Source organism: Nyctereutes procyonoides, unplaced genomic scaffold (genome assembly GCF_905146905.1).
Source record: "Nyctereutes procyonoides isolate TBG_1078 unplaced genomic scaffold, NYPRO_anot_genome, whole genome shotgun sequence".
NCBI lineage: Eukaryota > Metazoa > Chordata > Mammalia > Carnivora > Canidae > Nyctereutes > Nyctereutes procyonoides.
This window is the reverse complement of record NW_026575020.1, coordinates 55,176,448-55,283,486: the sequence shown is the minus strand read 5'-3', so window position 1 is coordinate 55,283,486 and position 107,039 is coordinate 55,176,448. Positions and strand designations below refer to the sequence as shown.

The 107,039-nt window shown below is 44.2% G+C and overlaps 1 protein-coding gene across 1 annotated transcript; it reads left to right on the top strand.

Moving 5' to 3' along the window:
* Positions 1-10,122: 10,122 nt before the first annotated feature.
* Positions 10,123-84,922, top strand: GRB2 (growth factor receptor bound protein 2). The gene is made up of 6 exons (XM_055329034.1): positions 10,123-10,311; positions 18,770-18,982; positions 72,436-72,533; positions 78,597-78,719; positions 81,650-81,818; positions 82,778-84,922. Exons 2-6 carry the CDS (start codon positions 18,905-18,907, stop codon positions 82,961-82,963), a joined length of 654 nt encoding a protein of 217 aa, XP_055185009.1. The 5' UTR covers positions 10,123-10,311; positions 18,770-18,904; the 3' UTR covers positions 82,964-84,922.
* Positions 84,923-107,039: the final 22,117 nt, after the last annotated feature.

Here is a 107,039-nt window from a genome sequence, read left to right as displayed (position 1 = left end):
ATATTTTGCAGCACTTTTACAATGCATTACCTAATGTTGGTTCATTTTCATATCAGCTCTGTTTTGAGTTGGATCATTTTCCTCATTTTTCCAGATAAGAAAAGTAAGTCACACGCAGATCATATCACTTGTCAGAGATCACACAGTCAGTTAGCAGAAAGGCTAGCGTTAGAAACACTTCTTCTGCCCCAAATCCTGTGTTTGCTTCACTGTGTCTCCTGGGTCGGTCCTCCTGTCCTCAAGCTGGAAGCCCGGGAGTCATCTTTTACTTCTCGCTGTCACTCACTGCTCCCTTCCGACACAGCAACATGCAACCACACGTCTCCACGCTCCAACACAGCAACCTGCGGTTTCTGTCGGCAGTAAAGATCTCAAGCCTGCCCATCCCACAGCCCCTCTGGCCATCTCTGACTCACCAACCTAGTCCAGACTCACTTAAACGGTTGCAACAAGCTTCTGAAATTGTGGTTAAATATTTGTTTACTGATTTGTCCTCCACCTTCCCCCCCACCCCAACCCCACCACAGGATTGTAGGCTGCACCAGAGCAGGAACCTTGTCCTTTTAAAGTCACCTTTTATTTATTTTTTAAAAAATATTTTATTTATCCAGTTGAGAGAGAGAGAGAGAGTGAGAAAGCACAGAAAGAGAGGGGGAAGCCGACTCCCCCCTGATTGAGCCACCCAGGCGCCCCTAAATTCACCTTTTAAATTCACTGGTGCCGGGACGCCTGGGTGGCTCAGCAGTTGAGCGCCTGGGGCGTGATCCTGGAGGCCCAGGATGGAGTCCCACATCAGGCTCCCTGCAGGGAGCCTGCTTCTCCCTCTGCCTGTGTCTCTGCCTCTCTCTCCCTGTGTCTCTCATGAAAAAATAAAATAAAATAAAATAAAATCTTAAAAAAAAAGCATCTGCCTTTGGCTCAGATTATGATCCCAGGGTCCTGGAATTGAGACCTGCTTTGGGCTCCCTGCTCAGCAGGGACTCTGCTTCTCCCTGAGGCCCTCACCCTGCACATGCTCTCTCTTGCTCTCACTCTCTCAAATAAATAAATAAAATCTTTTTTAAAAAAGTGTACAGTTCAGGGATGCCCAGGTGGCTCAGCGGTTGAGTATCTGCCTTTGGCCCAGGGCATGATCCTGGAGACCTGGGATCGAGTCCCACGTAGGGCTCCCTGCATGGGGCCTGCTTCTCTCTCTGCCTGTGTCTCTGCCTCTCTCTCTATCTGTCATGAATAAATAAATAAAATATTTTTTAAAAAGTGTACAGTTCAGTGACATTAAGCACATTCACACTATTGTGCAATCATCACTAACCACCCATCTGCAAAACTTTTTCATCTTTCCAAACAGAAACTCTGCCCCCATCACACACTGCCCCTCCCACCCCCACCTTTCTCTTCTGCCTGCTTAGATTCCATGCCCCATAGGGCTCCTTGTCTTACACACATACTCTACACTCCAGCCTTTCTCCTTTGGTGGTATCAGCCTGACAAAATCCCAACCTAGCTAAACCAGACTCTTTACAGGGGCGCCTGGGTGGCTCAGTGGTTGAGCATCTGCCTTCGGCTCAGGGAGTGATCAATGATCCTGGAGTCCTGGGATCGTGTCCCACATTGGGCTCCTTGCATAGAACCTGCTTCTCATCCCTCTGCCTATGTCTCTGCCTCTCTTTCTGCCCCTTTCTGTCTCTCATGAATAAATAAATAAAATCTTAAAAACAAAATAAAACACACAGCCAGCCAGGCTGAGTGGCCTTTTCTGAATTTTCAGTCGCAAAACCCAGTGGGACCACAGCAGCACCTGCAATGTTTCCTGAATCGATTTCATCTCCCATAGTCCAAAAGTTCAGTTTCATGCCTTCTGACCAAAACAAACTTCCTGCCCTCTTCTGCCCTCCCCCACCTCCCCTCCTTTAACGGAGAGACTGGAAGTCGCCAGGGCAGAGAGGTTGCATCTTCCCACAACCACTGCCACACACCGACCTATACCTGTTCTCACCTGTGCTTCTCATTGTCCATGAAAATGCCTGACCCGCAGGGACTTTGCTCCCCAATTCCCTCTTCTCTCCTGCAACCAGTTTCCCTCTCTACTAGATAATTCCCTTGAGCATACAAAGCATGCCCTAACAGGTCCCATACTTAAAATCCCTTCCTTGGTCCCCTAAGTCCCAATCTTTGTTCAGCGTTATAAAAAAGCTTTTTTTTTTAAAGATTTTATTTTTTGGGGATCCCTGGGTGGCGCAGCGGTTTAGCGCCTGCCTTTGGCCCAGGGCGCGATCCTGGAGACCTGGGATCGAATCCCACGTCGGGCTCCCGGTGCATGGAGCCTGCTTCTCCCTCTGCCTATGTCTCTGCCTCTCTTTCTTTCTCTCTCTGTGACTATCATAAATAAATAAAAATAAAAAAAAAAAAAGCAAAAGGACATCAGAGGCTCAAATAAATTTTAAAAAATGAAAAATGTTAAGGGAGAAGAAAAGGGAGATTCTTCTATGTGGAATGTTTTATTATTTAAAAGAATATAATAAACCAATATTGGAGAAACTTCTTGGTCTTAAAATTGCTAATGCTTCTTTCTCGGAGGCGTAGGAACAGTGGGGAAATTTCCACCCTTTGGATGCATCGATTCCATTTTAGCTCACAGCCAAAATGGAACTGACTTCATCTCCTTAATGAACAGAATGTGTTCTAATGAAAAAGTGATGTGAAAACTGAAACAGAAGGAATGGAAGAGTGCCAGCCTTCTCTGAACTTGACTCTGGCATCGCTACAGAGAGCAGTCAAGACCAGAGTCCATTTGCTTATCTGTGCTTTAATTTTTTTATTTATTTATACTGTGGCGCTAAGTGCCACCTGCCCAGATAATGACCACACCAATAGCCTTTACTGGCATTTCTCAGCATCAGACAGCATAAGATCCCAAGGGAGTGCACAAAGGAGTGAGTCCTCAATTTCCTTGGCCCATAGCAATTCACATTTTGATTCCTATAATCTAGGACATATTGGGAAGGTCCCAGAATTCCCATGACTCAGTTATTTAGTAAGCATTGTTCCTCAAAGTCTGGTTCAAAGAAGAACAGCCTAAGAATTACCTGCAGCTGCTTACTGAAAATGCATATTTCTGGGGGCCCAGCTAGCTCAGTTGGTAGAGCATGAGACTCCTTAAATGCATATTTCTGAGCCCTTCTTAGACCTAATGGATTGAATATTTCTGGGATATTGGAATTTGCATTTTAAACAGATCTCCAGGTGCTTCTCTTGTGTATTAAAATGTGAAAACATTAGAAAAGAACCCTTTACTCCATCTTAAAAACTTGCTCTTCAGTCTAGTGGGGTCTCCATTGGTTCTACCTAATGGAATGTAAACTGTTCTTCAAGATAACTCAATTACCTCCTCCTGCATGTAAGGCTTCTTGGACTCTCTATTCCCAATTTATCTCTCTCTCCTGGACTTCCTTAGCACTGAGTCCCCGTGCTGCGAGAGCACTTGTCATGCTGGATCATATTATTTAGAATCAGGGTTTATTTGGGGAGCCAAGAAAAACAAGATATGGCACCTGTTCTTGAGGAACTGATAGTCTAAAGGGAAGAAGGACAAGTAAGTTGATGACTAACATATGGTCTAGGAATATGGTGATGGGGCTGCCTGGGTGGCTCAGTTGGTTAAGAGTCTGCCTTCCACTTGGGTCATGATCCCAGAGTCCTAGGATCGAGCCTGCTCAGTGGGGAGTCTGTTTCTCTCTCTGCCCCTCACCCTGCTTATGCTCTCTCTCTCTCTCTCAAATAAATAAAAAAATATTTTAATATTTTATTTATTTATTTATTCCTGAGAGAGAGAGAGAGAGAGAGAGGAGAGAGGAGGCAGAGACACAGGCAGAGGGAGAAGCAGGCTCCATGCAGGGAGTCTGACATGGGACTTGATCCCGGGTCTCCAGGATCAGGCCCTGGGCTGGGCTGAAGGCTGTGCTAAACCGCTGAGCCACCTGGGCTGCCCTCAAATAAATAAAATCTTAAAAAAAAAATACGGTGATGATGCGGTATGCTGAAGGTGCTATTCTTGGGACCAGAGCATCATGGGATGCAGCACCTTAGTTGAGTATTAAAGGACAGACAGGAGCCAGGTTATAATGAGGAAGGCAGGGAAAAGAGGCATTCTGGCCCAAAGGAGCAGTATGTACAAAAATGTGGAGGCAAGAGAACTGTAGAATTATTTAGGAAACTCAGGTCATTCAGAAGGGTAGAGACAAAACAGAGGGCAGAGGGCATGCTCTGCAGAGGGCAGAAGGGTAGAGACAAAACAGAGGGCAGAGGGACAACGACAGAGGGCCACATGGGGCATGCTAAGGACTTCCATCATTATCTATGATCACGATTCAATCTGTAATTTAGAAAGCCCACCCTAGGGGATCTTTGTTTGGCACCTGCCTTCAGCCCAGGGCATGATCCTGGAGTCCCGGGATCAGGTCCCACATTGGCCTCCCTGCATGGAGTCTGCTTTTCATTCTGCCTGTCTCTGCTTCTCCCTTGCCTGTGTCTCTGCCTCTCTCTCGCTCTGTGTCTCATGAATAAATAAATAAATAAAATATTAGAAGAAGAAGAAGAAGAAAGAAGAAGAAGAAGAAGAAGAAGAAGAAGAAGAAGAAGAAGAAGAAGAAGAAGAAGAAGAAGAAGAAGAAGAAGAAGAAGAAGAAGAAGAAGAAAGCCCATCATGGTTGCAATGTAGATAATGATTTGGAATGTGGGGCAGAATGATCAGTAAGCAGGTTGGGGGAGCGTCCCAAAAACAATGATGTGGATCAGGTTAGGTAATAGAAATGGAGTCAGGGGGTAGAGGAAGGGAAGTCACAGGACTAGGTGTCCCACTGGTAGGCTTGGCATGAGAGGCCACCCTCTAAGCTTGAGAAGCAGACAGAGACTTGGCTCACAACTTGACCAAATGAAATTCTAAGATGAGAACTTCAAAGATCAATTGAGCAGGTGAGAGTAGAATTTGAATGACCAAGTTTAGGTTGTCACTGGTTGTCTGATTCTTTCTCGCTACAGAAATGCTCAGAAATGTGGGCTCAGAGGACTAGCCTGAGATTGGCTGGAGGCAGCTTCCAGGGGAAGAGGTCATCTGCAGGCCCAGTTTTGGGGAGGAGGGGGGGAGGGGGCGGGATCAGAAGGTTCAGTAAATGCCAGGGTAATTTCCAGTTCTTACCGGCAGGCGGCAGCACGACAATTCACAGAAAACAAAACGAGAAACCCTTTCCGACGACTAAAAATAACTGCAAACCCCCACCCCCACCCGCAAGGAAAGACTTTTGGGTGATTAATTTGTGCATTCTGGGATGCCTGGGTGGCTCAGCGGTTGGGCATCTGCCTTCAACTCAGGGCATGATCCTGGAGACCCTGGATCAAGTCCTACGTTGGGCTCCCTGCGTGGAGCCTGCTTCTCCCTCTATGTCTCTGCCTCTCTGTGTGTGTCTTTCATGAATAAAATAAGAGAAAAATATAAATTTTATTTATATCTAAATAAAATCTGGGGATCCCTGGGTGGCTCAGCGGTTCAGTGCCTGCCTTTGGCCCAGGGCGTGATCCTGAAGTCCTGGGATCGAGTCCCACGTCAGGCCCCCGGCATGGAGCCTGCTTTCCCCTCTGCCTATGTCTCTGCCTCTCTCTCTCTCTCCCTATGTCTATCATGAATAAATAAATAAAATCTTTTAAAATAAATAAATAAATAAATAAATAAATAAATACATAAATAAAATCTTAAAAAAATAATTTGTCAATCTGAAGTGCCTGGTGTGGCCAGTTTGTTATCAGCAAGTTTTGCTACAGTTACACAGGTTTCCATGCCAGGGTGTGACTTTGACTTTGCAATTGCCTCTCACTCACTCCTGTACCTTTTTGCTATTTAACAGTAGCCACACATTCAAAATATTATTGTCTCTAGTGTGTCTTTTTTCTCTACATGGGATGATCTTGGGCAATGTTCTCTTAAGTTTCTGAGTCTTTGTAGGCAAGACAACGTAACAAATGTTGAAGATTTTGGTGTTTTGTTGCATTTTTTTTTTTTAAGATTTTATTTATTTACTCATGAGACAGAGAGAGACCGAGAGAGAGAGAGAGAGAGAGAGAGAGAGGCAGAGACACAGGCAGAGGGAGAATCAGGCTCCATGCAGGGAGCCCGATGTGGGACTCGATCCCGGGTTTCTAGGATCATGTCCTGGGCCAAAGGCAGGCGCTAAACCGCTGAGCCACCCGGGCTGCCCTGGGTTTTTTTTTTAATACGTCACCCACCATCACTTCATTTCAAGACAATTGTTTTTACTTTTAAATGTTCCCTTCCAAATCTGGTCCATATGCATATATTTTTGCAAAGACATACTCACAGTCTGTTTTATCAATGCTGCATTTTAAAAGGAAGTGCATTTTTTTTCCTGTTCTCTTAGGCATCTATACTCTTCTGAGATCTCACCCACTTCCTTAGCTTCAAATATCACATTGCACAGAAAAGCAACCACATCTTTATCTCGAGTCAGCTTCTGTTATTTATTCTCCACACATCCATTTAGTCACTCCATGCACTGTGCTGGGGGCTGGGAATACAAATGTGAAAAGGTACGGTCCTGTTTCTCTGAGAACTTGTAAAGCATTATAAGGAAGGTGGTGGGAGGCAGGTTTTGAATAAATAATGCTGCAGTGAGATTGGAGGTATAGTGGGAATTTTGAAGAAAAAACCCTAAAACTGGCTTGGGTGCCTAAAACAGAGGTGGGGCAGGAGGCCAACAGAGCAGAGGAAACTGCATGTACCACGATATGGACGTTCAAAAGATTATAGTACCTTCTGGAAACCACAGTGGTTTAGTTTTGGTGAAGTGTGTGTGTGTTGGCTACAGAAAGAGAGTAGGGCTGGCAGGCTGGGGCCAGATCCATAAAGATCTTGCAAAGGATTTGAGATATTGTCTCGTGGATGATAAATATCTTAGTTCCAAAAAAATATATCTTAGTTCCCATCGATTTCCATTCTGCAATCAGTGATAAAGTATTTTGAAGATGAAAATCTGACTGTGGCTCACCCCTGCTTCAGGACCCTATAGGATCAAGTGCCTAGTTTTTAGCAGCAGTGAAAGGACCTTGCATGAGCCTCTCCAAATCCTTTATCATGTGCCACATTCTTCTTCATCCCAATTATAAATGGCTTCCTTGAGTTCTTTCTTACTCTCTGGCCTTTATACATGCTATGCCCTCTTCTAGAACACTCTTTTCCTCTTGGGCTAACTAGATTCTCAAACCTTCCCCCTCAGTCTTCACTGATCGTAGGCTAGATCAGGACCCCTGCCATAGGCTTTCAAAGCTGCCAATACTGCAAATGTCATACTCTCAATGGTATGTTCCCTTTTAGGCTGCAAGCTCTGTGACAGATCATCCTATTCTCTACAAAGTAGATGCTCTGTTGATGTTGTGTGGAGAATGAATGAATGCATTGAACTTTTCAACAGCATACTGGATATTTCCACCTGCATGTCTCCTAGAATGATGAACTCTACATGTCCGAAACTGGACATCATCATCTCCTCCCCTCCCTCCTCCCTACACCACCCCATCCCTGCCCAGTTAACGACTCCTCTTGGCTGACAAACTTTTCTGTTGTTCTCTTCACTCAAAACAAAGAAATCCAACTCTTTCCTCACTTCTTCCTCCTCTCTGCTCAGAAGCTAAGTTTTTCCCTTTCATTTCTTTTTTTTTTTTCTGGCCACCATTCTAGAATTACAAAGAAATGATAAAGTATCATAGTGGGGAATATATGCATTTTAGAACAAGATACGCCTAGGTTCAAGTCTTGAGTCTACTGTGTGTAGGTTTCCTTGGGTCATTTCAGTGAGCTAAGCCTCGGTTTCTGAGTCTGTAAATGAGGATATTTATTATCCGCCCTGTAGAAACACTATGCACTTCAGGTGGCAAATAGTTAGTCCTCTTATCATTTTTCAGTACATATCAGACATGTCCTGCTCTAAAATCTCCAGAGGTTGCTAATTACTTGACAATGAACCCTAAGCCATACATTTTGGCCTTGTCTCTCATTACTCCCCCACCCCACCCCAAATCCTAAAATCTGGGCAATCTGAAATATTGGCTAATTTCCTCACTTTTTCCTCCCTGCTTCCAGGTTGCAGTTCAAACACCAAGTCCTCCCTGATTACTTGAGCACTAAGTAAGCCTCTCTCCTCTGCAGTCCTGTATGCAGTTCAATGGGATTTAAGTGCAGCTGTTTTGTCTTGCATGCTCCGAGACTCTCTGGATTAGAAACTGCTGAAAGCAGAGGTTTGGTGGGTTCATCTATAACCTTGCATAGTGGCTCGCATGCAGTTGACGCTCAATAAATGCTTGGTGAAAGAACAACTCATTTTCCTAATTTCAATGGCTTCTTTTCTCTATAGAATCAGATGTTCGGTTATTCTCATCTCAGCACTATTTTTTTTAATTTTTATTTATTTATGATAGTCACACACAGAGAGAGAGAGAGGCAGAGACACAGGCAGAATCTCAGCACTATTTTGTTGGCTTCCAGGGAGCACATTACCATTAGATACGTTCTGTTCTCTTTAATTGGAAAGAGCTTTTGGAACTGAAAAATAGGAGTTACTTCTTCAAGCCTCATCTGCTGCTCCCCCGTTCTCACCCGCCTCACACAGGAATCGAACAACTTAGCATCGCACAGAACACGACTCTGTCTCACGCCTCCGTTCCTTTGTACAGGCATGCGGTTCCCTTCGCGCGGAGCGCCCTTCCCCGACAGCTCCGTCTAGTGAACTCCTACTCGTCCTCCAAGACTCAGCTCAGACATCATCATCACCTTCTCTGGGTGGCTATTCTGAGATGGGCAGAGTAGCAGTTCTCCCTCCCATCTTTTTAGCTTCCTCAGCATTCTCCCAAATAATTCTAACATTGCATATGGCATTTTTTTTTTGTTTTCTTCCGCTCCTCTAATTTTTTTTAAGATTTTATTTATTCAAGATTTTATTTATTCAATTCATTTTTTAAAAGATTTTATTTATTCAAGATTTTATTTATTCAATTCATTTTTTAAGATTTTATTTATTCACTTATTCATTTATTATTCATAAGATTTTATTTATTCATTTATTTATTCGATAAGATTTCATTTATTCATTATTATTCACACACAGAGGCAGAAACATAGGCAGAGAGAGAAGCAGGCTCCATGCAGGGAGCCCAATGTGGGATTCGATTCAGGGACTCCAGGATGACGACCTGAGCCAAAGAAAGATGCTCAACCGCTGAGCCAGCCAGGCTCCCTCTCCCGCTCCTGTAGACCTCGATTTCCTTAGGGCCAAGATACCTGTTCATCATTGTACCTCCTTTTTTTTTTTTTTTAAAAAAAAAAAACGCTTTGATTCGATCTTCATCATTTTTTTTATTTTTATTTTAATTTATGATAGTCACAGAGACAGAGAGGCAGAGACACAGGCAGAGGGAGAAGCAGGCTCCATGCAGCGGGAGCCCGACGTGGGACTCGATCCCGGGTCTCCAGGATCGCGCCCTGTGCCAAAGGCAGGCGCCAAACCACTGCGCCACCCACGGATCCCCCATCATTGTACCTCTTTACCCAACACCTGTATACCTATACCTATGCCTAGGATTAGCACGTATCAGGCACTTGATTAGACCCATGAGCGAAGAATATGTTCATTCGTCTAACAGTGCAGTTTGGACCGAATTCTCAAGCATTTCAAAAGCTGGTCCTCTATTTGGAGCGCTTCAGGATAGAGGGAGATTCCGACATCCCCCGGCAAAATCCTCGGTTTGATGGCAGGAAAAGGGAAGTGATTAGGCCGTGATGAAGAGTTACTCCTTCAGGGCTCAGCTGTCATTTACCCGCCTTGGCACAGAGAGGGTTACAGCGACCCAGAGGCGGGGCCACGTGGGTGCCACCTGCTCCGGGGCGGTCTGGCGCAGGCGCCCTGGCATCTAGACGGCGGCTACCTGCGGGGCCCCGGCCGAGGAGGAGCGCGTGCGCTCTGGGTCTTTTCCGCCGGGGGAAGTCTCGCGGGGGCGGGGCGGGGCGGGACGGGGCGGGGCCGCGCGGGGAAGTTCTCGCGGGACCCCGACGAGGAGCGGAAGCCAGGCGGCTGTGCTGCTGCTGCTAGCGAGCGGGCGGCGGCGGCGGCGGCGGCGGCGGCTGCGACGAAGCCTGAAGCGGCGACGGCGGCGGGCGCAGGCGCTGCCCTCGGGGAGCAGCAGCGCGGTCCGCGGCCGCTCGCACCGCTGCAGACGGGTCGGCCGGGCGCGGAGCGGAGCTGCTGCGCCACGGTGAGTACGGCCGGCGGCGGCGGCGGCGGCGGCGGCACTGCTGCTGCTGCTGCTGCTCCGGTGCTGCTGCTCCCCTGCTCGGCAGCGGGAGATGGCCCGCGAGGACCGGGCCCGGTCTACCGAGGGCTGCCAGGGTTGGGGATCGGGGTCGGGGCGACGAGGCCTGCCGCGGGGAACCGAGTCCCCCGGGCTCCGCATTTCCCTTTTTGGGGCGCTTCCTTCCTGGGGACCGTCCTTCCCTTAGCTTAGCTCGGGGCAGGAGGCCGGGTGCGCCTCTTTAAGTTTCACGCTTTCTCGGGGGACGGCTTGCGCAGAGGGGCCCGGGAGAACCCCGGGAGCCCTGGGTACTCATTCTGTGAGTCAGTCTGACTCGGCCCGGCCCGGGAGGCGGGGGATTCGCCGCGGCTGCAAGTGTGGTGATTGATGCTCTTGCGACCTGCACGGCCACCACGTCACCATCTCCCGGTGTCATTGGGCCAGAATTTGGGGAGGGAGCCCACCGACCCTATGAATACCGTGATTTAGAACTTTTGCTGCCGGAGCCAGCTGAGATGTCTAGTTTTTTTTTTTGTTGTTGTTTTGTTTTGTTTTTGTTTTTTGAAACCACACTGAAAAATACTTGTAAAGAACAATAAGCAGCAGTTGGTTGGAAATGCTCCGAGGAAAGGTTTCTGTGCAAGAGGATAGGAAGGCACTGGTATTTTTCATTTGCATCGCTCTCCATATACGCCCCGTGAGTTAACAGCTCGTTTAGGGAGTTCCTCTAAAAGGTACGATTTGCAGCGGAGCCGAAGTGCACTCGACCTGTGTCTTTTGGTACTGTTGACTCAGAAAAGAGCCCAAAAGACACATGAAAGAAGATAGCATATCTCTTTGGCTTTCCTGTCTCTCTCTCTCACTTTATACTTCTCCAGTAGTTGCCTTCCCTTTCTACCTACTTGTCTCCATTTTCACTGGGGACACTAAATGTTTGCTTGTGTAATGCAAGTCATTTGCCCATCCCTCCCCCCCTTCTTCTAATCTACTTCCCCTTCCTCCTTTTTGTCCCCTCTTTGGCATAATTTTTCAAGGTTTCTGCCCTTTGGTGCAGTTTGTCTTCTCCCTCATTTAAAGAATCCGTTTTCTCTCCGGGGAAGATACCCATTTTCCTGCTTTATCCTTCACTTTGAAGCGTCCACTGTGTTCCTTCAGTCAGCCAGAAGAGTTGCCAGAGAGCCTTGGGAGACTTTAAGTTCTCCCCCTGGGAACTGGGAGGCTCAAAGGATTGAATTCATCCGTAAGTAATCAATACTGTCACTAGGTCACAAGTGTTGCTTGCTTGTGTTATTTGTGTTTTAGTTGTTCTCTTCATTTTAACATTGTGCTTTTGTGCCTGCTTACACTTTTCTTCCTATGTCTCTTTTATACTAGTAAGGAAGATTGGGTCAATTTGGGGTTTGTAGGACTTCTTTTTCGGCTTTTAGTGGGAGTGGTGCGTGTTAGAAAATGAAAACCAACCTTAGACCTATGTTACAATAGAATTAAGATAACATTAAACATTTAAGGGAATAGAATTTCTTTAGATCACTGATGAATTAAAACTTGCCCATTGGGCAGCCCCGGTGGCGCAGCGGTTTAGCGCTGCCTACAGCCCAGTGCGTGATCCTGGAGACCTGGGATCGAGTCCCACGTCGGGCTCCCTGCATGGAGCCTGCTTCTCCTCTGCCTGTGTCTCTGCCTCTCTCTCTCGCTCTGTGTCTCTCATGAATAAATAAAATAAAATCTTAAAAAAAAAAAAACTTGCCCATTGTGGCAATTGGATTCTTTACCAGGGTTCTTGTAATGGGGCATCGTTGTTACTGTTCTTGGGGTTTTTTCGATAGAAATAACTGTTTCATTACTCCTTCCTTTGTCCAAAATTTTCTGAATTCCCAAAATAAAAACCGAAGTTAATTCTTGTAATTGGCTTTCTTTGATACTAAAAGCAAGCATTTAAGTGCTTGAGGCAGTTTACTCCCTTAGCAAGTGTATTCAGATTTGAGGGATCGCTGGGTTTTAAATACTACTAGTTGATGGTACTTAGCAGTTTTTTTGAGAAATTGCTGTTATGTTGCCTGTTGTGCAGCAGCAGTTCTGATTGTTGCCTAGAACAAAATAATAATAGATTTTGGAGAAATTAAGTAATACAGAATAGAGATGTACCATGCTCTCCTGAGAGAAATTAATAGTTCCTTGCTTAATTCAAAAGACTTTCCTAGCACTACTGAAAGGCTTTTGAGAGCCCTTGGTTTTATTTGTTAAAGTTGGCTTTTTCCTAGTTGAGCCAAGTGAATGTGCATTACTTTTATTTTATGCAAAGACATTGTAGTGCATTATCTGGAATGCAACGTTTGAAATCTGGTTAAGGCACTCTACTAGTACAGCAGTGATTCTTAAAATTTAGCTTAAGATGCTTAAGAATTAAGCATCTTAAAAAATGCTTAAGAATTACCTGTGAATCTGGGATGCCTGGGTGGCTCAGGAGGTTGAGCATCTGCCTTTGGCTCAGGACGTGATCCCGGGGTTCGGGGATCGAGTCCCGCGTCAGGCTCCCTGCTAGGAGCTTGTTCTCTCTCTGCCTGTGTCTCTGCCTCTTTCTCTCTCATGAATAAATAAATAAAATCTTAAAAAAAAAAAAAAGAATTACCTGTGAATCTTATTTTAAATTAGGCTCTGGGTCTAAGGCCACTACATTGCAAAACTCCAGAAGGCATCCCACAGTGAATCAGTGTCTGAATGAGACTATTTTGATGCAGCTGGTCCAAGGACCAAAACTGTTGTTACAGATTGCAGCTGTAAAATAGTCAGGCTGGAATGTGGCTTTAAATTAGTCAACTTAAATTACACTTTCTATATGTACAGAGTAAATATTTAAAAGCTTAATAGAATATGTGACGATAGATGTGATTAGTCTTTATATGTGTAAATATTTGAGCATTGTTAGGACTGATGTGGAGCAATTTAATTTTAAAGTTTATATTTAATAGGGCTGTTAATTTGCCTACCAGAAAGCTCTTCTAAGTTTGTATGTAGATAGAGGAAGGTGGACGATGGAGGAACATATGGACTGGTACTTGAAAAGACACTGGTGATGCTAGCCAGTTAACACTTCTTTTTTTTTTTTTTTTTTTTTCCCAGTTAACACTTCTTAGCATTTTGTGCCAGAGACTCCACGAAGGCCTTTACATTTGTTTTCTCTTTTAATCACAAAAAGTGTCCTCTCAGATACTTTATTACCCCATTTTCCAGCGGAGTAAAACTAGGAATTAGAGAATATAGGTTATTTCTCCAGTGTCACCCATCTAGTGGTAAAGGGATAATCAATTATCCCTAGACCCAATTCAGATCTAACTCTATAGTACCATGAAGATTTTGGTGTTTGTCTAAACTACAAAAGTAGTGATGAAAATACAATTGAGATGTGTAGTGCAGAAAGTAAAATTATTTCATGATCATGCACCTAGAGATAATTCATTGTTAACCTTTCTTTTGTCTTTAGCACACTGATAAATACTATTTTGCTTTATTGGAAATGGGACAAACTAGTTTTTCTGCATTTTTGTTTTTAATTTGATAGCATTTCTTGGTATTTATATAGAAGGATGCTTCTTATATATTCTCATGGATATTGATCAGGTATATATGTATTTGGCACATAGCATTTGTCACTATTTCATTGAGATAAATCTAGGAGTCCAAATTGCTTGTTCAAGAAAGTGTCTTTTAAAATTGTCAGTGTAAAATTATTATCCTATAGTATACTACTATAAAATTACCTTCCAGAAAGATTGAACTGATTACTTCCCTGCTACAGTGTGGGCTCTGTGATGGTTTTATTATTATAATCCAGTACTAAGCACATTGTCAGGCATATGGTAGCTGCTCAAAATGTTAAATGGATAAACATTAGATAAAGAATCAGTGTGTGTTCACCCAGAATATTGCAAAGGCTAAATATTATAAACTTTTTTTTAAAAGATTTTATTTATTTATTCATGAGAGACACTGAGAGGCAGAGCCAGAGGGAGAAGCAGGCTCTGTGCAGGGAAGCCCTATGTGGGACTCGATCCCATGACTCCAGGATCACACCCTGAGCCGAAGGCAGTCGCTTAAACTGCTGAGCCACCCAGGCATCCCTATTAGAAACTTTTTAAAAATTTGCTTATTAGATGGAGGAAATCTCATGTTTTGTTTTTGTTTTTTTCATTTTTATTTATTTATTCATGAGACACACACAGAGAGAGAGAGAGAGAGAGGCAAAGACACAGGCCGAGAGAGAAGCAGGCTCCATGCAGGGAGTCAGATGTGGGACTCGATCTCGAGACTCCAGGATTAAGTTCTGGGCCGAAGGCAGGCACTAAACCGCTGAGCCATCCGGGGATCCCCAAATCTCATGGTTTTAATTTGAAATTTTTAATAGTGAAATTGCATATCTTATGTTTTACATAGATTCACATTTTAACTTTGAGTAACTTAATGTTGAGCCCTGTTCAAAGCACTCCATTTATATTATCTGTATTACTTAATAGTGAGTGAACCTTATAAAATAGGTGGTACTATCCCATTATATGTATGAGAAATTGAGCTTGTTTTAAAAGGCTTGCTCAAAATTATGGCTGATAAGCATCAAGGTCAGTACTTGAACTCAGGTCAGCCTATTTTTATTTTAAAGATTTTATTTATTTATTCATGAGAGACAGAGAGGGAGAGAGGCAGAGGGAGAAGCAGGCTCCAATTCAGGGAGCCCGACCTGGGACTCGATCCCTGGTCTCCAGGATTACGCCCTGGGCTGAAGGCAGTGCTAAACCGCTAAGCCACCTGCCCTCAGCCTATTTTTAGAGACCATGTAGACACTAAGCTATATTACCCAGGAAGTGTTGTGTATTTTATTTTCTGTGAATTTTGGGAAGAAAAGAGTTAAATGCAAGAAAGAAAATAAAGTCCTACAAATACCTTTAGGAGACTGCATTTTAGGTTCAGTGCACCTTGCTTGAAATGAACAATTCAAACTGCATTTGTGTTCTTAAAATTTGCTGCTTGTGACGGACTGTAGGGTGTATGCTGGACAGCTTAACCATTCTTATTAGGATTCAGTATTAATGTGCTGTCAACCCATGTTCTCTGTTAAAATCATTATACTTGCATCTACTTTGTTTTCTTCTTTTAGTAGTTAGTGTCATGTATAAGATAGTTTTTTTTTAGGGGGGGGTCGTTTGTCTTTAATGAAACACACCCTTTTGAATTCCTTTAGCCTGTGTGCTCTTTTTTTGTGGCTAGCCCGAGATGCTGACCCCTTCAGGTTTTCTCCATGAGCTGCTAATTATTATTTGGCACAGCCACAGAAGTATTGATCTTGGGTTTTCATTTCTCTCAAACTGTATCTCACAAAACAGTAGTTACTTGAAACATGATTTTCAAGAGTCTTAGTCTGTTTATGCTTTCTCTAGGAAACCTGTGGTAGATGAGTTGGGTAATAGGAAAACCCAGTGTTGAAAACTGTCTTGGTTTTTATGCTATGGCTGTTCAGTTACATTGCAGTTGTATGAAATCCCAAATGACATAGAAGTTTATGCCCTGTTACAACATAGTACCTTGACAGTGACAATGCTTTGAGTTTCTGATTTTCTGATTTCTGTTTTTTAAAAATGAAACTCCTTATCTTTGTTAAATCTGCTCAATTGTTCTTAAGTTTCCCATGACTTTTTAAAAATTTTAAGGCTTTTTATTTATGAGAAAGAGCAGGCACAGCAGGAGAGGGATAAGCAGACTTCTTGCTAAGCAGAAAGCCCAACGTGGAGCTGGATCCCAGGACCCCAAAATCATGACCTGAACAGAAGGCAGACACTTAACTGACTAAGCCACCCTGACACCGCTATGGCTTCCCATCATTGATACATGGTCCCAACAATCTGCCCTGGAGACCAGTTAAAATAAATGAGCTAGTCAAGTAGAAAATATTGAAAATACTGACAGACATGTAGCAGAGATCTTGGAGCATTTGTAAAAAAAAAAAAAAAAAAAATAGGGACACACATTAGAAAGTAGGCAAAAAAGGAAAAGCGGTTATTAATGCCAAGAAAAAGTAAAGGATTGTACTAGAAAGGAAGGTTGCTTATAATTAAGTCAGCAGTGAAGAGTATTTTGTAATGTGAAACTCTGCTTAAACTGGAATATGTGATATTACTGGGATGGGGCAAGGGGAAGCTGGCAGGGGTGAACATCTTGCAAACGTTAAGTCATGGCTGGAATAAACTAAGAAACAGCAGTAAAAACATGCTATTTAGAAATATTTTAAGTAAATACAAAGAGAAAGCTAAAAACAAAATTGAGGGTGATTGTTAGGTGTTAGTGTGGGGAACTGCCTTTTTTTTATAAGCCTTTTAAAGGCTGTGACTTTCAAAATTGTATACATGGATTTTTTTTTTTTTTTTAGATTTTATTTATTTATTAATGAGAGATACGGAGAGGTAGAGAGACAGAGGCAGTGACACAGGCAGAGGTAGAAGCAGGCTCCATGCAGGGAGCCGGATGCGGGACTCGATCCCGGGTCTCCAGGACCACGCCCCAGGCTGCAGGCGGCGCTAAACCACTGCGCCACCAGGGCTGCCCTCTATGGATTAGTTTGATTTAAAAAAAAGCATCTACAGAGAATAAGTAAAGGGTGTTTAAGGACACACAAAAAGAACTACTTGGGGTGCGTGGCTGGCTCAGTCAATAGAGCATGTGACTCTTGATATCGGGGTTGTGAGTTCAAGCCCCATGTGGGATGTAGAGATCACTTAAAATTTAAAATAAATACTCTGACACTAATCTTACATATTTTTTAAATATTTGCTAGAACTCTGTCTTCCCTCTCTTAGAGCCAGCCCCACATGAGATATCATAGGTGTGACCTGATAGAATAAACATTGGTTTGGTTAATTAGTTTACCTGGGGTAGAATGTTTGGCTTTCAGAATTTGACTGAAGGACTTTTTATTACCAGGTGATTTCTTTCCTCCTTGGTAACACTCATTTCCTTCTAATCTTAATATTCCCAGCTGGTTTACTGCTTAGTCCATTTGCAGCTATGCATGATTAATGCCCCAATTGTTAAGTTTAGAACAAAAGAATAATAATCACCAGTGCCCCTCGGATGAGCTTTCCCCTAGGTGGTAATTATCCAAGAAGGGTGTCACTATAAATAATCTGTCCCCATTCTGCCAGTGTCAGTGTTGTTTTCTGCTTTTATTTAGCCTGTATGAAAACAGTATCTGAAAGCAAGAGTGGGGCTTTATTTTCCTTTAGTTAGGCGAAGGTCTAGATTATGTCCGTATTCATGGCTGGAGACTGCTACGGCAGTGATTGTACTGCCCACAGTTCACCATCACATAGGTGAACTAACCCTTAGGCAGGGTTATTACGGAATCTTTACCTGCAAAATGCAATTTGATTCATTTTAGAACCCCTCTGGCTCTGAGAAAAGCAGCTGTTGTCAGGGTAACTGTGAGAGGCTTCTGTTTGATTTACTGGCACCGTCTCCCCGCACTTTCTTTCCCCAGATAAGGCATCTGGCAGCTCAGATTCTGAAAGAGGGAGTCCTTTCAAGTGTAGTTAGGACTTTAGCTTTGCTCCCTAGGGTAGTTGGAAGTAATGTGGAGGCTAGTTCTGGAAATGCTGAACCTTCACATCTATTTCGAGTGCTATTGGGACTCCAGATCCTCGGGGGTTTTCAGGGGAGAGGGAGCCTTGGGCAGGAGCCGGTCTTCACCAACAAAAGGCTCCGACGCCGGATCTTTTTCTGGGTTCCTGAGCTTGCTGATCACAGTTTGGAAGCGATAGAGGGAGAGCTGCCTTGCTCAGAGTGCAAACTGAATTTTAAAAAGTTCCTAGGTTCACTTTGTCCTGCTTTCCTAGGAGCAGACCCAGGGTTGGTTCTTGAGAACAGTTAAAACAGCTCAGGACCAAAAGCCGGAATTGCTCGCTTTTGACTGGGTAGGGGACCCAGCGTTTTCAGAAGCCCAGAAAGCTGGGCAGGCGCAAGGAAGGATAGGCCTGTGTAACAAGAGCAGGGTGCCGTCCCCAGGGACAGGCCTTCCTTCGAGTGGACCGCATTTCGGGCCGGAGGAGCCGAGACCGTGAGGGGCGAGGGAGGAAAGGCGGAGACTGAGCGGCTCCCCAGCCGGTTCCTGCACCCCGCGCACACCCAGCGGGAAGGAAGAGGAAGTGTGTTCGGGAATAGCTCGAGCGGCTGCCGCCATTGGCCGGCGGGCCTGCCAGTCGCCCGGGGGCTGAGACTGCGAAGAGGAAGGAGGCGGTCGGGGCTCCTGCCTGCGCGCGAGGGAGGCGGGCCGAGCCCGGCGGAGCCAGGGGGCGTGGGGGCTGGGGCGGCAGGCCGATCGGCAGGGCGGGGCTGCCTTCGGTGCTGGCCACTTCTCTCACCCATCCCTCTTGTGATCCAGGGTGGCATTGTGTGTCCCGGAGTGCCCGAGCAAGCCCGGGAGAGCGGCGAGGCCGAGCCCAGAGCGCTGGGCGGCTTCGGCAGGGAAGACTCCTTCCCTCGGCTTCAGGCTGCTGAGCCCTGAGCAGCGCTCAGAATGGAAGCCATCGCCAAATATGACTTCAAAGCTACTGCTGACGATGAGCTGAGCTTCAAGAGGGGGGACATCCTCAAGGTAAGTGTAATGCCACGCTAATACTGAGATGGCCTCCTCTTGTACTCACCTACCTTCGTTTGCCCTGATAACACAAAGAAGCCGAGCTTGTTCTTTCTCATTGCCTACTTTTCCCATTTACCGTCGGGCGGGCTCTGGATAGCTGAGATAGATGGATGCTGAGTGGAATATAAAATATGACTTAGGAGGGTTGGTGTGATGTATGGTCTTTAACTGCCTTTGTGTGAATGCCTGGAGTATCTCTTATTTGCTTGTTGGTGGGTAATTTGAGTAAAGTCAAAGCAGCATGGTTGTGGCAAGGAAGTATATCAGTAAACTGATTTATCCCATTGGGATTTTTTTTTTTTTAAGACGAGGTATTTATGTAAAAGCACTCGGTTAATCTTATGTGCCTAGTCAAAAGACTTTTGCATTCTGGAACGTGATGCTGGTTGGTTAGAAATGAAATTCCTCTAGTTTAGAGGGGTGGTTAGAAGTATATGCCAAAATTCATTAAAGAACCTCAGCCTTTTTATTCTTTGTGAAAAAAACTAGAGTACTAAATCCTAAGGTTCATCTTGCTGTTGCACGAGTCAGATGGCGATTTTCTTAAAAGAAACTTGAGCAATTACCCCATATTATACTCTAACTGCACAAAAGAAACCCGCTGACAGTTTAAAAATAAGCTGCTTTCCACTTTGCAGCTCATTCTGAGCCCAAACTATTTACAGGAGGATTCGCTGTCCACCTGGCACATGGTAATTATGTTGTTTACCCAATTGACGGCAGCAGCTTGCCCTTTTGGATATGTAATTTATTTTTACAAGGGTGGGTGTTATCGAATAATGTGTCAGCTCTACAGGAGGAGAACCCGAAGCTTAGCGTTTGCATATTCCATATTCACTGCCTCTCAGGTTTTGACATTTTTTCCTGAGAGCTGTAGTCTGATGATTGGGAGTTTGCCACTCATTTGTTTACTACCCCTGAGTGAAATTATTAGAATTTTACAAAGAGGAAGAAAGTGGAAATGTAGAAATATGGTCCCCTATAAAAAGACTGCTGGGTTTTTTTTTTTTTTTTTCTTTTTTGAGTCCTGCAGACCCGTGGGTAGTTACTATTTTGCTCTCCTTGCCCGAGGCATAGAGTTCTACTCTGAAGTTTCTTGATGTTAGAAATGTAGGTTGTATACTTCATAGAAGGCCATATTGAAGAGCTCTTTAAGGAGAAGGAAAGTGTTTTTTCCAGAGCTGTTTTTGTGTTGCCAAACTTACCTCTGATATTCTCAAAGTCAGCACAGAATTGTCAGAAAGCAGACAGAACCAGCTGTAGGTTTTAGAGTAACATGAAATAGAACTAAAATAGAACTCAGTATATCTGCCTTTTCTGTTTCTATTTTCTTAGCTAGAAGTCAGAGGAAAGGAGCAAGCTTAACTTAGACTATTAAATTACTCTATCATTGATATACGGAGGGGTAATTTGATGTTTTCATATGTGATTACTGTTTTCAGCAGATAACCAGTCGTGCTGTCATCATATTGCTTTGTTCTGTTTTAAGATTTTACTTATTTATTCATGAGAGGCAGAGACGTAGGCAGAGGGAGAAGCAGGCCCCATGCAGGAAGCCCGAGCCCGATGCAGGACTCAATACCAGGACCACAGGATCATGCCCTAAGCCAAAGGCAGATGCTCAACCACCGAGCCACCCAAGCGTCCCAACTATCATCATACCATATACCTGAAACTAAATAAAACAGTGTATGTTAACCATAATGGATTTTTTAAAAAAGATTGGCTGCTCAGGTACCCACATCTGTAGCCTGTACAAAAACCCTGTGGGAACAGTTTTTTTTTCCCCAACACAAACTTCGATTTCTCCCTTAAGCTTACCCAAGAAACTTGAGCCTGGAAGCCTGGTAGTTCATATTTTTCTCTAAGTTTATCCCATTGTGTATTTAACATTAAGCAACAAAACCAAACTAGGGATTTGAGGTCTATTTTTAATAATTTTTAGGCAAGAACTTTGTTACCTCTTAAGTTTATCCTAGACCTAGACCATGAGCATCTGTAAGTTCTCCAACTTAAATTGGTAAACTCTTGAACAAGTGTGAAATGCTTCTCTCCTATCCTGTAATTAGAGAAGATGATACTGTTTAACATTCCCCCAGAAATTGTTCTAATGGGAAAGAAAGTGAGTCAGAGTGCTCACATTTACTTTCAGATTTTCTTTGGGGAGAGAAAAATGCATATATTTGGTTCTTTCCAATTTGGTAGATAACTGGCATATGAAGTCATAATGTCATTATTACTTTTGAATGGTGACCGTTAGCTGTTTATTAGTAATCTTGTGGCTTTACTCCAAAAAAAAAAAAAAAAAGTGACGATACAGTAGTTGCCCTTTGTCTTGAAATTCTGTGAAATAGCTGAGTGAAAAGAAGGGACATTGCTTTGTCTTAGAGCTGTTATTTTAAAAAGCAGGGGTTTCCTTCATTTGATTATTCAAGGAGTAACTGGTTTCATTTGAGTGGCTTTGATTTGATTTGATAGCTCTTTAGGATGTTAGCTGTGAGCCAAAACAGGTTTAAAAGTGGCTGGAGTAGCATTGACCACTTTCACTTGATTGAAATTGGGCTATATTTGCACTCTTGATAAGGGGGGACACATACACATCAGTACTGAATACATTTTACTTAATTTTTAAAAAGATTTTGAGATAGCAAGTATGAGAGAAAGCCAGCGAGCACAAGCAGGGGGGAGGGGTAAAGAGAGAGAGGGAGAAGCAGGGTCTCCACTGAACAGGGAACCTGATGTTGGGCTCCATCCCAGGACCCTGGGATCATGACCTGAGCCAAAGGCAGACGCTTTACTGCCACCGAGGCGCCCCTGAATACATTTTATTTGAGGATAATGCAGTAGCAAGGGGCTTAGCCCTTTGCTTCTGACTAGAGTTCAGAAGGATTTCCTCTTCTTTCTGTCTTGGGGCTCCCGGTTAACTTTGGTGAGTTGAGGACCCCATCCTCCAGCAGATTACTTCCCTACTTTCCATCTACATGCTGACTTGTGCTGCCCTGAGAAAAGAGAAAAACAAAAACATTTTACTGGAAGCCTAAAATAGAACTCAGTATATCTGCCTTTGTTCCTCTTATAAAAGCATGTGTTTTTTGGAGAGGAGGAGGAGAAGGGCATTGGAGCAGAGAAATGGAAGAATTTGCTCTTCTGTTGCAGGTTTGCAGGTTTCAGCCTTGCGTGGCTGAAATGAACCCAAATTTCCCTCCCGTTTTATTGCAGGCTTCAGATAGTCCCAGGGGTTCTCCACCAAACAAGGCCCCTGAATTCTCTACCCTAGAACACAATACATCTGAGTTGCATCTGCTGTTTTAAGGGCTTACATACCCATACTTCAAACAGTGCTGTGTATAGACCATTTTGAGCTCTCAAACCTGTGTTCATTGCATTCCAGAGCTGGCGGCTTTTCTACAAAGCAGACTTTTAATTCTAGAAAAGAACTAAATGATTCTGTTGGTTCTGATTGTAGAAAAGAACCAAGTGGATCATCTAAGTGTCTTCTGTCTGGCACTACCTACTTTTATCAGTTTTCAGTACTGCTTTAGAAATACGTTTTGAGGGATACCTGGATGGCTTATTGGAATGTGCACCTCGATCTCGGTTTTTGTGAGCTTAGGCCCCACGTTGGGTGTAGAGATTGCTTAAAAATAAAGTCTTTAAAAAAAAAAAATAGGTCTCGGGATCACAGTCAGCTTTTTGAAGCTATCTTGGTGCTAATGACCTGTTTTAATGTCACATTTACTGAGCATCTCCTTGAGCCACATCCTGGGATAAGTTGCTTTGAGAGTTGGGGAAGAAATACTTTCTCCCTTGAGGAGCTCTAAGTCGAATAAGAGAAGTGAAATTAATATGTGAAACAGGATGTGGCAGTGTACAAAATTAGAGGATTTTTAGAACAGAAGACCTTTTAAAATCTCTTAATTTCGATTTTTATTACTTTTTAGATGAGGAAATAGCCCATAGAGTTAAATGATCCATCCAGGATCACAACTATTAGTACTTAGTAAGGAATACCTTTAATGGGATGCTGAGTTTTGTGACACACTAATTGCCAGAGTAATATAGGAAGGGCAGTGACTGGTAAGAGCTGATGTCTGATAGTGCTGTGTGGAGGGAGTGCGACTTGAACTTGTGAGATGGCTGTGGAGGGGGGTTGGGGAGGTGAGCTGTGGTTTGAGATAGGAATGCTAGAATGGGGTCGTAGACTGTGCCATGGTGGAAAAGAAGGTAGAATTGGAGCAAGATAAGAAAAACCAGCAGGAATTTGATCTTGTCCTTAAGAAGCCTTTGCAGGCTTTTAGCTGATTGATGGAAGTGTTCTGGGATAGGAGGGAAGCCTGGAGGCCCAGCCTGGGAGGTTGTAGTGAGCAGGCTATGAGACTACTGGGTGCATAGGTGTTGGAGACTAGGAATGAAGGACTGAGTGGAGGATGTTAAGAGTTGCTAAATGGAAAAATGAGGGGGATTTCTGCCTGTTAGCTGGGGACATTGGAATGAATCTATGTAACTGAGTAATGAATGCCCACTGAGTTTATTCCTGAGAGCCAGGAATCAGAACTGGGGTTTGATTGATAATAGTTTTCATAGCAGCCACAAGTCCTGAATTTGGATACAGGAGTCCTCTTTCTTTTTCTTTTTCTTTTTTTTTTAATATTTATTTATTTATGATAGTCACACAGAGAGAGAGGCAGAGACACAGGCAGAGGGAGAAGCAGACTCCATGCACCGGGAGCCCGATGTGGGACTCCATCCCGGGTCTCCAGGATCGCGCCCTGGGCCAAAGGCAGGCGCCAAACCGCTGCGCCACCCAGGGATCCCCCCCCCCTTTTTTTAAAAATTTATTTATGATAGTCACACACAGAGAGAGAGAGGCAGAGACACAGGCAGAGGGAGAAGCAGGCTCCATGCACCGGGAGCCCGATGTGGAATTCGATCCCGGGTCTCCAGGATCGTGCCCTGGGCCAAAGGCAGGCGCTAAACCGCTGCGCCACCCAGGGATCCCTAGGAGTCCCCTTTCAAGTGTTTGAATGATTAAATCTAAAAATGGGGTTGAGGTGTTTATTTCTTCACTAATTCAAATTCCTCGTATCAGTGTACTAGGTAGGAGTATTTGCCTGTTGATGAGAATTCTTACTAATCTTATTGACTAAACCCAGAATTTTACATTTAATTTTTATGAATGAGGATGGTTTGAGTTCTCTTAGAACAAATAATTTGTTTGCCTTTCGCTATATTCATTTTTCCCTCTGTCTTCTGAATGAACTGTTTCCAAATAGGTGTGAACTTTCAGTTCCTATACAAGACTCCTTTTAGGGTCCTGGCTAAAGACCAGTCATCCCTGTTTGGAGAAAGAAATGAGTAAGGAAATGCAGTGTCCCTTTGCGGGGGTCTTTCAGTTTTCACCTCTGTAAGCCATTATGATTGAAGTCATCCTTGAATAGCTACCATTTATGTAGCATTTATTATGCAACAAAGTTCTACATTATTTCTAGTTTGGGTACTAAAAGGTTGGCGGCGCTCCTTAGCATCAGTCTATGGCTGCAGAAACAGGCACACGAACTTATTCAGGTTCACACATGTAGTAAGCAGCAAACCTGGGGCTTGATTTTAGGTCTTTTTTTTTTATTTATTTATGATAGTCATACAGAGAGAGAGAGAGGCAGAGACACAGGCAGAGGGAGAAGCAGGCTCCATGCACCGGGAGCCTGACGTGGGATTCGATCCCGGGTCTCCAGGATCGCGCCCTGGGCCAAAGGCAGGCGCCAAACCGCTGCGCCACCCAGGGATCCCTGATTTTAGGTCTTGATACAATGGCTGCGCCCTCTAACTCCTGCGGTACATTACTGCTCCTCTTAACTGTAAGGTATGAATAAACCAGAAATGTGAGGTATCAGCAGACCTGCTTTGCTCATCTGCATTCATGGACAGCAGGTTATGGTACTGCTTCTATTGAGTGACTTACTAGACATCGTATCTAAAGTAAATTGAGTTAAATAGTGAAAGAAATGGGGAAAATGAGATCATTTTCCAAGATGATAAAGATTACCAAGGATGATAAAGTGACCCCACCTTGTGTTGGCCAGGATGTAGAGAACTGGACTCTTGTCACCTTCTGCCAGTGGAATAACATATTCTTTGAGAATGGTGGCTTGATGACATATATCAGAACATAAAATGGCCCAGGATTTCTAGAAAAGAAATTTTCTGCTGTTAAATTTGAAATATTATTTGTTAGATGCATTTCAGAGATGTTAAAGTGTGTAAAAAGAGGCATCTTGAAAAGGTGCCCAAAAAACCCTACCAAAGACCTAAGTACGCATAAGTGGGGGGCTACTTAAGCAAGTTATGGTACCTGTAGAATGGAATGCTGTGAGGGTATTAATGCTGATGTAAATCTATATCAACACAGAATAGTGTCTACACTTGGCACAGAGAAGTATTTAAATTGATCCTCTTTTAAAAAGTAGTAATGTGGGATGCCTGGGTGGCTCAGCGGTTGAGAGTCTGCCTTTGGCTCAAGGCGTGATCCCAGAGTCCCAGGATTGAGTCCCACATCGTGCTTCCTGCATGGAACCTACTTCTCCCTCTGCCTGTGCCTCTGCCTCTCTCTGTCTCTCATGAATAAAAAAGAAAAAAAAAGTAGTAATGTAACAATATATTGAACGCTCAGGATGTCTGTCTTTGCACTAAGCCAGATATTTTACTTCCATTCCATTCCCTTTGAATCCCTGCAAGAATCCCAACAAAGATGCCGTTATCCCCATTTTACTGATTAGGAACATGAGGCTTAGGTTAAGGAACTGGCCCAAGTTTACAAGATAGCATTCCAGTTGAGGCCGGTGTGAGTCCAGATTCTGTGTTCTTAACCGCAACCCTGCAGGGCCTTTTCATACCCAAATGAGGTCAATAGAGAGGGAGCTTGCATTTAGGGCTATTTGTTTGCTTATTAAATACATAGACTTCTTTCTGAATGGTCCTCTAAAAGGTAACAGTTGCCTCCAAGGGGCTTGATTTCAGGTGATTTTTACTCCTTTTGTGTCCTCATTTCTCTTACTTTAATCAATTTATAGTTTTATTTACTTTTTTTTTTTAAAGATTTTATTTATTCATGAGAGACACAGGCAGAGGGAGAAGCAGGCTCCATGCAGGGAGCCCGACATGGGACTCAATCCCGGGTCTCCAGGATCACACCCCCGGCTGAAGGCAGTGCTAAACCTCTGAGCCACCCGGGCTGTCCTAATTTATAGTTTTATTAAAACAATAAAGTTATAGGGATGCCCGGGTGGCTCAGCGGTTCAGCATCTGCCTTTGGCTCAGGACGTGATCCCGGAGTTCCCAGATTGAGTCCCACATCGGGCTCCCTGCATGGAGCCTGCTTCTTCCTCTGCCTCTCTCTCTCTGTGTCTCTCATGAATAAATAAATAAAAATGTTGTAAAAAACCAAAAAGCAAACAAACCCCAATAAAGTTATATTCAAATAGTAGTTAACATTTTACTTGACAGATAGCCCAGGAAGTAAAGGGCTCTGGTCAGGGGTTGGTTGGTTGGTTGGTTGGTTGGTTGGTTGTTGTTGTTTTTTAAGATACTATTTATTTATTTATGAGAGACACAGGGGGAGAGAGAGAGAGAGAGATACAGGCAAAGGGAGAAGCAGGCTCCATGTGGGGAGCCCGACCCGGAACTCAAATCCCGGGTCTCCAGGACCAGGCCCTGGGTTGAAGGTGGCACTAAACTGCTGAGCTACCCCGGCTGCCCGTTTGGTTGGTTTTTTAAAGGCTGAAGTTTAACCTGCGTTTAAATCATTAGGCTGAAATTCACTGTGGCTCAGTGTCCTAAAACTGAAAGATATTTTAAAAAGTGATACAAAATGACTAAGGGGGTGCCTGGGGGATCCCTGGGTGGCGCAGCGGTTTGGCGCCTGCCTTTGGCCCAGGGCAGGATCCTGGAGACCCGGGATCGAATCCCACGTCAGGCTCCCGGTGCATGGAGCCTGCTTCTCCCTCTGCCTGTGTCTCTACCTCTCTCTCTCTGTGACTATCATAAATAAAACTAAAAATAAAAATAAAAAGTCCTTTTCTTTAAAAAAAAAAGGGGGGGGTGCCTGGGTGGCTCAGTTGAAGGTCGGCCTTCTGCTCTAGTTCTGATCTCAGGGTCCTGGGATCGAGCCCCACATCAGGGGCTTCCCCACCTGCCGGAGATTCTGTTTCTCCCTCTGCCCCTGCCCCCTGCTCATGCTCCCTCTCTCTCTCACAAATAAAATGTTTTTTAAAAATGACTCTTAAGAAGGAACACCTGGGTGGCTCAGCGGTTGAGTATCTGCCTTTGGCTCAGGACGTGATCCCGGAGTTCCGGGATCAAATCCCACATCGTTCCTGCACAGAGCCTGATTCTCTCTCTGCCTGTGTCTCTGCCCCCCCCCCTCGAATAGATAAATAAATAAACAAATAAATAAAATTTTTACGAAATAAAAAGAAAGAAAAACCTAATATTAATATATTCATGTGCTTAAAGCAGTGACTGGCCTAGAGTAGACAATGCTAGCTGCCATTAGTTTTGTTTTTTTTTTTTAATTTCTTTTAAAGATTTATTTATTTGAAGATTTTATTATTCATGAGAGAGAGAGAGGCAGAGACACAGGCAGAGGGAGAAGTAGGCTCCATGCCGGAGGCCCGATGTGGGACTTGATCCCCGGTCTCCAGGATCACGGCCTGAGCCAAAGGCAGGCGCCAAACTGCTGAGCCACCCAGGGATCCCCTAAAGATTTATTTATTTATTAAAGTACTCTCTATACCCAGTCTGGAGCTTGAACACCATGACCCCAAGATCAAGAGCCATACACTCTACTGACTGAGCCCACCAGGTGCCCCTGCCAGTAGTTTTATTAATGTTATTCAGGTGCACAGCTTTGATAAAATGTCAGGCCAACCCCTGGCTCAGGTAACTGTGTTAAGTCACATGACTCTACCCATAAAACCAGCCAGGTGCTTGTCCTGATATTACCTCAAACTCAAGAACTGTTGAAACCTTGTCCTAGAGCTCAGCGGAAAGCATGGCCTTGGTGGAGGGGTGTGTGAAAGGCAAGTTGTTCCTCTTTTCTTAAAGTCTTTGGTTTCTGTCAGGATTAAATCCGAAAGCAAGGAGATGGGCACCTGGACAGTGTCCGGCTGGAGGCCTCTCTTTTGTAGACTACTTTGGCTGGATGGAGCTTTGGGGGTCATGCTGTTGGCTAACATTGAGACATGTTAAAAGAAACAGCCTTGGGAAAGCTCATTATTTACAGTAGGGGTATTAAGGCGCCTTTCACTGTCCCTCAGTTCCTCAGTGAGAAAAGGTTCTCTCTGGTCTCTATGCCAAGAATATGCAGATTTTCCCCCACACAGCTTTCTAAAATCTTAAGGATGCTTATATACTGTTTTAGTATGTTTCCTTCTTTATCTTGTAGGAAAGCTTAAGCCTACTTGGGTGTCCCATTTCTAGCAGCAGTTCTTGTGTTTTCGGTCCTGATATTTTTACCCAAACAGGTGCTAATGATTCGCAGTAAAATACTGGAAGTATTTCCTCACTTGAACAATGGCTTTCTTTTTCTTTTTTTTTTTTTTGAGTGTTAATACTACTTTAATGTCGTTTGTTTATGTTAATTTTAACTAATTCACTAGTTTAACAGTAGACTTCTAAAATCTTAAGTTTAGCAAAATGTCAGAAGCCTTCTGTAGAATTTTGCTTTTGAAAAATACAAAAAGCATCAGTTTTAGTTATAAAGTGAGAGGAAATACATTATGACCCTTTGACTATAGGCTTTGAAGAGAACTGGAAGGGGGGATGTGTTTTCAGTGAGAAGATGGATCATGGCTTGTCTTCATGTCATTCTTACATAGGCCTTTGTTTTCATAGAGAAGTATGGTTTGAAATGGATTGCTAGGGGAAATATATTTCACCATTGTATTGGTAATTCCATTTTACTTTAACATTTAAAATTTAATATACATTCATAGGAAAAAAATAGGAAACTCAAAATCCTGCATAAACTACCCACCCCCACCCCCTGGTAATTTTACTGTTTCAGAGCTCTTCTAGGCTTTGTTATATATGCATTTTCATAATACTGTAAAATTGTAGTGGACTTAAAATACAACATGTTACCTTTTTTCTATATTGATTTTACTGATTATTTTTAATGGTTTAATAATATTAAGTAGTATTAGAGTTAATGATCTTAAAAAGTAATAAAATAAAGTTAGGGGCACCTGGGTAGATCAGTCAGTTAAGTGTTTGCCTTGGGCTCAGCTCATGATCTCAGTGTCCTGGGTTTGAGCTCCCCGCCCCCTGCATTGTTGGGCTCCCTGCTCAGCAGGGAGTCTGCCGCTGCTTCTCCCTTTGTCCCTCACCCTTCCACCCCCCACTCATGCTCATTCTCTCTCTCTCTCTCTCTCAAATCGTTTTTTTTTTCTCTCTCTCAAATCTTAAAAAAAAAAGTTAATCTATTTCTCTATTGCTGGATGTTTATCTTGTTTCTTTTTTTTTTTTTAAGCTTTTATTTATCTATTTGAGAGAGAAAGAGATCATGAGCAGGGGGAAGGGCAGAGGGAGAGGGAGAAGCAGGCTCCCTACTGAGCAGAGAGCTCAGTGCTCAGTGTGGGGCTCTACCCCAGGACCCTGGGATCATGACTTGAGCCTCACCAGATGCCCAACTGACTGAACCACCCAGGGCACCCCTTAGCTTGTTTCTAATAATAATTTAGTTCATAATCTCGAAGGAGGTTGTTGGTGTATATGTTGCTCTACTCTCTGAAAGGGCTGAACAGATTACCTGCTTGAGATCCGGTTAAATGAGAATGGCCCATAATCCATAGCCAGAATATATAATAGCACAGCTAAAGTCTGCTTCATGCACCAGTCTCTTTTAACACAGAACATTATTTCACAGTTTGACAAGTGTTTAATAGGAATGTAGAACCAGATGTGTGAAATGAGGAAACATCTACTCAGCATCTAAGATACTTGTCCACAGCAGCACGTAGTTTTTCTGAGGTACATTTTATTTTGTGCTAGTCCTTCTGATTGATTTGCTTTTATAACTGTGTCAGATTAAGTTAATAAGTCATTTTGATAGCTGAGAAATTTGGTGTGTATTTATAGGTGTGGGTTTTGATTTGTTTCATTGTTAAGTCCTCTCTACACCCAGCATGGGGCTTGAACTCATGGCCCGGGAGATCGAGTCACATGCTTTTCTGACTGAGCCAGCAAGGCGCCTCACATAGGTATAGTTTTTTCATTTCATTCCTTATTTTACTTTCTTGGGCTAAATGAAACCCTTCTAGAAGGAAATCATCCATGCCAATTTATGTTTAGAAAAACAAACCAGGCTTTGTTGATGCTGCAAACGCTGAGCTTTAGAGCCAGGACCCTCTGCTGAGAGCTTTGACAAAAAGGTAGAGTGGCTTACTGAAGCATCCTCACATGTACTGCAATATAAAGAAAAAAGAGAACCATTCTGTTGGTAGCAGTTGATCTTCTCTGGATGTTGAGATTTTGGTGAATTTTCACTCTCGCTAGCATGCATTTCTGTCATGGATGTTTTTATAAGCATATATTAGTTTCATATCAGAAAAGCAGTAAGAAACAAAAGCACTACAGTAATTTTCCAGATATCAGTTTACAAATCAACAAACCTTCAGGCAGCCCCGATGGCCCAGTGGTTTGGCACCGCCTTCAGCCCCGGGTATGATGCTGGAGACCCGGGATTGAGTCCCGCGTCGGGCTCCCTGCATGGAGCCTGCTTCTCCCTCTGCCTGTGTCTCTGTCCCTCTGTCTGTCTGTCATGAATAAATAAATAAAATCTTTAAAAAAAAAAAAACCCTTTAACGACCTGTTTTGCTTTCTTACAAGGGAAAAAAAAATCACCGGGTACAGCCTCCTAGAGCAAATTTATTAGATATTGAGACTCTTCTTGGTTCAGGAAGCACAAGCACAAGTCCTCCACATCATTTAGGGCTGTTAACACAGACCTTGTGTAGATGCATGACGGGAAACCAGATGCATGCTCAGCCCTTTCCTTAGGAACAAATTGGCCCAAAAAATGGTCTTGCTGCCCAGATCTAGTTATTTCTTGCTTATCTTTTCCCTACACCTGATATGAAAGTAATATTATGTGCTTTCTTACATATTTCATGTTGACTTAGGTCAGTCTTCAAACTGGATTAAAATTACTAATGCAGCCAAATTGCAGTTTTTCAGAGGTTTAATTATTCATTTCTCCTTTCTTTTGTCCATATTTAGCTCTGGTCAAGCTGACTTTTAATTACCAACTTTACAAAAATGTTTAACTTAGAAAAGTAAAATCAAGAGACAAAAAGATTTGAAGTTTGAAGTAATCAGTGGCTTCTAGTTATCTATTGTGCATTAAAAAAATCAGGTGTTTTCATTTTATTCTTTTTAGATGTATGTTAGAATTATTTAATAGAAAAACGTAAAAGAAAGGCCATACTCCCTCCTGTCACCCAGATAACTTTTTTGAAATTAAATAAATGTCTCTCTTAATGTTAGAAAATGTAAAAAAGGAAACTCTTCTCAGAGAAAATCATTGTTCAGTTTTTTTTGAAAAAATTTTTTTAAGGAAAAAGAAATTAACGAGTATAGCCATAGTTACATTTTTAATGCTTTCCAGATACAGTAAGAAATACAGTGAAACCATATTCAAAATTTTAATAATGAAAGTAAGCAAGTACTTCAGCCTTCAAAGGGAGGATGGGGTTTCCGTTTAAGTGTACTGTACCTCTTTAGAAAACAGCAGTAGCTCAGAGGATTTCTATGCCAGGCTATTAGAGATCATAATGATTAAAACTTTCTCAAAGTCGCATGTTAAAGCTGAGTCAGAGTAGATCTTAAACCTGAAATTGGTGTCATCTTTCTAAAACTGTGCTAATATTATCCATATGAGATACCCAGGTGAATTTGTGACTAATGGCCACTTAGTGCTAGAAGTGGAAACTAGTAGCCCTACAGGTCTTTTCCTGAGATTGATTACATTATTGGTCTTCCAAATTTAGATTAGTGGTGTAGTAGAAAGAACAAATACTTTGTTTTCATTAACTTGGGAAGTCATATTCTTATGTGTTCAGAAACCCTTTATCTGCCTTCTTTGAGCACTTATAACTATACCCACCTGAACAGCTGTTGCCTTTAAAGGCTGTAGAATATTCAAATTTAGCTGGGTTATTTTTTGGTATTGTATATTAAAGTGTGACATTTCTGCATGTTCTTTCTCTCATTCTTCCCCTTTCCAAGTATGAAAGTAAAAGCCTGGCAAAAAGAGCATGCTTCTTCTTTACATATTCTCAAGTAACCTGATGAAAAATTACCTGCTTTTGGACTTGGGTTTTATATATAGAATAATTGCAACCTCAATTTGGAATGAACTGTAGCCCATCTTTCAATATAGGTATTTATAGCTATAAATTTCCCTTTAAATTCTGCTTTAGCTGCATCCCATAAATTTGGGTGTGCAGTTTTTGTTTTCATATCAAAGTATTTTCTGATTTCTCTTTTTATTTTTTTTCTTTGACCCATTGATGATTTAAGAGTATGTTATTTAATTTCCACATATTTGTGAATTTCCCAGAACTACTTCTGGTGTTAAATTCTATTTTAATTTCATTGTGCATGTATAATATACTTTGAATTATTTCAGTCCTTTTAAGTTTATTGATGCTTGTTTTATTGCTTCACAAATGATCCTGAAGAATGTTTCACTGTGCAGTTGAGGTGAATGTTTATTTTGCTGTTTTTGAATGGAGTTCTTTTTAAAATTTTATTTAACTTATTTGAGAGAGGGAGAGAGTACAAGCAGAGGAGCAGGAGAGGGAGAAGAAGACTCCCCACTGAGCAGGGAGCCCCACACGGGGCTCGATCCCAGGACCCTGGGATCATGACCTGAGCCAAAGGCAGACATCCAACCCATTGAGCCACCCAGGCACACTGCTGGGTGGAGTTCTATATGCTATATATGTCTCGTAGGCTGACTGGCAGTAGATAGAGCATGTGACTAGTTCTCAGGGAAGCCCCAAGCCCCATGTCAGGCATAGGAATTACTAGCTAAAGATGTCTTTTAAGTCTAGTTACTTATTTTTCCCTTGAGTGTGTCAAGATAGTTTTAGGATTTTGGTGAATTCATACTACTGCTTATCTAGTATCTTGGTAAATCACAGCATGCTATGCTTAGTGCATAGGGTTCAGGATATACCTAATATTTAATAATACACTATTTTAAGAACTGTGTCAGAGGTATGCACTGGATGTTCTGAAACGGACTCAGTAAGACATGAGTATTGAAAAAAATTTTGAGCTAATTTAGAAACGCTCAGGACCACTTTGTCTATCCAGATATGCCTCGCTGATTGAGCACTGTTTCTAACATTAGCAACGGTTACTGTCAGTTCTGAGGAGTTGTTGGAGCTCTCCTAGAACACTTAACCTATGAAGTTAATGGCCTTTCATTGTATTTGGCAGTTATAAGAATAAATGTGAGCCTTGTTGATAACAGCATGGCACATGCAAGAGCTTCAAAGTAGTTATGACTCTTTTTCACATTTTGTTAAAGACTTTATTTTGTCTTTCTCACCACCATCTCCATGAAGGAAATGTTTATGGAAACAGGTTTCTACTACATGTTTGTATGTAGAAGATACTGAATAACATTAAGTAGGATTATTTTTTAAGATTTTATTTTATCTTATTTTTAAAGATTTTATTTATTCATGTCTCAGAGGCAGAGACATAGGCAGAGGGAGAAGCAGGCTACCCGCAAAGAGCCTGATATGGAACTCAATCCCAGACCCCAGGATCATGCCCCCTAAGCTTAAGGTAGATGCTCAACCACTGAGCCACCCAGGGGTCCCTAAGATTTTATTCTTGTGTAATCTCTGTACCCAGTGTGGGGCTCCAACTCAAAACCCCAAGATCAAGAGTTGCATGCTCCTCTGACTGAACCAGCCAGGTGCCTAAATGGAGCTACTTTTAACTAGAACTTCTTACATTGAAAATAGCATGAGCTTAACACCAGTGTTTTAGTAACTTCAGAATTGGAAAGGATTAGCCTTTTTTATTTCCTTCATCACTAGAATATAAATTATATTTAACAAGTGTGTATATAATTCAGAGTTGGTGTACCTGAAACCTGATCCCTACTATTAGTTTCTAAAGTTTAAAAAGTCAGTGAACCAGGGCAGCCCCGGTGGCTCAGCAGTTTAGTGCCGCCTTCCACCCGGGGCATGATCCTGGAGACCCGGGATCTAGTCCCGCGTCAGGCTCCCTGCATGGAGCCTGCATCTCCCTCTGCCTGTGTCTCTGCCTCTCTCTCTCTCTTTCTCATAAATAAATAATAATTTTAAAAATCTTAAAAAAGTCAGTGAACAGGACGCATGGATGGCTCAGCGGTTGAATGTCTGTCTTTGGCTCAGGACATGATCCAGGGTCCCTGCAGGAATCCTGCTTCTCCCTCTGCCTGCTGCCTCTCTCTCTCTGTCTCTCATGAATAAATAAACAAAATCTTTAAAAAAAAAAAAAAGTCGGTGGTCAAAGAAGGGGAAAATGGAATACTATTTCATGAACCCTTTGTAAAGAAAATTGCTCCAGTAAATAAAGAACCTCAAAATCCCCCTTCATAGACCTCAAAACATTTACCCAATTAATAGTTTTTTGTTTTTTAAACTCATTTTTATTTTTTATTTTTAAATTTTAAGAAACTTTAAGCTCTATTCCCAGCCTGGGGCTTGAAGTCACAACTTGAAGAGTCACATGCTCTACCAGCTGAGCCAGCCAGGCTTCCCCCAATTAATATTTATCAAAAATAAGTTTGGAAACCCCAAAATTCAGTTCTCTGTTTACAGGGAGGGTGGATCAAGATAGCACTACCACTTGTCCCCTCAGTCAGGGTCCCCTCAATAGGATCCTGTCCTTTAAAAGTAAAGTTCTTACAGCATGTTTACTGAATATAGTTTTGTTTTTTAACGTCAATTTTCAAAAAATTATTTTAGGACATTTTAAAATTAGAGGTGCCTGGGTGGCTCAGTGGGTTAAGTGTCTTACTCTTCATCTCAGCTCAGGATCATGAGTCCAAGTCCAGTGTGGAGCCTACTTAAAAAATAAATAGGAGTGCTTGGGTGGCACAGTCGATTGGGCTGATGACTCTTGATTTTGGCTCATGTCATGATCTGAGGGTCCTGGGATCAAGCCCCACATCAGGCTCCAAGCTCAGTGGGGATTCTGCTTCTCCCTCTGCCTCTTCCCCTTGCTCATTCTTTCTCTCTATCTCTCTCTCTCTCTCAAATAAATAAATGAATGAATGAATAAATAAAACCTTTTTTAAAACAAATTCATTTCTTCACTTGCACTTTCCATATTTCGAGATATTAACAGCTACATGTGGCTAGTGGCTCCTGTATTGGATAGTGCAGTTATAGGACATTACACCATTGCGGGAAGTGTTTTTTTTTTTTTTAAGATTTTTATTTATTTATTCATGAGAGACAGAAAGAGAGAACTAGGGTTCATGCAGGGAACCCAATGTGGGACTCGATCCCAGGACCCCAGGATCACGCCCTGGGTCGAAGGCAGGCACTAAACCGCTGAGCCACCCAGGGATCCCCAGCAGAAAGTGTTTTTAGACAGTTGCACTGTAGATTGTCACTACTCAAACAACACTGTTAGTGTCAAAGTATTTTGGATTTTACCTTAAAATGCCAGGAATCCTATCTTTTCTTCTCCTTGCAAAGCATCTGTGGTTATTCTGTTCCTTGGAGGTGAGGCCCTGGGGAAGAACTGAGATGGGAGAGTGACCTCAGAATGGTGCTGTAGTCTGGGGGTAGAACTGGGGTGAGTTTTGTCTTTCTCAGGAGTTTGTCCCAGTCTGTACTCCTCTCATTCCTTGTGAATCTGAGTCCCCAACCCCCTTCCTCATAGTGCTGCACCCTCCTCACTTCCAGCCTGTGCAGAGGCAGATATGAGGAACCCCTTGCCCACCTGGTATTGTGTCTTTTCTAGTGAAAATTGAAGAGTACTGGTATACTAGCTTTGGTGCTGTGAGCCATGAGGTTCCTGAGGCTAGTGCAGCCTCTTCTAATTTAGGTTCCTTGTGTCACTGGATGTGTAATGTGGTCTTGAGCTGAATGTGCAGACAGCAGCATCTGAGGCATATCCAGAGAGCAGAGGCAGCATTTCTTTGAATTTAGCAAAACCATAATTACTGTGTTTTCCTTTCAAAATGTTTTACATAAATAATCTCAGAGAAAGTCTTTTATTGTAGAGTCATTTTGATTCTTTGTTAACTTGCACTAAAATTTTGCACAATTTAATGTCCTCACCTGAAAAACTCTACAGTGTTTTGTTGATGAACGTTTTTGCCAGTAATGTCAAATAATGAGTCAGTTAATCTTCATGGCTATTTTTATTTATTTTTATTTTGTTTATTACTTAGAATGAGCAGGGGGAGGGGCAGAGGTAGAGGGAGAAGTAGACTCCCCCCTCAGCATGGGGCTCAATGAGGGGCTCCATCTCAGTACCTTGAGATCTTGAACTGAGCTACCCAGACGCCCCCATGACTATCTTTAAACAAAATTTGGTCAATTTTCAGTTAGTAGCATAGTTTCCCTGAACACTACCTCTTCTGGTTTGGTCATGTTGTTCTTTTCATCTGGTGTAATCTTGGGTATCTCCCATTCTACACTCATTACCTAGAGCAAGCCCCGAGCTCCAGAATTTTTTCCTGAGCCATTTTTCTCCCCTAGATGCCTCTCCACTGCCCCTTTGCTCCACTGTCTACATCTGGCCACAGCGTATTTCTGATTCCCCGTATCTCAGTAGGATCCTGTGTCTCAGTGTCTTGCAGGGTGCCTAGCAACATGGTAGTTTAGTGGGTGAAATGGAGGAAGCGTTGAAACCCACACCAAGTTTGTTCTAGTTGGTATAAATCGAGTCTGTAGTTGACACTGTCTTTGTTACCAGCATTGCACTGTCAGAGGTTAGGCATGGTTCTTGTGTTGCCACAGCTGTTTTTACATTAATTTAGGTGACATAGACCAGAAATAGGAGTTCTCGAATTTCATGTGTGTGTGTGTGTGTGTGTGTGTGTGTGTGTGTGTGTGTGAGTTTTAAGGTTTTATTTATTTGAGAAGGGAAGAGAGAGTGAGCAAGAACAGGGAGAGGGAGAAGCCGACTCACCAGTGAGCAGGCACTGACATGGGGCTTGATCCCAGGACTCTGGAATCATGACCTGAGCTGAAGGCAGACACTTAACCAACTGAACCACCCAGGCACACCTTTGTTGTATTTTCCCTTATTTTTTGCCACCACCTTAGTTAGATTTCTTAGCTGTTTTCCATTGAGTGTAAAGTATAATTATAATTTTCTGTGCATGTAATCTAAAGGATACTCAGTCTTTTTTTTTTAAAGAATTTTATTTATTCATAAGAGACACGGGGGGGGGGGGGGCGCAGAGACACAGGCAGAGGGAGAAGCAGGCTCCATGCATGGGGAGCCTGATGTGGGACTGGATCTGGGTCTCCAGGATCACACCCTGGGCCGAAGGCAGCACTAAACCGTTGAGCTACTCCAGGCTGCCCACTCAATTGTTTTATTTTTAAGCTACTGTTCAAAAAACATTCAAAAAAAAAATTCCAGTTTCCACCAGCTTTTGTACTTGAACATTTATTACAGCAGATAGTCCATACATATTTTTTAAAATACCACTATAGGAGATTCTAAACACTTACTAGGCTTTCTCTCCTGAGTTAAGTGTATAAGAAAAACAGGAAAAATTTTTTCCAAGAAACAGTTTGAAGTAATTCTGATGATTTGTTGTAATTTACATAGTTTACACAACTCATAGGCTTGGAGAAAGTGCCAGAGAACAGCTTTGTAGAGCACTGGATTGCGGGAAGAGGAGTCTTATCAGATGTTCTCTTGACTTTACTGCTAAAAAGGGAGGTGGGTTGAAGGGAAGAGGGAAGAATTTCTTGTTTTTCCAGCTTTGCCAGAACACTGCTTACAAACAATTGTTTGAACTCTTACTTGTGTCCCTGTACTTCCAGGTATGCTTTCTGGCCTCTTAATAGTAACACAGCTAGGAGTGGAGCCATGCTTTGTGATGCCAGACATAGCTTTAGCCAACCTGGAACAGGTCCAAACCGAGCAAGATACTGAAGTCAGAATGAACAAGTGGTACAAATACTCTCTTAGAGTCCTGAAAGTCTTCACGGGAGAGCAATGCAGGCAGATCTGACAAGCTTCGGAAGATTTGTCATAGCCTGACATTTCAGTTTTTCTAGGGGCCGAGTAGTGGGTTTCAGCCAACAAGGCTAGAGTACTGCCTCTTAAATTTACCCATAGAAGCCAGCTGTTTTACATGTACTGGTGATAAACTTGGAGCTGGAGCAGTGACTGACCTGTTAACATCCTAGCCATGTGATACTCACAGAATAATGAATTTGCATCTGTTGTGGGGCTTGGCTTTAGCCATTGAATCCATGAGTTGGTCTAAGCTTCAGTTTTAAGCATTCATTAATTTTAATGGGGCACCTGGCTGGCTCAGTGGGTGGAGCATGCAACTCTTAACCCGGGGTTGTGAGTTCAAGCCCCACGTTGGGTGTGAAGCATAGCTTAAAAAGTTAAAAAAATTTTAAGTGTCTTTGTCTCTTCACTAGTAGTATGATGGTTTATGTTTTGAATAATTGATGCTATCTTTAAAGCAAAGGGCTACATATATTTTGAGTTATTTTTTATAATAGTGGTAGGTGCATTAAAGAGTCAAAGTTCTTAAACACCGTTTCTGTCATGACTGGTGCCATTCTGCAACGGGCTGGTTGACTAGAGTCAAAGTCCATCTTTGACCAGCCTAGGCCCTATCAGGCCACAGTCCTTGTCTCAAGAACCTTGTAAAGTGACTAAGCAGCTGAGCTTAGTCAGAAAGCTCAGAGTTTTGGAGTTTTACTCAGTAGAAAGTAGATCAAAGCCTTTTTTTTTTTTATAAGATTTTTGAAAGCGTGCACACAAGCAGGGTGGGTGGGGCTTAGGGAGAGGGATACGCATACTTCTGCTGTGCACAGAAGTCCGATATATGGCTCCATCCCAGGGTCCTGGGATGGTGGCCTGAGCCAAAGGCAGCCGCTTAACCAACTGAGCCACCGAGGCACTCTGATCAGAGTCTTTTTTTTTTTTTAAATCAGAGTTATTTATTTATTTATTTATTTATTTATTTATTTATTTATTTATTTATTTATTTATTTAAAGATTTTATTCATTTATTCATGAGAGACACAGAGAGGCAGAGACACAGGCAGAGGGAGGAGCAGGCTCCATGCCGGTAGCCCGACGCGGGACTCGATCCCTGTACTCCAGGATCACGCCCTGGGCCGAAGACAGATGCCCAACCGCTGAGCCACCCAGGCATCCCGTGATCAGTCTTTTAAACTTGAGTAAAGCAGCATACAGTTTGTCTTTGCCTTCTTAAATTTTTTGTCTTTGGATTATGGCATTTTAGTTTTATTACCACTTTAAGCTGCTACTTCTTGTCCTAGTGTAAAATCATTGAAATCAGTTAGTTTTGATATATACCCTTTGAACTCAGGAATATCTAGCAAAAAGTTTATTTAAATGAAGAAAATCTTAACACATTTCTAGGATTCTCTTTTCACATACTATGTTCAGCTCAGTCAGCAAGCATTTGAGTGTGTGCCAAAGAGACCATCTCCGTGTACTTGGGTCATTAAGTTGAGCTGGTGAGGCTTTATGTCCCTGTGAACCAGTGTGGAAAGGAGGCTGCTGTATGAAATGCATCTTCTTCTTCTTTTTTTTTTTTTCTTTAAGATTTTATTTATTCATGAGAGAGAGAGAGGCAGAGACACAAACAGAGGGAGAAACAGGCTCCATGCAGGGAGCCTGATGTGTGGGACTCGATCCTGGGTCCCCAGTATCATACCCTGGGCTGAAGGCGGCGCTAAACTGTTGAGCCACCCGGGCTGCCCTGAAAGGCATTTTTTAATGCAGAGAAATGTTTAATCTTCTGATTAAACACTGATTTGGAGGATTTATAGTAAGGTAGACTCAGATATAGTGATTGTGGACTACAACTAAATTTTGAACTCAAAATACTAAGAAGTACTGTATGAAATGGTAGCTACCATCTGAATAACCAGACCCTTCTGGGTGGGAGGAGACAGACTACGGAGATGGAGGTGAATACCTGAGATGCCTTAATGAGGTAAAGCTTTCATTGGACAAGAAAATTAGCTCTTACTAAGCCCATGGTCTTGGGAGTCAGGCAGGCTTTGTACCGGGTATTTTTCTGCTCCTTAATCCTCTCAGCAGCTCAAGAGAGAACATCTTCAAGAATGCCTTAACAGAGATTCAGAGAGGTTGAGTAACTTGTGTGTGAAATTGCATAGCTAAGGAGTGGGAAGGTAGACATTTGATCATAGTTTGATCAGGTTCTGATTTTGAACTGTGGGCTAATCAGAAGACAAGCGTTTATGTAGATGTAACAATGGCATTTCCAGTAATTTTTGAACAGTGAGTTCACCAAAGCTGTGTTTTGGAAAGATGACTTTGGACTAGTACAGATAGAAATAGGGAAAGGGGGATCCCTGGGTGGCGCAGTGGTTTGGCGCCTGCCTTTGGCCCGGGGCGCAATCCTGGAGACCCGGGATCGAATCCCACATCGGGCTCCCGGTGCATGGAGCCTGCTTCTCCCTCTGCCTGTGTCTCTGCCTCTCTCTCTCTCTCTCTGTGACTATCATAAATTAAAAAAAAAAATTAAAAAAAAAAAATAGGGAAAGGTTGGAGGCAAGGCATAGGGTTGAAGAGGCAGGGCTGGAGCCCGGGCAGTCTAGGTTCAGACTTCAGCTGTGCTGTTTGCTGTGAGTGTGACGCGGGGCAAATTTTTAAAACTACAATGTGCCAGATTTCCTCTTTGGAAAAATGGGGGTGGTATTAATACTTATCCAGTTTATGTGAGGATTAGATGAATTGAATGATACAAGTATTTAGAACAACTATGTAATTCTTATCACCTAGGAAGTAGTTTGGTTGCAGGCTACTGATGGAGTAAGTTGTCAGGGATCAGCAAGAGTCCCACTCCGTGGGCGTTACAAGGGGAAAAGCCCCAGGGTTAGGCAAGAGATGCCGGCAGGCAGACTGGGAGGCTTTGAGGCTGGGATGCCCTGCTACTGCTGACCCAGGTGGGAAAGGTGGGAATTCTCTAATTGAGGAAAATAGGAGCTTGAATACTGAACTGTAGGAAAAGTTTTGACTGAACATATTGTGGATTATTTAGAATCTCCCCAGGGATGAATAAAGTAAACAGCAACAGAAGCCACCTCATTGCTCCCAAGGTAACTTCTCCTTATGTCTTCCATGGCAAGAAGCAGCCTCAATCTGGAGGAGCATCAGTCATCCCTGGGACTTACTGCTCTAGGCAATTCCTCTTTCACTATCTGTCTTAAAATAGAGTGATGAATGGGATTGTGACTCTTTGTGGCAAATGCTAGAATCCACTGGAGTAGGTTTTTTAAATTGATTATAGTGGAAGGTACTTTTTAAAAAAGATTTTATTCATTTGAGAGAGAGTGAGCACGATTGAGGGGAGGGGCAGAAAAGGAGGGAGAAGCAAACTCTTCTGCTGAGCAGGGAGCCCAACCTTGGGCTCAATCCCAGGATCATGACCAGAGCCAAAGGCAGATGCTTAACTGACTGAGCCAACCAGGTGCCCTGAATGTAGTTTTTAAAAAATATCTAGGGGGGGATCCCTGGGTGGCTCGGAGGTTTAGCGCCTGCCTTTGGCCCAAGGCACGATCCTGGAGCCCCGGGATCGAGTCCCGAGTGAGGCTCCCGGCATGGAGCCTGCTTCTCCCTCCTCCTATGTCTCTGCCTCTCTCTATCTATCATGAATAAATAAATCTTAAAAAATAAAATAAAATAAAAAATATTTAGGGCAGCCTGGTGGCTCAGCGGTTTAGTGCCGCCTTCAGCCCAGGTCATGATCCCGGACACCTGGGATCGGGTCCCACATCAGGCTCCCTGCATGGAGCCTGCTTCTTCCTCTGCCTGTGTCTCTGCCTCTCTCTCTCTGTTTCTCATGAATAAATAAATAAAATCTTAAAAAAATAAATTAAAAATATTTATTTATTGAGAGAAACAGAGTGCATATGCACATGTGAGCAGAGGAGGGGCAAGGGAAATGAGAGAGAATCCCAAGCTGAGCACAGAGCCTGATGAAGGGCTTGATCCCAAGACCCTTGATCATGACCTGAGCCAAACCGAGTTGGATGCTCAACTGACTGAGCCACCCAGATGCCCCTGGAATATGATTTTTCTTTTTATTTATAGCTAATAGAATAGTATAGTCCTATAAATGAACAGTTCTAGGGGCACGTGGGTGGCTCAGCAATTGAATCTGCCTTCAGCTCAGGGCGTGATCCTGGGGTCCCGGGATCAAGTCCCACATAGGGCTCCTGCATGAAGCCTGCTTCTCTGTCTGCCTGAGTCTCTGACTCACTCACTCACTCTCTCTCTCTCTCTCTCATGAAGAAATGGATAAAACCTTTTTTAAAAAAAGAACAGTTCTAGTAAGAATTCCCACATCTCAGTGATAAGATCCTCAAGTACTGAGGTTTTGTGTTAATTTTATACCCTCATTAGCCTCATTATGCTACTGTACTTGTTATGGTAGGCCCAGGAAAAGCTTCCTGGCTCAGCTAGAATGATTTCAGTTAAAGCTAATTCAACAGAAGGTTGAAAACACAGGTACTTCCAGTAGAAAAGGGACCGTTAACAGTGCTGTCACCTATCAAGGGAAAGTTGTACTTGCCTCATGTCATTAGAAATCTTTGTCAAGGGGCAGCCGGGGTGGCTCAGTGATTTAGCGCCGCCTCCAGTCTAGGGCATGATCCTGGAGACCCGGGATCGAGTCCCGCGTCGGGTTGTCGGGTTCCCCGCATGGAGCCTGTTACTCCCTTTGTCTGTGTCTCTGCCTCCCTCTCTCTGTGTGTCTCTCATGAGTAAATAAATAAAATCTTTAAAAACAATTTTTTTTTGTCAGGTCCTTAAAGCCTTATAGTATACTCACAAAGGGACTAGAGATCAATCCTTCCACTTGTGCTGATGGGTGTATATCACAGGCCCTTTTCCATGGGAGTCTTTGGCTTCTTCGTGTTCTGGATAGTTGCTGATTGAAGAACTGTTTGTGGAATCTCTATTGCTGTACTTCTTTTTTTTTTTTTTTAAATTTTTTTTTTTAATTTTATTTATTTATGATAGTCACACAGAGAGAGAGAGAGGCAGAGACACAGGCAGAGGGAGAAGCAGGCTCCATGCACCGGGAGCCCGACGTGGGATTCGATCCTGGGTCTCCAGGATTGCGCCCTGGGCCAAAGGCAGGCGCCAAACCGCTGCGCCACCCAGGGATCCCTATTGCTGTACTTCTTAACTGCTTTGGAGGTCACACCTTTGAAACTCTATTAAAAACTTTCAGAGAAAAAAACAAAAAAACAAAAAAACTGTTTCCAGGAACCTGGGTGGCTCAGTGGTTGAGATTTGCCTTTGGCTCAGGTCGTGATCCTGGGATCAAGTCCTGCATTGGACTTCCCACAGAGCGCCTGTGTTTCCCTCTGCCTTTGTCTCTGCCTCTCTCTCTCTGTCTCATGAATAAATAAAATCTTTAAAAATACATACATACATACATACATACATACATACATACAAAATGTTACCTGGGGGGCCGCCTTGGTCAGTTAAGTCAGTTAAATGTCTGCCTTTGGCCCAGGTCATGATCCCAGGGTCCTGGGATCGAGCCTCACATTGGGCTCTCTGCTCAATGGGGAATCTGCTTCTCCCTCTGCCACCACCCCTGCTTGTGCTCTTCCTCCCTCCCTCTCTCAAATAAATAAAATCTAAACAAACAAACACCTATTTCCTGGGGTGCCTGGGTGGCACAGTTAAGCATCTCACTCATGGTTTTGGCTCAGGACTCTGTGCTCACTGTGAAGTCTGCTTAAGACTCTCTCTCCCTCTGCCTCCTCCCCCCTGTATACACATGCATGCATTCTCTCAAGTAAATCTTTATAAAAATATATTTCTTACCTTGCAAATGTGTATAAAGAATCCATATTAAGAGCCTCTGCTTTATTTTAGAATATGCTAGGTGTTGAGGCAATTCAGTGTAAACATAAAACAATTCCTGTCCTCTAGGAATTTTGTATTTAGTTGAAAAGAAGTGACTCGGGCGCCTGGGTGGCTTAGTCGGTTAAGGGTCTGACTTCAGCTCAGATCATGATCTCAGGGTCCTGGGATTGAGCCCTGTGTCAGCCTCTGTGCTCAGCAGGGAGTCAGCTGGCAATTCTCTCTCTCCTTCTCCCCACCCCTCCTGCTTGTGCCAATAAATAAATAAAATCATTTTTTAAAAAGTAATACAGAAAGTTATGGGTTTTTTTTAAGATTTTATTTATTCATGAGAAGAGAGAGAGAGGCAGAGACACAGGCAGAGGGAGAAGCAGGCTCCATGCAGGGAGCCTGACATGGGACTCGATTCTGGGTCTCTAGGATCATGCCCTGGGCTGAAGGCAGCACTAAACCGCTGAGCTACCTGGGCTGCCCAGAAAGTTATGTTTAAATGTAATAACGTAAAGTGCCCAGGATGTAGCTGGTGTTATAGCAGATGTTCAGTAAATTAGGTGGATATTATAAATTCCTGCTGTTAACTGTTGAAGGCATCAAACATTCAGAAAAAGTAGTAGTTGGGGATTCAAGGTAGGAAGGAAGGGAAGCACTGATCTAAGTGGCTAAGATTTGGATAGGTACAGAAAAGTGGTAGTATTCATAGAGGGTTAGCATGTACATGGAATATGAGTTTTGAAGTGATCAGTATGGCAGTCTCTTTTTTTGTAATTAAAAAATATGTGATGGTTCCTGATCATTGCCCCAGTCTAGCCCCATCTTTTACCCCAAAATGATCACTTTATATTTTATTTTGCCTAATAATAATTTTCCTAGATATTTTTATTTTTTTTCTAGATACTTAAGTGGAGATCACCATATGTGAAATTGAATTTTTTAAAAAAATTAATATTTTTCCATTGCATTAAGTGGCTTTTGTTTGCAAATAACAGAAAATACTGCTACAACTGGTCTAAACATAGGCGTATGTTACCAGAAAGATCAAAGGTAATGTAGAAATGAGATATGGTTTGTTCAGGGCTCCAGCTCAGTGTTGCGATGACTTTTTGGTAGCTGTGCCCTATTACATGTGTTAGCTTTGTTCTGCAGCTGGTTTCCCTTGTGACCAGTCACCAGATATCCTTGATTAGAAGACGCCTTATTAACATTAGCAGAGGAGAGAAGTATGCCCTTCCCACCTTCAGCAAAAGTCCTGCAATTTGGGTTGGTTGGTTCAAGTAACCAAAAACTAAACCCATCCTACAGCCAGCTCTCCCTGGGGGTCAGGGGAGAGTTGATGAGTGCCACATAGCTGCTGGACTGAGGTTGAGGAGACCACCAGGTGTCTACTCCACCCAAGCTATTATAAACTCTTAGAAGTAACATTTGTAACAGCTGCAGAGTATCTTGTTATATGAAGGAACCATAATTTTTAACCTTTCTGCTACTGCTGGGCATTTTAGAATGTTTCTCCTCCCCACCCCACTATGCTCAATAATGCTTAGGTGAACATCCTTATTATATTTAGAGGTGTTTTAAAGGAAAGGTAAGACTTGATACCCGAGTAGATGTGAATATGAAAGAAAGGAAAAAGAAGTCACTATGAAAGTGTATGACCATAGACAAGAGTTGCAAGTGGATAGTAGGGAGGCTTGGGGGATGATTGGTTTTGGTTTCCACAGGTTGAGATCTGTTCCTCTGATAGTTCTAGTTATCTTTTTGGTGTTCCTGAGCAACCTTTGGGGACCCATTGGTTATTAATTGTTTCCAGTTACTTTCACTTACTCAACTTGTAAAGACATTCATTGTACTGATGGTGCTTTTTAAAATTTTACTCATTATTTTCTTTGTGCCCCACAGTCCCATTGTACTTCGACTTGAACTTTTCACCTTGATAGAGATCATACCAGATGTTCCTTTTCAAGTCAGACCAGTCTTTACTACCACAGTTGTAAAGGCAACTTCTGGCCCTAATAGCCTGTCCCTGGTGTCCCCTTCTAGTTTTACTTATATTAAAAATGCAAAATCGATTTATTCTGAGTAAAAGGTCAGCTTAATTTCCTGTACCATTTACAACAAAATAAAATTCATTAAAGGAAAGTTGAGAATTTCTTTGATACAAGGTTCTATCTGGAACCTTATAAATGGTTCTAATGTAGAAGGTTTTTGGTTTTGTTTCATTCTGAGACAGCTAAAAGTAGGAGATCTCGTATAAGATGAGCCATTAGCTTCTACTCCCTTCATGGATTTTTTCCCAGTTTAAATGTAAGCATCTGGGTGAGTAGCAGATGGAGCTGCTGTAGGCCTGGTATCAGACACCTGCCAGCTTACATATTCTCAGTATAGCAATCATTTGATACTAGAACTGCCAGAGAATGTCCTAAAAATAAAGATGTCCAGGAGCAGAGGAGAGACTTACAGGATTAGTTTGATCTTACTTTTGTCTTTGTGGTCTGCCATCAGAAGTTTGGTTATTGGACTCAAAACCACCAAATAAAAAGAATTTCTGTATTTTCAGACTGTCCTGCCTTCCAGAAATTGAGAGGAGTTACTCCTTTTGAAGACTGACCTAAGTAAATAAGTAATTGGTAGATTTTTTTTTTTTTTCTACGTGGACCTCAAAAAGCTACCTTTTCATGGCACCTGGTGGCTCAGTCAGACCTCTGCCTTTGGCTCCAGGTCATGATCCCAGGTTGCTGGGATCTAGCCCTGCATCAGGCTCCATGCTCAGCGGGGAGCCTGCTTCTCCCTCTCCCTCTGCCTGCATTTCCCCCTATGTGTGCTCTCTCCTCTCTCTCTGTCAAATAAATAAAATCTTTAAAAAAAAAAAAAACTATGTTTTCTGGCTGGCTTCTTGTTTGGTTTGTTTATTTTTAAGATTTTATTTATTTATTAATGAGAGACAGAGACACAGGCAGAGGGAGAAGCAGGCTCCATGCTGGAAGCCTGATGCGAGACTCGATCCCGGGACTTCAGGATCACGCCGAGTCAAAGGCAGATGCTCAACCGCTCAGCCACCCAGGCGTCCCTCTTGTTTGGTTTAACTGGAAAGATTAGGTTGAGTAGCAGGTACTTGTATGTAACTATTCTCTCAGCTGCAAAAAGTGTAAAGCCTCAGTAGAAACCTAGCTAGATAATTCTGTGAAGTATTGGTTAATTCTGTGAAGTGGTGGTTACAAACGGCATGGATAATAGTCTGGGAGGTCTGTCAAGGAAAGTGTAAAACAACACAATGGCGGGAAGTGTACATAATGGTTAGAAGCATGAACCCTGGAATCAATCAGACCTGAGTTCCAATCCTCCCTTTTCCATTTATAAGCTATGTCTCCTTGGGCAAGTTATCTGGCCTCTTTGAATGACCTTAGATTCCTCATTTATAAAATAGGATGATAGATAGATAGATAGATAGATAGATAGATAGATAGATAGATAGATAGATAGATAAGGATAATAAATACCCACCTTATGGAGTTGTCGTGAAGATGAAATGGCCCAGTAGATCATGAATCTACTTCTGGTACATGATAAATGGTTAATAAAGGTAAGCTGTGTTATTTCAGTTCCTCATTAAAGGAGGGATTAACTCGTTCCTCAAACAGGTGTTTCATGTCTCCCGTATCTCGGTGTGTGATGAAACCAAAGACTGGACTCAGCAGGATATAGGAGGAACATATGCTCTGTGGCTGTGTAGTTACATTTCACTAGCGGAGATGTGTACAGGGTACAGACCTAGAGAGGAGAGTTAAGATGATAGATGGCCCAGATGATGGGCCATCCAGCTACATTTGAAGAGTGAGATTCAACTGGGTGAATGAATATGGAGGTAAGGGCGTTACAGCAGAGACATGAAAACACACAGAAGGTTGAGGAACTGCAGGAAATTCTGCCTTTGGCCCAGTCAGTGCAGAGTCTTTGTGGGGAAATGGCAAAGATCGTTGGAGAAGTAGCCAGAAATCGTATAATTCAGGAGTTCATATTGAACTTGATTCTTTTTAAGAGTAGGAAGTAATCGGAGGATGTTAAGCATGGAAGTAACTCAGAGTTGCATTTTAAGAAATTGTTAGGGCACCTTGGTTAAGTGTCCAACTCTTGGTTTCAGCTCAGGTCATGATCTCAGGGTTGTGAATAAAACCTGGAGGAACGTCAGACCTCTGAAGAGGAGCTGGCATGGTGCTGTGGAAGCACACCTGCTGCCTGAAGTCTAAAGAGGCCATTGTAACACTGTACCAGCAATATCCTAGGTTGATTTTTTTGATACGCGGTCATGATGTTGACTTTCTGGCACACACACCAAGTCAGTTGTATCTTTGTGTTCTTTAGCGGATTTGCTCTTTGGACGAGCTTAACAAAAACTCAAGGCTGTGATTTCTTAAGAATGAGATTCCGTGTAAAGCATTCTGCAAATACAGCATTCTTTGCATTCTTTGTCCTTTTGGATTCCTGAGATAAATGATCAAACAGAGTATCTATCCCTGTTTTCTACCTAACCCACATAGTTTTCCCAAGTGGAAAAGATGTTCCACAGAGAAAGCCTAGAAGCAGAAGGTGCTAGCCACTCTGAGTGGAAACAATTGTAGTCTACCCCTCTGGGGCTGATTTTAGAGGTGGAGAAGTGGAAGACCTGGCAGTTACTTATTAGCAGATGGGTATTGGGACATAGGTTGACCAAAGAAGACAATTTAGGTGTTCAAAATCTTTAAGAGTGTGTCTTGATTCTTGATGTTAGAAACCAGGAGATCTATGTGATGGAAAAGAATCTTTCCCCCTCAAAAAGATAGGACACACATACTTTGTGAACAGACATGGATATGAAGTGTGGTGTCCAGAATAAACCCTCAGCTGGGCACCTTTATTTTCATTTGTTTCTTCCTTCAATTTCCTAACTGGAACAAACAGTTCTAAATGTGTTTCTCTGTCTGTCTTCTAAGACTCACTATTCTTCCTTCCTGTACTCCTAAGATGAGAAAGCCTTTAGTGTTCAAGTGTAGTACTTTATTCAGCTGTCTGTATCTGTCACATTAGTAATTGGGTGATCTTGGCTGGAGGTGGGGGGCCGTTCTGCCCTTTTAAAGATTGGCCCACACACCATTGTGCTTAGGTACCCACACAGGAGCAGAGGCAGGCTGGCTGGATTTTGAATGCAAAAGCATGATACTGGGGGTGGGAGTATGTATCGTTTTAGAATTTTTAGAGGAGACAAAGCCCATGCACCTAATGGGGCCAAAGGATAAATTTTACAACAGATAGAACTTTTATTTCTTACTGTACATCCAACAATTTAAAATACTAAGAACAGAGACACAGTAAATAGTATTCAGGGGGGATCCCTGGGTGGCTCAGTGGTTTAGCGCCTGCCTTTGGCCCAGGGCACGGTCCTGGAGTCCTGGGATTGAGTCCCGCGTCGGGCTCCTGGCATGGAGCCTGCTTCTCCCTCCTCCTGTGTCTCTGCCTCTCTCTCTATGTCTATCATAAATAATAAATAAATAAACATTTTTTAAAAAGTATTCACTACCTGTATGTATTGCTTATTGGTTTTAAAAAAAATCAGCACATTTAAAAATGTGTGTTGGCACCCAGATTGTTAATAGTTGCTGACATAGATGTTTCGAGTAATTTATGGAGGAAATGAACTGGATTTTGCATTCTCAACAGGAATTCTTTCTCCCCTGTGGGGGTGAAATTTGGTGGTTGGAGGGTGAAAAAAAAAACCCCATACTCTTTTTATGCAGACAGTGCATAAATATACAGTGTATCTGTGGTATCAAAATTTCAGTGGGGGAGGTGCTTGTTTGTTTGTTTGTTTATAAAGGCTAAGGAACACTGGGCTACCTGACCTCATTTGAGTGCCTCTCATGCTCTGAGTTTGTGTCTGTCTCAGGGTATTAGTGTACTTTTTTTTTTTAAAAGATTTTACTTATTAGATCATGCAGGGGGAGGGGCAAAGAGAGAAGGAGAGAGCCCTCAAGCAGACTCTGTGCTGAGCTTGATGGAGGCTCAATTCCAGGACCTTGAGATCACGACCTGAGCTGGAATCAAATCAGGTTTAACCACCTGAGCCACCCAAGTGCCCCCAGTACACCTTCTTTATTTTTCTCATTTCTAAAACTGGTCCTCGGGATCCCTGGGTGGCGCAGCGGTTTGGTGCCTGCCTTTGGCCCAGGGCGCGATCCTGGAGACCCGGGATCGAATCCCACTTCGGGCTCCCGGTGCATGGAGCCTGCTTCTCTCTCTGCCTGTGTCTCTGCCTCTCTCTCTCTCTCTGTGACTATCATAAATAAAAAAAATAATAATAAAAAAAATAAAACTGGTCCACTTCTCAATGATCTGAAGTGTTTCCAGAATGCTTATGGGTACTTTTTAGGATTTATGTGATTCTAACACTGTATATGTAATGATTCAAAAAATATATTTATATAGTTCCCCTACATCAGGGAACTTTGAGGTTGGCTTAAACATGAGAAAATAAGCTGAAAAAAATACCAGGGGTGGGAAGACATGAATCCTAAAATATTTACAACATTATAACTTACAATATTAATGATCTGTAGGAGTGGAATTGGCCCAGTTAGCAACAGACATTTAACGAGCATAATATATTTTGCTGTGAAGTCATGTTGTTTCAGGGATGTTAGAAACTACTAGGGAGGGCAGCCCCGGTGGCTCAGCTGTTTAGCGCTGCCTGCAGCCCAGGGCCTGATCCTGGAGACCCGGGCTCCCTGCATGGAGCCTGCTTGTGTCTCTGCCTCTCTCTCTCTCTGTGTCTCTCATGAATAAATAAATATTTATTTATTTATTTTTTAAATTTTTATTTATGATAGTCACACACACACAGAGAGAGAGGCAGAGACATAGGCAGAGGGAGAAGCAGGCTCCATGCACCGGGAGCCCGACGTGGGATTCGATCCCGGGTCTCCAGGATCGCGCCCTGGGCCAAAGGCAGGCGCTAAGCCACTGCGCCACCCAGGGATCCCATCTCATGAATAAATAAAATCTTAAAAGAAAAAAAAAACTTTAATAAAAAAAAAAATACTACTAGGGATAAGGGACGCCTGGGTGCTCAGTGGTTGTTTCTGCCTTCAGCTCAGGGTGTGATCCCAGGGTCCTGGGATCGAGTCCTGAATCAGGCTCCCCACAGGCAGCCTGCTTCTACCTCTGCCTGTGTCTCTGCCTCTCTCTCTCTGTCTCTCATGAATAAATAAATAAAATCTTAAAAAAAAAACTTACTAAATTGGGAATTTTTTTGGTCTTGTTTTGATGGGGAGTTTATTGTGTGGTGTGCCTGCCATGCCCTCCTGTCAACCATGATACTGAGAGTGCTCCTCACATTGTTGGGAGTGTTAACCTCACATACCTTTATTCAAGATGCCTGGTATTTTGCAAGTAGATCAATGAGGTTAGTGTGATGATATTTTCTGATTAATTAAGCAATTGGTAAGGAAACAATAGAATTTATAATGACATTTTAAAAGAGCCAAGTGTTTGGGCCCATTTTTCTTAGGATTTCCCTATCCGTTCCCATAGCATAATAGATCATCTTGACCTATTTTTCTGTCCTTACACTGTCTGAAAGAAAAACACTTATTTATATCTTTGCCACTCTATAGTTTTGGGTTTTCCCCCCTTTTCCAGGAGGCAGATTAGCAAGATGTCTTTTAGAACAAGAGAGACTGTGGTTTCATTTTATGTTAGCTGTGTTTGTGATTGAGGTGTTTAATGAACCTCTTTGGAGCTCAAAATAAAAATACCCTCTCTGGAAAGGGTGGTTTTTAATATACACATAAAGGTTATATAACAGACACACAATACACTGTAAAAAAAATTTTTTTTAAATAAATGGCTATAATTAGTATTTTAGAGCTCCAGCCCAGAACACTATGACGGATTCGTGTGAGACCCAGACAAACCAAGAGACTGGAGCAAGGTTAGAGGGAGGGACAGCATGGATGCCACTAACTCTGTTCTTTTCACTCTGGTATACCTTTTTTTAGTGTCACATCATTCCTTACGGTACAGACACCCATGGTAATAGTGGTGGTTGTGTGTGAGCCGATGCTGAGTGAGACCTACATTGCATTGGCAACGATTACACTTGTGTGGATTCCTAAGGATAGTTCTGAGGAAGCCTTCTAAAATAGGATAATTACTTTGTCCGTATTTGTGACTTCATTTACTAGGCTTTATAATAGGAAAATGGGTTGGAAAATCTCCTAAAAGCCCATCTGGTCCTTTGATTTTTATGTGTAAAGGGCTTACAATTACCAGGAATTATTCCAAACACATATAAAACCAGTCCCTGTTGTCCAGAATTATCTTTTAAGATGTGGGTGGGTGGGTGGGGAGTGAAAGAGGGAGGGTGGGAGGTGGGTGGAAGGGAGGGAGGGAGAGACTTACCCTAAATGGCTGCAATCTGTTGAAACCATATTTTTGAGACTTAAGCTATTGAAGCATTCGCTTATTATGAGTAAAAATAAAACTAGCCATAAAAATTCATTATGTAATAATCACATTTCCTCATTTACACTTGAGAGATAGTTTATCATTTTTTTAAGGAAGAAAGAACTAGAATATTTCCATAGCACACTGTCTTTGTAAGACAAATCAAACTGTCAAACCCTTACTGAATGCCCTTGAGGATACCAAGATTAATAGAGGTTCCTGCCTGCAAGTAGCTCAATCTCCTAGAGAAGACACATTTTTTTTAATTTTTATTTATTTATGATAGAGAGAGAGAGAGAGAGAGAGAGGGAGAGGGAGGGAGGGGCAGAGACACAGGCAGAGGGAGAAGCAGGCTCCATGCACCTGGAGCCCGACGTGGGATTCGATCCCGGGTCTCCAGGATCGCGCCCTGGGCCAAAGGCAGGCACCAAACCACTGTGCCACCCAGGGATCCCGAGAAGACACATTATTAAAATTTATTGATGGTACAACTGAGATAATCCAAAGGTCAGTGGTAGCAAAGAGGAAGTGATTCTTGAGTCTTGAGTTTGCCATTTTAAGTAAAGCAGCATATACCAAGTCTAAAAATCCTAAAACATCTTGGCAGTTGGGAAGCCACTTTCAGTAGTTTTAGTATTGTTGGAACTTGGAGCTCAAGGCAGGAAGTAACAGCCACGAAGGCTGGCAAATCAGGGGGTGTCTGATGCAGAGGAGCTGTGCCACTGCACACCAATCTCGGAATCTGGGAGCCCAAATGATTAGTACTGTTTGCTGTGTTAGTTGCAGGTGAGATTTCTGGAACTAATCTTCTCCAGCCTGTCACTGGAGTTAGTTATTAGATTCACTGCCCACACAAATAAGTATAAAACGGGAAAAAAATAGCTTTTATGAGTAATCAATATTTAAACTAAAAATTTGGTCATAAAGGGATCCCACCTGGGTGGCTCAGTCAATTAAGCTTTTGCCTTCAGCTCAGGTCATAATCCTAGAGTCCTGGATAGAGCCTGGAGTCATGCTTCCTGCCCAGCAGGGAGCCTACTTCTTCCTCTGCCCCCTCCCACCACTCATGTTTGCTCGCTCACTCTCAAATAAATAAAAATTTTTTTAAAAGATTTTTTAAAATTTATTCATAGACACACACACACACACACACACAGAGAGAGAGAGGCAGAGACACAGACAGAGGGAGAAGCAGGCTCCATGCAGAGAGCCCGATATGGGACCCTATCCCGGGTCTCCAGGATCACACCCCAGGCTGCAGGCGGCGCCAAACCGCTGCGCCACCGGGGCTGCCCAATAAATAAAATTTTAAAAAAATAAATAAATAAAAATTTGTGTATAAGACTTAAGATGAATGATTCCAAATTGTATTTTACCTACATTGTTATGAAAGAAGTCCTTACATTTAACATTTTTATTAGAATGTTATTTATTTACATTTGAAAACTTGCATAATCTAATATTGAGGGCAGGAGAGGGAACAGCAGAAAACAATTAGGAATATAGACAACTAGGGATCCCTGGCTGGCTCAGCAGTTTGGCCCCTGCCTTCGGCCCAGGGTGTGATCCTGAAGTCCCAGGATCGAGTCCCTGTATTGGGCTCTCAGCATGGAGCCTGCTTCTCCCTCTGCCTGCCTCTCTTTCTCTCTCTCTCTCTCTCTCTCTCTCTCTCTCTCTCTCTCTCTCTCCCTCTCCCTCTCTCCCCCTTCCTCTCCCCCCACGCCCATGTTTCTCATGAATAAATAAATAAAATCTTAAAAAAAGATATAGACAACTATTCTAAGGAGTTATGATGTAAAGGGAAGGAAAGATAGGCAGTAGAATCAAAAGAACTGTTTCTACCCCAATCCCAAAGATGGGAGAAATAACAGCATTTTTAGTTACTGATAGCAAATATCCAGTAGAGACAGAAAAAAATCGGTGGTGTAGAAGAAAGGAAGGAATATTACTGGATGAATGTCCTGGAATGAACAAGAAGAGATGTAGCGCAGTAGTAGATTTTTACATGGGCAAGAGTAATAGGCAGAGAGTTAGGATATGGATACAAGTAGTTTTTTGTGTTTTTTTTAAGGTTTTATTTATTTACTCATGGGGCGGGCGCAGAGCACTGGCAGAGGGAGAAGCAGGCCCTGTGCCGGGAGCCCGATGCGGGATCCCGGATCCCGGGACTCCAGGATCATGCCCTGGGCCAAAGGCAGGCACCCAACCGCTGAGCCACCCAGGGATCCCTGGATACAAGTAGTTCTATAGATGTGGAGGAGCTTTTTAAGATGTCTTCTCTTCTGTTTTGTCAGTGAGGTAGGAAGTAAGCTCATCTGGTGGGAAGGATGGTGGAGGGGCTGTTGAGACTTAAGGAGATAGGAAGAGGTGTGAGAGTCGGCTGGGAGAGTGAATATAGTGAGAACCAGCCCACTTGTGGGCTTTTATTAGGACTGATAACTGACAGACATTTAAAGTTTCAGAAAGAGAACTGTGTAAATTGAAGGAAAGATGATCACATTTTTAAAAAAGGAACTTCTTATAGCTGATGAATGTGAAATTCCAGGTTGGAAGGGCTTACCCACCAAGTACGCAGCCTAATGAGTAAAAACAGATCCGAGCTCAGATACATTATTGTGCAATTTCAAAATGGCAATAATAAAAAAAAAAAGGTTCTAAAAGCATCTAGAGAAAGAAAGAAACAAGTCTCTGTAAAGAACTGATAATCAGACTGCCAATTTTGCATAAACAACTCCAAATACCAGAAAACAATGTCATTCACATTCTGAGAAAACAATGTCAGAAAATTCTTCAGTCTAGAATTTTATGGAGTTCTGTACCTCATCGGACTAGCATTCAGGTATAGGCATAGAATCGGGGCATTTTCAGACCTGGCAGGACTCAAAACATTTGCTTTCCAAGCACTCTTTCTTGTGAGAGTACTTTAAGGGTGCATTCCAGTAAAAACCCAAGAATGAGGAAGGCATGAAATCTAGGAATCAGGATGTCCAGTTGAAAAAGGTATTAGAGGAAACCCCCAAAATGATAAACCTATTGAAGCGGGGAGTAGGTAATCCAGATATTTTATATCGTCCTTGAAAACTTGTAATAGCTTAAAAGTGAGATGAAGCCAGGAAAAAAAAATATTTAAGGCCATTTGAACTCTAGGAAAGCAGAAGGCCATCTAATAAAGGAACTGTAAATTTTTTTTAAACTAGCTTAACTTTTTCTCCCAGAGGTACACACTGTGACCTTGGCCATGAAAATTTAACTGTAGAAAACACATTGTCCTTTCAGATTTGTTACCTTAGTAATTACAGGTCTGTTGTGCTCAGCCATTCGTGACATTAAAACCCTTTTTTTAGGGCAGCCTGGGTGGCTCAGCGGTTTAGCGCCACCTTCAGCCCAGGGCCTGATTCTGGAGACCCGGGATTGAGTCCCACGTCGGGCTTCCTGCATGGAGCCTGTTTCTCCCTCTGCCTGTGTCTCTGCCTCTCTCTCTGTGTGTGTACCTCTCATGAATACATAAATAAATGAAATCTTTTTTTAAAAAAAAACTTTTATTGAATGGAGGGGGATTATAAAGGCCTAACAAGAGCATCCTGTAGCTGCAAACAGTAAGCATATCTTAGTTGATCCCAATAATATTACATCATTTTGGGGAAACTACTTATCACTGCAGGCAAGGGAGGGAATCCCATATGCCAGCTTCCCTCTTGAATTTCCAGAGAGCACAGCTTAGTTCTGTACTCAGTTGATTCTGTGGCTACCCCCGGAATTGGGGGGAGGGGTTGGCACCCAAGTTTCCCATTTTTAAATGCCACATGCAGGCAGGAAGTTGTTCTTGTAGTCTGGAATTGAGGGTCTGACAAACCTATCGTTGACATTAATATATCCTGTTATTTAGTCCTCTGAGTCCCTCTGTGCTCTCTGCAGGTTGTGACATTTCCGTGGGACGAAAGTGCTGATTTTCCCCATGGAGCAGTGTGTAGGTGCTTAGAGAGAGAAGGCGAGCAGGGCTGGGCCTGTCATCCCTGACGGTCCCAAGCAGCCCCACCCCAACCCCTCCCGTGAACCTGCTGTTTCTGGCTGTGCAGCTGCCTGAGGAGGCCCCAGAGCTGGGTGATCACAGAGAGGGGGCCTACTCTCCACTGGTACAAGGAGGGGTAGTCAGCCTAGCCTGCCTGTTAGTGGCGGCTGTGTCCCCTCTGGTTCCGCTAGTGGTGCTGAGAAAAAGTTGTCCTATCCTGGGCTCTTGTGTCCATTTTCCTCATGTCACTTTTGGAAATAGGAAAAGGTTAGTAAGTGAATAAGCATGTGTCAGAGTATACTAGTTAAAATTTAATATTTTCATGGATTGTAAAGTTTGCATGTGATATCTGTTTGAATTGGTTGTCAGGAAAAGTAATGTCAATAGTTGTCAGAAAAGCAATTTTTAATAGTATAGCAATTAAGATATCACCTGTGTTCCCAAAGAACTGAGGGATTATCCCTTTTCCCTTTTATAGATTTCCTTTTTTAAAAAATGTATTTATGGTGGAAAATACTTCAGCTTTATCCAGTTTTTATATTTTGTCACCATGAGAAGCCCATGGTATGGCACAAAGTTTTCTGTCTCACCCTATACTAGACTGTGTTCTCTGTTCCTGCAGACCGGGGATTTTGCAGGGTAGAGGAATAAGTTTAAATTCTTAAAATAATGTGTATGGGTTTTTAGTGTTTATTTTAGAGCTTTTCAAAACTGTCAAAATCCCCCTACCCTAGTCTAAATTTCCATCTCCTCCTCCCTGACTTGCTGTAGTTACTTCTTAACCAAGTGGTCTTCCTGCTTCCACTTTTGTCCCCACAAAAGCCAGAGTCATCATCTCAAAGCACATTTAGTGCATATTCTCCCAGAATCCTCATTCTACTCTCCAAAGGCCTGCCCAGTTCTCTCTCCTTGGCTTCCAGCGCCTCCCCTTTGGACATCTTCCCTGGGATTCAGGGTCTGAATGCTAGGCTCTGCTAAAGCCCCTTGTCACCAGGAACCTCTGCTCATGCTCTCCCCTCTGCTTAGACTCTCTTTCGTTACTTTTATTCGTGTCTTCATACTCGGGTTTTCGGTTGAGGTGTTACCACCCAGGTGAGCTTTCCTTGACATTCATCTCTGCACAGGGTTAGATTAGATCTCCCTAAGATGTGCTCTCCTACAAAGTGCCCTGAACTTTTCATCATATAATTTATCCTATCTGAAGTTATAATTCGCTTGCTTCCCCCACTGTCAGCTCCTTGCAAGTAAGGATCAGTTCTTTATTATATGCCTGGCCGGTGTCTGACTCAAAATGGATACTCACTGCATTCCTGTCTGCTCCCAGAACCTTGGTATACAGTCTTTGATTATTTTATTAGGCTAGAGCTCTAAGAATGGTATTACTGGGTTATTAGGTATGAAAATTGAGATCTTGAATACATATGGCTAAATTCCTTTTCATAAAACCATGTACCTTTTTCTCTTCCCACCAGTACCATCCCACCACCATCACAGAGTATTAACTTGTTTTCATCTTTGCCAATATGATCATCCAAAAGGAAAGGGGACAACGGGCAGTCTGTCAAATATCTGAGTGATAGAAACAGAAGACTTGGAATAGGCCACTTGATCTGGTTATTCCAGGCATGCCTACATGAAATCCTGTCCTTGAAAATTGCTGGCTTTAGGACTGTTCTGCCTCCTGGCATCACTTCAGCCAAGTGGAAGAGGCCACAGAGAGAGTAGCTCCTCTTACTTGGTTAGGCAGTAGTTCCCCTGCACTGGAGTAGCATTGCCAGAGTGATCCCCTGTAAGAGGTAACTCTGCTTGATGGAGCCATATCCAGCTGTCCAGTATCTATAATTACCATTTGTCATTTAAACACATGACAGCTTTGTCCCAAGCAGGACATCTTGAAGCCTGGCAGAGGGTCGTAGGCAAAGTGTGATGAAACAGCAATGGCAAGATCCCTGGGTGGTGCAGTGGTTTAGCGCCTGCCTTTGGCCCAGGGCGCGATCCTGGAGACCCGGGATCGAATCCCACATCAGGCTCCCGGTGCATGGAGCCTGCTTCTCCCTCTGCCTATGTCTCTGCCTCTCTCTCTGTGTGTGACTATCATAAATAAATTTAAAAAAAATAAAAAAAAAAGAAACAGCAATGGCTCCTTCTCTTATTGAACCCTATTTAAAATATAAAGGGGAAGGGGGCCCTGGAATGGAGCCCTGAGTCAGGTTCCCTGCTCAGTGGAGAGTCTGGGAGTCTGCTTCTCCCTCTATACCCCCTGCCCCCGGCCCATGTTCTCTCTCATGCTCACGCTCTTTCTCAAATAAATAAAACCTTAAAAAAAAAAAATAAAAGAAGATTTGTTTGCTTACCATATCCTGTAACATACTGAGTTGCTCTACCTTTAGGTTCTTGCTCTATTCCTGGACTCTTTGAAGTTGCCCTTTTTATAGTTCCCAGACAGGAACTGAATTTTCTACATCAGCCATGCAGCTGATTGGAAACCAGTAGCTGTGGGTTCCATATTCAGCTCAACAATCAGCAATTTCGCTTGTCCCACGTTTTACTTATTCCCTCATGATTTATGTAGACAGCTCCCTTAGCTCATAAATGCTTCTGAGGGCAGGACCATGTCTTTTTTTTTTTTTTTTTAATTCACAGTGTAGCTTCCTAACATCACATTTTCCGTGTAATGGATATGTAAACGCTAAAGTGCAATGCAAAGAGGATAGCAACTATGAATTATTATGACTATCTAGTAATGACCAGATGACAGGCTCTAGATTTTCATACCTTCACTCCCTTTTTCAGCTTCCTGGAACTATTTGAATAATAAACAGGACAGAATCATTTGTCTCCTTAAAAATAGTGGGCCTCATAAAGCAAGGCCCTTTTATGATTTTCTTCTTCCAAATAGTTGGTAAAATTCGGATATTTCTTGCATTCTCCTTGCCCCATAACAGATGTCACTTTTTTTAAAAAGAGATTTTATTTATTTATTCATGAGAGACACAGTGAGAAAGGCAGACACATAGGCAGAAGGAGAAGCAGGCTCCCTGTGGGGAGCCTGATGTGGGACTTGATCCCAGGACCCCTGGGATCACGCCCTGAGCCAAAGGCAGATGCTCAACCACTGAGCCACCCAGGGGTCCCCAGATGTCACTTTAAATCGTGAAATGTCTTCTTAATGAGTTCCAAAGGATAGATTACAACTGATTTTGAGAATCATTTCAATCAGGGTCCTGGTAGGAAATACATGACACACACTTAAGTCAGCTAATTTGAAGAGACTTCAGTAATGAGACTCTACGGGGTGTAGGCAGAGCTTCTCTGAAAAACCACAGGGGATGGTGTAGTGCCCAGTGCTAGGAACCAGGTTTCCATCTTGAGGGCTGAAGAAGAGTGGGGCAGAGGAAGTAGGGGGAGTTACCAGAAGCTGGGGGAGAAAAGGACTGTGTCAAAGGGCTGAGAGTAATAGTTGAGGGTCCAGAATTGTCCACAGAAACCCACAAACTGGAGGAGGATACCAAGAGCAAGAGATCCTGTGAAGGAGCCTGTTAATAGGGTCCACATAGGACAGAGTAAGGTGTCAGCCAGATCTGGAAAGGCAGAGGTGGATGATACCATCTACCTTTTAAAATTATTCTTTGTATTCATGGTGGCCTTAAAAGAGAAAAATTTGTCCAGTAACTCTAAATAGGTAGTTTTCTAAAATGCTTTTCAGAAAAAAATCAGTGGCCAAGAGAGACACCACCCAGCCACATCTAATTACCAAGCCCTTTTGATTCTACCTCCAAAAATTGTCTTAAGGGGATCCCTCAGTGGCTTAGCTGTTAAGCACCTGCCTTCGGCCCAAGGCATGATCTGGAGACCCGGGATCGAGTCCCATGTCAGACTCCCTGGGTGGAGCCTGCTTCTCTCTCTGCCTCTGCGTGTGTGTGTGTCTCATGAATAAATAAAATCTTACAAAAAAAAAGAAATTGTCTCCTTGGGCAGCCCCGGTGGCGCAGCGGTTTGGCTCCGCCTGCAGCCTGGGGTGTGATCCTGGAGACCCGGGATCGAGTCCCACATCAGGCTCCCTGTGTGGAGCCTGCTTCTCCCTCTGCCTGTGTCTCTGCCTCTCTCTCTCTGTGTCTAGGACTAAATAAATAAAATCTTAAAAAAAAAAAAAGTGACTCCTTCCCTTCATTGCACTGCCTCTCCCCTTGCAGACCATGTCATCAGTGCCCTTAGCTATAGTGTTGCCACCTGTCTTCCCTGTCCCTGCAAAATGCAGCTGGCAGGCCATGTGAAAAAAATAAGCCTGAGTGTCAGTCTTCAGTGCCTTCTGATTGTCATCCCTAGCCACCACTTTTCATTCCCTAACCTGCATATGATAAACTTACGCCTTCAGCATCCACAGGAGATCCTCTGGATCTCCCCTCAAATGTCAGTCTCTGACTGCCTAGCCTAACACGGGACTAGACTAGGTCCCGTGTTTTCTGTTCCCTCTTGCTGTACGTAACAGTAATCCACATTTTCACCTTAGTATTGTCATTACCTGCCTGACTGCCTGCACTCACCTCCACCATGGGACTAGGGAGTGGAAACTTACCACTCTACCCAGTACCTCCATTCTATCTTGTGATTGCAAACTATTCTCATTTGGAGCTGGATTCATGGGAAGTGGAAGTCCATTTGCAACTAGCTTTTTTAGTTCAGAATGTTAACATTCTTGACATTCTGGCCTTGAGTTTTTCAGAGGCCTAGATCCTTATGCACTGTCAGTGATTAGCTCAGTGACTGACATTGGTTTTTGGTGTGGTGTTGTGTTTTTGTTTTTTTCTTTCAGTTATATTTTCTGAGGTGGCTCTTGTGTCACAAGACCACCGTAAATCAGTTGACTCTGGTTCACATCTTGAATCAATAAGGCCTTAGGTGAAATTTAATAAATTATTGTCATTAATTTTTTGGACTGAGGTGAGGGTGGGGGTGTTGGGAGTTCCTGTCTCCTGTTGTATTTATTATGGTGAAGCAGCAGGAAGTAGGTCTCTGAGGATGGAATGGGTGAATGGGAGCAGGTTTGCCATCCTTAGAAAACAGTAGCTCCTGTGCTCTGGCCTCTCCTTGTTTATTTTGTTTGGTTCTTAGAGGAGAGGGTTGTAGAAATTGACCCAAGATTGAAAGCCTTCTGTTGTCAGTAAAGAGTATGGCAAAGACAGTATCTTTTATAAATATATATTGTTAAAGTTAGAGATTATTTTGGTCACTTTCAGTTGGGAAGTTCTGATACTGTTAGTAAAGGTTTTACTTTTCTTTTTTTTTTTTTTTTTAATTTTTATTTATTTATGATAGTCACAGAGAGAGAGAGAGAGGCAGAGACACAGGCAGAGGGAGAAGCAGGCTCCATGCACCGGGAGCCCGATGTGGGATTCGATCCCGAGTCTCCAGGATCGCGCCCTGGGCCAAAGGCAAGCGCCAAACCGCTGCGCCACCGAGGGATCCCCAAGGTTTTACTTTTCAACTTAAGGAAGTTTAACCAGTCATTTAGTTAATGGCAACTAAGTGTGACCAAGAGAAAAACCCATCCTCCATTTGGTTGATAGCAAGTTGAGAAGTGTGCCATGTTGCTTCCATTCACAGCTCTGCCTGAGCTGGGCAGAGCTAAAGTTGCAGACAAAGAGTGTAACCTAGTTCACACTTGATCCAAGAAGTTTTCCTGTGTCCCCTAAATTGGACTCAGGTCTTTGTCTTCAGTGTTTGGAACCCAGATATCGTCTGTTAAGTTGGCATTTACCGTAGCACCCATTATCACCTCCTCCCCAGCATTTTTCTCCCTGTGTTGCACCTAGCAATTTACTAAACTCCAAGCTTCTTGGAAAGTGTATCCATTGCATCCTCAGATCACCTAGCTCAGGGCTTGGTACTCTTGTGACATAGTACTTGCCTGATACAGGCCATCATATGATTGCTGAATTTGCAAATGCACAGAATTTTCTCTCTTGAAACTCCTGGTATCTATCTCTGTCCCTCCCCTTTCCCCCAGCTCTCCTAAGCCCCTGAAGTTGAAATTCTAACATTCTAACTGCATTTTATCCTTCTGTTTGAGCAGTCAGCTACACCAATGTAATATGTCTTCTATGAGTCATAAAACACAAAAGACAGTTATTTTGAATGGAAACTCTTGGTACCCCTTTGGTAGAATGAGTTTATTTTGGGGTATTGCCTGTGCATTTAGGTTTCACTGCCTCCAGATTTATCTGGGTGGAGTAATAGCACATAAGTGTGAACTACCTTCCTGTTTTGTTAAAATGTCATGAACAGCTTTTCTCAATGACAACTGAACCTTTACTGGTTGATGAAAGTATCTCATTTGGTTTTTAAGTACTTAACTGTTTCTCAGAGAAGGAGAAATACATAATTTGATTAGTCTTCTTAATTGTTCATCTTCTTACACGTATAAATATTAAAAAGAAAGTCTTCTTACGTTTAAAAAAATGCACACATAGTCCTGAGCTGTTAATATAATCATTTTGTGTATACACAGTGTGTGTCTAATCATTTTTCTGTCTACATCAACTTAACTACCATTCAGTGGAAGCATAGAAAAGTCCAAGGCCTAGGGACACCTAGGTGGCTCAGTTGGTTGAATGAATGACTTCTGGTATCAGCTCAGGTCATGATCTTGGGGTTGAGCAGCCTCCTCCTCCTGGTCTCCATGCTCAGTGCAGAGTCTTCTTGTCTCTCTCCTTTCCCCTCTGCTCCTCCCACCCCCTGCTCATGCTTGCTCTCAAAATCTTTTTGAAAAATCAATTAAGGCAACTGCCCTTCTGCCCACGGGTCCTGTCCCATACTTTAATAAAACTACCATTTAAAAAAAATGAAAGTTTGGGCAGCCCCGGTGGCTCAGCGGTTTAGCACCACCTTCAGTCCAGGGTGTGATCGTGGAGACCCAGGATCGAGTCCCGTGTCAGGCTTCCTGCATGGAGCTTGTTTCTCCTTTCTCTCTCTCTCTCTCTCTCTCTCTCTCTCTCTCTCTCTCTCTCTCTCATGAATAAATAAATAAAATCTTTAAAAAAATTTCAAGATCATCTGGGCTTTTTTTTTTCTTTTAAGATTTTATTTATTTGAGAGAGAACAAGAGAGAGCACGGGCATAAGCACGAGCAGGGTGAAAGGCAGGAGAAGCAGACTCCCCGCTGAGCCGGGGGCCGGATGCAGGACTGATCCCAGGACCCCAGGACCACCACCTGAGCCAAAGGCAGACGCTTAACCCCTGAGCCCCCCAGGTGCTGCGCCTCCCACTTTTTAAAGATTTATTTACCTGAGCGAAAGACAGAGAACTGGGGAAAGGGCAGAGGGAGAGGGAGAAACAAACTCCCCCTAAACATAGAGCTTGATGTGGGGCTCCATCCCACGACCCCAAGAACATGAACTGAGCCTAAGTCAGACAGTTATCAACTGAGCCACCCCAGACACCGCTTCCAGGCTGTCTTTTGTTAAAAATTTTGCTGGAGGGCAGCCCCGGTGGCTCAGCGGTTTAGTGCTGCCTTCAGCCCAGGGCATGATCCTGGGGTCCTGGGATCGAGTCCCACGTCAGGCTTCCTCCATGGAGCCTGCTTCTTCCTCCGCCTGTGTCTCTCCCTGTGTCTCTCATAAATAAATAGATAGAGAGATAGTCTTTTTTAAAAAAAATTTTTTGCTGGAAGAGTTTTAGCTATAAAGTAATACTCTGCAAGTCAGAAGTCAAACATGCCGACTGAAACGGGCATCTCTGCATTCCAGGAAGTGCTCCCCTACTGGGAGGCATTAGTATGAACAGTGTAGGCGCTACCTCCCGTTGCTCTGATCTACCCAAGTCATCTGCTTTTATCCATTTCATACTGAAATTTCCCTCACCTACCTACGCACCCCCACCTTATGTCTTTTTATCTAGGGGAAAGTAAAAGCAGGTAGTCTTGTGAAAAGGATTCCCCCTTTTGAGGTACTTTCTCCACATGTAAGTCTTTGGGCAGTGGTAGTCATGTTGCAGCAAGACTAACTGCCTATTCTATTACTTGCTTTACTTTGCCTCTTCCTCCTTGGAGAAACAAACTCTTATGAGAATCTTCTTTCTAGGTTCTATTTAAGAGGCTATTGTTTTTCATCAAGGAGTCTGATGGTGTGTAATCTATGCTGCTCCTACCATTGATCTTAGATCCAGCTAGTTCTGGGATATAGTGTACATCCCTTAGAACACAGCCCCTATATTTAAGTCAATTCCTCAAAATATGCTAGATACCATTCTGAGTGTGGGGACCACAGATGACAATTGGGCATGGAACCCGCTTCAGGATGTTTGCAGTTTAATTTAGGAGAGGGCCAAAGCACACCAGTAGTACACAGTACAAAGTGTAGCGGTAGACAAGATGTCATAAGGGATTATGTTATGCTGACCATGATGCTCCATTAAATATTATAAAAGTGAAACAGAAGATTTGACTAAGGTGATTGTAAACTCTGAACTGAATCTTGAGAGCTTATCAAATAGATAAGAGGACATTCCAGGTAGAGGGAAAACTTGGAAGTCCATAGTATGTTGGTGAGTTGACTTCTTTACTGAACTAACGTGTCCGTTTAGAAAACTAGCAGGTAAGAAAGTAGATAAGTGGGTGTTGTAAGAAGGCAGGTAAGTAGATGTTGGCTGAATTATAAAAACTGGAACGCCAGACTAAGAACAGTTTGGGTCTGTAGGAAACTACTCAGTACTTTCTAAAGAGAAAACCAGTGACGTTTCAGCTGATTTGGGGCATTAAACAGATTGAGGTCAAACTAGTTCAACCTTAATGTTCAGGCATTTGGTCCCCCTCAGCCCACTGATTCACTGCTGTACCCCTTTCAAACTGATTCCTGTTGATAGCAGCTGCTAAGAGAGTACAGAAATGTAGCTTGAGGGATCCCTGGGTGGCGCAGCGGTTCGGCGCCTGCCTTTGGCCCAGGGCGTGATCCTGGAGACCCGGGATCGAATCCCACATTGTGCTCCCGGTGCATGGAGCCTGCTTCTCCCTCTGCCTGTGTCTCTGCCTCTCTCTGTGCCTATCATGAATAAAAAAAAAAAAAAAGAAAGAAATGTAGCTTGAGCAACAAGGAAGAAAATACCCTTTCTGAGATACAACTGGTTCATATTCAGATGGCAGTAGTGATAAGTGATTTTTACCACTGAAGATTTTGAGAGCTTGTGGTTTTTTCCCTCCTCCTCTCGTTCTTTTTCTTTCTTTTCCTTTTAAAATAGTTTTAGGGGCGAGGGGGTGCCTAGCTGACTTGGTGGAACATGCCACTCTTGATCTTGGGGTCTTGAGTTAGAGCCCCACATTGGGTGTGGAGACTATTTTAAATAGATATATTTTTTCAAAAATAGAATTGTTTAGGGACTCCTGGGTAGCTCAGCGGTTGAGCATCTGCCTTCAGCTCAGGGTGTGATCCCAGGTCTGGGGATCGAGTCCCTCATCAGACTCCCTGAGAGGAGCCCGCTTCTCCCTCTATGTCTCTGCCTCTCTGTGTCCCTCATGAATAAATAAAAATCTTTTAAAAATAAATAAAAGTATTTAAAGGCCAAAACCTAACCCCTTTCACCAAACATCACTAGTGGTCAGAAGATAGACTTAACTAACAATGCTCATTGGATTTCTTTACTTTGATAGATGATATCCTCTCAAAATAACATGGGACGCCTGGTGGCTCAGCAGTTGAACATCTGCCTTCAGCTCAGGGCATGATCCCGGGGTCCTAGGATTGAGTCCCACATCAGGCTCCCCACGGGGAGCCTGCCTCTCCCTCTGCCTGTGTCTCTGCCACTCTCTCTCTGTATCTCTATGAATAAATAAATAAAATCTTAAAAAAAAAAGATTTTATTTATTCATGAGAGACCTAGAGAGAGGGGCAGAGACACAGACAGAGGGAGAAGCAGGCTCCATGCAGAGAGCCTGACGTGGGACTCGATCCAGGGTCTCCAGGATCACGCCCTGGGCTGCAGCCAGCGCTAAACCGCTGTGCCACCAGGGCTGCCCCCCGCCCTTTAAAAAAAAAAAAAAAAGGACGCCTGGGTGGCTCAGCAGTTAAGCATCTGACTTTGGCTCAGGGTATGATCCTGGAGTCCCAGGATTGAGTCCCACATCGGGCTCCCTGCATGAAGCCTGCTTCTCCCTCTGCCTGTGTCTCTGCCTCTGTGTGTGTGTGTGTGTGTGTGTGTGTGTGTGTGTGTGTATGTATGATGAATAAATACATCTTAAAAAACAAACAAAAAAACAAAAAACCAAACATTAAAAAGTCAAGGATTTCAGACTCCTGGATCCCCAAAGAAATGAATCTTCTGGAAAGATCCATCTTAAATGGAACTAAAAAAGCATTTTCATGGCACAGATGTACTTTTGCTGAGAGAGATCATCACCATAAGGTAAAAAACCCTCTTGTTTTGATATTGTTACATGAATACTTTTTTTTTAATGAATAGACTGTCTTTAAACCATTTAATGTTATTATTTTAAGTAAGCTGTCCTCCCAGCTTGGGGGCTTGAACTCACCACCCTGAGATCTGGAGTCACATGCTCTACTGACTGAGCCAGCCAAGTGTCCCTCTTTAAAACATTTAATGAAACAGTATAATTTCGATGTTCACACACAAATTCATAAATCTGCTAAAATTGGGAGAGGTTTAAAACCTCATAAATGTATTTCACTTCTTAATGTTCTGGTGTCTAAGGGCCAGCTGCTTGTCAAGTGTCTTGACTGGGCCAGAGGTGCTTGGCAAATCTCAACTGAGCTGTATAGTCCTTCAGCCTGGAGACTTGGCCAGGAAGCGTGAACTTTGAGAATTGTTGCTCTCTGTGCGCTTGGGTAAACACTTGAAGGTTTCTGTGGGACCAGGAACCTTTATTATTTATTAAACTGCCTTTAAATTGGGCATCTCATCGTTAAAATGAGAATAGCTTATCTACAGTGTGGGTGTTTTTCATGATTTGGCATGCTGTAGAGAAAGCAGCACAACCAAGATGTTTTTCACGTTGAGCAAAACCTGTAACAGACGGAGGTGGTGATTGTAAAGCACTTATCTAAAGTGTTAGTGGTGAATCAGTGCAGTCTGAGCCCGAATCAGTAATCCACGCTAAGGGAGTCTTAAAGTTGAAGACTAATAGTCTCCAATAAAATATATAACAGCTGAAGATAACAGATTTTAAGTGGCTGTCAGTGCAGTTACCCTAGCCAGGGCCCTGGTCACATTTTTTTAAGGGTTCAAGTCTTTAAACAGTGTGTGTGTTCTCTCTTTTCTAAGAACTTGGAATTAATATGCTAGGATCACCAAATTCTTAATCTGTCTTCATGTCATGGCAGGATTTCAGTATTTTTCCTGTGGGATTGATTGACCTTGAAGAGCAGGAGAAACTCACTGGCTTATGTTGAATTTCTCTAATGCAGGGATCACATAAAAGTGGCATGTAAGGGGGGGTATGTATAAGAGCCTAAATGTGTCATTGTGCCGATCTTTCATGTGTGAATGCCCTTACACAAGTTGCTTTACAAATTGATAAAATTTTGGATTGGCCTACTCCATAAACTGTACTGCATACTTAATATTATTATTATTATTTTTTTGCCAACATCCCAGTTGACATTTTTTATTTTATTATTTTTTTAAGATTTTATTTATTTCTTTAGAGAGAGCACGAGTGAGGGGAGGGGCAAAAGGAGAGGTAGAAGCACACTCCCCTCTGAGCGTGGAGCCTGATGCAAGACTGGATCCCAGGACCCCAAGATCATGACCTGAGCTAAAGTCAGATGTTTACCCAACTGAGCCACCCAGGCGCCCCATACACACACACTTACTTACTTACTTACTTACTTATTATTTATTTATTTATTTATTTATTTATTTATTTATTTATTTATTTATTTATTTATTTATTTTTAATGATTTCTCAGGGTCCTGGGATCAAGCCCCACAACGGGCTCCCTGCTCAGCGGGGAGTCTGCTGCTCCCTCTCCCTCCCTGCCTCGCTTGTGTTCTCACTCCCTCAAATAAATAAAATCTTTATTATTTTGTAAATATTTTATTCATTTATTCATGAGAGACACAGAAAAGCAGAGACATAGAGGGTGAAGTAGGTTCCCCATGGGGAGCCTGATGTGGGACTTGATCCTAAGACCCCGGGATCATGACCTGAGCCAAAGGCAGATGCTCAACCACTGAGCCACCCAGGTGCCCCAATAAATAAAATCTTTTGAAAAATAAAAATCATGGTTTCTGGGGCACCTGAGTGGGTTCAGTGGGTTAAGCCACCAAGTCTTGATTTCGATTCAGGTCATAATCTTGGGGTTGTGAACTCAAGCCCTGCATCAGGCTCTGCACTGGGTTTAGAACCTGCTTGGGATTCTTTCTCCTCCTCTCCCCCACTACCCCTGCTCTTCAGAAACATCATTTCTTTTGTTTATTTATTCTGAATAACTGAATATGTTCAGCAAAAGAATAGTCCCATAATTCAAATAACGATCTAATAAACTAGCAATTTATAAACAAAATATTTACCTACCATTTTCCTAAAAGATACCTTTTCCATAGTTTGTGCAGAAAATTAAGTACAGATCGTATCTCCCAGGATAGGAGAAGAGACAAAAAAAGGAATTAGCTTTTGTAATCCTGGAAATCTGCATTTAAAACCTTTTTTGAAATAAGCCTAGAGTCTCTTACTTGTATGTTTTCAGAATAAAACAAGAATCTCGGTCATCTTCATATGTATGCTGTTGGTGCCCATGATCATGAATCTGTACTGATTGCTACACTGCACATCACATTTTCTCATATAATCATCTCAGTAGCCCTGGGAGGTGTAGCTCTTACCACCACTTTTTAGGTGGAAAAACCAAAATTTAGACAATGGTCAATTGCTCAGGGTCACTTAGTTCACTGGTAAAATTGGAATTTGAACTCACGTGTTTGGCCCCCTCAATCCTAGGGATCCTTGGGGGGCTAAATCTTTGACCTTTATTGTGTTTTGTTAAACCATTTAGAAAGCTTTGACTTTATATTGGTATAAATGGAAATTTGCATTGCTTTAAGAATGGTCTCAGATTGGGGATGCCTGGTTGGCTCAGCGGTTGAACATCTGCCTCTGGCTCAGGGTGTGATCCCAGGATCCAGGATGGAGTCCCGCATCCAGCTCCTTGCATGGAGCCTGTTTCTCCCTCTGCCTGTGTCTCTGCCTCCCCACCCCCCACCCCCGTCTCTCGTGAATAAATAAATAAAATCTTAAAAAAGAAAATTGTATGATATAGAAAAGTAGAATCACATGGTAAAGAAAGTTTTATTTTTTTTTGCAAGAAGAAAAAGTCACTGAAACTTGTCATTTCCTCCTTTCATAATCTCATCTCTTGATCAGTTTGCTTCCGTTAAATGGGAGTGTCTTATATAGCTATGAAGTCCTAATTTGAGGGAATATGAGGGTTGGAATAGAACTTGCAGCCATGGGGTAAAACCTAAAAACATCGCTTTAGGTTTTCAAGATTGAAGATTTGGCTGTAAAACGCCACCATCTATTCGTTTGGTGGAATGGATGAGTGAGTGTACCTTCCATTGTGGGGAGTGGTGAGAGGAGTACTTCCTCATTCTCAGAACTCTGATGAGGCTTTTTAAATTTTGTGTGAAGGGCGTGGGTATTCATGTCAGTCCATAGGAAAGTGAACACTGTCCCTGTAGGTGCAGACTCATCCACAAGTGGTTCTGGTCCCCTTCTCTGCTCTACCTTGGACTCACTTAGGTTTTGTGTCCTTTGCTGTTTAAGCATTTAGACATTTGGATAAAATTTTTTTTTAAGATTTTATTTATTTATTCATAGAGACACAGAGAGAGAGAGGCAGAGGGAGAAGCAGGCTTCATGCAGGGAACCCGACGTGGGACTCGATCCTGGGTCTCCAGGATCACACCTCAGGCTGCAGGCGGCGCTAAACCGCTGCGCCACGGGGGCTGCCCTGGATAAAACTTAATTTGGAAATATCTGTTAAGTCATCTGAGCCACAGGGCTTGCATGTCATGCTGTTGTATGAGTGGAGCTGCTGGGCAGAAAGACGTGGTCCCTGACTCCCAGAGTGGCCCCAACTAGCAGGATCACTCTTTCTCTTGTGCCAAAAATTCTGACTTTCTGGCAAAATGATATTCTAGATACTAGAATGTTTCAGAGAACCAACATTTGAATTATTCACATGCATTAAAAATAAGTGCATTAATTCCATATTTCCCTGTCTTCCTGAGGAGAAAAGCATACTAAACACCAAGTAATACTTTTGTTCTGCAGAAAACCATAGTTCTAAATTGGTGCCAAATCTGCAAGTTGTCCCATAAATTATTTTATTAGGGGGAATATTTTTAGGGGGCTTGCTTCTATCTTAGTAAAGGTGATAGGTATGTGCAGCTGTATGAACTAGTATGTAATAACACAGCCTATTCTGCAAAGTTATTGGTCACAAATTAAAACTGGTCTTTTCCAGGTGGTTACATTACTCTGTTTTGATGCCCAGATGGGCCTAAGTTACTTGTCAGCCTGACTCTACTCTGTCTTCCAAGAAATCTTTAGAGTAAGATATATAACGCACCATTTTGGGGAATTTTAAAGACATTTTGAAAAACTCTTTTTTTTTTTTTTTTTTTTTAATTTATGATAGTCACACACAGAGAGAGGCAGAGACACAGGCAGAGGGAGAAGCAGGCTCCATGCATCGGGAGCCCGATGTGGGATTCGATCCCGGGTCTCCAGGATCGCGCCCTGGGCCAAAGACAGGCGCCAAACCGCTGCGCCACCCAGGGATCCCCTGAAAAACTCTTCTTAATAAGCCTACAGGTTTGTTGCTGTTTTAGGATAATGCTTTAGGAGGTGATTACTAGGCCACATTCTTCTTTTTGGTAGATAACAGAATACTGTCCTAGAATCTAGAATTCAGAGGTGGCTTTTATACTATTCCTGTTCTGTTCCTTTTACTCTTCTGCAGTATCATGAGCCTAGCCTATCCATGTAACTCACAAGGAGCAGTTGGGGATCTACAAATCTGTGTGTAATTCACCAGCTCATAACCTTGGGTGGTCATGTCACATTTGTAGAGAATCTTTTCATTCTTGAGAATACAGTGTTTAAGTTTTATGGTCTCTGGGTCTTCCCCCTGAATTGGGCTGGTTGTTGTCCTTCCAGCATTCCCTGACTCAAACACGTTGTGGCCTTAAGGGTGAGTGGAGTAGGAAATGCCGTGCTTTTTGATTAAAATATGTTTTGTGCATGAGGACACGTGGATGATGCATGTAAACAGCAGCCTGATACACCTGTTTGGTGGCTGACCCAGGATTGGATTCCTGTGATTCTGAAGGTGGACCAGAGGAGCTCTAGAGAAGTCTTAAAAGTCTCTCTGTTCTGCCTCTCTCCCAGAGAGCAAGCTTATTTCATCCTTGTGGGGCTCCCTTCATTCTCCAGCATCAGTGCTTGCTGTTTTCCACAAACTATTATTTTCCTGTCATTCTCCCGTCTACTTTCCTACTGAGGGGTTACTGCTAGGTACTCAGGGGGTCAGACTCTCATTTTCAGAGACCATTTATTTCACTTTTTAATTTTAACTGTAAGAGTTGATTTATTGCTGTTTGAAGTTATTTGAAGTCTTGAATCCATGTAACTGACCATACTTCAAATAACCCTTTTTAAGAACAAACGTAAATGGCAACATAATTGTCTTAGTGGCTACCTTTTTAAGAGTGTGAAAAGGAAATTATTTGATTCTCCCCTCCCCTTATTTCTTTTCAGGTTTTGAATGAAGAATGTGATCAGAACTGGTACAAGGCAGAGCTCAACGGGAAAGATGGCTTCATTCCCAAGAATTACATAGAAATGAAACCACATCCGTAAGTTGAACTCTACTGGTCTTCCAAGAGTCAGACCCATCTGCTTATTCCAAATAATATTTTTATTTTATTTTATAATGTCTTTTAAATTGAGATCCTTCGGAGAGTTGTCACACCTTTTACTCTGTCTTCCTAGAGAATTAATAAAGCATGTGGATTTTGCATGTCAGTAGTAGTATATGATGATAATACTCCACGCCCAGCGCAGAGGCCGTTGCAGGGCTTGATCTCAGGACCCTGAGATCATGACTTGAGCTGAAATCAAGAGTTGGATGCTTAACTGACTCAGCTATCCAGGTGCCCAATCGTATGTTTAGATTGATAATGCTTGCTGATGATCTTTAATGAAGCAATTGTTTCGTTTAAAACAATAGTTTACCTACGAGGGGATCCCTGGGTGGCTCAGTGGTTTAGTGCCTGCCTTTGGCCCAGGGCGCAATCCTGGAGTCCCGGAATCAAGTCCCATGTCAGGCTCCCGGCAGGGAGCCTGCTTCTCCCTCCTCCTGTGTCTCTGCCCCTCCCCTCCCTCCCTCTCTCCCTCCCTCCCTCCCTCTCCTCTCTCTCCTCCTCTCTCTCTCTCAAATAAATAAATAAATAAATAAATAAATATCTTTAAAAAAGTTTACCTACGATTACATAATAATAATAATAACAATATATATGTTTTGGATCGATAATAGCTGTCATTGATCCTCAGATAATAAAACAACAGAAATACCGTTCCTTGATTGTTTTCCCTAAAACCCTTGAGGCCAGATCTGTTTCATAATTCTCCATTTTTTGAGTTTTAGAAAGTGTACTTATCACATGGTTTTGTTAATATGTTTGATTGCCCTGAGGGACTATATCTTAATGATCTTTGTATCCCTAGAGCACAGTGCTTGGCAGTATAATAGGTTCCCAGTAAATGCTTATTATAATCCCTATCCTTGCCTACTGCTTAGTGTTCCCACTTCAGAGGAAACAAAATCATCTACCCCAGGCTGTTGAGAGTAATGAACTTTTTTTTCCCCCTCCCTCGGAACATGCCCTCCTCCACCCAGTTTTTATTGATCGGTGACATGGCTGGACCTTGGGAGCCCTTACAGACCTCTGTCCTCCCACCCTTAGCAGGCCCTGCTTCTCCTTCAGAAGCAGTCCTTCCATCCCTTGCACATCAGGGGGAACTGAGGCTCAGTGCTTAGGCTAGAATGCCATTGAGACACAGAGGAGCAGCAGATTCTGTCTACTTAATTTAACACAAATGGTAAATAAGACCTTTAGATGACTTGACCCACCTTGAGTGACAGCCCATTTGTCCCTGTCTTCATTGTCATTGCTCTCATGTGTGTCTGTCATCCCCCATCACCCCTCCAAGCCACCAGAACAGAGATCTTAACCACATCTTATCCTACACAGAGCTCAAAGGGGCCTTCAATCATCTATTTCATTCCTTTTTTTATCTTAAAAATTAGGAAAGCTGCTGGTATTTTTATTTCAATGACAGTAATTTATGAATCTGATTCTCATTATAAAAGACAATATAGAAAACCACAGAGTAATATAGGAGTCATTGGCAATTAAATATCAGCGAAATGCTAGCCTTTTTCTTTTTTTTTTTTTTTAAAGTAGGCGTAAGGGATGCCTGGGTGGCTCAGCGGTTGATCCCAGTCCCGGGATCGAGTCCCACTTTGGGCTTCCTGCATGGAGCCTGCTTCTCCCTCTGCCTGTGTCTCTGCCTCTCTCTGTCTCTCATGAATAAATAAATAAAATCTTTAAAAAAAATAAAAATAAAGTAGGCATAAAAAAATCTTAAAAGGTGTATGTGGCAGAGGTTCCTAGACCCCTATCAGTGGATTGATAATCCCCCTCATTTGAAGTCCCTGTAACATTAGTTTTGGAGTTTACACACAACCATGCCCAGGTTACTAAAATGTAGGCACACATGGTGATAACCAAGAAACTCCAAAAGATGAACCAAGACTAGTACAGATGTCCTGGGAAGTATACTAAGCACAGCTTTGCATTCATGTGGTCATTTAGTGTCCATGTTTGCTTTGGGGGCTGTGTGGGCTTTTCACAGACAGCATCATTGAATGTACTCCATGGGAGAAGCAGTTGGATAGTGGATACTTAGAGTGGGAGTGACGCCAGATATTCTATATACATCTATTCCATCAGTCTGTCCTCAGAGTACATCAAGAGTTGGCTAAACTGTGTAAAGGGCCAGATAATAAATATTTTAAACTTTGAGGACTATATGCAATCTCTGTCATTTCACATATTCTTTTGAAGTTTTTAAAATAACCCTTTTTTTTTTTAAAGATTTATTTTTATTTTATGATAGAGAGAGACAGGCAGAGGGAGAAGCAGGCTCCATGCCAGGAGCCCGACATGGGACTTGATCCCGGGACTCAGGATCGTGCCCTGGGCCAAAGGCACGCACGAAACTGCTGAGCCACCCAGGGATCCCCCTTAAAATAACCCTTAAAAATTTGTACAAGTCTTGGATTGTGGGCCATACAAAAACTGGGCATATTTGGGCTGAGGGCCATAGTTGCCTGTCTTCTGTACTTGATCCAGTGATAGGAAAATCAGCTTCAGGGAACACCTGGGTGGCTCAGCAGTTTGGTGCTTGCTTTCAGCTCAGGGCGTGATCCTGGGGTCCCCGGATCGAGTCCCACTTTGGGCTTCCTACATGGAGCCTGCTTCTCCCTCTGCCTGTGTGTGTCTCTCTCATGAATAAGTAAATAAAATCTTTAAAAAAAGGAAAATCAGCTTGTTTCCTTTTCATATTTCTAGGCTGAAAGAGAATTTAGAACATAATACTATAATTTCTATATTCAGTAAAATACCAGTGGCTCTAAACCTTTGTTTTCCTTCAGATTGTTTGAAGTGACATAAGCCTTTCGAATCCACCTTGAGAAAACACAGGAAAGGCCTCTGTCCCCGGAAAGCAGAGTTTCTGCCCCAGTTGCCCAATTGTTGAGTTAGCCCTTAAGGAAACTCCTTCTCCTGCCTAGTGCTTTTAAAAGATCTACTCTAAAGAACTCTGGAATAGTAATTGATCGGGAAACATCCAGGAGGACAGCCTCCATGGTGGTGGTTTTTGCAGAGTCTAGTTGAAAGGCAGGGAGGGAGTGTTCTCTGCTGAAAGCTCAGAAACAGGAAACCGTATTGCTGAAAAGACCATGGCCATGGGCCTGTGCAGTGGTTGGCCTTGCAGCACACATCATGTTCCGGGACTGCTCTGTGACTGGACATCCATAAGTACAGCATCCGTGTCCCTCCCATAGTGGTGAGAGAGTACAGAGCACTAAGCCCCCCTTCCCTCTCTCCTCAATCCTTCCTCTCCCCCTATCTTTAGTTTTTTTTTTTTTTAAATTTTTTTTTTTAATTTATTTATGATAGTCACACAGAGAGAGAGAGAGAGAGAGAGAGAGAGGCAGAGACACAGGCAGAGGGAGAAGCAGGCTCCATGCACCGGCAGCCCGACGTGGGATTCGATCCCGGGTCTCCAGGATCGCGCCCTGGGCCAAAGGCAGGCGCCAAACCGCTGCGCCACCCAGGGGTCCCTCTATCTTTAGTTTTTGTTAGGAAGAGGGAAGTCTCCAGTGCAGTACAACCTAATACAGCTTTCGAGGTAACCAGTTAAACACAAACTAGGAAACGATTGTTGGCTAGTGTTGCAACACAGATTGTTGGGCGTACTGGGGATAGGTCCAGATATGTGCTTTTCACACTGAGTGCATATGGATGGGAGCCTGTGGAATGTAGTGAAGATTTAAAATGGAAAACGAGCCACCTCCTCCACTGGCTTTTTCCTTTGCTATTTGTGTTGTAGTACAAACCCATCTTTTAAAGATTTTAAAAATTTTGACCTTAACCATGTAGTTACACCTGAGTATCACTATTTAAAATGTCTTGGGGGGATCCCTGGGTGGCGCAGCGGTTTGGCGCCTGCCTTTGGCCCAGGGCGCGATCCTGGAGACCCGGGATCAAATCCCACGTCGGGCTCCCAGCGCATGGAGCCTGCTTCTCCCTCTGCCTGTGTCTCTGCCTGCCTGCCTGCCTCTCTCTCTCTCTCTCTCTCTCTCTCTGACTATCATAAATAATAAAATAAAAATAAATAAATAAATAAATAAATAAATAAATAAATAAATAAAATAAAATAAAATAAAATAAAATAAAATAAAATAAAATAAAATAAAATGTCTTGGGATCCCTGGATGGCTCAAGCGGTTTAGTGCCTGCCTTTGGCCCAGGGTGTGGTCCTGGAGTCCCGGGATCGAGTCCCACATCGGGCTCCCTGCATGGAGCCTGTTTCTCTCTGCCTGTGTCTCTGCCTCTCTCTGTGTCTCTCATGAATAAATAAATAAAATCCTTTTTTAAAAATTTAAAAAATTTAAAAAAATGTCTTAAGTGAGAGCACTTGCTATTCTTCAGATGGCGTGATACCCCTTATGTTGTGGAATATCCTCAAGAGAAAGAGGGACATTAAAAAAAAAAAACAAAACCTTTATTTATTCATGAGAGATAGATACAGAGAGAGAGGCAGAGACACAGGCAGAGAGGGAGAAGCAGGCTCCAGGCAGGGAACCCGATGTGGGACTCAATCCCAGGTCTCCAGGATCACACCCTGGGCCAAAGGCAGGTGCGAAACTGCTGAGCCACCCAGGTGTCCCAGGACAGAATTTAATAAAAATGGAAGCAGATACAAAAGAAGTCTTTAATAAAATGGTCTCCAGCTAATTTTCTATTTTTCACCCTAGGTGTAAGGGGTGTGTTTACTTTGTAAAAATTCCAATTTAGAATACTTTATTTCACTTCAGTTTATCTTTATTCATTGAAAATAAAATAAGTTCATCTTAAGCTGGAGGCTAGAAGACCCTACAGCCGCATCTCTGTGTGTGTACATCAGAAGCAGAGGCCTAAAATCAGAGCGCAGAACTGCCAACACTTGCTGCCTCTGGGGAGTTTAAGGGAAGTCTTGCTTTTTATTTTTACTTCACAAACATCTAGGCTATTTTTTTAAATTCATATTCATTACTTTAAAGTAGGGGAAAAGAAAGGAAAATACCTGCTTGGTGGGAAAATCTTGGGGCTTAAGAGGAAGAGAGGGTGGCTGACTTTACCCCACCCCAGACTGATCCCTACTGCCTGCAAGTCCATCACAAGCTTGAAAGCACTAGAGTTTAAAATAGAAAATAGTTAAATGGTTTTAGAAGAGTCAGCTGTCCTTTCATAGTTGGAGATGACTCTGTTGTATTAATATGTAATTTCTCTCGTGTGGCCTGACTTCCAGGCACTGGAGGGTTTACCAGTGAGTTATTTGTAGAAGCTAGAAGCTAGATCCTGGCAGCTACTCAGCAGCCTGGCATTGTAGTACTCAACGTGAGAAAGACACAAGAAGGTAGATTTAGGGATGTTTAAAGATTAATCCAATTAATGGCAGCTTCCGATAGGATCTTCCTAGCAGCTCACATCTTTCTGTTTCAGAAAGGCATCGAGAGGAGTCCCAGCCTCTGTGATAGTAGGTAGAGGCTGCTCTCTTAGCCAAACCTCTTTGCCTTGGGCTGTTACAAGAAGTAGCCCTGTCTCCAGTTTCTGGGCCTTCCAGTTTCCTACCTCCATTTCCCTTAATCCCATTGTAGCCAAAGGTTTGACCTTGTCAAATGGCTGCGAGAAGAGGCCTGTCCCTCCTTCTGTGATTCTTCCGGTACTTCATATTGATAGACCTGGGCTTTCCCCAGTGCCCTGCTGATGAGTCAGTAGGGTGCGCGGTGGGCTTTGACCTAGGAGGCCTATCTTTGTCTTCCTCTTTAGGAAGAGGTGGCCCATGATCATGCCTTGTGAGTCACTTTCTGGGGAGAGTAGGGTAGGGTAATGTCATTTGAAGGGAGATGGTCTGTGTCTCGAGGGAGAAGCTGACTGAATGGCTTTGTGGGGCATGTTGACACTGGAGGGTGAAGCAGGAGGCCCCTTCCTTTGGCAAGGAGTGTTCTGTTACTCACATTTCGGAGGCTGGATATCCCGTCTCTTTGTGGGGAAGCAGATGTTGACTGGCTTGTCTTCCTTCCTTAGGTGGTTTTTTGGCAAAATCCCCAGAGCCAAGGCAGAAGAAATGCTTAGCAAACAGCGGCATGACGGGGCCTTTCTCATCCGAGAGAGTGAGAGTGCCCCCGGGGACTTCTCCCTCTCTGTCAAGTAAGTGCTTCCCGCTCTGGTCCCTGGAGTCCTCTCCCTCCTCATCTGAAACATGAAGCCACAGGCCAGGTGTCTGGCTACACACACCAAAGATTGCCAACTGGTAGAGGGTTAGCCTAAACTGTATTTTATAAAGCAGAATAGTTTACATTAAAATAGTAATTCCTGACTCCTCAAAAATTAGTTCTACCAGTACTGAGTTTAGATTGCTCTGTGGAAACAGCCTTCAGTTGGTGAGTAGCAGCATGTTTTCCCTAATCCCCACTTTCTGCTGTGCCCTTTGCCTTGCACACAGCTCTTTGCTCGTTTGCCCTCTGTGGGATCTCACTCTGGTGGCGTGACTGCTCACCCTTGCAGCTGGCTCTGTTGTACCTTCAGCAGATGTCTGGCATAAATCCACCAACACCATCCTAGGCCTCTTCAACTCTTAAAGGTTATCACAAGGGTTTGAGGGTGTTTTGCTTTCCCCAGTGGTAAATTTAAATGTGAAAGGGAGCTGGTAAGCAAGGAATAGGGAAGACAGGGAGCTTTACCACCCTAGGAATCATTGAGAACATAAGTTGGAGCTTTGAGGATTTCATGCAAATTACTTCCCATCTCTGAAATAAGTATTTTTAATCAAATTGTCAAGGCCTTTCTAGTTAATATATTATCAGAGGAACCCCTCCCCTGTAAATCTTAAAAATCACTCCTATGACAGCATGATTAGGTTAAAAGCTCATATTACTGGGTGTTATATATAAGTGATGAATCACTAAATTCCTCCCCTATAAAACTAAGATTACATGTTAACTAACTAGAATTTAAATAAAAACTTGAAGGGGTTGGGTCTTAGATCACTGCTACTATAGATTACGTTATTTTTTCAATGAAGACCATAAGAGAGTTTGCCATTTACACACAATGTAAAGATTTTTCAGTGTCCAAAATTAACTGAATATCTTGTTTCATTTTAGGACCAGGATAGTGTTTTTGTTTTTTGGTTGTTTTTTTTGGTTTTTGTTTTTTGTTTTTTGGGGTTTTTTTAGTATAGTGTTTTTGAAATGTAGATTTAAACTTAATTTTTGTTTTTGTGGGGTTTTTTTCCCCTCTGTGAAGGTGTGGGAGGTGGCTTCAGGCCATATTCACAACACCACACAGATACATGTCCTGTATAAGTGAGTTTTTTAGTCCCAGCATGAAAAAGTCAAACTGGATCTAATTATTTTCAGAGTTTTCCTCTTTTAACAATGACTTTTTTTTTTTTTAAATAGACTTCATTTTTTTACAGTAGTTGTAGGTTCACAGCAAAACTGTGTGGCAGGTACAGTGGTTATCCCCAGGAACCCCCCCTTCCCAGCACACACAGCAACAGCGGCCTTCTGATGCACTCAGTTATAAACACATGTGAGTGAGGATCTAGGGAAAGAGTATCTTGAGGTAGAATTACTATCTTAATGCTTCTTGCTAATTTGTCTTTTGTCATCTGTTATCCTTACATTTTATACTGACCTGAGTAGAGGACAGTATAGAATGAGGAGTACAAGTAGTTAACTCACAGGTTAACTGAGTAATGGCCAAAGCCACCTTGGCAGGTAGTGTGCAGTGGAGGCCTTGATTATCACTAATCACTGCGCATGCTCATACAGTAGCTGCTGGCAAGCTCCCAAACCATTCCATTTTATCAAATAAAAACTTTAAAGAATCCGTGCAATTATTGTTCCAGAAATAAAATTTGAAACCGATGTCATTACTGCCTTTAACAACACAAACACTTTCTCAAAGGAGGTTCAAGAATCTACAGTCTTTAGAAGGTTTCTCTCATTTCAAGATGGGAGTCAGTGTTGAAAAACAACGTGGTGGTTGTTAACAGGTCACTGTCTGGGACCCATTACGCCTTATAAGAACCAAACCATTTGCATTGCACTAGAGGGAATAATCTTCTGGGGAATGTGCCCTCCTTCCTCACCACAGGCAGATTCTCAGGAAAAGCATCAGGAAAAGCTATATACCGGTCCTGGATGCCTGGGATCTCCTACTTGAAGCCCAGCGCTGCCACCTGCTGGGTTGTTTTTAATTTCCTTTCCCTTTAAGACTGAAGGAGAGGAAAGACTGTGTCCTTCATTTATAGATCTTCCTAGAGTACTGTTTGAGGGCTGAGCCCTGGTGTCTGTCCTGTGGACCCAGCAGTGAGCAGGACAGGCAAAGCCTCACTGGGCTGGTATAGCAGCCACATAACACTGTTCCCCGGGGGGTGGTCAGCACCCAGTTGTACTCCTGCTTCTGCAGGGCAATATAAGAGGAAGCATGTTACCAGGTGATCGAGAAACATCTTTGGGCACCCAGTGCCTCGGCCTCTTATATTTATTTTCCTACTATGTTGTTCTGAGACCTTTCACCTGTGAGTAGAACTAAGATTCCTAAATGGAAAACATAATCTACACTTCCCAATTACAGGAGAGTTGTTGAAAGTATGTCCAGTCCCTCCTCTCTCACTTTCCTACCCCACCTGTTCTCATCTTTAAATGTCCTGTAAAGTTTTAATGCTTTTTTTGCTTGAAAAGTAAATGAAGTCACACTCTTCCTTGAATAGGGCTGTTTGATTTGGCACAGCGCAGGGCATTTGGAGACATGCCATAGGTTAGGATATTCTTTTTTTATCTTACGAACATCTTCAGAAATAACCTGATGGACAATGTTTTCCTATATGGCAAGGATTCTTCCCGTTGTCACTGGTCGTCATCAGTCCCCTGGCAGGATCTCAGGGGCACTCAGCGTCCTGACTTTGCAGCCAGGGGATCGTGTTCTGCAGTCTGGGCCCCTCAGGCCATGAGAAGTGTTGCCAGAACTCTAGTTCTCAGAAGATGCCTCCTTGATGTGAGGAGCACCTAGCCCCCAGATAGCCAGGATGGAGCCCTCAGACCTGTTCTCGGTGTTCTCTGCCCCTCCAGGTTTGGAAATGATGTGCAGCACTTCAAGGTGCTCCGAGATGGAGCCGGGAAGTATTTCCTCTGGGTGGTGAAATTCAATTCTCTGAACGAGCTGGTCGATTATCACAGATCTACATCTGTCTCCAGAAACCAGCAGATATTCCTCCGGGACATAGAACAGGTGCCACAGGTAAGCCTCATAAGAGATTGGGATCAATTTTAGCAATTAAGAATAGCTCCTCAGACAGGCAGGTACCCTCTCAAAGGATTCTTTCTGGGGCTTCTGTGCCCATCATTCAAAATAGTACCTTTATTATTTTTTTAATTTTTAAAAAATATTTTATTTATTCCTGATAGACACAGAGAGAGGCAAAGACACAGGCAGAGGGAGAAGCAGGCTCTATGCAGGGAGCCTGATGTGGGACTCGATCCTGGGACTCCAGGATCACGCCCTGAGCCGAAGGTTGTGCTAAACCACTGAGCCACCCAGGCTGCCCCAAAATAGTATCTTTAGTTTGTGTCAGAGATGTGTAGTTTGAAACAAAATGGTTTGGCCTTTTCCAGAGGCGGCCTTTCGTGGCGGTGTGTTGCCAGTTACCACCTACGTCTCTGTAGAACATCTTTAACCCTCTGCAGTATTGTATCCCTGGAAGCAAGTGAGGAGGAAAACCCTGTTTGTGAGGGAGTGGAGTCCACACTCACTCCTGTATTCCTGTGGCCAAAGCCCCAGTCCTGTGTTATGGGGCGCACCACCTTATTTTAGTCAAGCTCTTGGCCTTTTGACTCTGAAACCTTAAGGACTTTATAAGCGATACACCGATGGGAACTAAAGCCTTTTCAAAGGCTTAGAGTTGTAAACCAGAGCCTGACTACTGGTTCCCAGGTTTTCTATGGGGTGGCAGTTCACGGGCTGCCGTGGAGGGCTGTGCCCTAGCATGTTCTAGCGTGTTGTGAGCCATGGTGAAAATACACTGCACCCACGTAGAGTAGACTTAGGACCTGTAAGGATAAACGGAGTTGGAGAAGTGGGAGGTTATCTCGGGAAACATGAAGAAGACAGCACATGTCTGTGGAGCCGGGTCCCACCTGGCAGGGGCTGCCCATGAGCAGAGACCTAGCGGGTGTTCTTTCCCTGCCTGTCTTCTACAGCAACCGACGTACGTCCAGGCCCTCTTTGACTTTGATCCCCAGGAGGATGGAGAGCTGGGATTCCGTCGGGGAGACTTTATCCACGTCATGGATAACTCAGACCCCAACTGGTGGAAAGGGGCCTGCCATGGGCAAACCGGCATGTTTCCCCGCAATTACGTCACCCCTGTGAACCGGAACGTCTAAGAATCAAAGAAGAGATTATTTAAAGAAAGTGAAAAATTTAAAACACATACAAAAGAATTAAACCCCCGAGCTGCCTTAACAGCAGCCCATGAGGGGAGCTCAGAACACCTGGCTGGGTCACCTGGTGACCCTCTCACTTTGGTTGGAACTTTGGGGGGGTGGGGGGGGCATTGGATATAAAAATGCCAAAACTTACCTATAAATTAAGAAAAGAGTTTTTATTACAAATTTTCACCGCTGCTCCTGTTTCTCCTTTGTCCTCTTTTTCATCCCTCTCCTCTTCTGTCCATCAGTGCATGACGTCTAATGCCACATATAGTCCTAGCTGATGCCAATAATAAAAGAAAAGAAACCAAGTGGGCTGGTATTTTCTCTATGCAAAATGTCTGTTGTAGTTGGAGTGACTGAAGGAAGGACAGCCGTGGCTGTGTTCCTCGTGCACACAGAGGAGAGGGCGGCTGGGCCGCGGCCCTCACTGGTCAGTGTCTGCCAGGCGTGGGGGGGCAGCCCCCGGCCGCAGGCATCTTGTGACAAAGCTGGAAGTGGAGCGGGGGCAAGAGGAAGGACTGTTACCCCTCATGGCTTCCTGAGAAAAGTCGAACTAAAAACCTTTGTCTCTTTTCTACATTGTTTTCCTTTCCAAATGGTATTATTGAGCATGTTGATTTTTCATAGTGCCTTTTTCCTTATTTCAAGAGTTGCTTATGAGTGGTGTTTTTTTTATTTGTTTTAAAATAAGTTAAAGACAGTCCAGAGCTTTCCAGCCAGTTTGTCTCCTGCTCTGTGTAAATAGTCCTCTCTGGGGGTGGGGGGAGCCGGGCTCCGGGCAGAGGAGCGGCTGCTACAGGCACAGGTGGAGGGTGCGGGAGGTCCGCCTCTTCTCAGCCATGAGTCTTTAAGGTTCAGCTTTAATATTTGTCAGCCCTCTGGAGTCTGCTGTGGCTGCCCCAGGGGTGCAGAGCCCCCATCTGCTGGGGAGGAAGGAGAAGTTCCAGCTCTTCCCACCTTGGACTGGATCTGGCTGCAGGGGGGTGGTCAGAGTCCTTGACCTTGTGATCCCAGCTGTTGTCTGCCCCTCCTCAGCTCCAGAGCCCCCCAGAGAAAAAATCCCTGGAGCCAGCAAGTTTCAAACAGGAAACCCAAGGAATTTAGACTGTCGCTCTGTGACTGTATCAGGTTATACCGTGTTCCAACACTGGGGTGGAAAATGAGAGCTTTCGTTTTTCTTGCTCTGAAAGTTAGAGGTATCTGTCCATGGCTTTCATCTTGTGTCGCCTGCCTGACCTGCCCAGGTGAGCACTAGGGCAGCATTCAAGAAGCAGCTGGGTTTCTGTGTCTCTGTTCCCAGTGGGCTGTGTTTCTAGCTGCTCCACCCTTCCCCCCAAGGAAATGTGTCCGTGAAGCAGGAACAGTTGGGGAAGAACAAGTGGGAAATGTAGGAAGGCCGAGGACATTGCAGAGCTCTCTCTGTCTGCCCTGTCAGCTGCTTGTCCCTCGTAGTGATGTGCCTGTGAACTTTCTCCACCCAATCCCCTGCCCGCAACAGAAACGGGGCTGCCCAGGAGTTGGTGACAGCCTTTGGGTTCTGAAGTGGTCGGTTGGAGTCTCCCCTGGACTCTGGTTATGGAGCCGGACTCAGCCTGGAGTACTCAGAAGCCCCGGAGGCAGCTGCTCTTCTGGACACAGCATCTGCCCCCCCCTGCTCCCTTTCTGGTAGCTTCTTTCCTCAGTGATGATAAAAGGAATCTCTGGCATTCTACACCTGGACCATTTGATTGTTTTATTTTGGAATTGGTGTATATCATGAAGCCTTGCTAAACTAAGTTTTGTGTGTATATATTTAAAAAAAAAAATCAGTGTTTAAATAAAAAGACCTATGTACTTAATCCTTTAACTCTGCGGATAGCATTTGGTAGGTAGTGATTAACTGTGAATAATAAACATACAATGAATTCTTCACTCTGTATCTCTTCTCTTTTTTATCCCCCCCCCCGCCCACCTTACTTAAAATAAAAACCTAAAAGCTATGTTGGGTGTCGGGGGACTCCTGTGTCATCTTTTCCCACCCCCCTAGCTTGTTGGGGAAGCATGTGGACCTTGCTGGGCCCCTGGAGTCGTGATGCCCACACTCAGCTGCTCATCAGAATCCCTGGGAGCTTGGTCACCATGGATGCCCAGCCACCACCCACAGGTGCTGCCAGATGGTGGCTGAGAGCACCGACAGGCATGCCTGGTGTTTCTGACAAACTATGGACCACACTTTGGAAACTCTGGTCTAGACCCAGCGCTTGCCCAGTCCTCATCCCTTCTTCCTGTTAAATAAAGGACAGAAGTGCAGGATGGTCTGTGTTGAAGCAATCTCCATGTGCCCAGTAGCTAAAGCATGTTTGTCTCCTCAGCTAGCTGCTGCAGGTGAGGCCAGGCCTAACCACAGCATACTGGCTGGCATAGACCAGAACAAGGAGTGTTTAGGAAAAGCGTGAACAGAAACTCAACCCAAGGAATTTCTACTTAGATTCTTGGTCGAGTTCAGCCTACTACCACATTTGCGGCTGCCCCATTTGGGCTATAGTTTTCCAATTCCTGCATTTCTGCAGAGACCTCTGTGAGTAGGAACTTGTCAGCACTGCCCTGCTGGACGCCGCCGGTCTCACAGACACCACCACCACCACCACCACCACCCCCCCCCCCCCCACCCCGTGCTAGCTACTCTGAAGCTGAGCAGATGTTTTCAAAATGGGGCCATTTGAGTGTAAACTTAAGGCAATGACGGTCAATGAGACTTTCTGCTGTTTGACTAATGACCTCAGAATAGCATCACCCTTAATGGGAATGTTGATACTTTTGCACAGTTGGTCACAGGCTTCTTGGTGATTATATCTCCTTCCACCATGGATCTGAAAAGCGGCCTTGAAGTGCCCTCGCACTGTGTTCACCTCGGTGGCCCTGCACTGGCTGGAGCTTGCATGTGCATGGCTCACTGACCGGGGAGTTTGGAACAGACTCCTTCAAACATGAGTATAGAGCGGAAGGTGGTGACAGCTCCTACCAAGAGCTTCAAGGCAGTCTGCAGCACCAGACCCCACCTTCAGGTACTCCAAGGTGCTTGAGGGCACAAACGCATGGCATGTTGGAAAGAGATAAGGCAGGGGGTACAAGTGGTCTGCCTTTCCTTGACTTGTCCCCTTGACCTGCTTGCAGCAGGTGATCTTCAGGCTGAACTCTGCTTTACCAATGTGCCTGGATAACTAGGAAAAATGAAAGTGGCAATGTTATCTGGGCACCTCGGAAATACTTTCATTCCTAAGAGTCTGTATTTCCATGAAATACAAATTCTCCAGGTCTGAGCCCTGTTTTACATTGAAGGACAAAGAGATCCTGTATGTGTTCTTGGTGTGTGTGTTCATTGGAGGATTCTTTTGTTTGTTTTTTTAGATTGTATTTATTCATTCATGAGAGAGGCAGACATAGGCAGAGGGAGAAGCAGGCTCCTCAAGGCAGCCCGCTATGGGACTCGATCCTGGGACCCTGGGCCCATATCCTGACCCGAAGGCAACGCTCAACTGCTGAGCCACCCAGGCATCCCTCATCAGAGGATTCTTTTTTTTTTTTTTAATTTTTTTAAATTTATTTACGATAGTCATACAGAGAGAGAGAGAGAGAGAGAGGCAGAGACACAGGCAGAGGGAGAAGCAGGTTCCATGCACCGGGAGCCCGACGTGGGATTCGATCCCGGGTCTCCAGGATTGCGCCCTGGGCCAAAGGCAGGCGCCAAACCGCTGTGCCACCCAGGGATCCCCTCATCAGAGGATTCTTAAACTGAGTCCTGGGGGCTCCTCACTCCAGCCAGAGTCCTGAGGCAAGCGAATCATGTGCTTACCACCAAGATGGATCGCATCAAAGTCCTGAATTACCACTATATCTTAGGCTATTCATCGCTGTTAAGGAAGGAAGAACAATTCTGTGTGCCAACAGGACGGATATGTAAGTACTAGATGGTAGTGCTGTTGACTAACCCACTTGCTACTGAAAGCATTCCAAACACTACTTTTAAAACATCTAAAACTGATGTCATTAGGTTTTGGGTTGTTGTTTTGTTTTTTTATGAGACCTGGGAATTTTAAGGGTTTTTTTTTCCTTTTTTTTTTTTTAAGGTTTTGTTTATCTTTCATGAGAGAGACACAGAGAGGCAGAGACACAGGCAGAGGGAGAAGGAGGCTCCATGCAGGGAACCTGATGCATGGGAACTGGGACTCCCAAGATCACACCCTGGGCGGAAGGAAGGTGCTAAACCATTGAGCCACCCAGGGATCCCCCTTTTTTTTTCCTTTAAAGAGAAAGGAAGTGCATGCATGGGGGGTGGCTGCAAGTGGGGCAGAGAGAGGGAGAGAGACTTAAGCAGGTTCCATGCCCAGTGTGGAGCCCATTGCTGGCTTGATCACATGACTTGAGCCAAAATCAAGAGATGGTCACCTAACCAACTGAGCCACCCAGGCACCCCTAAATATTTTATGTATTTTAGAGAGCGAGTAGAGTAGCAGAGGGAGAGGGAGAGAGAATCTGAAGCAAACTCCACGCTTAGCACAGAGCCCAACTTGGGGTTCAATCCCACCACTGTGAGACTGTGACCCGAACCAAAACCAAGAGTCAGATGCTCAACTGACAGCCACCTAGGCTCCCCAAGATTTTTTAAGTTGACTTATTTATTTTAGAGCAGGGGGAGGGACAGAGAGTGAGGGAGACAAGCAGACTCTGCTGCAGCGGGAGCCCGTTACAGGGCTTGATCCCAGGGCCCTGAGATCATGACCTGGGCTGAAATCAAGAATCAGGCACTTATGGGACACTTGGGTGGCTCAGCAGTTGAGTGTCTGCCTTCGGCTCAGGGCGTGATCTCGGAGTCCTGGGATCAAGTCCCGCATCGGGCTCACTGCATGGAGCCTGCTTCTCCCTCTGCCTGTGTCTCTGCCTCTTTCTCTCTCTCTGTCTCTCATGAATAAAAATAAATAAAATCTTAAAAAAAAGAATCAGGCATTTAACCAACTGAGCCACCCAGGTGCTCCACCTGTAAAGATTTTTTTTTAACTTTTTTTTTTTTTAAGATTTTTTATTTATTCATGAGAGAGGCAGAGACACAGGCAGAGAGAGAAGCAGGCCCCATGCAGGGAGCCCAATGTGGGACTCAATCCCGGGTCTCCAGGATCACACCCAGAGCCACCTAGGCGTCCCTAAATATTTTATTTTTAAGAAATCTCTACATCCAAAGTCAGGTGTGGGGGGTGGAGCAGATGGGACTTGAGCCAGGTCCTGGGGGAGGTCGCCTGGGGTGGGACAAGTAGACTCCGCCCCCACCCAGCAGGAGGTGCAGGGTTAGGAGAGGTGTGGGCTGGAAGCGAGTCAAGCGTGGTGTCTGGACGCTGCTATAAAGGAACCTGAGCAGCCTCCCACGAGGAGGAAGGACTCCAGGTAGGCTTGCTGGGCTTCAGCACAGACCAAGTGACGCCCATCTCACTGTGGACACGAAGGGTTCCTCTGGTCTTGTAGGTGAGTGGCACGAGGAAGCAGGAGTTGAGGAAGACCTGACAGCACGGGTGCTCAGAACAAATCAAGATCGCCTGGATGAGGCTGATGAGGCCGAGGTAGTTGAAGGGCGTAAAGAATTACAGCAGAGCCCAGCCTGGTTCTCGAGCCTTCTGGCAGCCGACTGGACTATGTGCCAACCTCCTTGTGGTTCCGAGTGGCCGTGTGACGTTGTCCTGGGATGTGATATGCACCACCTTGAGGCTTGGCCGCCCCACGGGGCCCCCACATTCTCTCCCCACCACTGGCTGGATGCACCTGCTGTACTGGACTGTTCTGCGCCACTGGCGTCAGGGGCTCCTTGTTCCAGCTTTCACCCCTGCCTGACTTTCCAGGGGCCACTCTGGGGAGTAGTGAGCAAGGGAGAAAGCTGACAGGACTGAAGTGTTAAGTTTGGAGGAGGAAGCAGAATTGCTCATCAGGATCTAAATACAAGCAGCAACAACAGCCAGGTTGACGCTGCCTAGACCCCAGCATGATACAGTCCTCCACGCTCCTCTCCCTGGGCTCCAGGCACGGAAAATGCACGGAAATTTCCGGCTCTCCAGGCACGGCTTGCCCATTTCTCTCCTATCATTCTGTCTTGTGCCCTTTTTTTTTTTTAAGACTATTTATTAGAAAAAAAAAAGACTATTTATTAGCCGGAGTGGCTCAGCGGTTTAGCACCGCCTTCAGCCCAGGGTGTGATCCTGGGGTCCCGGGATCCAGTCCCACGTCAGGCTCCCTGCATGGAGCCTACTTCTCCCTCTGCCTGTGTCTCTGCCTCTCTCTCTCTCTCTCTCTCTCTCTCTCTGTGTCTCATGAATAAATAAATCTTAAAAAAAATCAATTTTATAAATTGATTTATTGGGCAGCCCCAGTGGCGCAGCAGTTTGGCGCCGCCTGCAGCCCAGGGCGTGATCCTGGACACCCTGGATCAAGTCCCATGTCGGGCTCTCTGCATGGAGCCTGCTTCTCCCTCTGCCTGTGCCTCTGCCTCTCGTTCTTTCTCTGTGTCTCTATGAATAAATAAATAAAATCTTTAAAAAAATAAAAATAAATTTTAAAAATTGATTTATTAAAAAAAGGACTATTTATTCATAAGAGACACACAGAGAGGCAGAGACACAGGCAGAGGGAGAAGCAGGTTCCCTGCGGGGAGCCCGATGCAGGGCTCAATCCCAGGATCCTGGGAATCACAACCTGAACCAAAGGCAGACTCCCAACCACTGAGCCACCCAGGTGCCCCCCTCTCATGTCCCTGTTGGGTCACTGGGTGTGTGTTCCTTCAGGCCTCTGCTCATACACGAGCCCCGCTCAGAGAGGCCCTCCCAAAATATATTTAGTAATCACCTCGCCTCCCGCACTTTCTGTTCCTCACAGGGCTGTTTTGCTAAAGAAAGAAGCACTTCTGGCTGCCTCCCGGCTTTCTTCTAGAGTGCAGACTTTCTGCCCATCTCTCCCACCAGACTGGACGCTCGTCAGGGCAGGAGCTCAGGCTCTGTTGCATCCCTAACCCTTAGAAGAGCGCCTAAAACATCCAGAGTGTCCATAGTATTCATTATCTGATGGTAAAACACCGGGTCCCAGATGCTGCTCACGAACAAGGCCAACGATCCCGGCACCCCGACCTTCAAGTCTGCAGGGGGGAAGGCAGCCAAAGAGTGACTCAGTGGAAGGAGTGGCATGAGTAAGGGGAGTGTAGGAGTTTGGGGGACACGAGACAGGCAGAAACAGCTAGAAGCTGGACAGGATGACTGTTCTGTGGAGAGGGGAAGGGATGTGTTCCAGGGAGGAACAGATTGATCTTGATCAATCAATCAACAGAACTTGATCTTGGACAGATCAAGTCCCAGAAAGAGCCGAGTGTGGGGAGGGAGGGAGAGCTGGGCCCAAGGGAGACAGGCTGGCACAGGGCCAGAGGCCAGGTGAGGCAGCCCTGTGTAAGCCATAGGCAGGAGCTGGGAGGGGGGAGCCTGAGCAGCTTGGGGGCTCCGAGGGGGCTTCTAAAGATAGCTTTATTGAGAAACAACTCATTTCTCACCCATTTAGAGTATTCCATTCAATGGTGTTTAGTGTTATTCACGCACAGAATTATGCAATCAATTTTAGAACATTTTCATCATCCCAAGAAGAAACTGTGTATCCCTCATCAGGCACCTCCCACTTCTCCCAACCCCTCCGAGCCCCTGGCAACCCCAGTAAGTAGACTTACTTTCCGTCTCCATGGATTTTTCTTTTTTTAAAGATTTGGTTCATTTATCTGACAGACAGCCGAGCATGAGCAGGGGGAGAAGCAGAGGGAGAAGCAGGCTCCCCGCTGAGCAGGGAGCAGGACCTGGGACTCAATGCTAGGCCCCTGGGATCATGACTTGAGCTAAAGGCAGACACTCAACCGACTGAGCCACCCAAGCACCCTGTCTCCGTGGATTTGCCTTTTCTGGACATTGTGTACAAATGGGGCGGGGGGTCAGACAATGTGCGGCCTTGTGTGTCTGGATGCTCTTACCCTGCATTGTATTCTCAAGGTTCATCCGTGTGGTGGCATGCGTCAGTTTTTCATTCCTGGTTACATCCGAATACTATTCCATGGCCTGGATACACATTCCATTTATCCACACATACCCAAGGACGTTTTGGGGTGTCTCCACTCTGGCGAACAGTGCTTCTGTGAACGTTAGTGTGCAAGGTTCTATGAGGACATACCCTGAAGGATTTTTTTTTTTTAATTAAGATTTTAGGGCAGCCCCGGTGGAGCAGCGGTTTGGCGCTGCCTGCAGCCCGGGGTGTGATCCTGGAGACCTGGGATCGAGTCCCACATCAGGCTCCTTGCATGGAACCTGCTCTGCCTGTGTCTCTCTCTGCCTCTCTCTCTCTGTGTCTCTCATGAATGGATAAATAAAATCTTTAAAAAAAAAAAAAGATTTTATTTAGGGCGGCCCAGGTGGCTCAACGGTTAAGCGCTGCTTTCAGCCCAGGGCCTGATCCTGGAGACCCGGGATTGAGTCCCGCGTTGGGCTCCCTGCACGGAGCCTGCTTCTCCCTCTGCCTGTGCCTCTCTCTCTGTCTCTCATTACTAAATAAATAAAAAAATAAATAAAGATTTTATTTATTCAGAGAGAGGCAGAGACACAGGCAGAGGGAGAAGCAGGTTCCCTGCAGGGAGCCCGATGTGGGACTCGATCCTGGGACTCCAGGATCACACCCTGAGCCAAAGGCAGGCAGTCAACCACTGAACCACCCATGTGTCCCTCTGAAGGATTTTAAGCAGAGGGGTGGCCATGGTCCTGCTTGGTTTAGACAGTGGAGAAAAGGGACCACACAAGAAACTGTTGCCGTTGTTCTGGTGACAGAGGGGATTGGCAGGGAGAGCAAAGCGAAGCTGGTTGGTTTTAGCCATATCTAGGAGGATGGGATGGCAGGACTTGGGGGGCAAAGGGAAGGAGGGTGTTGTGTGCTGGTATCAGCCCACCAGTAACCAGCGGAGGACAGGACCTTGTGGTTCTTACCATGATGATGGCACTCATCAGCAATAACCATTGGGAAAGTTTGAAAAAATAAAGACTTGCCACTTACAGGACCTGGAAATTCCACAACACACCTGGAGTCATATAGTGAGGTCCCAGGTAGAGAACCAGAGAGGGCAGGGGCCTGGGATTTTCCTTTAATTGGGGTCAAAGGTGGAGGCCAATTTCAAGGAGTGTGAATTCAAAGCTCAGGAAGAGAAAAAAACAAGTGACTGGAATCAGTTGTGGAAATCACCCAAGATCCTTAAAACAAAGGAGCCTCCGTGAGGGAAACAGCGGGCTCTTTATCTCCCTATCTGGTCGCAGGGCTGGCAAGGTGCTTAGTCCAGAGAGCATCGGGGGTGGACCTGCAATCAAAGCTTAAACCAGGCTCTTGTGTCATAAGAGAGGAAGCGAGGGTGCCCGGGTGGCTCAGTCATTTAAGTGTCCGACTCTTGATTTGGGCTCAGGCCCTGATCTCAGGGTCGTGAGATGGAGCCCCCCATCATGGGCTGTGCACAGGGTGGAGTCAGCTTGAGAGTCTCCCTCTCTCCTTGTCCCTCTGCCCCTCCCCAGTTGCTCTCTAAAAAAATAATTAGGGACGCCTGGGTGGCTCAGTGGATGAGCCTCTTCCTTTGGTGCAGGGTGTGATCCCAGGGTCCCAGGATTGAGTCCCACATCGGGCTCCCTGCCTGGAGCCTGCTTCTCCCTCTGCCTGTGTCTCTGCCTCTCTCTGTGTGTCTCTCATGAATAAATAAATAAAATATTTAAAAAGTAATAACAATAATTAAATAGGGGTGACTGGGTGGCTCAGTGGTTGAGCGTCTGCCTTTGGTTCAGGTCATGATCCCAGGGTCCCGGGATGGAGTCCCACATCAGGTTCCCCGTAGGGAGCCTGCTTCTTCCTCTGCCTATGTCTCTGCCTCTCTCTGTGTCTCTCATGAAAATCTTTAAAAAATAATAATAATTAAATTAAAACAAAACACGAGAGAAGAAGCCTGTTGGGGCTTATATTCCAGAAGGATAGCAATGACCTTTAGAATCCTTGCTTGAGCAGTGGGGGGCAGTAGGGGCCAGTGGCTCCTGTGGCCTGAGATAGGGAGCCCTGGAGTAGGGGGAGCAGGGGCAGGTGGGGGAGAAGTTTGGATAAGCGGAATGTGCGGTGCCAGCAGACAAATGTCCAGGGGCAGCAGGACATCTTAACCTGTAGCTCAGGAATGCAAATCTGAGCAGGGGACCCGGGACGAGGGGTTGTGGGCAGGGAGGTGGCTCCAAGGTCACGGCCCTGGCTGCTGCCCCACACTCACACCACCACTCTGGGTGAAGAAACAGGGTAGAAAGCAGCAGAGCCTGATGAAGGCCAGGCCGAGGGCTGGACCAGGGGTGAGGAGGAAGCAGCAGGGGAGGGACGGAAGAAGCAGGAGGCAGTGCGCAAGGACAGTGTCCCAAGGACCCTCCCGGAGGCCATCCTCTGCCGGCCCCTCAGCCTCCACCCCAACCCGATTGTGGCCGCCCTGCCCGGCTACATGGTTCCTCCTCTGCTGAGAAACCTTCCCAGCTTCCAGGCCCAGGCCTTTATTCCAGGCTCTGTGACCTTGGGCAGGGCCTTAAACTCCAATCCCTTAAAAAAAAAAAAAAAAAAAAAAGCCAACGTCACCAGGTTGGCCTGAGGATCCAACGTGACTGTGACTGCATGCAGGTGTTCTCAAACTAGGAGGTACAGAGGGACCAACTATGATCTTGGCATTCAAGACCTTTTACAATCTCAGCCTGGCTCTCTGAGCCAATTCTCCAACTCTTTGGCACCCTAAGTCCCCTCTGAGCCTCCCTGGGTTTAGCCAGCATCGACCTCTTTGATCCCAGGCCAAGGGCTCTCTCTCCTCTCTGCCTCTACTTCTCCTCAGCCTGACCCGGGCACTGACTCCACACACCCCACACCCTCTGAAAAGCCTTTCCTGACCAGCTTCCAGAGAGCTCTTGCTCCGCCACAAGCTCAAAAAACCCCAAATGCCTGCCCTTGGTCCAGGTGATGTAGAGGAGCTACATGCAGAAGGCAGGACCCCTCCTGGACCTGCCTGGGACCCTGCCTCCTGCCACCACCACGCCCAGGCCTTGGACAGGGTCCCTCCTATGGTTTGGGAACAACCAGGAGGTGGCCTTACACAGACTACCTTTCCAAGCTTCAGGAAGCTTAGTCTGCTAAGCTATGTGAGGATTGCCCAAGCCACTGGGGGTTCCTCGGGCCAGCTCCCACACCAGGGAATCCCTGCACGCATGCCGGCCCAGTCCTGGTCAGCCCTGTGCCCAAGGCTCCTGTTCTTGTTGACGGCAAAGGAACTCATCCATATTTTCACTCTTTTATGTTTTAACCTTTGACCCATTTGAAGGCTACCCTGGTGATCGGTATGAGGTTAGACCCGGATGTCTTTTTCCAGAATGCTACCCAATTGTCCAGATAGTGTTTATTAAAGGGTCCATGGTCAGGGGCGCCCAGGTGGCTCAGTTGGTTAAGCATCTGACTCTTGGTTTCGGCTCAGGTCATGATCTCAAGGTCGTGAGATGGAGGCTTGTGTTGGGCTCCGTGCCCATCAGGGAGTCTACTGGAGATAGTCTCTCTCTCAGTCTCTGTCCCTCCCTTCCCTGCCCACTGTGCTTACTCTCTCTCTCTCTAAAACAAATAAATAAATCTTTTTTAAAAAGGAGAGGGGGTCAGGACACCTGGGTAGCTCAGTGGTTGAGCGTCTGTCTGCCTTTGGCTCAGGGTCTGATCCCAGATTCCCGAGATCGAGTCCCACATTGGGCTCCTTGCATGGAGCCTGCTTCTCCTCCCTCTGCCTGTGTCTCTTCCTCTCTTTCTGTGTCTTTCATGAATAAATAAATAAAATCTTTTTTAAAAGGGCGGGGGGGGGGGCGGGTAGGGGGCACCTGGGTGGCTCAGTGGTTGAGCATCTGCCTTTGGTTCAGGTCATGATCCTGGGATCCTGGGGTCCTAGGATCGAGTCCCACATCAGGCTTCCCCACAGGGAGCCTGCTTCTCCCTCTGCCTGTGTCTCTGCCTCTCTCTCTGTGTCTCTCATAAATAAATAAATAAATAAATAAATAAATAAATAAATAAATAAATAATCTTAAAAAAAAAGGGTCTATTGTCAGCTCTCAGATTAGAGAAAATCCATTTTACACATTGAGTTTCCACTATGGTGAGGTCCTGTTTCTGGACTTTCTATTCTCTCACTCTGTTGGTGGCCTTACTTTCAAGCAGATTTGGGTGTCCAGTGGGCCACTCTTCCCCACACCTCTCTCCCTCTGAGAGTTCTCCTGGCTTTTCTGCTTCTTCATGTTTTCTATGTAAACTTCAGATTTTCTAGTTCTAGGGGGGAAAAAAAGCCTTTGGATGTTTTTATTTGGATCATGTTCAATTTATAAACTACCTTTGGAAGAAGTGACATCTTTATGATGTTGGGTTTTCCTATCCAAGAACACAGCACATTCTTTTCAGTTTCATGTCCTTTGGGAATGTTTCAGAGTTTTCCTTGGGGAGGATTTGCACGTTTCCTGTAATGTTTATTCCCAGATATTTTATCTGTTTTGTTGACATTGGAAATCAGACCTCTTCCGTCATGCCATCTCACTGCTGGATGTTTGTATATGGGAAGGTATTGATTTCTTGATAAAGGTTTTGATCTCTCTTTCCTACTGAATGCTGGACTGTTTGAAGTTGTTTGGCAGTTAGTCTCATAGGGACAAAATTGTGTTCAAATCTCAAGTTTAAACCCCACAACTAGTCCGGCTTTGAGAAAGTTCTTCTAATGCTTCTAGATCTCCCCACACTGGGACAAGCCCCATCATTATTTTATTTTATTTTATTTTTCATTTCATTTCATTTTATTTTTTTTAGAGAGGGAGTATGAGCAGGGGTGGAGTTAGGAGCAGAGGGAGAGAGAGAATCTTAAGCAGGCTCCACACTCAGCACAGAACCCAACATGGGGTTAGATCTCATGACCCTGAGATCATGACCAGAGCCAAAATCAAAAGTAGGATGCTTAGCCACCTGAGATGCCCAAGAGCCCCCACAGAATTGGTTTAGTAAGCAAATGACTGAGTCTAAGAGATGAAGGGCTAAATGAGATGCTTAATGACTCTGGTCGTAAAATCTGCCTACATCTGTGCAAAATCAGCACAAAATTCTAAACTTTTTTTTTTTTTTTTTTTTTTTTTTTTTAGTTTAAAACATTTTGTTCTGAGTAAGGGATACAAGTTCTTTTACAAATTCTTTTTGGCCATAAAATTACAAACACTTTTGTAGCCTGAGAAAAGTAAGCTGTGAGGAGGAGTTACCTTTTCTAGAACAAAATGTCAGACCTATCAGGATGGCTGTTATCAAGAAAAAGGGGAAAAAAGAAAGCAAAAGCAACAAGTGTCCCAAAGGTGTGGATGAATTAGAACCCTCATGTACTGTTGGTGGGAATACAGATTGAGGGACACTTAGGTGGCTCAGTTGGTTAGGAGACCAACTCTTGATCTTGATTCAGGTTTTGATCTCAGGGTCATGAGTTCAGGGCCCACGTTGGGCTCTGTGCTGGGTGTGGAGCCTACTTAAAAAAAAAAAAGCGAGAAGAAGAAGTAGAAGAAGAAAACAGAGAAGGAAGAGAAGAAGAAGAACAACAGCAACTACTACTACTTTCTGATCCAGCAATCCTACTTCGGGTATTTATCCAAAATAATTGAAATCAGGATCTTTTTTTTTTTTTTTAATTTTTAAATTATTTATTTATTTAAATTATTTTTTATTTTTTATTAGAGAGAGAGAGTGACAGGCAGAGGGAGAAGCAGGCTCCATGCAAGGGGCTGCCCCTGAAATCAGGATCTTGAAGAGACATTAGCACTACCATGTTCATTGTAGTACTAGTCACAATAGCCAAGATGTAGAAACAGCCTAAACATCCATCAAGAGATGAATGGAGGGATCCCTGGGTGGCGCAGCGGTTTAGTGCCTGCCTTTGGCCCGGGGCATGATCCTGGAGACCCAGGATCGAATCCCACGTCGGGCTCCCTGCATGGAGCCTGCTTCTCCCTCTGCCTGTGTCTCTGCCTCTCTCTCTCTCTCTCTCTCTCTCTCTCTCTCTCTCTCTGTGACTATCATGAGTAAATAAATAAAATCTTTAAAAAAAAGAGAGAGAGATGAATGGATAAAAGACCTGTCACAAACACATCACACATGCACACACACATGCACACTGGAATACTATTCAAGCTTAAAAAAAGAAGGAAAAAAATAGAAGGAAATTCTTCAATACAAGGACGACATGGATGAACATTGAGGACATTATGCTCAGTGAAACAGGCCAGTCACAGGAGGACAAATACTGCCTAATTCTACTCATGTGTGCCTCAAGTAGTCAAATTCACAGAATCAAAGACTAAAATGGTGGTTAATCAGCAGATATTAGGTTTCAGTTAAGCAAGATAAAGAAGTTCTAGAGATCTGCTGTGCAACATGGGACCTACTGTCAACAATAACTAGTGTTATACACATAAACATGGAAGAAGGTAGGTCTCATGCTAAGTGTTCTTACCACAATAAAATAAAAAAAGAAACAGGAGTCCCCAGCTGGCTCAGTTGGCAGAGCATGTGACTCTTGATCTGAGGGTCATGAGTTTAAGACCTATGTCAGGAGCCTACTTAATTTTTTTTTTTCTACTTAATTTTTAAAAAGAGGGAGAGGGCGGCTGGGCAGCCTGGATGGCTCAGCGATTTAGCACCACCTTCAGCCCAGGGTGTGATCCTGGGGTCCTGGGATCGAGTCCCACATCAGGCTTCCTGCATGGAGCCTGCTTCTCCCTCTGCCTGTGTCTCTGTCTCTCTGTCTCTCTCTCTCTATCTTTCATGAATAAATAAAGTCTTAAAAAAAAAGAGGGAGAGAAAAAAAAGAGGGAGAGGGCAGAAAAATAAACATTGTTGGCTATAATAGCTGGTTCTGGAATCTCACAGAAAAGGGAAATATATATGTAAGAAAAAAAATTCTTTGCGAAGCTCCCTAAGAATCCTACCACAGGATGAGCCCTTTGGTAAGATGGGTGAGGGATTACACACTTAGAGGCAGGGACTTGTCCAAGTGCTCAGAGCCTGAATTCTTCCTTGCACAATCCTGTTTGCAGTGCTGTGAAGACCAGACCAGTGACAACATTGTGTTCCTGCTGTCCAGCTGCACCCTTGACCCTAAGAAGTGAAACCAAGCGGGAAATGCATTTTAAAAATATGACTGTAGGATGCCTGGGTGGCTCAGCGGTTGAGCATCTGCCTTTGGCTCAGGGCAGGAGGGTACCACACATCAGGCTTCCTGCATAGAGCCTGCTTCTCCTTCTGCCTGTGTCTCTGCCTCTGTGTATGTGTGTGTGTGTGTCTCATGAATAAATAAATAAGTTTTTAAAAATAATAAAATAAAAGGGATCCCTGGGTGGCTCAGCGGTTTAGCTCCTGCCTTCAGCCCAGGCCGTGATCCTGGAGTCCCTGGATCGAGTCCCACATCAGGCTCCCTGCATGGAGCCAGCTTCTCCCTCTGCCTGTGTCTCTGCCTCTCTCTCTGTGTGTGTCTGATGCATAAATAAATAAAATCTTAAAAAAAAAGAAAAGGAAAGGAAAGAAAGAAAAGAAAAGAAAAGAGAAAGGAAAAAAATGACTTTTTCCTGCAAGCTCTTGCTGCCTTTCCTGGCCTGGCCAGCTGGTCTGAACTTCAGAAGAAGATGGCTGAACTTCCCCACCCAACCTTCCACCCTCTCCGACTCCCAAGGATGTGGCGGGAAAAGCTTTGAAGTCTGTCTCAGTCAGCTCGGGGCTGCTATAACGAAACACCAGAGTCTGGGGAGCCCAAGATCATGGTGCTGGCAAAATCGGCTCACAGTGAAGGCTCTCTCCCTGGCCTGAGACGCTGCCACCTTGCCACCTCCTCACAAGATGGAAAGGGAGAGCTCTGAGTCATACAGACACTAGGCCATCACGAGGACCACCTACATCTAATTCTCCCCGGAAGGGCCCAGCTCTTCACACCACTGCGCTGGGGGGAGGGCTTCAACATCTGGATTTGGCAGGGTCAGGAGGACACCCACGTTCATTCGATAATGAAGTCTGTAGTCCTTGCTCTGGCCCCTACCCGTTGTGTAAACTTGGGTGAGTTACCCAACGTGTCTGACCTTCTTTCCTCATCAATCTGACGGAATGCCGTGTCTGCCTCCTAGGGTTTGGGGAGAAGTGAGTAATATATAAAACCTCAAGCGCATGCTGGAAATCCAGTATTTGCTCAACACACACTCTTCTTCTCTGTCCATCTGTGGTGGAGGCTGCCTATCCGCCATCTTATCCTGTTCTCTTCCTCTGTGGTAGTAGGATGCTCGGTTTGTAGCTTGTACCTGACCAGCCACAATAAAGACCATTCTCTTTTAGGTGTGGCCCTGTGATTAGGTTCTTGGTGACAGGATTCAGGGGAAAGTCTCACGTGGCAATTCCAGGTAACCTCCCAGAATCTCTCTCTCCTGTTGCTGGAATTCCAGCTGCCGCCTTGGGTCAGACATGAGGGCCACCCCGAGGATGTCGGCGTGGTGAACCAGGAGTCTGTGCCCCTGGGAAGTTTGGGCCAAACCAGCCCTGGACAGCCTCCCCATTAGCTGAATCCAATCCCGATACGCGGCCATTCATGCACGTCTGCCAACGGTTCGAATGTTCCCCACATTCCCTGGTGTCTCATTTTCTCCAGAATTTGGGGGGGTGGGGAGGAAGGATGCAACAAAGGTAAACAAAAAAAGAAAGAAAAAAAGACACCCCAAGATGCCCGACAGTCTCTCCCCATTCAGCTCTCTTACATGTATAATTCTCCACACCCACATCCCTGTCTATAAATATTTCTGAGAGCTGGAGGCAGATGTGGAAAAGGGAATCATTTCATTCTGAGCCAGAGCAGGGCACTGTTTCTTCCCTCCCTGCACCCCACAGTATCAACTACTGAGCATTTTTTTTAAAGATTTTATTCATTTATTCATGAGAGAGAGAGGCAGAGACAGAGAGGCAGAGGGAGAAGCAGGCTCCATGCAGGAAGCCCGACACGGGACTTGATCCCAGAATCCCGGGGCGGAAGGCAGGCACCAAACCGCTGAGCCACCCGGGGATCCCCCTGAGCATTCTGTTTTGCTCTTAAAGTATATTTATTTATTTTTAAAAATAATCTCTACACCCAAAGCGGGGCTTGACCTCCCATGACCCTGAGATCAAGGGTCACATGCTCTACTGACCGAGCCAGCCAGGCACCCCAACTACTGAGCATTTTTTTTAAAGATTTTATTTATTTATGAGAGACACAGAGAGAGAGAGAGAGAGAGAGAGAGAGAGAGAGAAAGGCAGAGACACAGGCAGAGGGAGAAGCAGGCTCCATGCAAGGAGCCCGATGTGGGACTCGATCCCGGGTCTCCAGGATCACACCCCGGGCTGCAGGCAGCACTAAACCACTGTGCCACTGGGGCTGCCCCAACTACTGAGCATTTTGAACCACCAGGTCTGTGCCAGGTGCAAGAGACGGAGAGAACAGGAAGATCACCAAACCTTCAGGGAGCTCAAAAGGTGTGGGGGAAGCTGCCCAATGATCCATCTCAGGACAGGGGTGGGAGGGAACAGAGGGGAGGGGAAACAGACTCAGCTGAGAACTGGAAAGGCTTCAGAGAGATGCTAAGGGAAAGAAGAGAAAATTGTATATGCAAAAGCACATGACACCTGAGGCACCTGGGTGGTCAGTCAGTTGAGCATTTGACTCAGGTCATGATCTCGGGGTCCCAGGTTTGAGCCCCACATCGGGCTTCATGCTCATCGGGAGTCTGCTTGCGGATTCTCTCTCCCTCTCACTGTGCTCCTCCCCCTGCTGTCTCTCTCTCTCTCTCTCTCTCTTTCTTTCTAATAAGTAAATAAATCTTAAAAAAAAAAAAAAGCACAAGACCAAAATAATAGAAAATAAGTATCAACAACCATGTGGAAACACTGGGACCCTCATGCATGGCTGGCATGAATGTGGAATTGCTGTGGAAATCAGTTTGGTGATTCCTAAAAAAAAAATTAAACATGGAATTCCAGCATAAACCAACAATTCTACTTCTAGGCATGCGCCTGAAAGAGTTGAAAGTAAGGATTCTGGCAGCCCTGGTGGCTCAGCGGTTTAGCGCCACCTTCAGCCCAGGGCATGATCCTGGAGAAACGGGATCAAGTCCGGTGTCCGGCTCCCTACATGGAGTCTGCTTCTCCCTCTGCCTGTCTCTGCCTCTCTCTCTTTCTCTCTCTCTCTGTGTCTGTCATGAATAAATAAATAAAATCTTGAAAAAAAAAAAGTAAGGATCCAAACAGATACTTGTAAGCTGTGTGTTGCCGTGTGTTGCAGCTTTATCACACTAGCGGAAAATGTGGAAAGAATTCAAATGTCCATCAAAAGGTGAATGCATAAACCAAATGTGATATATATATATATATTCCTATATATGTGTGTGTATATATATGCAAGTGGAATATTACTCAGCCATGTAAAAGAATGAAATTCTTATTCATGCTATAGTTTATTTTTTATTTATTTATTTTTAAAAGATTTTATTTATTCATGAGAGACACAGAGAGAGAGAGAGGCAGAGACACAGGCAGAGGGAGAAACAGGCTCCATGCAGGGAGCCCGATGTGGGACTCAATCCAGGGACTCCAGGACCATGCCCTGGGCCAAAGACAGGCGCTAAACCAGGGATCCCCTCATGCTATAGTTTAGATGAACTTTTCTTTTTTAAGATTTATTTATCGGGTGCCTGGTTGGCTCAGTTGGTGGGTCATGTGACTGTTGATTTCGGCTTGCGTTGTAGTCTTGGGGTTGTGAGATTGAGCCCTGTGTCAGCTCTGAGCTCAGTTTTTCTCCCTCTCATTCTGCCCCTCCCCCTGCTCACTCCCTCTCTCAAATTAAAAAATAAATCTTAAAAAAAAACTTAACCAGGGCACTGGGGTGGCTTAGTCAGTTGGGCAGCTGCCTTTGGCCGGGGTCATGATCCTGGGGTCCTGGGATCGAGTTCCGCGTCGGGCTCCCTGCTCAATGGGGAGCCTGCTTTTCCCTCTCCCCTCTGCTCCTACTCTCTCTCTCTCTTTCTTTCAGATAAATAAAATATATTTTTTAAGAAAGACACTTAACTGAGCCACCCAAGCACCTCCATTTTCAACCGTTTTTAAGTGTAGAATTCAGTGGCATTCATTCCATTTGTAATGTTGTGAACTATCACCACTATTTTTAGAATGTTTTCATCACTCCAAGCAGAAACTCTGAAACCATTACACAATAATTCCCCATCCCCTCCTTCTGCTGGCCCCCAGGAACCTCTAATCTATTTTCCACATCTATGGATTTACCTAGTCTAGATACTTCATTTAAGTGGAACCATACAGTATGTGTCCTTTTGTGTCTGGTTTCTTTCACTTAGAATGTTTTCAAGGTTCATGTGCCTTGTGGGGTTGCCTGGGTGGCTCAGTTGGTCACTCTTGAATTCCTGCTCAGGTCATGATCTCAGGATCATGAGATCCAGCCCCCTGTCTGTCTCTGTGCGCAGCAGGGAGTCTGCTTCTTCCTCTCCTGCTGCCCCTCCCCCCTGCTCATTTTCTCTCTCTCTCTCAAATACAAAAATAAAATCTTTTTTTAAAAAATGGTTGAGGGCAGCCCCAGTGGCTCAGCGGTTTAGCGCTGCCTTCAGCCCAGGGCATGATCCTGGGGACCCAGGATCGAGTCCCACGTTGAGCTCCCTCTGCCTGTGTCTCTGCCTCTTTCTCTCTGTGTGTCTCTCATGAATGGATGAATAAAATATTTTTTTTAAGAGCTGATTTTTTTTTAAAGATTTTATTTATTTATTCATGATAGACAGAGAGAGAGAGAGAGGGAGGCAGAGACACAGGCAGAGGGAGAAGCAGGCTCCATGCAGGGAGCCCGACGTGGGACTCGATCCAGGGACTCCAGAATCACGCCCTGGGTGCTTAAACCGCTGAGCCACCCAGGCTGCCCTGGATGAATAAAATCTTTAAAAAAAATGGTTGAGGGACACCTGGGTGGTTCAGTGGTTGGGTGTCTGCCTTCAGCTCAGGGCGTGATCCTGAGATCCTGGGATCAAGTCCCACATCAGGCTCCCTACGGGGAGCCTGCTTCTCCCTCCTACTATGTCACTGCCTCTCTCTCTCTCTCTGTGTCTCATGAGTAAATAAATAACTCTTTTTTAAAATGGTTGAAAATGGGTTGCCTGGCTGGCTTAGTCGGTAGAGCACGTGAGTCTTGATCTCAGGGCTTTGAGTTTGAGCCCATGTTGGCTGTAGAGATGACTTAAATTAAAAAATTTTTTAAGATTTTATTTGGGGATCCCTGGGTGGCTCGGCGGTTTCGTGCCTGCCTTTGGCCCAGAGCGCGATCCTGGAGTTCCAGGATCGAGTCCCACGTTGGGCTCCCTGCATGGAGCCTGCTTCTCCCTCTCTCTCTCAATCTCTGTCTGTCTCTCTCTATGTCTATCATAAATAAATAAAAATTAATTTAAAAAAGATTTTATTTATTTATTCATGAGAGGCAGAGACATAGGCATAGGGAGAAGCAGGCTCCATGCAAGGAATCCGGAACTCAATCCTGGATCCCAGGATCAGGACCTGAGCCGAAGACAGACGCTCAACCCCTGAGCCATCCAGGCATCCTAAAAATAAAATCTTTTAAAAAATGGTTGAGGGATCCCTGGGTGGCGCAGCGGTTTGGCGCCTGCCTTTGGCCCAGGGTGCGATCCTGGAGACCCAGGATCGAATCCCACATCAGGCTCCCGGTGCATGGAGCCTGCTTCTCTCTCTGCCTGTGTCTCTGCCTCTCTCTGTGTGTGTGACTATCATAAATAAATAAAAATTAAAAAAAATAAAAAATGGTTGAAATGGCAAACTATACACACACACACACACACACACACGATGTTGATTTCTAGAAGATGCAAACAGGCCCACCAGATCAAGGGCAGGGCATTGCAGGGGCACATGATTTTCACTTATAGGATCAGGACTAGTCAGGTTTCCATGGTGGTTTCTATCTTACCACTTTATCTTCTTCCACTCCAAGCTCTGGATGGCCTAATTCTGCTTTCAGAAGGGTTGGATGAATAGAACAGAATGTAACAAAAGATATGGGTGTTTTGAGACATCTGTCTTGTGGTGTGTTTTAGTAATTTTTCCCCCTTTATCACAGAATAGTAGTCCATGGTGTGGATGTACTACACCCTATACATTCTGTATATGGACATCTCAGAGCTTTCCAGTCTGGGTTGCACCGAACATTTTTTTTAAGATATTGTTTATTTATTCATGAGAGACATAGAGAGGCAGAAACATAGGCAGAGGGAGAAGCAGACTCCCTGTGGGGAGCCTGATGTAGGACTTGATCCCCGGACCCTGGGATCACACCCTGAGCTGAAGGCAGAGCTCAACCATGAGCTATCCAGCGTCTCTTACACAAATCTTTTTGTAAACATGGTTTCATTTCTCTTAGATAACCTAGAAGTGAGATTGCTAGGTCACAGGTGTATAAATGTTTAACTTAATAAGAAACTGCCTGACCTCTTCTCGTGTTTTTTGTTTTTGGTTTTTTTTTTTTTTAAGATTTATTTATTTGACAGAGAGCACAAGCAGGGGAATGGCAGGCAGAGCAAGAGGGAGAAGCAGGCTCCCTACGGGGCAGGGAGCCAAATGTGGGGCTCGATCCCACAACTCTGGGATCATGACCTGAGCCGAAGGCAGACACTTAACCAACTGAGCCACCCAGGCGCCCCTCTTCTCATGTGTTTGTACCATTTCATAATCCCACTGGCACTGTGTGGGAGTTCCAGTGGCTCTACAGCTTTGCTAACGTTTGGTGTCATCAGTCTTTAAATTTTAGCCATTCTGGTGGATGTGTGGTGGTATTTGATCACACTTTTATTTTTTTTAATTTTTATTTATTTTATGATAGTCACACACACACACACACACACACACACACAGAGGCAGAGACATAGGCAGAGGGAGAAGCAGGCTCCATGCACCGGGAGCCCGACGTGGGATTCGATCCGGGGTCTCCAGGATCGCGCCCTGGGCCAAAGGCAGTCTCCAAACCGCTGTGCCACCCAGGGGTCCCTGATCACAGTTTTAATTTGCACTTCCTTTTGGTTAATGATGTTGAGCACTTTTTTTTTTTTTTTTTTTGCTTATTACTCATATCTTTCTCTGTGAAATGTCTGTTCAACTCTCTTGCCTAATTTGTTTACTGGGTTGTTCATCTTTTTATTCTTAACTTGACATCCAAGTTTGACCTTCCCAGAAAGAGTCATGCTTGAGTCTGGTGAGATCAGAAGTCATGGAGGAAGAAGACATGGTCTGCAGTCAACCTGGGGCACGCCAGCCCTTCCTTCATGATGGAGCTGCACCTCCTCTCCCTCTGAGCATTAGGTGGTGAGTGAAGACTGGCTTCTCACAGTCTCACCAGGAAACACCTTCTCAAAGAAACTCAGATCGGGTGATGGGGGAGGTGTTGTCACCCACGAAGGTGGATGACCTCATCAGAGAACCACATGCTGAAAACCAGAAAGCCTGGACCTCAGAGACCCCCTCCAACAAACTTGAAAAGCTTTCTCTTTGGGCTGACATTGACCCTCCTGATAGCCTCCTGATGTGTGGCTTTACTAAGAGGAGCAGCAGAAGAAAGTTGCAATGCATAAGAAAACACCTCTTGGAAGTTACTGGACAGTGAATCCTCTTTCTTTCTTTCTTTTTTGCCCCCGCCCTTTGGTTAGTTTACTGGTGTTTGAGTCATTTGCTGAGTAAATCTGAAAGGACAGAAAAGGGAACTGGATCAGACATGCCTCTATCTTCGGCCCCATGCACCCTGTCAGGGCTTCCTCCAGAATCATCCAGCAGTTGTTGCTTTTTCATGATTTTCTCAAACTTAGCCCAAAGTTGAACAAATAAGCAAGTAAAATTGATGGAAACTCACACGCACACAAAAACCCACATGCAGATATTTCCAGAAGCTTTGTTCATAATCACTGAAACATGGAAGCAACCAAACTGTGCTTTAGTAGGTGAATGTATGATATATCCACACAGATGATTTCTTGGTGCTAAAAAGAAGTGAGTTCTCACACCACAAAGAGATACATATTTCTTAGTGAACCCCTGAAACATATTTCTAAGTGAAAGAACATCAGCTCCAAAAGGGAAAAAATTTTGATTTGTTCATTGCTATAGCCCTGGCATCTAAAACAGTGTCTGCCCATGTAGATCCTCAATACAATTTTGATGGGAAAAAAAATGATGGGGAATAGAGGCCCTTCATCTCATCCTGAATCATAAACAAGGAGAAAGAAACAAGGGGAGCCTAAGATGACTAGCTGTGTACCCCTAATTCAATGTCCATCCAAATATGGGCCACTAAATGAAATGCTTATTCTTGGGCCACATGCTAGACCTGCTTGATCAGGATGAGTGTCCCTATGGAGGGGTATCTGCATTTTTTAAAAAGATTTTATTTATTCATGAGAGACAAAGAGAAGCAGAGACATAGAGGGAGAAAGCAGAGGGAGAAAGAAGCAGGCTCCCTGCAAGGAGCCTGATGTGGGACCTGAGCCCAGGACTCCAGGATTATGACCTGAGCCAAAGGTGGATGCTCAACCACTGAGCCACAGGTACCCTGGTATCTGCATTTTAAAATAAGCATCCCAGATGATTAGCTGAAGCTGAGAACCCTTGTCTACCCACTAAAAATGCAGATATTTTTAGACCTTTGGACGTACAGAGGCAGTAAAGCTTGGACACCTTATAGTCCAACACTTCCATCTTCATAGATAGAAAAACTGCAGTCCCTTGCCACAGAGCCACAGCAAGTCACCTCCTGGCTCTAGGCCTCAGCTGAGCAGCCCCCTCAGGCAGTAAGAAGTTCTTTCACCTGTGATTGAAAAGCTCATTTGTTTTTTTG

What these genes read in the sequence shown, in the direction of transcription:
- GRB2 (XM_055329034.1), top strand. Translation starts at nt 18,905, where the DNA reads ATGGAAGCCATCGCCAAATATGACTTCAAAGCTACTGCTGACGATGAG. An exon ending in ATAGAAATGAAACCACATCC is followed by an intron (nt 72,534 to 78,596) that starts GTAAGTTGAACT and finishes TTCCTTCCTTAG; the next exon opens with GTGGTTTTTTGGCAAAATCC. An exon ending in GACTTCTCCCTCTCTGTCAA is followed by an intron (nt 78,720 to 81,649) that starts GTAAGTGCTTCC and finishes CTGCCCCTCCAG; the next exon opens with GTTTGGAAATGATGTGCAGC.